The sequence below is a fragment of the Sycon ciliatum genome, chromosome 1 (genome assembly GCF_964019385.1).
Source record: "Sycon ciliatum chromosome 1, ocSycCili1.1, whole genome shotgun sequence".
In the NCBI taxonomy this organism is placed as follows: Eukaryota; Metazoa; Porifera; class Calcarea; order Leucosolenida; family Sycettidae; genus Sycon; species Sycon ciliatum.
In genome coordinates, this window is record NC_088643.1 from 74,924,390 (window position 1) to 75,064,046 (window position 139,657).

General features: G+C 47.3%; 15 protein-coding genes across 19 annotated transcripts in view; 6 read left to right on the forward strand and 9 right to left on the reverse strand.

The window, feature by feature from the left end:
* LOC135805436 (uncharacterized) overlaps window positions 1–4,237 on the reverse strand; it is a 12,756-nt gene extending 8,519 nt beyond the window's left edge. Inside the window, exon 1 of the mRNA XM_065319466.1 lies at window positions 3,974–4,237. Coding sequence (XP_065175538.1) covers window positions 3,974–4,202 — 229 coding nt within the window. The 5' untranslated portion in view covers window positions 4,203–4,237. The remainder of the gene's footprint in view (window positions 1–3,973) is intronic.
* Window positions 4,238–19,135: 14,898 nt separating this feature from the next.
* LOC135805437 (epidermal retinol dehydrogenase 2-like) lies at window positions 19,136–26,226 on the forward strand. The gene is made up of 6 exons (XM_065319467.1): window positions 19,136–19,698; window positions 20,850–21,059; window positions 21,390–21,521; window positions 22,624–22,868; window positions 24,361–24,486; window positions 25,225–26,226. The coding sequence occupies exons 1-6, from the start codon at window positions 19,582–19,584 to the stop codon at window positions 25,319–25,321; spliced, it is 927 nt and encodes a 308-aa protein (XP_065175539.1). The 5' UTR covers window positions 19,136–19,581; the 3' UTR covers window positions 25,322–26,226.
* A 5,090-nt stretch (window positions 26,227–31,316) lies between these two features.
* On the reverse strand, window positions 31,317–35,207 carry LOC135807258 (uncharacterized). Its single transcript, XM_065321231.1, has one exon. It carries the CDS (start codon window positions 35,205–35,207, stop codon window positions 31,317–31,319), a length of 3,891 nt encoding a protein of 1,296 aa, XP_065177303.1.
* Window positions 35,208–44,742: 9,535 nt separating this feature from the next.
* Window positions 44,743–52,118, forward strand: LOC135805438 (uncharacterized). Of its 3 annotated transcripts, none has more exons than XR_010551141.1 (4): window positions 44,743–45,657; window positions 48,856–48,974; window positions 49,417–49,545; window positions 50,449–52,118. XR_010551141.1 is itself a non-coding variant. In XM_065319468.1 (3 exons), the coding sequence occupies exons 1-3, from the start codon at window positions 44,956–44,958 to the stop codon at window positions 50,533–50,535; spliced, it is 918 nt and encodes a 305-aa protein (XP_065175540.1). In that variant the 5' UTR covers window positions 44,752–44,955; the 3' UTR covers window positions 50,536–52,110. The 3 variants fall into 3 exon arrangements, 1 of the variants encoding a protein (XP_065175540.1); XR_010551142.1 differs by having other exon boundaries at window positions 44,744–45,657; window positions 48,856–48,913; window positions 50,449–52,116; XM_065319468.1 differs by lacking the exon at window positions 48,856–48,974 and having other exon boundaries at window positions 44,752–45,657; window positions 50,449–52,110.
* Window positions 52,119–56,761: 4,643 nt separating this feature from the next.
* Window positions 56,762–74,554, forward strand: LOC135805439 (uncharacterized PE-PGRS family protein PE_PGRS54-like). 2 transcript variants are annotated; one of them, XM_065319469.1, is made up of 29 exons: window positions 56,762–56,976; window positions 57,993–58,043; window positions 58,959–59,096; window positions 59,515–59,577; window positions 60,245–60,397; window positions 61,156–61,227; window positions 61,516–61,644; window positions 62,214–62,264; window positions 62,766–62,849; window positions 63,184–63,264; window positions 63,830–63,898; window positions 64,424–64,471; window positions 64,783–64,824; window positions 65,287–65,331; window positions 65,494–65,538; window positions 65,733–65,774; window positions 66,155–66,205; window positions 66,538–66,588; window positions 66,916–67,116; window positions 68,098–68,110; window positions 68,398–68,454; window positions 69,159–69,258; window positions 69,511–69,585; window positions 70,209–70,288; window positions 70,815–70,936; window positions 71,742–71,824; window positions 72,014–72,104; window positions 72,340–72,435; window positions 72,814–74,554. In XM_065319469.1, exons 1-29 carry the CDS (start codon window positions 56,895–56,897, stop codon window positions 73,659–73,661), a joined length of 3,063 nt encoding a protein of 1,020 aa, XP_065175541.1. In that variant the 5' UTR covers window positions 56,762–56,894; the 3' UTR covers window positions 73,662–74,554. The 2 variants fall into 2 exon arrangements, with proteins under 2 accessions (XP_065175541.1, XP_065175542.1); XM_065319470.1 differs by having other exon boundaries at window positions 59,518–59,577.
* Window positions 74,555–75,567: 1,013 nt separating this feature from the next.
* Window positions 75,568–80,762, reverse strand: LOC135805440 (L-threonine 3-dehydrogenase, mitochondrial-like). Its single transcript, XM_065319471.1, has 6 exons — window positions 80,524–80,762; window positions 78,392–78,505; window positions 77,773–78,095; window positions 77,202–77,292; window positions 76,709–76,978; window positions 75,568–76,536 (listed from the first exon to the last, which is right to left on the reverse strand). The coding sequence occupies exons 1-6, from the start codon at window positions 80,627–80,629 to the stop codon at window positions 76,415–76,417; spliced, it is 1,026 nt and encodes a 341-aa protein (XP_065175543.1). The 5' UTR covers window positions 80,630–80,762; the 3' UTR covers window positions 75,568–76,414.
* Window positions 80,763–81,038: 276 nt separating this feature from the next.
* LOC135805441 (dephospho-CoA kinase-like) lies at window positions 81,039–89,691 on the forward strand. Its single transcript, XM_065319472.1, has 5 exons — window positions 81,039–81,209; window positions 81,991–82,206; window positions 82,518–82,721; window positions 88,448–88,535; window positions 89,043–89,691. Exons 2-5 carry the CDS (start codon window positions 82,095–82,097, stop codon window positions 89,314–89,316), a joined length of 678 nt encoding a protein of 225 aa, XP_065175544.1. The 5' UTR covers window positions 81,039–81,209; window positions 81,991–82,094; the 3' UTR covers window positions 89,317–89,691.
* Window positions 89,692–90,966: 1,275 nt separating this feature from the next.
* Window positions 90,967–96,669, reverse strand: LOC135805442 (FGFR1 oncogene partner 2 homolog). The gene is made up of 5 exons (XM_065319473.1): window positions 96,269–96,669; window positions 95,231–95,416; window positions 94,816–94,881; window positions 94,440–94,619; window positions 90,967–91,637 (listed from the first exon to the last, which is right to left on the reverse strand). Exons 1-5 carry the CDS (start codon window positions 96,398–96,400, stop codon window positions 91,575–91,577), a joined length of 627 nt encoding a protein of 208 aa, XP_065175545.1. The 5' UTR covers window positions 96,401–96,669; the 3' UTR covers window positions 90,967–91,574.
* Window positions 96,670–97,695: 1,026 nt separating this feature from the next.
* On the reverse strand, window positions 97,696–100,965 carry LOC135805443 (uncharacterized). Its single transcript, XM_065319474.1, has 2 exons — window positions 100,709–100,965; window positions 97,696–99,312 (listed from the first exon to the last, which is right to left on the reverse strand). Exon 2 carries the CDS (start codon window positions 98,814–98,816, stop codon window positions 98,130–98,132), a length of 687 nt encoding a protein of 228 aa, XP_065175546.1. The 5' UTR covers window positions 98,817–99,312; window positions 100,709–100,965; the 3' UTR covers window positions 97,696–98,129.
* Window positions 100,966–105,391: 4,426 nt separating this feature from the next.
* On the forward strand, window positions 105,392–107,821 carry LOC135805445 (uncharacterized). Its single transcript, XM_065319476.1, has one exon. The coding sequence runs from the start codon at window positions 105,487–105,489 to the stop codon at window positions 107,230–107,232; it is 1,746 nt and encodes a 581-aa protein (XP_065175548.1). The 5' UTR covers window positions 105,392–105,486; the 3' UTR covers window positions 107,233–107,821.
* Window positions 107,822–107,995: 174 nt separating this feature from the next.
* LOC135805444 (uncharacterized) lies at window positions 107,996–110,929 on the reverse strand. Its single transcript, XM_065319475.1, has 2 exons — window positions 110,366–110,929; window positions 107,996–110,007 (listed from the first exon to the last, which is right to left on the reverse strand). The coding sequence occupies exons 1-2, from the start codon at window positions 110,717–110,719 to the stop codon at window positions 108,406–108,408; spliced, it is 1,956 nt and encodes a 651-aa protein (XP_065175547.1). The 5' UTR covers window positions 110,720–110,929; the 3' UTR covers window positions 107,996–108,405.
* A 3,105-nt stretch (window positions 110,930–114,034) lies between these two features.
* Window positions 114,035–119,772, reverse strand: LOC135805446 (uncharacterized). Of its 2 annotated transcripts, none has more exons than XM_065319477.1 (2): window positions 119,344–119,772; window positions 114,035–119,224 (listed from the first exon to the last, which is right to left on the reverse strand). In XM_065319477.1, exon 2 carries the CDS (start codon window positions 118,285–118,287, stop codon window positions 117,004–117,006), a length of 1,284 nt encoding a protein of 427 aa, XP_065175549.1. In that variant the 5' UTR covers window positions 118,288–119,224; window positions 119,344–119,772; the 3' UTR covers window positions 114,035–117,003. The 2 variants fall into 2 exon arrangements, with proteins under 2 accessions (XP_065175549.1, XP_065175550.1); XM_065319478.1 differs by having other exon boundaries at window positions 114,035–116,415; window positions 119,344–119,770.
* A 675-nt stretch (window positions 119,773–120,447) lies between these two features.
* LOC135805447 (protein MEMO1-like) lies at window positions 120,448–127,748 on the forward strand. The gene is made up of 9 exons (XM_065319479.1): window positions 120,448–120,620; window positions 120,728–120,809; window positions 122,294–122,362; window positions 122,993–123,105; window positions 123,347–123,458; window positions 124,236–124,378; window positions 124,819–124,895; window positions 126,458–126,562; window positions 126,852–127,748. The coding sequence occupies exons 1-9, from the start codon at window positions 120,551–120,553 to the stop codon at window positions 127,035–127,037; spliced, it is 957 nt and encodes a 318-aa protein (XP_065175551.1). The 5' UTR covers window positions 120,448–120,550; the 3' UTR covers window positions 127,038–127,748.
* A 277-nt stretch (window positions 127,749–128,025) lies between these two features.
* On the reverse strand, window positions 128,026–134,415 carry LOC135805448 (plasminogen receptor (KT)-like). The gene is made up of 3 exons (XM_065319480.1): window positions 134,193–134,415; window positions 129,983–130,223; window positions 128,026–128,574 (listed from the first exon to the last, which is right to left on the reverse strand). Exons 1-3 carry the CDS (start codon window positions 134,271–134,273, stop codon window positions 128,471–128,473), a joined length of 426 nt encoding a protein of 141 aa, XP_065175552.1. The 5' UTR covers window positions 134,274–134,415; the 3' UTR covers window positions 128,026–128,470.
* A 1,841-nt stretch (window positions 134,416–136,256) lies between these two features.
* Window positions 136,257–139,657, reverse strand: part of LOC135805449 (inositol polyphosphate-5-phosphatase A-like) — a 15,417-nt gene continuing 12,016 nt past the window's right edge. Inside the window, exons 16-19 of the mRNA XM_065319481.1 lie at window positions 139,143–139,203; window positions 138,459–138,521; window positions 138,070–138,142; window positions 136,257–137,528 (exon numbers count right to left, since the gene is read on the reverse strand). Coding sequence (XP_065175553.1) covers window positions 137,350–137,528; window positions 138,070–138,142; window positions 138,459–138,521; window positions 139,143–139,203 — 376 coding nt within the window. The 3' untranslated portion in view covers window positions 136,257–137,349. The remainder of the gene's footprint in view (window positions 137,529–138,069; window positions 138,143–138,458; window positions 138,522–139,142; window positions 139,204–139,657) is intronic.

Below are 139,657 nucleotides of genomic sequence, written 5' to 3' on the forward strand. Positions count from 1 at the left end.
TTCATCAAGGCCAAAGACAGTGCTCAAAGGGAAGCAGGATGATCATGCAAAGGTTATTCCTTGCATGCTTTTACAGATTGTTCCATTGCTTGTTCTTTATGAGTGCTTATGCACTTTTTTGAAGTGCCAATTTCTAGTCTAACTAGTTTCAGGCCTTGCCCAGGGTGCATGCTAAGTAACTGCTTTTTCACCTCTATCAAGTGGGCTTGTGACTAACTCCCCGCCTTTCTCCCAGCTGCATTGGACCAGCACAATCGATCCTACATGACCATGGGGGCATATTCCTTAGAGTAATTTGTGTCGCCACCGCCCTGTAATGTGTATTGCCCAGTTGGGAGGGGGAGTTCGCACTGTCCTTCTCCCCCCCCCCCCCCCCATATCGCTTTCTGTGGTAGCTCAGATTTCTGGTGTAGAACAGGCTTGCTTTTACACGATACTTCTTACTAGTTTGGGCTCAGGTCACTCCATAGTACATCTATGGAATCTTGGTGCTGTAGATCTACACAGCATGCTACAGTGTAAGACAACAGTGGAGAGATCATCTGACATTACCAGCAGCTACCAATGGACAATCTGTAGAACTACCACAGTGAAGGTTCTATCACAGCAGGTCCTTGAGCCGCTTAGCTGATCTTGTTGTCCCTGGCCATTAGGCATCATCCCGCACAGGTATGGCCTTGGTAAGGCAACTGCTCAGCTGTAGTGCCTGTACTGTAGTGCTCCTCGCTCTACACACGCTCTGGCTATGCCTCATTTAGTCCTAGGTATGAGCAGTTCCTGGACCGTTCCAAGCGTCGTTTCCACAAGGTATCATGACCATGTTCTGTACCAGCCGGGCAGAAACCTGCCGCGGAAGCTCTGACTGAGTCTGAGGCCGCAAGGAATCCTGACATGGATGGGTAGAACGTTGGCACTCCAAAGGAAAGAGCTAAAGGGAGAGCATTCATTTTGAGCTGGCGTATAACCATGCGATATCTTGACCGTACCGGTGTTATTACTACCACTGCGTGTATTCTACCACGGGCTACGGATATTGACACTCTGACAGGCTGTCTGGCCGCTGTTCGACTCGTTGAAGATTCTAGATGTGCATTGGAAATAATTAACCGGGAAGCCGACGACCTGTACGGTCCTTGCATTAGGCATCTACTACAAAGCACTAGTATCTGCTTTGAAGAAGGTTTCATTGCAAAAGCCTAACACAACGACTGGATGATCGCTGTAAGCATTAGAAAAGGCCCTAGCCTAGGACATTGAAAACCAATATCTAAAACGACACGGTCTGTAGACTGTAGTGTAACGTTAGGTGTGATAGATTTGGTGCAGAGCCTCAACCATGTCAACAGTTACCTTCCCCCGTCCGACGCACCCTTCACGCCACACTTCCACGGAAATGACACCTCCTGGCTACAACATGTCGACAAAGAGTTTGCGGACAGAACAATTCTTTTGCAGGGTGTAATTGGATTTCAAGTCTTTCCCAGGGGTTAATTATTTCTGTTCCATGCTGATGTAGGTACGGCTCGCCTGCCTCACTTCGCTCGACGTCTCACAGGTTCGGCTCTGAAGCTGGCATGGTGGGAATTCGCTGGGCAAAAATCTTCCGCTCACCGACAAACTGGTAGGTGTACGACACCGCACACAGAAGGTCGAACAACTCACAACAAGGCATGTATCGGTATCTGCGATCCACTGCCATCACACTTCACAGTGCCGTGTGTGAGAGAGTGATTCGCGCTCCTCCAATAATAATAATAATTATACTGGTGCTAGTCCTAGTGCAAACCTCTGAAGCACCGCAGCCCTATGGTAAGTATGGGTGCTGGATAGTCGTTGACCGGTTCGAGTCCAGGCTGCAGATTGTGGCTGACTCGAGGCCTTCCCCAAGTTCCCTTCACAGCCTCACACCTTTTCATTGCTGCCATCAGCAGAATACGATTTATTTTGGATTTGGGCATAGGATCGCGCCTTTGCCCAAACATTGCACTGCTGCAGGGTAGACCTACGTCGCCTCCAGCCAGTGGAAATGACCCCGAACTGCCAAAGGTCAAAAGGACATGTCTCGTCTTGTAGGGCTTTTCGATTTCACCAACGCACGACGAACTGGTCGTGTTGCGTTGGCGAACTGACAGCAGCAACAGAATTATTCAGTCTCCTGTCACGGATAGGAAAGATCTTTTGTCGTGTGGGAATGTGAATACCCGCGTACCCGTGTCTTACTATTGTGCGTGCATCAATATGACTGCGTTGTTACATGTGTAGAGTCTGTAAACTCTACCAGCCGTGACGCAGCCGAGTAGAACGAGCAACAATCGCTTCTCGATTGCATATTCACGACGAGTTGTATTGCCCGTATTTTCCGCTTCCTCGCCTTTCTTCAGTTCTTACCCGCGCCTACACACAGCAGGCACGCAGTTTATTTCTATGCAGTTTCCAGCGGGACTCCAACGACTCTATGATTATTGTGAGCATCACATACAGGACGAGGCAATCATGAGAAGGACTTGTTTTGCATGAAACTGCAGCCATTTGATACTGCGTTTTGCTGACGAGTAACGACAGTTAACTGCTTAGTTTTTTCTTGTCGGTAGCACCGGTCGTTGAATGACCTACAAAATACACACACGTGCGCGAAGAGATCCCTTGGATGCCACCTGCACTCAAGGCAAGCTTCTCTTTCGATTTTGGTATTCCAATATTCATATTCAGTCCGATTAAGCCATGGACACAACGCCTAAGCCCTTAGAACAATGAACATGGCCAACAGAGGAACAGAACAATTACATGAAGACTTGCGCCCACCGACGGTACAATGTAGATCGACAGGTACATACATGATGTGCAATGTGGGCCTGTAGTGTAGACGGCAGAGTGTGGTACACAATGTCATTCCAAGGCAGTTTTACAAAGAGTGCACAGACAGTGACGGTGCGTCTACATGGAATTCGTGCTGTTGGTGAACGAGGTCAGGCGGAAACTCTTCTGCCAAAGGTCGCGTAGGCAGTATCTCCGGTCAAACGCTGATGTTCCAAACCGCTCTGCAGTACTGTGATACAGCGACAGCATGATTGGGACATGGATGTTCCGCTGGTCGGACTAGCATAGGAGGCGCCACAATGGCACAAGTCAAAGGTGACAAGAAAAATACCCTTGCCTTTGTGGGCGGCCTGTCAGGCAGAGCCGAGAGCTCGTCTTTGGTGCGGGAAAGTAGACTATAAAATTTAATAATCCCATTAAACTGGATCATATCCACGGTCACTTGCACTGGTCTAGTACTAGTAGTAAGAGGTGACTCGGAACGAATTTTAAAACACAGGCTCTACACTGGTCGCGCTAATCTCGTGTTCGGGTCCGAAGATCCGAAGAAGATTGAGAAGATTCTGCTTACTACAGGGTTGTACGATACGTTGACGTTCTAATCACGATCGAACTTACAGTACTACTAATGGTGTATATCTACACAGATTTCTTGCCACTACTATTATAGTGTAGCTGTTCCTGGTAGCTACCACTAATTAATTGTTCCTGTGAGCTAAAGACAAACTGGACACAAAGACCGACTGATGCATACTCGTTGTACACGACCCGCAGTTCTTCGCGGAAGTGAATGTCACACTAACTGTAGACATACTGGAAGGGCGAGGAAGGAAGGCAGGATGGCCACAGTTTTACTGCCAGCATACTACATCAGTCTACTCCTTGGCAGAAAGCCACACAGCAAATATTCCAGTTTGATGGATAGCGTGTGTTCGATTTGCAGATGTCTTCTCTTCTGCGTGTTGAAGTCAATTTCAGCACGCCAGAATCGACGTGAAAGTGATCGGAGACCGGGTGATACTGCACGAAGCGGGCACAGTCACTGTGATGCAAGCGCAAAAGAACTTTGTGTCAAATCGGCCCAGTAAAAACGTAATCGGTTGAATACAGATACATCATCTCACAAGGAATACTCACAGCAAGACCTAGGACTTACCCTGCATGTGGTGAAGATGCGAGCGTTCGCAAACCAGCAGGACAGGCAAGAGCAGAAGCATAGCATCCAGGCGTGGCCAGAGCAGGAGTAGCAACGATGGTGTCAGCAAGCAGGCACACACACACAGAGATTTGGCATACACAGACGTTACTTCTGTACCACCTTCCATGGACAGTAACGCATGCTCAAGATCATCCCACCCCTGAAAAAAATAGTCATCTTCTCCCATGGGTACATCCCACCTCAGTCACACGTGCGGTCAGGGTTAACATGCTGCAGTCGAACAACATAACAAGCTGCCAAAGCCAACCTTACGTACCGCCACACCAGTTATCTCGACCGCAACTGCCACAAATATGACACTGAGAAGTCTGCAAAGCCGTCTATCCAACGAACGTCCATCCATGCTTAATCTGCGATAGGGAAAATTCCTGCGACTGCTGTTGTCCATTCGAGTTGCTCAAATCACGAAACTAACTTCGCCCAACGCTGCTGCTGCTGCACCTTCTGGCAAGGCGCAACCTGACTGCTTGCTGGAGGTTGTGTCGTGGAGTATTATACGGACGGTCACAGTGCGGAACTGCAGTGTTCCAGTTATCCATGTGGCACCAACACTGCAATAGCACTCAGGTGAGCAGGAGAAGTAGGACAGGCATAAGCAGTGACTGAGCTAGCCTCATCATGCTATCTCGAGCACCAGCAGCAACTAGCGATATCCGCTGCGCGCGTTCCTCGGCTCCTTCAGCCTTTCCTCAGGCTCAGGCACAAGCTGCTGCCACTGTAAGTCTGCAATAGTGGTACTTCCACAAGAGCGACCCTGGCCCACTAGGCCACTCAAGACGCGCGAGCTAAAACTCAAGGGCGTCAGAAGAGCATTGCTACAAGATATCGAGGGCCTATTTTCGTGCACAGAGGCAGTGAATACAAGTGCGTAGCCTTATCGTGCCGCTACTATAACTCGTGCTGGGAGTGCGAGGGAAGCCTGGCCGCACGCACCATGTGCGAGCTCGGTACGGAAGGGGATTGCAGGCCTCACTCACTCACACACACACACACACAGTCACAGGTCTCAGATCAGAAGTGAAACAGATCTGGAGATGTGCCTTGCGAAGTTCCGTGGTGCGTTATGACTAGTCTATGGTCGCCGGGCATTTAATTCACTATTCGCAGTATGCATGCCCCCCCCCCTCCAGAGCTTCCCAAATGAAAACGCAGATATCCTTACAAGTTTGCCCCTCCCCCCCCCCCCCCCCACCAAACAACTCACTATCCTTTTAAAAAGCCTTACACCACGCGTCCAGAAGAGCCTTGCATTTACTTGTACCCACGGCCACGACACGTGCATGCGTATACAGTGTGTAATTTACATGTACAGTGGACACGCGCATCGTTACTGACAATTAAATACATCCGTCTCTTGTTCAACTCTACTTTGAAGTACGGTCAGTCCAGGGAGAAAACAAGTGGTGCGGTTAACGAATGAAGTGAACCCCAGCAAATCCTTCACACTGTGCAATTTGATTTGCAGAAATAATGGTCACTTCACGCTGATGGGAAGAAGCCTGCACAAGCCATCAAGACCTAGATAGGTGATTGCAGAGTAGTCCGCACAAGTGCACAATGATTACTTTTTGTAGAATGGACACAGGTATTGCCTCGCACGCCCCCAGACTTGTATCCACCTACAGTGCACTAATGTTAGTGTTGATTGTACAATGCAGTGTACAGTCATGTAGAGGACAGCTACAGCACAGTAAAACCTGTCAAGGCGACCACCTGTCAAAGAAGACCACTGAAACCAGGATCAAGGGATGCTATTTCCAGTCAAATGACCCTGGATAAGGAGACCACCTGGTAACAGAGACCACATTTTGAAGGTCCCTTGAGCGGTCGTCTTAGACAGGTTTCACTGTATTTCGATAAGCCAATGCTGCATACACATACACGTAGATTGGTACGACTGGTTGGCCATAGTGACTCGTCGTCTACGTTATCTTTCACTTGCATTGTACATTATACACAAGTAAGTTCATTGCTCTAGCTTCTACTTCTAAAGTAAGTTCTAGGCTAGCTCGTCTGCCCGTTCTCAGCCTGGTACATTACAAATGCCCGTTCTCAGCCAGGTCGATAATTGTTAAATGCCCGTTTCAGCCAGGTCTACTACCCGGTCTCACCAGGTCTAATACCCGATCTTAAAACTAGGTCTAATGGCTGCAACGAGATCTACAGAGTACATCGACATGTGGTGCTTTAAACCGGTCATGTGGTCATTTTCAGACTGTACTGATACATACTGATCTGCATAGCCAGCACGGTCCCTAGATTAGCGTCTTTATATGTCAGTTTACAATTTACATAATTATTGTTTGTGCTGCTGGAGTTGTTAGATGGACTACTAGTACTGATACATAATACCTGTACTGCTATAGGTGAGAATGAAGGTCATTTTAGAACCCCATACCCTCCAAACACACCACACACCTTTGACGCCCCATCTCCAGTGGAGATGATAGGCTACTGAGTTGGGCAGTACTTGAGGTGACGCTTCAAACAACCCTACAGCCTCCCATTATAATGGAACTCCCTTCAATTTAGACTACGTCTTTGGGAAATCCTCAAATATATAATAATAATAATAATAATAATAATAATAAATCGCCACTTCTCCTAAACGCTCTGCCGCATGCGCAGTGAAAGTCCTTCGGTGCAGGGAGAGGAAGACGATGTTGATGGACCCGCCTGCGCCATTCACACACACCACACACACACACACACACGCGCGCGCACGCACGCACACACACACACACACGCGCACACTCCCCCACTCCCCCTCTCATGGACCCTCTCACTATAGACTGTACTGTACATGTATATACGTGAACCGGTACATGTAACTGGGACAGAGTTACGTGTGCATTTTAATTGTCATGCTCTTTGACGAAAGGCCCTGAGAAGAAGTTAATTAATAGGAACGTGCTGGTATACATGAGTAACATTTCATGTTAACTCCCGGGTGGTGCCTGCTGGCCTTTTGATGGGTGGGGAGGAATGAATACAATGGCATGAGTGCACCTTTCACAGCCCACACTTACACCGGACTGGACTGTCCCTTCTGTTTACGCTCAATCACACGTGTCGTTGGTTGGAGATACATGTAAGCTCAAATATACCACAACTTACACACGGAACATTAACGCGCAACGGTAATTTAATGCATCCACAGCAGAGGAGAACAGGGCTGAGTTTGCCAATCTCAATTCTTTTCACCCTGACCAAAAGACTATTGCACAATATGGGTATGATGAACGTCCAACACACTTGAAAACATCTGTGCGGGCCGGGGTTTCACTGCTACACTACCATTTTTGTTACGCCACCCACGGCGCCAAACACTGAAACATTTGTTCTTTCTCAGTCGAGCATGCAGGATTGCAGGTCCCCTGTCATATCGCTGCCACAGCAGCTGGATCTCCTACTAGTCCTAGAACGATAGTCGGACACCCTGGGGATGCTTTACATCAGCAAGAGCCTTCAACTGAGTTCCCAACCGCCAGCAACATAATGCAGTAACTCAGGGCGAGTCAGGCTCTACGAAGGATGGTCAAGTAATCAAACTAATGTTAATTTCGTGGTTGCTAGCTCGAGTGTAATAAAATAAGCAAACAAAACTGTATCATCTGTATGCATGTAATCAGTATCATCTACGTGCAGTTCATTTCGGGCTCTTTGCTTCGGAAAGTGTTATTTCAATATTTGCCAGCCGCAAAGGACTTCAAGTTCAACGTCCACTGCACTGGCTGTGCACATAGCGAGTCGTTCGCAAGAAAGCTGCCTCTTTGTGGGCTACCCGTACGTCACGGGACGAGAAAGAGGAACAGACAACATCTGATCTAATCCCCAAAATACTGTATCACCTGGTACATAATCCCAGGCATTGTACATGTGCTAAGCTAGTATAAGCTATGCACGCATCTCTGATCAAGCTCTTCGAGTTGTGTGCTCTGACCCTCTTTGCATTCACACACTGTCATTCTACATTCACATTGGTGTGATCAGGGAGTGGTCTATACGACTCCCTGGTGTGATGGTGCTGCACACGATGCGCTGCCGTAGGAGGCATAGCAACTAGTCTAGGGTGCTGCACATTTTAAAACGCCTTGTCGAGAAGTTACTTACAGTCATGTAGGTTGACGTTCCAAACGTGCACGTGTTCCCTTGGCCTGTTGCCTGCACTGTAGGCTGCAGGCCTGTGAGCTCAATAACAGTTACTGTTACTTCTTTGAAGTATTCTTCCATTCTTCTATCGGTTACATGGAGTGACCTGTCACCACAACTTACTTCGGCACAAGTTCAGGCAAGCGGGAAAGAAACATGAAGGCGGTGGTGTACGGAGGAACCATTCTAGTGACACTGTTCCTTATCAGTATGTACACGCTCCCGCCGTGGCTCATCGGCATAGCACAAGGACGACACTAATAACCTGTCCCGTGCGGAATGCGCCTTAGAAACGAGCCGCATGCAGCCAAGTACTGTAGAGTAGATCTACGAGTGTACATTCAGCACCGCGGTTTATCATGGTTTATAGGTAAGGGTAACAAGACTAAAGGTTTGCTAGACGTTCGCCTTGTGCACGCACCGTGTACTGGTCACGGCTGGAGACTGGTAACATGTAGACCCGCTATCTACTTGGGCTGAATTATGCTTTGGAACGTTTGGGAGACAATAGACGTGATGGTGTTTTGCACTTGTAGATGCCATGTTGGTCGATTGGAACACTGATGCACCGGTGGACACGAACAAGGCCACCTTCACCGTGTGTTTTGCAGTAGCAGTACCAGTCTCGTCCTTTTACTATAGACTTAGTAGTATAGTATAGGACGCTGCAACCGTGAATGCTTCACTGCCGTCCAATTTTTAGCACTTACTTCTCCCGCCGCCTATCCACAGGTACGGGGAAAACGCAGAAGTGATTGGAACCAGTCCTAGACGCGTTCCATTCTGGAGACAAGCAGCGAGGCGGCAACAAGGCAATTCTCCTTTAGCACGTACATGTAGAAAGCCTCTGAACAGCTATCCATGAGCCACTAGCAGCCACTCAGAACGTTCCACGGATCGTATATGAACATGAGCATGTACAATGACATTCCTGCCATGTACATGTATGCGGTACATCATGCTTACACAGATTTCCTCCTCAACCATATTCTTTGTGGCACATGGAAATAGCACTTTGTTTAATTTAACCGGTGCTGTTTGTAGCACCTTCAACGCTGCACTCGAGCGGCCTCCAACATAACAAAGTACATCATGCGAACAATATGACGAGGTAGCCTACACGCTGTGCAACGTGCTTGCTTCTAAGTCACTGCACAGTCGTCACCAGCATTCTCTGCATCCTTTCTGAGCTTTCCCTAGCCCTCTCATCGTCATATCCTGGAATGTGGCCAGAACCCCTGCCAATGCCGTGGAACTGGCGACTCACAACACTTTAATTCCCTACGCGTTTCAACAATTGTGTTGACAAAACGTTTGAGAAACAGTTAAGAGCACGATTTCAACTACAATGTAATTGCATAAGCGATTTTCCCTGTTATGACAATGGACTTTGAGCCCATGTTGGAATCTAAAGGGTTTTGATTAGGCGCTGTGCACTGGGTGCTTAGTGATATGAGCCTGAATGAGGTGATGATATCTTTGCGTGTACGTATACTCATTGGAAAGAAGGCGTGACGCAGCGGAGTACAAGTGTGTGTTCTGCAATGTACTAATGATCAATTGTCTTGCAGTGTGATGTCTACGGTAATTGTTCTCAGTCTTCATTGACTGCTTGCGTGACAAGCTTTACCTTGCCCACAGTCGCGGGCTATCGGGGATGATAAGGAGACCTACACTTTCAAATCTCCACTCATCTAGTAATTGGTGTTCCATTTTTGATTTTTATCAAACGGCAGTCGGAGATACGCCAAGTGCTCTAAATCAAAATAGAAATGTTGTGCGTATACTGAGTGTCGTTGATCCATTTTGGATTCGTTTCTCGAATGCATGCGTTCCAGACGGTAATATCTAGAGACGGTATAGTTGCTCTTTGTACACGTCACACCATGCACATACGGACAGCCCGGATGCACTGGAACATGCATCATTACTCGCTGACTGGAGAATGACTGGAGAATGGAGTTCATACTCAATACGTAACTATTCCTAGGGCAGCGCTTGCAGTGCCGACCGAGCGAGTGTTTATAGGAACTAGGAATGAATGTAGAATCGATACAACCTAGATGCATGTACTTTATTTCTTTGGAATAAAGAGGATACACAGTACTGTAACCTGCAGCAGCATCGCCTGGCCATGTTTCTCTCAGCAGCATCGCCTGGCCATGTTTCTCTCAGCAGCATCAACTGGCCATGTTTCTCTACGAAATGCACTCTACTCTCTAGCTCTCTGCAAAGAAAGCTGAAGAGACCAATGACGGAGGGTGTATGCCAACTTCAAGGGAGGTGGTGGAGTGGATGCATGCATACCAAGCGGCGCGTACATATCATGTACCTCCTTACTTTAAGCACCAAACCCAACTGCCAGCTTCGCTGATATCAATAGATTCGAATACCTCTTGCGAACTGCTTTTCACAAGAGATGTTGTATCAAGAGAGTGGCGTCCTGGACGTGTATGGTTACAGTACACGTGGTGCCCTTTCATGGCATCATCACAAAGACACAATGCCATGCTGACGAGAGGTGTCGAGGAAATCACCCATCCAACAACTTAACCACTCAGTCAGAGTCACGAATCATATGCAAGCCATACTGTTGCGAACAATACGGTAGTCCGCTACTCAGCACGCAGGGGCCGTTGGTACATGTATTGTGAGCAGCACATCGCTATGCAACACTCACATGATTGTAGTTGCAAGTACCAGAGGACTGAACACGTTTACAGAGAAGAGAGATTCAACACACACTGCAAACATAATCAAGAGGTGAAGGTTGAAGCTGTCCAGATCAGAACGGACAAGGAGATGTCCAACAATTGCTCTTCATAATGACCTTCGGGACAGCCGCTGTGAGTCCGTTTCAACAGCAGCTCCATGTTTGGACCAGACACTGGCCAGTGAAGTTTGTCTTCTTGAAAACTACCCGTGACTATGTACCCATAACCGACACGTCACTGACTCAGCAATTCCGAGGCTCACATGCTCATTTTTAAATCCTGCTGCGCTGGTAGGGTAGCTATTACCTACCTCAGTACCTGTACATGTACAAGTACATGTACTTGATTACCTGTAACCGACTGTAGGCTCAGTAATGCTCCTGCTAGTACTACGCCAAGAAGAATATTATCTTCTGCCCAGTCTCACTCTCACCCTGCCAGGCTGCAGAGTGTACAATGTACATTGTTGTGGTATACAATGTACCTAGCCCATGGTGCTCCCTGGGCGTTTTAACACCATGCTGTTGCTCTGTCCTACTAAGTACTATATTCCATTGAGTATCTGAGCACTAGTATTCTGGAATCATCTGAAATTAATGAGAGTGTATTACAGCTAAGCCACCATCAACGTTGAGTATGTGCGTGTAACTTTGCATACAAATACTTCGAAGTATTTCAATGTCAGACACACGCCCATAATATGTATCAAACACAGTAATAGAAAAGCCAACAGGACTGTAAACGTATTTCATAAAATCTGTAACAAAACAAAAACAAAAAGACTATGCTGGTCACAGGAAACCGCAAGAAAGTCTCTGTCAGATTCATGTACATGTAGATGCACTTCAACCCAATCATGACTCTTTGCAGTGGCAATTGCAGTTTACAAGTTCATGTACATGTACATGTACAACCTCTTTACTGCATGAGATTAGCTGCACACATTCAGCAGGCTTTGGATTCGGACCTAATGCCTAATGCCTAACGGCACATAATGAGGACCCGAGGGCGTTTACTCTACTTCAACGCGGGCCGTAAGTACATGTGCATTCCAACAGAGAGTGAGGATGCAGTCTGAAGAGCGCACCACGTATCGCATCACTCCAAACTGGATCCAGGAGACCATCACAGACGCACGTGCTAGACTTTGGAAACATCGCGTAGCGTCATGTCAGCGTCTTGCATAATTATTATTATGACCATGCACTATTTTGCCGCATGAGTTGTTTTCTTGAATGATCACGTAACAAGTACATGTTCTTGGCCATGAGACTGCTGGCAGTGCTGCACCTAGCCGGCTCGCCTAGCTAGGCTAGGGTCACCGTTTTGTCTGCGGTATTCTGACGTTTTGCAGGATACGTTCATAACCAAGGGTTACCACATGGTTCTTGCATGGAACGCTTATCAACAGCTATGACTATGAGCACGTTTAAACAGATTGCTGCACACTGACTGTCCACCCCCTTCCCTCCCTCTCCCCCCCCCCCCTCCCATCTCTCGGAAACATACAGTCGCAAGCAAACCAAACTGTACAATACATGTACCTTCCTTGCACACAGTATGCTACGCCGTTCAGCAGACATGCACTGGTATTAGGAATTTTGGAACCCTTCGCACAACGAGGCCGACCACTCTTCTGTTGTGCTCTGTACCGGACAGTGTGTACGCAGTGCTAATCCAATACCGCTGAGGGTACCGCTTCCTTTTTCAGTATGTACATGTACAAGTACATGTACATGTAATCATCACCTTGCTCTCCACTAATGCCGGGAAGGAAGAGCTCAGAAGCCATGGTGACTGCTTAGCCAAGAAACCCAGAGCAGCAACAAGACGCTGGCGGACCCTTTCTCTGGATGTACATGACTGTACTTCACAACTCCATGCTTCGCCCATCCAGCACTAAGCAGCAGTATACTGCATCAAGCCTCGCTTACGGGCAAACGAAACACAATAGAGTAGATAAAAAAACGCAATACAAAATGCAAACCCAGAAAACAAGAAAAGGAAAATATGTAACCAAAAATGCATTGTATTGTACTGGCGATTGCTACTTTGTTGCCTTTCCATGACTTTGTATTAAACTTGGAATTCTTTCATCCTCTTCCCACAAGTCATGACAAAAGCCAAATTTTGGCTTTTGTCATGACTTGTGGGAAGAGGATGAAAGAATTCCAAGTGTCCGACCCTTAGTCCCATAACGTCCCTACAGGGTAGGTTGCCAAGCTTGCGTTGTGAGGATCGAGTGTCAACTCGGTGTCCCTATCAGCTAGCAAAGACACCGCGCCAAGCATGTGACATACATTGTACTGTAGATCTGCAGTGCTTGACTGTCAAACTATAGCCCTTACAGGCAATTGCAGCGGATTGTTGATGGTTACGCGTCGCCTTTAGCCGCGGGCCATACAAAGTAGAGACAAAATTGCACCCGGAATTATGACATACTGATTGTCGTGACCACTAAGTCAATGTACTCGCTCTGTTATGAAAATGCAATCTTGTAGCGCAACTACCACCTACTGAACTATTACATTTCTCGTTTAACAGATGTGTTCGCCATTTTGAAAAGATCCACGTAGGTTGTCATCAAACAGAATGGTGTTAACTTAATTGATCGCATTGCAGGGATCGTATTGAAACCAATGACACGAGCGAGCAAACATTGCTGGTGATGTCGCCTCAGGATGAGTCTATACTGATATCCGGTATGAGCCTGTCTATAGCTCAATTGTACAATGGACGCTGTGGTACTTGCTGCAAGGACACGAAGCTGACGCGACGGAAAGTTGGAACTTGAACCACTGCAGGCGTGTTGCAAGCAGCACATTCCAGCCTAGGGAACCAGGCACCGTGGCACTCGCTGTAATCATGTTCAGTATTGTTCCTCACAAAGGTAGGTGCTTGCCATCTTGTGGTGCCGCTCTGCGTGCTTTCTTGTGGCGTCTGAATAAAGATTTCAGTAGGTTGACTGCACCACAGGCATTTCACAGGCATTTCTTATTCACAGCGATAACTAAGTTTGCAGTTGGGTACAATAAATGTAGTGGATATTGCTTAGCACTACAGCAATATTGTACTCTCAAGTACACTCTGCGTGGTTGGTGGCAGGGTTGCATGAACGTGCGTTAAGTCTGGGGAAAGTGACTTTAATATAACTCAAGTTCTATGTTCCATGTGATCAAGGATGTACAACAGTTCTTGGCTTTTGAAGCAGATAGAACAACACACTGCTGTTGATTCAATCGGCGATACTTCGTTAGCAGAAGGGCGATGTTGTGTTGGTTGAAGAGTGCCTGCCGTCAGCTGTCAGCCTCTCCACTCACAACAGGTAATGTGCTGGGTGGTGTGAAAGCAATCTCAAGTGCTGTCAGCGACCATGGATTGTCTAAGCTAAAACTTGTGATTGTAAACTACAATGTCATATACTGAGGTATCGCACAACAAATTTGTGACTCACTGGCTGTGCAGATTTGCCTGATATGATTCTGGATCTACGTACCCATGTTACTAGTACCTCTACACTTGTCCTTTATGGCAGCTGTATGTGCCGGTCAGCCGTTGGGACAATGTTGTAATTGGATTTGGTGAGTGCACCAATCGCATGAAATCGAGAGGCAGCTGCCACGTTTAACTCACGTCTTCACGAATCCGAACCGCCTCGACCATGGCCGATCTTGCAGCTCGGTGCAGTCTAGTGTGCGGAGAAAGCAAATTATAGTGTTGGTGTATACATCGTGACTGGCCAACCCCATCTCCACCTACGCCGACCAACATGCCCCTCTCACACATCAGCACGTACCAGGCAGATTGCTATGGTTGGGCTCTGGATCGGAAACCACGCTGTCGGATTATTATTATTCTTCTTTTATTCCACGATGGCGTGACGCCAATAAGGACGATTGATAAGTGTGATAGAACTGATATTAGCCAGAAACAGCTAGATGGAAATTAACCGGGGAGGCAAGAAGCCATTCCTGATCATGAAAAACAAGCGGGGCAATAACGTTAGCAGGGGGAGCAGGAACAGGTACTGCTCAAAAGAAGACTGGATGCATTGTTTCGGAAAGAATTTCTACGAGGTTGGGTTGTGATGTCGATAGGGAGTGAGTTGTAGAGGGTGATGGCACTGTTGATGGGGGAATCTCGGTGCCTGTTTGTGTGTGCGTGTCCGATGGAGTAGGTCCTTGTCTGTCGAAGGGTGTATGGTTTGTTTGAAATCTTTTATTCTCACGATGGCCGGTGGCCAATAAGAGAAGAAAAATGGTTGGTGTTGACGTTGTGGTGCAAGATGTGGTTGTTGCAGGTGTGGTGGGGAGGTTTGGTGGTGGATGTCCCATGCTAGTAGGACTTGTTAACAAGAAGTCGTGAGCTAAGGGTGGGAAGCTTTGCGTGATGGAGGAGGGAACTGTGGTGAACTGGTGAAAAGAGGGGATCCGAAGGCAGATGCGTATAGCACGGCGTTGAATTCTCTCCAGTGTGTCCCGCTGTTGCTGTGTGGTGTTGTTGGAGAGGGCAAGGCTGCCATATTCGAGAGGTAGTGTATATTAACAATAGGCTGGAAGCATTCATTGTGCCACGTGTCTTGTGGAGTTGGTGTACATGTAGTAGGTTTTTGGCTTTGTTGGTGGTTTCTATGATGTGTTGGGCCCATCGCATATCGTCTTGGAGTGTAACACCAAGGTGCCTATGTTGGTGGACCTGCTGCAGGCTAGTCGAGTGGAGCGTGATGTGGATGGTGTGTTGGGGTTGGAAGGAAAGGACGACTTTATCATGTCACATCCGCCGTCAGTACACCGTTACAGCATCAGAGATTAGTAAAATACCACTGCCTGCAACATGGTACTTGGTAGTTTTGACGGAAATCACCACCTGCATGATTGTACCACTAACCTTTTTGTAGTTGTCTTGAAACTACACTACTTGAACGCCTTCACGGAGCAATATGAAGTTTAACATAGTCATTGTGACATTCTTGAGCACTGGCACTGACAGTGTAAGCGTGGTGCCCTTACCATGTACCACCAGCCTAACCAACATCCGCACTCATCCTCGAGACAGTCCTACAGCGCCTATCCGAAACTTGTTATCCTCCAGTCCTTCATCAGGATTAGCCATATAAAACAGGGTGTAAAACTGAAGTGAGTATACCACCTTTACCCAGCGGAAACATCGCAATCTCGACTTCACGCTGTTGATTGAAACGATCTTGACGAGATGAGCCACTAACGAAGATAAGGCGATCAGTGCATTATGATTCGCGACTTTGCCACAAGTGCATGGCAGGGCTAAGGAATGGCTTTCCAGAACAGCTGCGCAGGGCTCTTTCCGCAATCAGCGCTAAGCTTGCGATGAAAGCTTGTCGCAATCAACTACTACCTACAAAGTGGCGTGCAAAGAATAAGTCCAAATGAGGAAAACTAAGGATGAAGCTATTTGATCTTTGAGGTGGGTATTTTCATTCACGGCACAACTGAAATGAGGTGCTGCACTTTGCAGTTATCTCGCCCATGTCACCTTACCCACTAGCCTCTCCAAACCGAGCTGATTGATCCATAATATGGCCATCATCCTCGTCGCACACGGTGTCCTGCAAAGAGATGGGACTATCCTTAGGTTCAGCGCAGGACAGATCAGAACTGCGATAAGGAAGCCGCTTGGCATCACAACACGGTGAACTCTGTTACGAACACGCCATGCTTCAGGCCATAACTGTAGTGGTCGACACGCCAAGGGCCTACACCGCCCGTCATGCGTCTCAGCAAGTTTGCACCACACCAAGGAAGAGTATTGATCCTAGAAACATCTCTAACCCGGCGGTCATCCTGTTGGCAATGCCACTTTCCCCTGTAGCTGCGACTTGAAACAAGTGAACAAAACATCTCAAGCGACATAACAACACAATCAGCAACGCCATCACTTCTTGTACTATTTTCATCTGATAAAAGCCTATCGTCTTCTTTTCACATGTATTTTGGTACTTCCATAGGCTCGTGAAAGGAGTTCACTGTCTTGTGATGACATTCAGTGAGATACAACTAACTAACTGACTCTCGCCCCATAGTATTAGTTTGCATCACAGCTGGTGAAACTTAGGACCCCGCTGACCTACTTAGAAGTACATAAGTACAATGCACTGTTTGACCCATACTCGTGCATACGTACATGTACATCATGATCTTCCATCACAATCATCCACTGTACTTTACATGTAGAAAGAAAGAGAGAGAGAGAGAGAGAGAGAGAGAGAGAGAGAGAGAGAGAGAGAGAGAGAGAGAGAGAGAGAGAGAGAGAGAGAGAGAGAGAGAGAGAGAGAGAGAGAGAGAGAGAGAGAGAGAGAGAGAGAGAGAGAGAGAGAGAGAGAGAGAGAGAGAGAGAGAGAGAGAGAGAGAGAGAGAGAGAGAGAGGCAGACAGACAGACAGACAGACAGACAGACAGACAGACAGACAGACAGACAGACAGACAGACAGACAGACAGACAGACAGACAGACAGACAGACAGACAGACAGACAGACAGACAGACAGAGACAGACAGAGACAGACAGAGACAGACAGAGACAGACAGAGACAGACAGAGACAGACAGAGACAGACAGACAGACAGAGATAGACAGGCAGAGACAGACAGGCAGAGACAGACAAACAGACATACAGAAGGGGAGGAGAAAAGTAGGTACACGATACAATGGAGATATCATAACAAGATTAGGGGTAACAAAATAAGTTAGATTCTTGCTAACAACAGTAGAAATGGGGAGGGACGGGAAGATGAGAGGGAAAGAGATACCGTTAGAGAAACAAAGTTCAGAAGTAGTGGCAAACTCGGCCATTTGAAACACCGCCACCGCTGACTACGTGTGCGCCTACAACAACTTTGTCGTCAACGGCAGGAGTGGCAGCGGAGGAACTTCACACGGCGGGCGGGCAGTGCAGTGAATGCCCCACGGGCCTCTGGGACTGTCGCGTCGCCTGGCCCTTCGTTTCTCTCACCTCGTCGTCACGTCACTATGGGACCAATCTATCATTATGCAATTGTACATGACTTGTACATTGTATGTGTGGCAACGTAACGTTAGTGCGAACTTCCAATAGATTTTCTGCTTCAGGCGCTTGTCTGAATAATGCTAGCGCCATCGGTATGCATGGTGCGTTTAGTTATCACCTTTAGAACTTTTGTCACCTTCGACTTCTTTGGGTATGCCACTTTTCTATGAAGAAAGTGCGCAATTGCGCCACTTTAGTGACTTTACCCTATAAATATACTCATTGCTTTATCTGCTATTCATTCGTTATCTACCTCCACTGAGGAGCTCTTAATGAGCGAACCAGCTATCTGGAGGATATGGAGCATCTATCCAAGAACGAACTTCTTGCTATGGAGGATGGTGTTGTGAATGTGGGCCAGGAGCGCAGTGTGGAGAGGTGGACAGTTCAGTTCAGAGAAAGTAACTGTTTGAAAAACTCTATGAACGAGTGACAACGTAGCAATACAATCATGTAACAATGTTGAGGCCGCGACTCGTCATGGAAAATAGCCAGATGGAGAGAGAAAAGAATGAGCAAAAAACAAAAGCGTATGAGCACAAGGGGAGTATTGATCAGCCCTAGCTGGTATTTTCTCCCCTCTTCCGATATTATCAGTACCAGTGCATAAAGTCAATCTGGACCTCACCTGCCTATCTGACCTTGATGCCAGTGGCATATCGCGCATGGTAGTATAGTGCAACTGGCACTACCATGACAAATCACAATGTGCCTTGGTACACACAGCAACTAGTTACGTTCTCTTACGTCGCTCGGCCGAACACGACCGCCCAGTTGTAGGCAGTACTGCTGTGCTGCATGCATGCTGAGCTATGGTACTATGGCCCAAGTATGGGGAAGCCCCAACCGAGGCGTGTATATTATGTAGGCGCAGTATTACTACCGGTATTACTATTACAGTATTAGACAAAATGTCTGTAGTCTTTGCTGCAAACAGTGCTCAATACCTCAAAAAGGGGCAGAGCTTACCACACAGGGCAGAACAACAGAGACCAAAAATCCTTCTCGTGACTCCGAGTTTCGTGTTTCAAAGAACGTCTGATGAGTGTTTTTTGAAACACGAAACTCGGAGTCACGAGAAGGATTTTTGGTCTCTGTTGTTCTGCCCTGTGACTGTGTAGCTAGGCGCATACCGGTATCTGTGCAAAGACAGCTTGCATAATTATTATTACCGGTAGATCTAGTAGATCTACTCCCTATGTCCCCCGTTTGCATGATTGTAGACCATGCATGGTAGACTGGTGTAGGTATAGCTATGCTTCTATTCTGCTACAAGTAACAGTTGCCATGATGACGTTTCGGCAACAGGTTTGTGTCGACGCCATTTGAGCCGATGGCAATGGACAGAAATACCGACCTTTCACCACTGCCCCTTTACTTAGGGCTTTAGCTTTCACCGACGGAGACTGTAAAATTGAATGAAGTTTAGTTGGCCCTCGGCATCAACACCGGTGGGAAATTGGTTCGTCCAGTTGAGGAACAGATGAAGAAGGCTACATTGTAGTGTGCAATCGTTACTAGCCGCAAAGTTCATCAGTTCGGGTCCCGAATTTCTGACAGCCTGTTTCCTACTGTTGTCGTTGTTGCAATTGTTCACTTGTTCATTGCTAAACTACCGCCGATATCAGCCAGCGAGTAACATGGTTCTGGGCGGTGTCATTGACTTCGTCGTCTTGCTGGGCAAGCTGCTCTTTTTGAGCGTCTGGGAGCCTATCAAATGGCTGCTGCCCAAACAGCGTAAAGATGTCAGCAATGAGGTGAGCGGCATGGCACTAGCTGAATGGGAAGCCTGCAGTACACGTAATGGGTCCCGTACATAATTTATTATTTCTGATCTATTGGGCGGTTACACAAAGCCATTGTATAAAACTTCACTCCTCAACTCCGAAACTGTCTCTTTACTGCAATTCAAACCAATTTGTATTTCACCACATTTTTGGTCTGGCCCATTTCGACAATTCTGGCCAGAGAAATCCAACCTCATGAATAAAGTAGCGGCACGTTCCAGTACACAGAGTACATGTAGTATGTGCAGTGCTGCGTAGCGCTGGTGCTATTTCACTCATGAGGTTGGATTTCTCTGGCCCGGTACTGTACTTCCATGACTGCTCAACACAATACTATTTCGGATCCCAGAGCAATGACGGTGGAATCTTCACACTAGAGTTGCACTGTTTATGGTGTCTGAACTGGTGCACAGCCGTTATAATGATATGCGTTGTCTAGCTGGTCACACAAAAGGCGATGCCACGATATTGTTTTAACTCTCCAAGACAACTGAATGCTGCGATCCTTGCATTTTGAACTTTTTTTCTAATGTCAAAATGCGAGGATCGAAAAGGACGACGTTTGTAAGCGGTTAAGTTCAACTTACACCAATGCAGGTGATGGATGGTAGCAAAAGTCGGGGCCAGCGCCACTGGTACAGCCATGGCCATACCAGTTTTGACTAATTCCAGCGTTTATGGAATGTCCATAGTGAAACTATTTATGTGGAAGTGCTAATAGCTATGCTCGTACACCCCCAGCTAGAGTCTCTCCCTCCTTCAATGTTCATCCTGCCTAGTAAGGGCAATTGTGCTGTCCGAATATCGGTTGCTAGCAGAACATGTAGCTCAAATAACCAGATACACGAGCTAGAGGTTCATCCTCCCATGATACTGAAATTGGACATAGACTCAGTAATGATCGGCCCTGTGGCCGACCGGGCCGTACCACCTTTCAGGAGTTGGCTCCGGGCCTGCCGGAGTATATACGCTTATTACACTCTTGCTCAGCGGTAGGTGGACAGTGGGTGCAGTAATAAGTCACTGATGTGCAATACTAGTAGTAAGTAGCATTTAGGAGATGAAACACTGATACGTGTAGCGAGTTGTTGGGTCTGTCTTTTCTGGCTGTCATGCTGCAGATTGTACTCATCACAGGCGGTGGAATGGGAATGGGACGACTAATGGCCCTGGAGTTTGCCCAGCTCAAGGCCACTGTGGTTATCTGGGATGTCAATCGGGACGCTATGAATGGTGTGGTGCAGGAAATCAAGGACCAGGGCAACTCGGCGGTGTTCAGTTATGTCGTCGATGTCAGCAAAAATAACCAAGTGTATGCTGCAGCTGACAAGGTGAGTCCGACCTCTACACCGTGACTACACAGCTTCCACACGGCAAGAGTGCCAGACTCGGGATTCAAACTAGCAACCACCTGAATCCCTATCGTAGCTCTTGACCACGGTGGCCTTGACTTTCCAGCCACTGTGCTGGTAATTCTCAACTAGTGAGCACTGGGTAGGATAAATAAGTGTTTGTGTGGAATACATGTAGATGGAAGATTTTTACCAGTGCGCATGTGATGTGATATTGGTTATATTCTTCCAGAAGAAATGGGAAACGCGAAACGTGTTTCTTTATCCAATTGCCTAACCTAATCGGCGATGCAAATGTGTGTGTGATAGGTTCGCCGTGATGTGGGAGACGTGTCAATCCTGGTCAATAATGCTGGCTTGGTGAATGCACCGAACTTCCTGAATGTTCCGGATGAGCGCATCGAGCTGCTAATGGACGTCAATGCCACTTCACATATGTGGGTAAGCTCCTAGCTAAGATCTCCTGAATGTATCCCACACTGCCTACTAGTATCAAAAGTAAAGTTTGTACGTCCGCGTTACAACCGGTTATACAATTGCGTTGAGAAACACAACCAGCCTATCCTGCATAGCAAGAGTATAATAGTCACTATAATTATACCCCCCCCCCCCCCAAGAGTGTGTAACTCTCCATATGGGGTCTCCGACGGCGAAAACTCACATCACCTTTCTCAGATACGTTCGTACTACGTACAAACTAAGGATAGCGTTCGCGCAATCCGAATATCTGCCATGATCATGCTGGGGATTGGCATACCCGCAGTGAGTTTCCATCAGAGTGCTTTTTTATCACTCCGCTGCTTGCTTAAAACGGGCTGGAAACGTACAACTGCGACACTGCACCACGTGATGTGAGCTTTCGCCGTCGGCGTACCCCATAGAAAGGGTATCAGGAGTTGCACACTCTTTTGGGTTATAATTATACTCTTGATCATAGGCTACAGCCGCAAGACTTTAGTGCATACGTTAACTTTGCATGTGCAGGTATTTGTATAGTGTACTAGTACACTCTTGATGTGTTCGTTTGTTCTCACCATGTCCGGCGAAAGCAGTTTTGGATTGGTCCGGCCATGCCGTAGTCTGTCATACGTTGAGTAGGATATGACTGGCAGGCATGACCTCTTCAGCAGTAAGTAGGATATGACTGGCACTGAGGCATGACCTCTTCAGCATTAAACATACATTGGTGGCCAAAATGTTGGTCTGGCCGATGCCTGACCGACCGGACCAGTTCCGCCGGTCCTGCTCACAACCAATGCCTGGCAAGGGGGCGAACCTCGTTAGCTGCATCCATGTTACCCGCACTGCGAGTAGTGAGTACCCAGTTGACCGTGGGTGTGGACGCAGTTCGTTGCATGTAAAGTGGTTCACGCATGCATCACCGCACTTGTTAGCACAGACTCAGTGCACGCTCCCCGCTGCCAGCGCGGGTCTCAAACTCGGGACCTTGTGATTCGCAGGCAAGCCCACAACCACTCGGCCAAAGCGCTGGTTTGGGGGACAAAACAACTTATAATTATAGTGTATTATGTACTCCTTTCAGACTCTCAAAGCCTTTCTTCCAGCAATGCTGGCCAAGGACCATGGTCACATCACCACCATAGCCTCCTCTGCTGGCCTCATTGGTGTAAGCGGGATGCTGGACTACTGCGCCAGCAAGTTTGGCGCCGTCGGCTTGCACGAATCCGTTACCATGGAGATCGCCTCACTGGGCAAGACCGGAGTCAAGACCACACTGGTCTGTCCGTACTTTGTCAAGACGGGCATGTTCGAAGGCGCTGCGTCCAGGTGAGCATGACCACGATTAGTGCACTGTATCTGCTGCACACACAGAAAGCATCATAGGGTCAAGGAAATGGTGCTTCATGTCCACTGCACAATAAGTACTACGAAATTACCTGCCCAGCAGAAAGAGCAAAAGGCCGATCTAGATTTAAAATGTTGTCAGGACTGATTCTTAATCCATGGCGTAGTAGGTGGGTCGTTCTATCTCGTTTTGCATCTAACACAGCTAGGAAAGCAGCTTGTGTTTGAATATAAGGTAATGGCTTTAAAGTTGCTATCAAGGTAGACTTCAATCTCTCTCCAGCCACAGGCCCATTGCTACGGAAATGCTCCCCTCCTTACCGAATGTACACCCTTACTGGTAAATGTGCACTGAGCATTAGGTGTTTAATACTGGTGACTTTGTGCTGCTTCTGCGAGGACTCAGATGTTTGTTGAATTAGTCGTATCAGGATGGTATTGCGAGCCAGATGGCATGGCAGTCTAGAGTTTGACGTACTCTTATCTTTGCCCCTCTCATGTGTCCCGCAGGCGTGTAGCTCCTCGTGTGTAGTTAGCATAGTCCGGTCACCACACCAGCATGTGGCCGTCATGGATACTACATAACCAAAATAGGCAACTTGCTAGAAAAGAGTTGATTGTTCCAACTAGGAACACACGCTTCTTGCCGAACTTGACACTTGACTGACTCACGACTGCCATCCGGAGCACACAAGGAGCACGTCGCACCTTCCTCTCGGAAAACCTGCAAGAAAGCACCACTCCCTGCTCAATGCACAGTGTTTCGGGGAATTCACCCCTCATCAGTTGAGCTTGAGTAGGCTGAGGAAGATTGTGCCTGAAAAGCACCACTTATATACTGCTCTCCAGGCCAAACCATCACCAGGGATACACACTTACAGAGACACTTTGTTTCCAGCGCGACAAACACCTCGTGAAGCCCCAGGTAGCAGTGTGAGTCAGAGTCGCTCATCAGTGGAGTTGTGCTAAACAGACGTTGAGAGCCAGTATAGCTATTCACAACGCTGTCACCTCCAACAACTAGTCGCACGTCCGTGTGAGGGACAACAATACGAACTTTTTTTAGAACAATCAACTTCATGACTATTACCGCCGAAGTCGCAACTTCTAAGTTCGTATTGTTGTCCCTCACGCGGACGTGCGACTAGTTGTTGGAGGTGACTGCGTTGTGAATAGCTATACTGGCTCTCAACGTTTGTTTAGCACAGCTCCATGAGAGACTCTGACTCACGCTGCTACCTGGGGCTTCACGAGGTGTTTGTCGCGCTGGAAACAAAGCGTCTTTGCTAGAATGGCGACTATTCTGTTGCCCGTGGTACATGTACATGGTCACCACCAGGGAGTCGCATAACTTAAGGGTTTATACAACTCCCTGGTCACCACACCACACATGTGCAAGCTACACCCCCTGTGTATCCACCACTTCACTCACTGCCATAGCCGCAATCTTTGTTGTGCTGATATAAACCTTCAGAATCGACTGGCTGATCACGCAGCTGACTCCTGAGTACGCCAGTGGCAGAATCGTTGACGCTATTCGCACCAACTGCAAGATGCTTGTCATGCCGAGAATCATCTACGCATTCATTGTTCTGAAGGCGTAAGTATAAACACAAATTCTGGTTTGCTGTGGAGTAGCGCACGAATCTGTACAGTGCTCCTATTGTGCTTGCCCCGTCTTTGGCATCAGGCTAATATCTGAGTTACAGCAAACTCTATCATGGAGACCACTCTAACAAGGTAGCTGGCTCACCTGTCCCAGGGGGCCACTGTGTAGAACCATGACCAAAGGTTGTCATTTCCAGTCCTGAGTTGATCTTGGCTGAGGATGCCACCTGCACTTGGGTACCCTGCACAGTGAAGATCTGCCTCTGTACTACTGCATACCTACACGTACCTGTATGTTGCTTTCCTTGCTCGTTATAAGACAACCTGGGCTTTCAGTTCCCCATACTGTTTATAAAAATAAGAAAGGAGCTGCAGTGTAGTAAGGCAGCTATCCTGCTGTATCTCCTTTGACCAGGAGGTCTTGGTTCTAGGAGGCACATAGAACTTAGAAGTTCACAATTCTAGACTTCATCGCATGTGACTGTGCCAACTGTCCAAGTCTCAACCCCCTCTCTCTCTCTCTCTCTCTCTCTCTCTCTCTCTCTCTCTCTCTCTTTCTCTCTTTCTCTCTTTCTCTCTCTCTCTCTCTCTCTCTCTCTCTCTCTCTCTCTCTCTCTCTCTCTCTCTCTCTCTCTCTCTCTCTCTCTCTCTCTCTCTCTCTCTCTCTCTCTCTCTCTCTCTCTCTCTCTCTCTCTCTCTCTCTCTCTGGCATATTCTTTAACCCGTGTAGAATCATCCCGACCGAGAGTGCACTTCTAATTTCCAAGTACACAGGCATGGCCAGTGCCATGAGGAAGTTCGTTGGACGCACAGGGAAGGCGAAATAACCCACTGCACTGATGGTCTATAGTGGAACAGCACCTTCGCATAATTCTATTCATGTACCACAGTGTGGCAGTGATCATTTCTTGAAATCAAAGCTACACTTTCCAGAAGCCTGAGTGTAATGTTTGATAATGATCTTTCCGTATGTTTGTTGAATGTCTAGTTTTGTCTACCATTGTAAGTCAGTTAGGCTCAGTGAGCCTCGCGCATGATGATATGATTTTTACTTATGTACCATTGGCATGTCATGAGATAAAAAATTAGATATCCTACCATTAGTACTATGCCCATGCAGCGAACTATCGAATGTTGAATACACATACACACACAACAATGAAGACTGAAAACTTACATATTGACTGCTACTATGGGTTCCATGCTTAGCCTAAGTGAAATGATCCTCACTGATCGACTTCAATCATCATCATCCTAAACTGTAACTTCCTTACCACGTGATTCATTTTGGTGGGTCACTGATCAACATTGGAGCTAGGTGTTGACGTCACGTTCAATGTTTGGCGCGTTTGAGACCAAGAAAGAAGATAAAGATGACAAGTCGACTGTCACAGAAAACAAAAGTCTTGAATGGACACATAGAAGGCCAAGGATGTGGAACATGTCGGCAGTCCGCAGGATCATTATAGTTCCAAAAACTGTTTAGGCTCTCTTAGTAGCATGCATTTGTGAGTCAGATGTCTACTCACAACTACCAGTACCAATCATGTTCTGGCACTGTACATATAACTTTGAAATTATGTAAAACTATAGAGTGTTGTACGAAAACTTGTTCGAATCATCTTTTTTTTCCATTGCCCTTTTTCTTCTTACATGTATTTTTCCTTACCCTTTAGGTTGTTTCTTGCATCGTCTCCATCGCTTACATTGTTAATAAAGTAGTCCACATGTCGCTTCAGCTCGTCCTACTTATTGCCATATTAAAACTATTCAATTTTAATTTGTACAATTATTATATTAAGTTGTACAATTCTGAGTTCTGAGTTGTTGAACTGCGCTTTGGAAGGGCTACATAGCCATTATCCCTAAAACGAAAGACACAAGCTAGGATAGGAAACATGATGGCAATGAAGCCCTCCCCTGGGCCTGGTGCTGGCAGAGGAGTTTCCAAACTAACTAACGTTACTTCCTTTTTCTGGACAATGCCGTCTCATGCTTGCTACATGCCTGTACCTGCATGGTAAAAAGCAGGGAGTCGTAAAGGGCTTTTACGACTCCCTGGTAAAAAGTGTCACGTGTGCAGAGCTTGACCGTCTAGCGTCTGTGTCAGATTACCAGTCCAAAGCGGCACGCCATCAGCTCATGGGCTGCACACCAGGAGTCGTCAAATACTGGATATATTTGACGACTCCCTGCTGCACACTACTCACTAGCGATGCTTCTTGTCCCCTTAGGCAACGAGGTAGAACCTGTCCTCAATTATTTGTATGACAGGATTTCTCTTGAATTGATCCAGGATCAAGACGAATTCCATAACAAAGTCCTAAAAAGGTGTTGACGCTCAGGCTGGTGGTGCAATGAACCTTGTCTATGTTGGTGAGAATCTGCACGTCACTCCTTTCCCACTGTCGCACTATTTTAGTATTTTGCAGTGGCTCAGTGAGCTGCATGACACTTGACAGTTTGGATTCTTCGTCTGCGTTTTGTGATCTGAATTTTGATGTCGTGATGATCATGGGTGAACCATCAATTCATCCATGGTGTACCAGACTACCAGCTTTCTGCCTCTCAGTCTCACCCAGCTTTCTGCCTCTCAGTCTCACCCAGCTTTCTGCCTCTCAGTCTCACCCAGCTTTCTGCCTCTCAGTCTCACCCAGCTTTCTGCCTCTCAGTCTCACCCAGCTTTCTGGCCATCATCACTGAAAAGATGACCTGGCTGACGGTACTGTACTGGAGCCATGGTAGTATGGATGTTGACTGACCGAAGTCCTTGTTGAGTGACTCACGACTCAGCTGAAAATTTAATGATACCGTGTGATCATCAGTGATACCAAGAGTACAATAACCCCGGGGGTTATGTACTCTTGGTAATACCGAGATCGAGAGTACATAGTTCTTGGTGATTGCGAACCTGCATGTCCCCCTCCTCTCCACAGCTGCCAGCTGCTCTCCGTGTCGTCTCCGTGACCGTAGCCATCTGGTGCCAGTGGCAGTGGTGGCAGATTTCAGGATGAGATCTTCCATTCACAACACCATGACATTGGGCATCGTGCTCACGCCTTCACGGCCATGTGATGATACGTACACACACGCGATCTTGGCGTAGTGCACTATGCTGTATGCTGGTGGAGTGACCACACCACTCCCACTATACTACTCAATAGCCACGAACTAACTTGTACCTCAGAAGTAACACACAGTGTAGTTGTGGCTTATACATGTACTAGTACAATCATGTAGTTTAGAGGTGTGCATGATTGCAGTATAGCGGGGCGAATTTCAGCCGAACATAATAATGTTGGGCTGAAATGATAGTACATGTTCGGCTGTAATGTGACTAATGTGACGCCCCTGTGTATTGTCGAGCCTCCGAAACATACTTTCAGTCCGCCCATGTCCTAGTGGCTAGTCCGAGATACACGTACATGTATTCGTACATGATGTATGCTGTATGTCTAGCAGGCCAGGGCAAAGTTCCATGCAATCTTTCCCAGAGGCCCACGATGGTTATATCCCAGAGGCAATGTTTAAAAATAGAGTCGATAACATGATGGATGGACCAGTCGTCAGCATCAATCAGATCTGCAGACATTGGCTTTACTCAATCTGAGGACAGAACTGTCTCGTCCTCTGTGGACTCATCAGCGCAGCGCAGCCTGAGAAAATGAGGCCGAACCTGAGAGCAAAGACATTGGTTTTATGTTGTTTTTCAGCACATGCAAATGTACTACTGTGGTACAAGGCGAAACCCATCCCTGGAATGGCTGGATCAGTTGTCTTTGTGCTGTGGTGGCCCCCACTGGCAATGTTCACGTGTTCAATAGTGGTGTACACGTATGAGTGAGTGTGCGGATGTGTGCGCAACGAGTGAGTGCAGGGTGGACAGAGAAATTGGTTTTATGTTGTTTTTCAGCACATGCAAATGTACTACTGTGGTACAAGGCGAAACCCATCCCTGGAATGGCTGGATCAGTTGTCTTTGTGCTGTGGTGGCCCCCACTGGCAATGTTCACGTGTTCAATAGTGGTGTACACGTATGAGTGAGTGTGCGGATGTGTGCGCAACGAGTGAGTGCAGGGTGGACAGAGAAATTGGTTTTATGTTGTTTTTCAGCACATGCAAATGTACTACTGTGGTACAAGGCGAAACCCATCCCTGGAATGGCTGGATCAGAGTCTTACAAGCTCTGCAGACTGCAGGGTTGAATTTCACCTGATACCACTGCATGATCAGATGTACATGCACATGTAGCTCCAGTTCCCAACGGACGTGCATTGACCACCGTTGGTCATGGCGGCTTCTTCTAGTCTACATCCATGAACAACACGTCAAGACAACAACAGTCAGTCCTCGGAACTCATCACACACCACGTGACGGACACGTTTCTATACATACAATGACTTTATGTACATGACTGTACTGTACTAGTGTTACAGTGTCGTCTGTACTCGAGGATATTCAGGATATTCAGGATACTCAGGATATTCAGGATAATTCAGGAACACAGTACTACACACTGCGCACCACAAGACAAGACAAGAAAAAGTCACTGGAAGTGGAACCATTGCCATTACATTACATCGGTGAAACTGCATGAATGATGCCGCTTCTGCCTAAGTAACTTCTGGTCTAGTCTACCTCTGCCTTTTGCGTCACGTCAGTGTACCTGTGTAATCGTAACTGACACTGCCAATGCAGTTTGACATCAGCTGTATCTGGTCCGACACTTGTAAGCTGAGCACTTCTGGTGAAACTCAGTGACCTATTGGAAAAGTGTCGTGCCTCCTCACCATTCCCGACCGCATGCTCATAACTTGTCAATACATGACGTGACGTGTGCCAGAGCAACCACAGTAATTCTACTTTATTTGCATTTCTGGCATGCCTACATTGTCTACCATTGCCTACCATCATTCCCAGCAATGCGCGTGCGTCAACATTTTGTGGTTCATTCCTGTCATATCCTAACCTGAGCCTGAGGAGGTTATGCTCGTACAAGCATGTACACAGCAACACTGTACTTGATGTGCCCTCATATTATGACATGTATTGTGCCATGAAGACGCGGCTCTCCGTTTCTGGAGTCTGGCTGATCCTCAGCTGATCCTACACTACAGTGTGGGCTTCACTGGGAGAGTGATTGAGTGTCAGTGCGGTACAGGTAGTCTTGTTTCCTGTTCGACCCTCTTTGAAGGTGTACATTGTACTGTTGAGGCAACGAACTAAAATAAATCAAAGCCAAACAAAACAAATACATGGCGTGTACCCGAGTAGCTGTATGCTTCGCCATAGAGGCTCCACCTCGAGCCCGAATCCTCGCACACAATGCTGTTTCATCATGGATATCATTATGGTAGTACGAGTAGCGAGGAGACTCAGTTTCCAGTACGAGTACCTGATTGTACCACACACACGGAGACAACAACCAGACAACAGTGTGTTTACTCCATAGGACGTGTAAATCAACTAACTGTTACTTGACTCTTCTCCACAGCGGGCGGTGAATGCTTGTCGTCTATGCCATCCGGATCAGTCATCATGACAACTTAACTGAATGGCGCATGTCTCTGAGTGTGACGCGACGTTGACAATTATTTCTGTATGTAGGGACGATTCAACTACTGTACTCTATCGTGACTAAAATGTGACACCACACAATCAGCATACAATTACAATGCAAAGACAGGTACGTTCATGTCGCATACAGTTGCGATGATAAAGACGGTCAGCGAAGCACTGAACTAGCTTGCTGCTTCAGTGACAAAACAAAAGCTCCACTTCTAGCGGCAAAGGAGAGCTGATTGAGCTGACACATTCCCAAGGTGTGCGGGCACAAGACCACAAAGGCTGGGTAGTGTGATCCGACACAGACTCCAGCTAACGCTATGACTACTATCAAGAGTTCGCACAGTCTTGCTGAATGTACACGTACGCGTATCAGATGCCAACCAATTCCCACCGTCTCAGACAGTAGATGTGACTTTAGTATCAAGATGGTGTCCACCCCTCCATCAGAATGTCTTCAATAGCTTGCTGGACTCCCCATAATGAAACTCTGAATGTCTCCGTGCACCTAAAAGTAAAGAAAAGTACATTATAGTTCGCACATTCCCGTTACTAACTTACAGGCTATTGACAAGTACTGTGTTGAACAGTTCTCCAACACAACGGGCTTCGGACGGCATGACATGTACACTACCACTACTACTAGTAGACAGTGTTGGAGAACATGCACTCCACGCCGGCTTACGGCCAGTTCACTCACAACACCACAGAGCTTCCAAGGAAATTAGTTATTCTTCTAGATGGAAAATGAGAAACGTCTGTTATCACCACAAGTTGGAACTAACCCCACGCCAAGATCAAACGGAAGCTAAGCCAGAAAAAGAACCATGGCCAGCTTGCCAAAAGTAACGCGTAGCAAGCGTGCACGCAAGCACACTCCATACATAAGTCAGGATGCACACAAAAGCTACAAACTCGGAATAAGGGCAGCGCAGACCACGCCGAAACCGCAACTAGAAGATTGACCGCTGACAGGTCAATCAGTGAATGGAAAAGCATGCACCACCGCGCAGACGCGCACTCACTAACCTACAATCAATACACGGAAAATGGCATCACGCAGAAGGTATACCAAGCAGAGCATGCACAAGTAACAATACAGTTCCAGCCAGTGGCTGCCACGTTACCATAAACTACAACATCTCCCTCCCTGGTAACATCACCTTAAAAAGACAATAATAGGCAAGCACATCGAAAGAAGCAAAGAGAAACGAAAGGACATGAAAGTTCTGCGAACCATCACCAGCTACTAGTTCTCAGTCGTATCTCACTGGAGCCCTGATACCAGCTCTGTTCCGGAGCACATATCTTGGCTCTTCAGCTCTAGGCACACCTGCGACTAGCTCACCGGGCTCTAGCCGCATCGGGTAACCACCGTCATCCTCGCTCGCATCATCTGGCTGAGGCGGCTCAGGCAGGTCTACAGTAGGATTGGCTGCGGCACGCTTCAGCAGCTCTACGTTGACGATCTTCTCCACCCTGGGGTCTTCCACTTTCTGAACGACTACAGTCGACTCCGACAACACCTTCTTGACTCTCCAGCCAAGCTGAAACTTCGGGAGGCGTTTCTGCGCGCGGCTGGTCATCTTCATCATCACCACGTCACCAGGCCCGTAACAGCAACTTGCTTTGTCGGCGTCTTCTTGGGAATCAGCTGACGCCATTTCTTCATCGATCAAATCACGAATGGCAGCTGCTTGACGCTGCAGCTCAGCCGTCCATGCTGGCAAGGTGTACAGGGGCTGTTGGGCCTCTACAACAAGACCACGGGGCTGCCAACCAGTCATCGCTAGCTGAGGCGAAACTCCCGTTGCTCCATGCGGTCGGACGCGATAGAAGTACAGCAGCATTGACAGGTCGGTCTTCCAGTCGTTGGACTGCGAGTGTACTTTGCGAATCAGAGTCAACAGGGTCCGGTTGAATCTCTCCACGCTTCCTTGTGACTGAGGGTGTCGCACTGCACCGTGCTTGACTTCCACTCCAAACGCCAAGTACAAGGCGTCCATGACAGCATTGACGAACTCTGTTCCGTTGTCTGATCTGACCACCTCCGGCGGACCCCATCGGCAGCACACAGACACAAACGCCTCGGCAACTGACTTAGCGTCATGGTGCTTCAAAGGTATCACCTCCACATAGCGCGTGAACATATCCGTACACACCAAGACGCAATGGAACCCAGCTCGGCTCGGTCCTAGCTCCAAGGTATCAATCGCCACAACTTGCCATGGGCGCGCCGGCACTTCGGGACGTGTCGGCGAAGCATGACCACCAGCAGCAGGGTTTGCAGCGGCACAACTGTCGCAAAGACCGACGAACTCCTGGCACTTCCTTGCCATCCCAGGAAGGTAGCACTGCTGACGCATCATCTCATGGACCACCTCCCATGATCCGTGGCCAGTGTTCTCATGGGCGATTCGGAGGGCATCTTGCTCTAGCAAGCTCGGAATCACGGGCACCTCGCATGCTTCATTGGCAGGCGGCAACTTGATTGACCGATACAGCACGCCATCCCGCACTCTCAGCTGTGGTGCCACCTTCTGAAACTGCTTCGCCCTAACTGTCTGCATACCGTTGACATCCTCCACCGTCTGCTGGATGGCAGTATCTGCTCCCTGCTGGTCCCGGATGATGTCGAAGGCAAGTGGGGCAGAACTGTGGACACCTGCACACGCACTGCTCTGGGTCGCCGCCGCAACCACCGGTGACTCGGGCATCTTGAGCCAGGATGCCGGCACACGGGTCAGACGGTCAGCCAGGTTTTTCTGTGAAGGCACCCACTCGACAGATATCTTCAACTTGTAAACCTCGACCAAGTCGTCAATCAGCTGCAATCTACGCTCTACAAGAGCTCTGTAGAGGCCATTCACCTTCACTCGCTGGATGTTGCCCAAGAGAGACTTTAGCCATCCATGCACCGTCTTCGAATCGGTCATGACTCGAACGTTGGCCACTCTGTGATCCACGACAGCAGACAAGCCACGAAGGACGGCGTCTAACTCGGCAACGTTGATGTGCCGCTTGTCTGACTTAGGCCTGAGCCAACAGTGATCCTCAATCACGGAGCCATCTTCGCTGATGACAACACCTAGCGCCAGGTTGGATGCATCGCACCATAGGGACACGCCACCAGTCGACTTGACTGTCCACTTGCCGTTGACGGGATCCTCTCGTGAAACTTGATCCTCCACCGCACGACACAACTTCTCGAGCGCAGCTGAGACAGGCTTATCCCAAACCGCAGCATCTTCACAGCTCACTCGCTTGATGTAGCTACAGCACGGTCGCAGCCACGATGCAACAGGGTAATGACTCGTCAATCGACCGCACCAGGAGAACACTTCTCGCTTCGTCGGCTGCTCTGGCAACGTCAGATCCATGCCATCACGGCGACGCCACATCACGTCTTCACTCGACGTAGCAACCGATAGTTGCATGCCAAGCACCCTTGCGCCGGCAAGTACCTCTGGTGGCTTCGTCGGTAATCCGTACCGACTCAGCGCCGCAGTCACCTCCGGAAGTTGTTCGGACGGAGCAACGACATCGTCGACATAGTTGTCTGCATCAGGAAAGTCGCACAGCGCAAACTTCACGATGGCGTCCATGACTTTCGGAGCTATGCTGAGACCAAATGCCATTCGTTCCATGACATACGTGACTCCATTGAATACCACGGTCTGATACCGAACGAGGCTGGGGTCGACGTGAACTTGTAAAAACGCCTTCTTGATATCGACGACTACCTGGTCACCGCCACGGCGTCTCCACTCCCTGATCTTCTGGTCGCATGCAGGCGCGTCGCCTCCAGGATGGGAAAGAATCGCCTCATTCAAACGACGGTAGTCTAAGCAGGGACGTACAGGCGTAGACGCCTTGTGTCCTTGACACACAGCCATTAGAGGGAGGATCGCACCTGACTTGCCGTGTCGATCTGGATCATGGGGCACCATCCAACCATGGTCGATCCACGACTGCACCTCCTTCTGGTACTGTTGCTCCTGCTCTGCAGAGAGCTTCTTCCGTGAGTACTGTGTCACTCCGGAGCCAATGCTATCAGTCGGCTCTACACCACCTCCCCAGACCCAGGCGACGGTCCACGACTTTGCACTATTGTCCCAGCGCACCTTGAAATCGGCTGAACTGAGGGTGACACCATCCGAATCTCGCTCAACAGAGATGTGCCTCGAGAGCTTCTGCTTCGGCGCTCGTTCAGCATGGCCAGCTGCGGCAGCCGCTACATCGGGCCCTTTTCCGAACCGAATAGCACTCGCCGAGCCATTCTGGTAGCGTATCTCAAGACCACCAGCCGCGCTGGCAACGTCATTGCCAAGAATCAGGTCAGCATCCACTCCCTCATGCTTTGAAACTACCAGGAAGTCCACGCACAGTTCCGGAAGCTGAACTATATCATCATGTTGCTGGACAGTCGCAGCAACAGATCCAACTGACTCCAGGGACGTGCCGTCGATGCCGACCACCCAGTCAGTTGTCGATTCCACCTGATCAGCCAGGCCCACGGCAGTTACTACACTCTCTTTCATCAGAGATCGCGTGCATCCAGTATCCACAACCGCTGCGACTGATATCCAAGAGTCATCATGGCCCTTAACACACACATCAACTTTCAGCAGCTTAGAGCTCTGCCCACCAGTTGATATTGGGATTCCGTCAGCATCAGTAGACACTCCAGCCTGACAATGCCCAGCACTCACAGCCACTGAAGCAGACTCAGTCTTGGCCTTTGGACAATTTCGCCTGATGTGGCCATACTCTTTGCAAGAGTAACACTGTGGCCCTCGTGACTTGCCAGTGGTGTGGCTGTTGCCCTTGGCCTTAGGGCAATTCCTTCTTACATGACCAGGCTCCTTACATGAATAGCACTTGACAGCTGCAGCCACGGACTTCCCTCCACTGACACTTATAGTATCATCGACGGACATAGCCCTGACACGTTTGATCATATCGGTAAGAGTCATGCTACCGCTAGAGCACTGGATTCTCACCTCTCTGGCGAAGTCTCTGGGCAAGCCCCCAACAAACTGTTCTAACAGCATCGGATCTTTGTCGTCCGCAATGTTGTGACCAGAGCTCTTCAACAGCCTCTTTAGCTCCGCCGCATACTCGTCTACTGACTCTGTGGATCCCATGGAACGCGCTTTGAACAAGCGGTAACACTCCGCAGCAGAAGGAGCAAAGGCTTCAGTCAACACCTTCTTCACCTCGTCAGGTTTCTCCTTGTCCGCGTCGGGCATGGCGTTGAATACAGTATACGCAGCCTTATCCAAGAGCAACGGCAAGTTTGCCATCTGCTCTTTGCCCGTATCCCACTTGTGGGATTTCGCCAGGATCATAAACTTTGACCAGAATACATCTAGGTCGTCACCTCGCCCTCGGTACGGACGCATAAATCCATCCAACTTCACAGACATTTTATTCTCATGAACAAACACTAAGACTTTCTATTTCCTTCCGACTCCACAAAAGTCCTACTCTGCAACACGTTGTCCCGGGTTTCGGCACCAAAAGCTGTTGGAGAACATGCACTCCACGCCGGCTTACGGCCAGTTCACTCACAACACCACAGAGCTTCCAAGGAAATTAGTTATTCTTCTAGATGGAAAATGAGAAACGTCTGTTATCACCACAAGTTGGAACTAACCCCACGCCAAGATCAAACGGAAGCTAAGCCAGAAAAAGAACCATGGCCAGCTTGCCAAAAGTAACGCGTAGCAAGCGTGCACGCAAGCACACTCCATACATAAGTCAGGATGCACACAAAAGCTACAAACTCGGAATAAGGGCAGCGCAGACCACGCCGAAACCGCAACTAGAAGATTGACCGCTGACAGGTCAATCAGTGAATGGAAAAGCATGCACCACCGCGCAGACGCGCACTCACTAACCTACAATCAATACACGGAAAATGGCATCACGCAGAAGGTATACCAAGCAGAGCATGCACAAGTAACAATACAGTTCCAGCCAGTGGCTGCCACGTTACCATAAACTACAACAACAGTTGACTGGCGCATGGCGCGAAGTCAGAGCAGGTTCGTTACGCCGAATTTTGACAATGGCAAACTGTTCACTTGCTCACAGTGATTCTTTGTGCAGTGCAGAGCGGTCTAAAACGAGCTCTTCCTGTCAACGCGTCGACCACATCAACGTCAAGCTATCTCACCTGCCTGTCAATAGCATTCAAACCGTGCTTGTCCAACCTCACTGCATGCCCAACTGTCAGCGTGGAGACACAAATTTCAAACGGGCTGTTAGCCTAACTGCCTGCTAGTATTGATCGTCTGTTAGCCTAATCGCCTTCAGGCCGTCTCCACGAAAGAACAAACAAACCCATGACCAGCGATCGACTGATTCGAGCCAGACGATCCGTTCATTCACTCATTGAGTTCTCTCTTTCCTCCTGCTGTGAGCAAGCATCACATGTCTTGTTCCACTCGACCACGAGCCGCTGTGTGTAAGGCTGATGATGTGTAGCCTGGGCGCAGCTAGATCTCGACGCCTTGGCGAGATTCCTTAGGCGGTAATTCGGCAATCATCTGTTCTTTGTGAAGGCCTCCTGCTGTGCAGTCGTCTCGCTGACTGGCTGCTATCCTGTGACTTGCACACTGCTCACTGGAGTATCGTGCGACGGAATCTAACAGCTCGCTCGTCCGGCTGGTAAGAACGTGAGAGGATGCAGCCACGCGATCAAACAGCTGGCGGCGGATGTGACGGGACGACATGCAGTTCTATCGCTAGCCAAGAAGTAACTGCAGCACTCCCGATCCCGGACGATTCAGTCAGTGTATATCAATCGCATCCCGATCCTGTCGTCGCTGCGGCACCGCTGCAACTTTGGCAAGAGCAGAGCGACCGGACAGACAAATACCGGAAGCAGTCCTCGGTGAGCAGCATTGGTAACGATACCTCAGCTGCTGGCCCCGGTCACAATGAGCATGAAGACTGGATCGGTCGCGGACATCGTGTCATTACAACGCATCTGCCCCGAGAACCAGCCCTAGCATCGCCGCTGCAGCAGCAGAAGGATGGCAAGAGTGATAAGACACCCTGCTGTGATTTCACTGACTCCCATCAGATAGCGTCCGTGTTCAGTGCGAGCAAGAATTCATCGAATCTCACCCAACGACACCTCCATCACCAGCAGCAAGGAAAGCAATCCAGGACTCGTCATCAGGAGGCTGTCGGCAAAGAAAACCGAATGAAGCTCAATGAATGGCAACCTCTGCGGGCACCTATGGTTATGCCGAAAAAGAATGGTCCCGCTGCACGTCGTCTGCTGCCAGCGCAGATCGCCATGGAACTGAGCTTAGGTTCGGGCAAACCTGATAGTCCCATTCCGTCAACAGCTGATTTGATCAATGCTGCTGCTCCATCCTCGCTCGAGACGACCAACAAAGTACCGCTGGGTCATGTTGCCTTGTCCGATCTTCGTCCAGTCAGAACACACGGCAGGGTTTCTGGCGGTGGTGCGCCGCCACCTGCTGAGCAGCCGTTAGGCGCCGGATTTCACCAGCACCGGCGAGCGCCTGCTTTCAACAACCCACACAGTGCGGCACCGGGGATAGCAGAGAAACCATTTCTGAACAAGACTTGGCCGAGCGGGAAGCAAGCGTGGTCGCCATCATCAGTCGACAGCCCACGCACCAACACACTAGCAGTAAGAGATAGCAGTACCAGCAGTGGGGGTGGTATTGCCAACAACAACAAGTACTTCGGCTCCCGTGTTGCGTCGCTGTCAACATCCGCCCCGACACTCGGCGAGACGCAGCAAAGTGATAAGCATTTCTTGCGCCTCCGAGAAACGCTAGACGCCGCGCTGGGTGGCACAGACGTCTCTCATCATTCCGGACTAAGGAAGAAGGACGGTAAGCGAAAGTCTGACCCACTGGCATTGTCACTGCCCTCCGTGGTTCCATTACCAAGTATTGCAGAAGAGTCGCAGATTACAACGCAAGGCACCAGCATCGGTGGAAAGAACGTCTCATCTCGAAAACTATCGATAGGAAATGGGCGGAAGTTCAAAGGTGCTGCAATTGAGCACCGTCTAGCTGACGAGAAAAAGCCGCTGCGACCGAAAGCTGCGAAAAAGCAGCCAAGGGAGGAGGATCTTGAAATTCACGGCTACTCTACTGCAAAGGATTCTTCCAAGCGGCAGTCGAAAGATCGGCGTCAAAAAAAGGCAGCTTCTAGAGACGGAAGAGAGCCGCCTAGACAGTGGAGAGGCCTGCTCCCTGAACTCACCGCGAGTACACCGTATCTGACAACCTCCAAACTGGACCAACCTGCTTCTTCCTCTACTCGTAAACGCACCGAACCTGTGCCCAGTGACACGTACAATTTTGACTTTGGTGACCCGAAGGATTTTGTAATGTCTGATGAAGAATCTGACCTGGACATATAGAAATAATCTGTTGAGACTGAGAGGCGCATCATAATTATATGATCATGCACCTCTATTGATGGCTTGGAATCACCATTACTGAGAATGGCACATACTAGAACTAAAAGACGCCGATCGTGGCGTGCCAGAGCGGGACTAAACCGTTTTCCTAGCCGAAGCTTTACTTGAGAAAGAAAGAAACCATTTCTTCCATTATTGATTATGCCAGTGTGAATTATTCAAGCTCGTATTTGCGGCGTTCATGCTATTTATTTCCGGATTACGTCGTTTCGAATTTAAATCTTATTATACCAATGACTGCCAACGGAGTCGGATATGCACGACTCCATGTATGTTTGCCTTTCCTTCCACTCATTTGGACTTCGAATGGATATCGATTTTATAAACTTCTGGTAAGCTTCCACTAAGACGCTGTTCCACGGGACCACGGGACCACGGGACTGCAGTCTTTTCCAGAGGCAGAAGATTATGGACGTTTGGTGCTTTTACAAGCTTTTCAGTTTAGACAGGGCACTGCAGGCCTGTTCCGTTATCATGGTTATGAGGCCACAAAATGAAATGGCTTACATCATGATCATGCGCGGCACTATTACAAGTCCTGTATGGCGGTGTATTAGTCGAGAGCACAGCAAGCTAGTGACGTAGTGACAGTGGATGGTGAGTGGAGAGCACAGCAAGCTAGTGACGTAGTGACAGTGGATGGTGAGTGGAGAGCACAGCAAGCTAGTGACGTAGTAGTGACAGTGGATCATCGGGTGATGCCAGTACTGCACAGCAGTAGCACAGTCAGTGATTGTGTCTATTCTGAGAACAGGAACAGGAATACACTGTACATGTATGCGAGTGAAGATGAGAATAGTTCAGGTGATCGGATGTGCACATATCTGTGACTTATACCGGCACATGTACAATAGTCATGTACATTGTACATTGTACATAACGCACGGGCCATAACCCCGTTAATACCATAATTTAATATTATTTTTATTGACGACTCCCTGGGCTCGAGGAAGTCTGGGATATGACTGGTTACCTCCCAATGACATGCATACATGTACGTACATGTACATGTACCGGTACATGTGACGTGAGAAGGAAATCTTCCCTTTGGCAGCGGAGAGGGCTCTACACAATAACGTGGAGCACTATTACACACATGCAAGTCGCCTGATGATTGCATTCTGCAAGAAACTCTGAGTTGCAACAAACTCTGTAAACCTTCCTGACGCCGACAGATCCTTTGTCAGTTTCGGTGGTTTACGTGTCGGTCTTTCACCATCTTTCCCGCTGTTCTCAGCTGGCCCCCGTCCTACACACGCAGAGGAGGACAGGCATGCAGTCACATCTTCACGGGAAGAGGAAGATCCACTGATGGACTGGACAGCACATTTTGGAGGACGACCACGGCGAGGACGACAATCGCGCGCATCAAGCGGAACACAACTTAACGGCACATGTTGACGAATGCGTGCGCCCAGGTGCTGAAGGGTTCTACCTACATACCGATCTTCACATTGTCGCCATTGAAAGAAATACTCGGATAAGGTTAACCTTATCTAAGGTTAACCAAGGTTAACCTCAGCTATTTCTTTCTTTCAGTTGTGTGCCTAGTTATTGCACTTTCTGACTGTATATTATCCAGTTACAGTGAAGGAGAGTTACTCTTAACTCGTATCCTTATGTCCTTTTCCTTTCTACAATAATAATAATAATATCTTTATCAGGATGACCCAGAGGCTTGTCGCCTATCAAGGATAACATGACTGAACTTTCTATATTTTAATCCTTGGTGCTCCACACGAGTCCAATCTGCCCACCTGATGCGCCGTCAGCGAAACGTTGAACTACATCGTGTGACATTACATTTACTACCGAGTCCGTGTTAACCACAAGTTCCATTCTACATTGTACTAGTAGTATTACCAAGACTCTCATGTTATCATGTTTTGGAGATAAACAAAATTAGGGGAAGTTACGCAAGCACGGACGAAGTGAGAGAGACCGGATCCGCGGCCAGCACTAACGTTATCTCTTCGCAATACCAAGATTACAAGATTCGCAATACCAAGAACACAATTACCAACAAGCATCTGTACGACATCTGCGGCTCAGCACCAATTTCGCTCGAGATTGACCAACGGCGTTGGGAGTTCCTTGGTCACGTACTGAGAATGCAGAAGAGCTCTCCCCCACAGGCCACAGCGCGTGTTAGAGTTTTCAGCCACCGCGAGCCTGCGCGGTCGACTGGGCCGACCCAGGACAACTCTCCTCTCAGCTCTTTCTCAGGACTGCCTAGCCCGACTCGGCATTCGCCTGGGCACGCTTAGAGGCCTTAATCAGCTGCGGCAGTTGGCAGCGGATAAGTCACGGTGGAATGGCACCCCGCGGCACTCATCTTCCTCTGCCGAGCCTCGTCCTTGACTTATCCCCTGCAGGGTGAACATCGTGCACGAACAGTCTACCGTCTTTCTGCCATTGCCACTCGAACTTGACAATAGAAGCTGCTTTTCGTATGTGCAGTTACATTGAGCCATGGTGTTTTGGTCTTATGTTTGTGAATCCTTCCCGGAAGCAAATGCTGGTTTTTATGCATTCGTGTCTCTCAGCGTTATTTGCAATAATAATAATATTATTATTACAGGGTGCGACAGAGCTCTCGGCCATTGAAGAAAATGTTGAGTCACCTCCAAAATTACACTGCGCTCTTTAGCCGACTAGACCCTCCTGCACACAACCATCACCATTGCGAGGACACTTCCGTAGACGATATTGATAAACTCCTTCAGACAGCTGTTTCGCTAATACATAGCTCATCAGTGAAGGTAGATGTTGAATGATTAAAAATATAGACCAAACTGCTATTATATAGGGGGTTTCCACATACAAAACTGGCATAGCGGTCCTAGCGGAATGGATCCCTTGATCTCTTGATATTTCTCTCTTTTTCTTGTCACTACGTTTTTGTCACTTATTGGATTTGCATGCTGTTTTCTTGATTCTTCACATCTGTTTTTGGTGTCACTTCTACACATAATTGGAGTGATATATTTCTGAACTTCTTTTCCTTATAGTTGTAGTCTTTTAGCTTATTTCCATCATTCCCTGTAGTATTTTGACAAGAAGGGAACGAAAACGTTCAATACTTTGACACATGTCCTAATTGGCTGGTGGTGACTCTTGCGTAGATGCATGCGTAGATAATACATTTTTTGTAATATTTTCTGCCTCCGTCCTACTTTCAAATAAATAATAATATTAAATAATAATATTACATGTAACTGGTTTGAGGGAAAGAGACAAACGGGAAAAGTCTGAAGAAAAAATTGACTGTCACCACCAGGACTCGAACCAGGGACCCTCGCTTGTAGCCAGCGATGCTCTAACCACTGAGCTATGGTGTAGTCGTCATCCCAGCAGAGGCCGTTCAACATTTTCTTCAGACTTCGTAACTCACACTTCCTGTGAATCCACACAGGCGGGTGGGACGCAGCCCTCACTGTACCCACACACTTCACGGACAAACTAGCACGCGGGGAGCCCCAAGTCATAAAATATTACCTGGTTTGAGGGAAAGAGACAAACGGGAAAAGTCTGAAGAAAAAATTGACTGTCACCACCAGGACTCGTATCGAACCAGGGACCCTTGCTTGTAGCCAGCGATGCTCTAACCACTGAGCTATGGTGTAGTCGTCATCCCAGCAGAGGCCGTTCAACATTTTCTTCAGACTTCGTAACTCACTCTTCCTGTGAATCCACACAGGCGGGTGGGACGCAGCCCTCAATATAATAATAATAATAATAATAATAATAATAATAATAATCTTCACTAGTCTGAGGGAAAGAGACAAACGGGAAAAGTCTGAAGAAAAAATTGACTGTCACCACCAGGACTCGAACCAGGGACCCTCGCTTGTAGCTAGCGATGCTCTAACCACTGAGCTATGGTGTAATAATAATAATAATAATAATTTATGGGTCGCAAATATCCACGCAAACACACATCCAGTCATAATAAGGCACTTGTCATAAGTATCCGAACGTTTTCGGTCCCTTCTCATCAAGGATTATACAGGGAATGGCTCAAGCTGGAAAGACTAAAACTTATAATATAGCGTAAAGATAATTAGATAACAACACTCGTGACAAGGTGGAAAATTATCAAGTTTAGCACGACACAAAACTCGAAGGAAGATAATAATAGTGACAACAACATAGTGAGCAAATTAAGTTACATTGTTACCACCTCGACGAGGAGTAACACCAAACAATTGTAGCGACAACACATTTTCTTTCTGTACGCAAAGTTCAGGATCTAACTTACGGATATACAAAGCTTCTAACACAGCCAAATGTAACGCACATCTACCACGTGACAATATTGAGAAAACATTATCACTGTACAACTCACGACAATTGGTACGGGCTGACAGATGTTGCTTGATTGACGAAGTGCGATTCTTAGCTCCATTGGGTGTTGTCTCCTCCAATGTCCCGTCCCGTCACCGAAGCTTTGTATATCCGTAAGTTAGATCCTGAACTTTGCGTACAGAAAGAAAATGTGTTGTCGCTACAATTGTTTGGTGTTACTCCTCGTCGAGGTGGTAACAATGTAACTTAATTTGCTCACTATGTTGTTGTCACTATTATTATCTTCCTTCGAGTTTTGTGTCGTGCTAAACTTGATAATTTTCCACCTTGTCACGAGTGTTGTTATCTAATTATCTTTACGCTATATAAGTTTTAGTCTTTCCAGCTTGAGCCATTCCCTGTATAATCCTTGATGAGAAGGGACCGAAAACGTTCGGATACTTATGACAAGTGCCTTATTATGACTGGATGTGTGTTTGCGTGGATATTTGCGACCCATAACTTACCTTCGTTTTAAAGTATTATCCGCCTCCGACCTCTTTTAAAAAATAAAAATAATAATAATAATTTGGAAAGGATTGGGAGAACTTCGTATTCAAAGGATCAGTCGGGGAAGCAGGGTCCCAGGTTCGAGTCCTGGTGGGTCTGGCGTTTTTTTCTCTTTTCAGGCAGTTCACTTCCCCGACTGATCCTTTGAATAATAATAATAATAATAATTGTAGAAGAGAAAAGGACATATGGATACGAGTTAAGAGTAACTCTCCATCACTGTAACATGATACTTTATACAGTCAGAAAGTGCAATAACTAGGCACAAAACTGACAGAGTACTGAAACATTCGACGTCCTGACACCTAGCTTCAACATCCGAATAATAATAATAATAATAATAATCAAAACCAGTTAAAATAATAATAATAATAATAATAATTTGAAACTCGGATGTTGAGCCATAAATAAATGTGGAAGAGAAAAAGACATATGGATACGAGTTAAGAGTAACTCTCCATCACTGTAACATGATACTATATACAGTCAGAAAGTGCAATAACTAGGCACAGAACTGACAGAGTAGCGCTTGCCTTCCCCTCTTTGGTCTTTCCATAACCTTGAACCTTCCAAGTTGGAAGGCTGTCGGTTAGCGCTACGGAGATGTGTTGAAGCTAGGTGTCAGGACGTCGAATGTTTCAGTACTCTGTCAGTTCTGTGCCTAGTTATTGCACTTTCTGACTGTATATAGTATCATGTTACAGTGATGGAGAGTTACTCTTAACTCGTATCCATATGTCTTTTTCTCTTCCACAATAATAATAATAATAATACCAAGATTACATAACCATAATTACTCAATCTGCGGACAGAACTGTTGCAAGAGTATATAATTATGGTTACAAAGGACGAAACCGTGAGTTCTGTCCGCAGATTGAGTAATTATGGCTATGTAATCTTGGTTTTGCGAAGAGATAGTGCTGTCCGGTCTCTCTCACTTCGTCCGTGCTTGCGTAACTAGTTACTTCCCCTAATTCTGTTTATCTCCAAAAACATGATAACATGAGACTCTCTAGTACTCTACATTTGTAGTTGGGTGGTCGTTGTTTCACGTACTCGAAGTGAGCTGTGGCCGTCGTGTGCCGTGATTCTTCGTCTTTCCAATCACCTTGTCATAACTAACATCCTTAGTTCGCTATGATGTTTAGCTTATTTTCGCCTTGAGTACGCTCGCCTTCCCCTTTCTTAGTATCTTACCTTACCGGTATTTCATAAGTAGTTAGAACCTTCCGAGCTGGAAGGCTGTTGCCGTGTTTGTTTGGGCATTCGAGACGTGATGCAGCTAAACATCGGGTCATCGGGTCGTTGAACGTCAGTCCTTGTGACGTGATGCAGCTAAACATCGGGTCGTTGAACGTCAGTCCTTGTTGTGCTGATTGTTGCACGTTCTGACTCGCAAGTATCTTGCTTGTCGTTAGTGTAGGGCAACAAAAAACGGATAACATGTAAACGTTTGGTCCCTTCCTTTTATTTCATATCCTTGAATTGACTCTCCATCCGAGTCCAAAGTCAAGAGTAGTCAGCCACGCGTTTTCTAAGCGGAACATACAAGGGCAAGAATGGATGACGAGAAGAAAGTCAGCGGAGGGAGCGTGCTGGACCGCGAAGCTCGACGGGAGATTCGCTTGTTCCAGGAGCAATATGCCTCGGCGTTGACAGAAGAGATAACTAGGCTGGAGCAGGCTGCTTCGCTCGTCGCTGGAGGAAGAGAGAGTCTGCTCGACCGAGAGGTAGCCATACGACAGGAGATTCGCGCACTGCAGGAGCGGCGTGCTGCTGAAATGAAAGACGAGATAAGCAGACTTTCGCAAACTAACGAGCTGCATGCAGCCACAACACTGCGGATGCAGGCACAGCTACAGCAAGCCACCCAGAGGGAAGCTAGGTGCAAACAGAGAATAGCCAGGGCCAACCAGGAGCTGAAATCGTGCAAAGAAAAGCTGCTGTACACCGAAATGAGCGCCAGACAAGACCGGCTGCTGTTCAAGGATGCCCAGCAGCAGCTGAAAGAGGCTACGACAAACTTGCTGAGCCGGTCATTGATGTTGAAATTGAAGCGTGCTAAAACTGAGCTTGACGAACAGCATAAACTGGCGAAGGAATGTTTGAAGGAGCTGGAGAGGGAGCGTTTTAAGCATCATTGTAGGTGCCTGCTCTACCCGAACCATGCTGAACTCTTGCAGCAACTGGCACCCGTACCTATGAAGGCAACTCAGCCTGATCACAGTGACTCGTCCGCGGCTATCAGCGCCATATTGATGGTAAGAAGGATGTTTTTGACTTGAAGGTGAAAAGATCATGCCGATTACTTGTCACTTACTCATCATAGCTGTACTAGCTGGGCGGCTCGGGTAACTCGACGGAGTACAGGAAGAGATCGACTATAGGGATGGCGGCTATAATAACATACCAGTTATACAGTCCATTTCAAAACTATAGACGCGTACCTAGGCAAGAACCGTTATGCCAGCATCTACATGTATACCACATAAAAAATGTGATCACTTTGTGCATAAATTTTTCCAAATTGGGCGTCTGTTATCCAATCGTTTAGAAACTATAATGAGAGTAATTGTGGAGCGGACCTGAGCAATATTCCGAAAACTATTCTCAAAAAGTTCCAGCCAAATTTGAAATATTTCAAAAACCCTACGCGTCTAGTTTTGAAATGGACTGTAGTGTTATCGCCTTCAAAATTTAAAAGCAAAAGTATCTTTTCCACTCAAACTAAACCGGTTACAATAGTAATCGGTTATGGCAATATATTGCCTATTGTGATCAAATTCTCACTTCAAAACCACTCAATTGCATACATTATGGATCGTTTATAGACTATTAGTAATCGATTGTTCCTGCAGGGAAAACTTTGGGAAACTGATATTATGTAAATACTGTGTACTACCAGCAGTGTGGTCATACTAGAGTAGATGCAGGTTGTTGTTATTTGTACAGTTTACAAGTCTGGGTGTGGCATTTACATGATTGTACATACATGATGCATATCTGTTTGTGTATATCATCATGACTACAAAGCTGTAAAGTTATCACTTGCATACTTTGAACTACCACCATGTCCAGTCGCATGTAATGATAATCGTAGTGATCAAATTTCACTTCGTCAAACACGAACGCTATAACAGATCTCTACCTGTACAAAGGCATGCGTATTAGTATTACTGACAACTGTTCACGCTATAAAAAAGTTATCTAAAAGTGTCATCCCTCCTTCCATACTTACAGGGGCGTAGGAAGCAGTTTAATATTGGTGCGGCGAAATTGTGAGAGGGGGATCCGGGGGTCCTCCCCCGGGATTGTTTTGAAAATTGGGCCTAAAACAGTAAATAACCGACGAGGAGACAACAGTCGTAAAATAGCAATGAAAAATATCAATTGTGCACTCATAATCATGTATAAACAATTAAAATGAAACAATTCCAGAACGTTTTCGTGTGACCATCATCAGTGGAACATCGTCACATAGTAAGAATCACTAAAACAACCAGTTATATAGCTAGAGTAACATGCTAGAGTAACATGAAAAGAACATGAAAAGAAGCGTGAGAATGCAGCAGGGCAGGCAGGCCAAAGCGTGGGAGGCCGAGAAAACACCCGTTGCCTACTACTACGCCTGTCAGTATTACAACACAACCGGAAACGGATACAACACCGGACTCAACAGTAGCGCAACACACGAATCTGGTGTCACTCTTGACGACAACAACACGGCATGGGAGACCACCGGACGATCGTTCGTTAACAAACCTGACGGCGGTAACGGAAAGATCACCAGGAGAACGAAATGAAAATGGAGGAAAAACGAATCTGAGGAGAAGCCAGAGACTAGCGGAGACACGACTGAGAAAAATGGAGAAGGCGGAACCAGTAGTGGCAGGTGAAAGTACGGGCGCAGCAGTGAACACGTCAAGGAGAAAGAAGCGATGGCATGAGGAGATGGAGATGGAGGATGATGATGGGGATGAACAGGATGGTCAGGAGGAAAGCAAGGGTGAGCGGGAGCAGGAAGTGGAGGATGAGAGTGATACGGACGAGGAGGAGTTCGACATCGACAAGAGCAAGTCTGCCATCTACAAGCATTTGGTGTCCAGTCCGGATTGTCGTAAGTTGTTTGACGATTCCTGGTTTAGTGTTATTTGTCGCGCGCGTTTCTTTAAGCAGTTGCAGGTGTTGGAAGCTGTATATATTCGCACACGTGACCCTGTTCTATGCAAGCAAAAAGAAAATGTTGTAGCACTCACACTTTTTAAATAATACACACTCACCAGTTTTTGTTCACACGCACTCACAGCTGCCACATTCATCTACTGCTACCATTCTCAGATACACTGCAAAGGTTCACACTACACGCGTTATGATAACCGCTAGCTGTGCTGCATTCTCACGCTTCTTTTCATGTTACTCTAGCTATATAACTGGTTGTTTTAGTGATTCTTACTATGTGACGATGTTCCACTGATGATGGTCACACGAAAACGTTCTGGAATTGTTTCATTTTAATTGTTTATACATGATTATGAGTGCACAATTGATATTTTTCATTGCTATTTAAAACAGTAAAAGGCCATATTTTAATGCTACAGAATAATATGAGAAATAAGAATATGCATGCTGATGATACACCGCATTGTCTATGTTGTTGTTGTTGAAATTTTATTTTGTATCGCAGACCAAACGGGCAATGGTGCCCAATATTATGATGGCGATAAAGTAACGGCCGAGAGCCAAGGATACAACAAGCAAGCCTCCACGAAAGAGAGAAAAACACAGACAACACAGACTGCAAATACTCAAAAAGAAAAAGAGAAAGGGAAAAAAAGAGAAAAAAAGAAGAAGAAGAAAGCACAGTTGAGTCACAGTTGAGTCACGACTCCAAGTCCAAGCCTAGATGCTGGCTAGCCATAAAAATAAACCTTTAAAAGTCTCTTGAATGATCTGTGGCAGGCGAGGGACTTGCACTCTTGGGGCAGGGCGTTCCATAATCTAACAGCGGAAACGAGCGGCCGACAGTCACCAGAGACTCGCCTGGTGGCAGGGACAACATACGCATTTGGATCCTTGATCCGAGTGACGCCTTCAGTCTGGCGACGTAGGCGCGCTTGGACAGGAGATTACTGATTCTGGCGGTGTGGATACGAAGCATGAGGAGGCGGAGTTTACAATGGGCGTTTTGGATGATGGGGATGAACATGGTACATGTACCTGTACAAGAGTCAACAAGCCATCAACAAGGTTGAAAGGTAAAAAATAAAAATAAAAAATAAAATTCGTGGAAATGCATCCCGTGGCATTCCGCGAGCTATCCCGGGACGGTCCCGGTGCCATGAGGGGGCTGGGGGGTGGAAATGCATACCGTGGCATTCCGTGTACTGTTTTGTACTGCAGGTACTGTACGTGCATCCTGGCATGTGAATCAATTTTCGTTTTTCCTGTATCACGACAAGCTCTCGGGATCACGTGCAAGTTCTCTTCTTGGCGGGATTAGTGCAGAAGGCGCACTGTGTAAGCAAGGCAGCAGCCCTACGTCTGGTGTTCTGTGAAGCTTGACTTCATTGGATGTGAGGTACAATGATGATCCAGCTGCAAGTCGATTTGCTGGCAACTTTCTGGGAAGTAAAATGCAACGCACAAGACGATTATACAGTGAGGGTATGCGTACATGTGTGCGTGTGTGCGTGCGTGCGTGTGTGCGTGCGGGCATGAGAGCGCACGTGCGTGTGTGTGTGTGTGTGTGTGTGTGTGTGTGTGTGTGTGTATGTGCGTGTGTGTGCACACACCCACATGTGTGTAGGGATTCACTGGCCAGAAAAAGTCACTTCAATCAGCTGTGTGGTGGATACCAGGCTAAAAATAGTGGCGGTCAATTCATCAGCCTTGCAAGCTGTTGAATGGTGTAATCCCAGCACAAGTTGCTATGTCTAACATAGCTGTTCGCTATCATCGCTTCCGCGATGGGCAGGTCTGAGAGATCTGAGATGTGTGTGTTTGTTCACTTCACGGCACAGGGTAAAGAGCGGATGGTGTCTCGGGAACTCGATCAAAGTCGAAAATGGATAAGAGAGAAGGTCAAGTCAGTGCAGGAAGATATGGAAACCGTCAGGATCATCTGCGGCTTGTGGAAGACCATGTCTCTAGTAAGTTACAGGTTAAAACAGACACCTGTTTACGGCAAACCCTCAAAGTTTAATATCGATGAAATTAAGTGAGCGCACTCATAAGATTTGAACGCCATTTTCATTTACTTCAGTAATAATCATCAGAAACCGTCATCACACTGAGAGTTGGACTACAAAGGAAAGATATTTATGGTACCAGAAATGTCGCAACATCTTTCACAAAGATTTATGCAAACCAACAGAATTCGTTACAGCACTCACACTCTTCACTTAAAACATGCCAACACCCGCATACCCACTCACATACATGTACCTTTCTCACCTGCTGCAAATGATTTCTCCAATCTACACTTGCTTTCACACTGCTCGCTGCTCATGTAATCATGCCTTCAATAGTGCTAGCTTTAGACAGGCAGCGTCTCCCTACTCTGTTTGCGCCCCCCCCCCCCCCCCCCCCGTGAAAAAGTGCCGCACCGTACTAGTACTCATTTTCTGAAGTTTTGTGTTTTTCAGGCCATATTACCAAAATGCAGTCCGCAATAGTCACTATTAGAGGGCTCCAAAAGGCACATTTGTCCGGGGTGAAGTGAAGGGTGAAGTTTGGGGGGATCACCCCATACGTTGCATTTGGATGGCAAGACAATTTTGGAACATGGAAAAATGGGTTTCTGGGTAACTGTGTTTCCCATGCTCCCCCCCCCCCCCCCCCCCCTCCCCCAATACTATTTTACCTGGATAGAACCCTGATGTACATGCTTGTGAATCACTTCTTTTAAATCACACATTCAGATCATGCTCGCATTGTTATGATGGCAGTGTAAATGCAAAGAAATTGAAAGAAGATCCCTCCTCTCGCAAATATAAACTTTTATTGTTCATCCATGGTGTGTTCCTGTATGCTGTTGTCACTCTGTGCTTTAGGATGCGGGTCAAAGCACAGCAGGAGAAAAAGTTGATAGCCAGAATGTCACAGTGATGATCCGTGAAAATTCGTCCGCTGGGAAGTGATCGCATGGGGAGAAGAAGCAGTGTCAACCCGTGCATGGACACTAGTTCTGGACCTCCGTTGCCAGGCAGCTACTTGCCTGCACTGGGAGTCACGGCTTGTCGCTGCTGCTTTGTGCAGATGTTAGGTGCTAGGGCCACTTGTGTATCGACCTGCCTGGCTGGCGGTGCTGCCTCCGATGATCCTTGCCTTGGATGTGCCCACACCGACCGTCTGTCTGTCTTCAAGTGTGCCGATGGCTTCCAACTCCTAAAATCTACTAATGAATTTCATCATTGTTGCTCGCTGTGTTGTTGACCCGGTGCAGTGCCGATCCGCTGAATGTGCTTTTGAGCATCTGTCATGTCCGGTTCCCACTCAGTGTCGTAAGGTCTGCTGATGAATTTCATTATAGCTGGTGCTGCCAACCAACACAGTGTCAATCCAATGGATATCCCTCCGCCGGGCCTTCTGCTGGAGGTCCCAACAGTTTCACTCTCGGGTATTCGCCGGGCCGTCGTGTCAAAGAGTGTGGTGTTCAATCTTGACCACTATAAGTCTACCCGTGGCCGAAATACTGTGGCCATGTGCTTAGCACAGCATCACAGAACCGGAATTCTGAATCACCATGGACCTTCAGTGATATCTTGAAGAATGACCCACTATTCTACTCAGTCAACTTCCGAGCTCCATTGGCACCTGTAACAGAGCTAGAGTCAACCATGGATGCTGCTTACCTGTGTGGAGCAGCGGTATACGATGCTAAACCTGACAGCGTCACAGAGTTTGATTACAACATGTCATTGTGCTGCATCTGCCACAAGAGCTGTCTGGTGTCGAAGGTAATCCAACGGTACAGTCAAACTTCTTTAGGACGAACGCTCTTTTAAAGGAACCCTTACCATTTGTATGAACTAGATCCAGTCGTACGGCGGGCCAGATCAAGTCACAATTGGCAAGTGTGTGATGAACCCCTGTCCAGCGAACTTTCATGAAGACGAACCGTATATTTCAAGCGTAATTTGAACAAATCAGTGTGCAAGGTGAACGTGTGACCCACATGCACAGTCTGGTCATGCATGTGTACATGTATAGCTAACTAGCGGCCTACACGCAGTAGAGCACACTAACGTTACACGTACAAGACTCACATGAAGTCATTGCCCATTGTACTTCCTGTTGCTGGCTCCGTATGCTGTGAAATTGTGTGAATACTAAGTATAAGCTTTACATGTGCCACTGGCGGCATGCACGTTCACGTCAATACAATCTGTATGATAATACACTCCGAACAAGACAAACAAACATGTTCCGTCATCTGAAAAGAGGTTCAACTGGCTGTATGTGTACATATACATGTATAGAGAAAATGCTTACAGCTGACATGTAGACGCTCCCGTCTTTTTAATAACTATCCGCCCACTTTGACCATCATAGCAAGCTGATCACGGTAGACGGCTGAACTAATGTCAAACTGGACGGACCCTGTTATAAATGTACGAGCACTTTGAAAGAAGACTCAACTTTAGTTTACCTCGGATATACTATACCACTCACCCACCAAGTGCTAGGCCCAAACCAACAGAGAAGAAAGCCAAAGTTTCATTCTGCCAATCTGACCCGGACAGCCCTCCTCCAATCAGCGCTCGAACCCCCCTCCCCAAAGCATGACACTAGGATCCTGGAACACTCTTTGAGCTAGAACTGAAGGCTGGTTGCTCACGCTTTCCCCGCCGACTTGACTTGGCACTTGACCGAGTGACTCACTCGACTGCTATCCAGAGCACCCTGGCAAGAAGTTCATCGAACCTTCGGCTCGGCAAACCTGCAAGAAAGCACCACTCCCTACTCGATCAGTGACACAGTATTTTATAATTCACCCCTTATCAGTTGAGCTTGAATAGGCTGAGGAAGATTGTGTCTGAAGAGCACCACTTACGCCTCAAGGCCAACAATTGTATTACCAGGGATACAGATTTACAGAGACGCTCCGTTTCCTTTTGTACACAACAAAACCTTGTGAATACCACTGACATTATAGCCTAGTCATAGGGCCTAGTATTAGCAAGAGTATATAATACTCTTGGTATTAGTAAGCAGGGAGTACTTTAGTATTGTACTACAGAGTATAGTGTGCTCCCCGCCACCTTAGTATTGGCCAAGACTCTGGTTGTCAAGACTGGCAAGAGGTGGAATTGCGGAAGTGTATGATGTGACGCCATGGCGCCATCGACGATATGTACAAATAATTTTAAAAAAAAAGTAATAATAGTATAGGCCTAGGATTCATGCAGGGAGTCGTAAAAAATGTATTTTTACGACTCCCTGGTATCATCACGGGGATACCGGGTAGCAGGGAGTCGTAAAATACCGGTATTTTACGACTCCCTGCCGGGTAGCGGTACATGGTATGATCAAGAGTACATAACCCACATGTACTCTTGCAGTCTTGGTATGATGGGCAGGGAGTCGTTATTTGACGACTCTCTGATGGTGGGTCGATCGAGTCTTCTGTTGGACGAACGACAGTTCGTCGAAACCTGTTCGACGACAACCCCGTTCGCCGACATGCAACATGTCGACCAGGGAGTAGTAAAATGGGAGTAGTAAAATACTACTCCCTGATGTCGACAGCCTTTTTCGCCGTCTGACATTTTGGCCGACAACCTTGTTCGACGACTGGTCTTTTCGTAGTAGTAGTAGTAGTAGTAGTAGTAGTAGATTTTATTATTTTGATAGGGAAGGCCCAACAGACGTTGCCGTCTCGTTACACCGGGGAACCCTAAGTGCTCTTTACAGAGCGAAACAAAAACGGATAGATGCTCAACCTGACGACACGAGACAGGCAGAGAATTCCACCTATCAGCGCCAAGGCGTCGACTCTCCCTTAGACGAGTTGTCTTTTCATCGCCTGGCCTGTTGCGTGTTGGACAACCACTCAAACCAGGGAGTAATACAATACTACTCCCTGACTCAAACCATGCTTCAGAAGCACCTCTTACCTACAGGAATTTACTTTGATTTAGATGAAGACTGGAAACACCACTTTAATAGTGGTGTTTCCAGTGCACACACACAGGTGTCAAACATAGATGAAAATGAAGGGACATAGCCCGGGGGATGATTACATGTTGCGAGGCGGCAACAGAGAAAGCAAAGAAGGATCATTGTAAACTATCAACAATTACATCGTGGAGATTTGGATCAGATAACACGTGCTTGAAGGCAATAGAATGCTATGAGATTCTGAACAACGTTGAGCTGACCTATGCAGTTCCGAGCCAGATCTGCATGCTCAAATGCGTACCGCAGAAAACGCAATGAGTACTTCCGCACCCAGTGCAGTGCGAATAACTCTAATCCTCGTCAAATGTGGTCGGTTATTAATCAGGTCACAGGACGAAGCCGTCAACACCAGGAGCCCGCATGCCCTATGGATGCAGTAACTACCGCGTTCCACAAGGTTATCACGGACACCAGCCGGCCGCAAAGTCTCCAGATACCAAGCGGACCACCCCCACAGCAATGTCTCATCTCCTTTCCGCTGGTTACTGTCAGGGAAGTTGAGCGGTTACTACGATCAATCAACACGACCAAGGCCACAGGAAGTGACGACATACCCGGTTTTGTACTGAAACATAGCGCTGATATCCTTGCCCCTTCACTGGTCACACTGTTTAATGCGTCCCTGTCCAGCGGGGAAGTGCCAAGAGGTTTCAAGCTAGCCCACGTCACACCCCTGTTCAAGGCTGGAGACCCATCCGTGCCCACAAACTACCGCCCTGTGTCGCTGTTACCCGTGATCTCTAAGCTACTCGAAAAGCTGGTGCAGAAAGCCCTGGTTGACTTCGTCGACCCAGCTCTCCCTAACACCCAGTTTGCATTCCGCCCTGGACACTCGACCGAAGATGCACTGGCACTGCTCTCGTACACCGTCCTCCAAGCCCGAGACAATGGTTCTGTTGTAGCAACATGCCTGTTAGATATGAGTAAAGCCTTCGACAAGGTGAAGCATGCCACCCTCATCCAGGACTTGTTCAGCATCGGTATCTTCGGCACAGCCCTGAAATGGTTTCGGGACTATCTGTCTGGGCGCCATCAACGCGTTCGTATGGGCTCCCGACTGGGCAGAACTGTATTGTGCACTTGTGGTGTGCCGCAGGGCTCTGTACTAGGACCCATGCTGTTCTCCATATACACCAGAGATGTCCCCTCTGAATCTGCGCTGGCATCATCACTGCAGTTTGCGGACGACATCGCCCTTACATGTGCAAGACGGACAGCGCAAGAGGTGTCTGATGCGCTCAGCTTGGCGGTTACCTCCCTCTCAAGTTGGCTGGACGCTCGTGGTCTTGTATTAAATGCAAAGAAGAGCAATGTATTGGTTTTTACCAGCAGCAGTGGGCAGCAGCCGGACGTGGTTGTACGATGTCGAAATGATGTCCTTCCGCACACCACCAGCGCGAAATACCTCGGCATCTTGATCGATGAACGAATGGCCTGGCAACCGCAAGTTGACCGGTGCATCTCACGCACTGCTAGGAAGATCGGTAGTCTGTGGCGGGCGCGACGCTGCCTCACTCTAGCTAGTCGAAGCAAGTACTTCCTATCTGTCATCATGCCGGATTTGATATTATGGATCGTCAGCATATGGCTCTGGCTTGACCCACAACCAGCTAAACCGCTTGCAGGTGGCCCAAAACCGCGCAGCAAGGGCGGTGTTCGGACGACCACGATTTACCAGGGCCAGCGACCTCTTGGAGAGGCTCTCTGTTTATCGCGTGGACGAGGTATATCGCCAGAAACTGCTCGTGCTGGTATGGCGGTGCGTTCATAACCGTGCCAGTCCTGCTCTGCAGGCACTGTTTGTCCTCAACTGCGGAGCAACTCGCCTTCAGCGCTGCAGCGCAGTCTGGGCCTGCAACAACCAATAGCCAGAAGCCGAGCAGGCCAATGCCGACCGGCATCTCGCGGTTGCCTGTTATGGAACCATACCTGACACGGTGCGAGCCATGGGCAACATCCCAGCATTCCGCCGAGCTGCCATTCCCTACACGTTGTAGACTGCTACACAGTTGGTCATACCATGGTATTCAGTACCCACGAACTTTGCAAAGCCGATAATTATGATAATGTACCGTGGTGCATGCACCGATGGTACCACCACTTCGTAGACTGCCCCCCGTTCATTTCTGTGCTCCTGTCTTTATTCTCGTGAGCTGTGTACTTCAGCAGTTCAATTCTGTGCTCCAGTCCTCTTTATTCTCGTGAGCTGTGTACAGTAGGTATCGGCTATAGCGTGGGTGTTTGAAAAACGACTTTCTATTCTTATTTCCGATATTTCTTACACACGATAACTCAAGTGTGACATATCATGTGCATGTGCGCAAAGGCAGGAAGATCATCGTACATACAAGGTCGTGCTACTGTGCATGCGGCTGGTCACAGTCACATACTGACATAGGCGTACCATGTGGCAACATGAGTTACATGACCACAATAGTTGAACCTGCAGCACTACGCGACCCAACGCGAGTCAGATCAGAACTGCTTTGGACGCCGATGTTATTACTACAGTACAGGCGATATCCTTTGTACTGATCATCCTGTGATCTGGCATGTTTCGCTACACAAAGTCCATTCTTGGACCGATATAATTATTCTACTGTACGATAAAATTGCTTGTAAGAATAAATGTGCACATGAAATCCATGTTATGATTATGAAAACATGAGAGTTCATTCTTGTAGGCAGTATATTCTTTTACACGACCACGCTATAACTGATACGCACTGTACTTGTTTTGCTGTTTGTTTGGTTTGTTTGAATTCGCTCAGTAACCGTGTACTTTAGCTATTCTCTCCTCCCTCTTCTGAATTTGACTCTCCGCTGGCCTTCTCTCCTCCCATCCCCTTACATTGACTTTGTATTGGGCCTCCGCAGGGAAGTTCACACCAGGGAGTAGTACAATACCGGTATTGTACTACTCCCTGGTTCACACGGCGAAAAGGACAGCCACCTTAAATGCCAAAAAAAAATGGGCCAGTCAACGAAATGGCTTGGGGACGAACAGACGTTCGTCGAAATGTTTTCTGCGAACTGTCGTGGAAGCGAATGATTCATGATGACATAATAAACAAAACAAAACTAATTACTTCGCCGTGAAAGCGGTTTTATGCGGATGCCGAGTTGCACACTCTGCATGCTTTATGCATGCTGTATGAAGATGATTGTACTCTTGGAGGGTAGTCTTGGTTCATGGTACGCGGTACCCGTTTGAGCACTACTTTTGAAACGCACTTTTTGTAGAAAGAAAGTCTTTTAGCTTTCTGGTAGTGAGGACGTTCGGACATCTGTATCGTTGACTGGATGTGGTGCTAAAATGGATAATCGAGGACAGCTGAGTTTTGGTGCTGTAGGTGGGCTCGCTGGTGGCACAGGTCTGAGTCTAGGAGGCAACGCAGGTACGTGCTTAGAATACTATTACGCTGGTGTCGAGCGTGGTATTCAGAGTCTTGTCTTGTACTTCGAAAGTAATAAGTATGATATCATTTTTAGGTGTGCAGTAAGAAGTTACTAAGAACTCAGATGGTGAGACATGGCTGTGCATGTCTGACTGTTCAAAATCTGGTACAGTATACATGTAGTTGGTGGACTCTAACGCATAACTAATTACTTGTTCCCCACTGTTTTCCATGTTTTAAAAAGTGTATTATCTATCAAAAGCTTCTAGTATATTATCTGTATTGCTGTTTGGTGGATGGTAGCATCTATCTAGTGTCTAGTATCTTGATAGGCGGGGGATGGGGCGATTTTGGGTTAACCAAGCACTTTACCAGCACCCTCAATATACCAGCATAATTTTCAGTAACCAAAATGTCCTATTCATGCCCCCTGCACCAATAAATCAGGTTTTGTTAATGCAGTACCCTCCTGAATCCAGCAAAATTTCCGCAGCACAAATGGTGCCGGATTTTGAAGGGACCATTGACATTGTAACAAATATCAAAACCTGGTCAATAGGCACATACCACACTCAACCAAGTACATGGCTCTTCCCCAGTATTCATTAATTATAGGTTGGTGCATGGCAGCCCCTTGTCGGTACCTATGATAAATTGAACTTGGGTTTTTATAGGGCCTAAGGTTCAGCCAACTGTGGACAAAGGAAAATCGTACATATCAAAGTTAACGGGAGGCAAATAACGCACACTTTTTTCTTCAAATGTGTAGCTGTTAGTTGTACACCGCGTACAGTACATCTTCTGCAGGGCTCAGGATCTGCACTGTGCGAACACATTTTTGTTCGCACCTGTTTAGAGTACATTCAGTGCGTCGTCAAAGAGTAGTAAAATTTCACTTGAGCGGGTTTTGAACTCTGATAAGGCCCTTAGTGGGGACGTGGCTGATTGGTCGTCTAGGAAGACGGTCCTCGTTCTACTCTTCATTATTTGGTTGAATGTCATCATTCCATGTGCAGCCAGTGCTGGCCTTAGTCTCGGAGGTACTTCCACTGCTGCCACTACTGCAGGTGAGCTGGCATATATCGTGTGTTCAGATACTGTGTACAGTGCATTTCAAAACTATAGACGCGTAGGGTTTTTGAAATATTTCAAATTTGGCTGGAACTTTTTGAGAATAGTTTTCGGAATATTGCTCAGGATCGCTCCACAATTACTCTCATTATAGTTTCTAAAGGATTGGATAACAGACGCCCAATTTGGAAAAAATTATGCACAAAGTGATCACAGATTTTATGTGGTATAGATGCTGGCATAACGGTTTTTGCCTAGGTACGCGTCTATAGTTTTGAAATGGACTGTGGACTACCGTAAAGTCGTGTATAAAAGCCGTGGCTTTAATTATATGACTTTTGGGGGAAATTTTGCAGGCTTCTATATAAGTTCTATATGAGACAGGCTTCTATACAAGACAGGTATTTCTATGTATGTCAACACTAAAACCAGGCTTATGTGCCGACAGTGTATCTTGAAAATCAGGATCATATTCAAAACAGGCTTCTATATGAGACAGGCTTTAATACAAGACACTACGGTATGTCCTGTACTCGCTCTTTACTTTACCGGCAATATCTTGCTTTGCTCAGTCCAACACTCTTTGAATCCACATGGTGCATGACGTGTGGAAGAAGATCTCAAACCAATTGGAATCAAAATGAGCGGGAGATATGCATCTTCCTTAGCTCGCAATGTGTGTGTGTGTGTGTGTGTGTGTGTGTGTGTGTGTGTGTGTGTGTGTGTGTGTGTGTGTGTGTGTGTGTGTCTGTGTGTGTGTCTGTGTGTCTGTGTGTGTTGGGGGAAGAGGGAAGGAGAGAGAGTGAGAGAGAGAGAGTGTTCAGTTAACTTTTGGAGTGCATGCATCGTCCCTTTACCAGCCCTATAGCCAGTCAGTTTGCCTGTGTGTGCCGATGCTCTGGTGGGTGTAGGTGCCGGAGGACTGTCATTCGGCGGTGCTTTAGGTGGCGGAGGCCTGGCACTGGGCGGTGGTGGTGCTGGAGCAACCACTGGTGGCGCAGGTCTCGCTCTAGGTGGGAAGCCTGCTGCTACCGGTCTCACCCTAGGAGGTAAGCATGTATTACATGTAATTTCAGGGTCTGTAGAGTTTTGGATATGCTGTATGCCTCATAGAAGGATACGACGCATGACACAATGTGTGTGCGTTGCCCATGCGACGGTGTAACCCCTGGGGGGGGGGGGGGGGGGGGGGGCAGCACCGCTGTGTGTGCTGCACCCTCAGCAAAAAACCCAGTCCTGTTCAACAACTTGAATGGCAGTGTGTATTCTTCAGTTTTTTTTGTCTGCCTCGTTATCTGGAGTAATGCAGATACTCATGTTCATTGTTTGCTGTTCTTTCTCCTCTCTCTCTCTCTCTCTCTCTCTCTCTCTCTCTCTCTCTCTCTCTCTCTCTCTCTCTCTCTCTCTCTCTCTCTCTCTCTCTCTCTCTCTCTTCCCCTCCCTTTCTTGCTCTTTTCTTTCCAACAGCAGGAGGAGGTCTGTCAACAGGTGGACTATCTACCGGAGGCGGTCTTTCACTGGGTGGTGCAGGTACGGAATGTAGCCGCAGTCCTGTAATAGGCCATTCACGCCACGTGAAAACTCACTTTTATCGTACCCTTTCCAAGATATTTAGTATTTACTCGCATACGATTAACTTGGACACGTGCGTGCAACTGATTTTTGAACTTGGCTGGGGCCCTTGTGCTCACGATTATACTTTTCACGTCAGCAAAAGTGTCAGTTGTTGATAGTACGCGCTGCGTGTAGTGCGTGAACTATTATTTTAAATGGAAAATTCGAAATTTTAAATTTCCCGGCATTTTCAGGAGGTCACTATGGTTTAGCCACCCACACTAGTAGCACGTATTACCTTCACTGGGGGCAGGGGTAACTGCAGTTGGATCCCGGGGCGGATACCCTGATGCCGTTTATCCTTTTTCTGCACCTTGTCCTCACCCACTTACTGAGGTGTGGTGAGCCCATAAGTGGGATCCTTTCCAAGTCCACCCATAGTTTGGGGATTTCAGGGGGTGTCGGCCGTTGGGCGGTTCAATAGCCAATTGAGTCATCTTTCCAAAATTCCTTTTTAGAGTCTCTCTCCCCTCTCCCGGGGAGACCCATGTGACCAGTTTTGGCAATGAGCAAGTACAAGTGTGTGTGTGTGTGTGTATGTGTGTACGTGTATGTATACGTGTGTGCCGATGTTTATTTGTAGGTGCTGGGCGACTATCACTGGGTGGTGCTCTAGGTGGCGGTGCCTCAGCTGGTGGAGGCTTGATGTTGGGCGGTGCTGGTGCTGGAGCAACCACTGCTGGCACGGGCTTCAATCTAGGGGGGAAGCCTGCTGCTACCGGTCTCACCCTTGGAGGTAAGCCTGTGTCAATGTGTGTGTGGGGGGGGGGGGGGGTGCATGCGATGGTGGAACCTGCTACCCTTCAGGGAATTAACCAGGTCAAAATCAAAGGAGGGTGGGGAAGGTGTGTTAAAAATAATAAAAAATCCACGGCTCGCGTCAGACTCGGCTAGAGGCCAAGTTTTCCGCATCCGTAGGAGCGCCACCACTCTTCAAGGATCAAGGCGCAGATGCAGCTCCTAAAGCGGTGGGAGGTGAAGAGATCAGTCCCACCAAAGTGGTCAAAGACCGAAAATCCCATTCACTGCATCCATGCTTCCAGAGGTGTGTAACATGTAGAATAATTGCATGACACGGACTCTGTATGGAAGATGTGCCTGTTCTTCATGGGGCCTCATGGCTCGCGGACAGATGCAAAGCGTAACGGTATAATGCAATGATAGGATTCACCCTCTGCATTCAAACACACGATGTTATGACGGGGTACAACGTTTATTCGGGGGGAGGGGGGGGGGGGTAACGCCCATATGTGGCCTCAGCGAAGACCGTGCACTACTAGTACTTCAAATGTGTGCTTTGCAGTGTGTACGCTGCTGTTCCATTTGCCTTGTTTCGAGGAGTAATGCAGATGCTCAGTATTGTCTGCATTGCGGCACGCTAGAATAGACAGAATAGATACTAGGGCTGATCATGGCGGTTCATTCTGTGCTCTTATTTCTCCTTCCTTTCTTTTTTTTTAACCTCCCCTTTCCTCCTCCTCTTATTCATTGAAGGTGCAACAGCAGGAGGAGGTCTGTCAACAGGTGGACTATCTACCGGAGCCGGTCTTTCACTGGGTGGTGCAGGTAAGGAATGTAGTAGAACAAGCTTGCCTCGCCATTTTCCCTTGGCTGAATCCGGTGTTGATATCCAGTGTTGCCGGTGTCAACTCATCGTTGAAGATTTTAATGTGTACCCTGGATTCCAGCAGTTTTGAAGGATTTGAAGATCCTTTGACCTTCATTAGGAGTCATGTGCAGATGTTAGTGGTCCGGGTTGTGTGAATCACTGGTGGCGGATACATGTACAATGTAGCTTGTGTTTACTTGATACTCTAAGGTTGCCGGGTCTGCCTCTGGGATATTTTGCTGCAGGAGGCTTGACCGGTGTTGGTGCTGCTGCTCCTGCTGCTGCTCCTGCAGCAGGTACGGGCTTTGCACTAGGCGGTGCTGCTGCTGCTGCTACTACAGCCGGCGCAGGTCTAACGCTGGGCGGTGGTGCAGGTAAGCTAGATGTCTGCACTATACAGTTACGATAAAACCTGTCAAGGCGACCACTTGTCCTAGAAGACCACTGAAACCAGGATCAAGCGATCCTATTTCCAGTCAAATGCCCCTGGATAAGGAGACCACCTGGTAATGGGGACCACGTTTTGACGGTCCCTTGAGCGGTCGTCTTAGACTGGTTTCACTGTGCAGTAGTACTGTGTCGTGGAACAGCTTGCTTTGAAGTTGTTTACTTCAGTCTTTTTTTGATACGTAACTTCACGCTGACTTGACTGCATATCCATGAAAACGATTCGGTGGATATCAAGAGTACTCTGTGGGGAGAGATTACCGTCCAGGTCCAGGAAAAAGACCAGCACTTTTGGTGCTGTTTCATTCATTGCTTTATAAAAGTTGTCACAACTCGGAAAATTGATCTCTATTGGCTGTCGTTGGCTCTGTTTGGACTGATCGCAGCAGCAACTAAGTATGCTGATTCTCCGATAGGCATACACATTGCACTACCGGTAAAGTCAAAACGTTTACTAGTATTAATTTTATTGTTTGTCTTATTGTGTGCTGTGTAGCTGGTGGTGGCCTCAAACTTGGTGGCAGTACGGCTGCTGCGCCCACGCTTGGTATGTACTGTGCTCGTCAGTAAATATTGTCTCCATGATTAAGTGACGGTGACAGCTTAACCTAGCCCCAGGCGTTGTATGATCCTAGTACTACAAACACAAGGCTGTGCTTGAATGCATTGTTATTTTTTGTTCATGGCAGGACAAGGGGGAGAAAGGGGGGGGGGGGGGGGTCACTGATGAGCACTGTACCTCCTGTATTCCCCTTTTCTATCTACGTCAACTTTGCATGTAACGACACTCGGCGGGGCATCAGAAAAGTGTCCTTATACCCGAAGTTTCATTATAATTATGTACATGTATTACAGTTAGATAGTCGTTATTCGCGAATTGTCATTGTATCCGCAGTCGTTATTAGCCAAGTTCACTGTACATGCACATTGTGTCTGCATGTGTGTGTGTGTATTATGTGCCTGTCTGTCTGTGCATGTCTGTGTGTGTGTATGTGTGTGTCTGTCTGTTACCCTCACACTGTGTACTGCCATCTTCTATGTTCTGCAGGTGGTGGATTGTCACTTGGTGGGGCTGGTCTCAAAACTGGTGCTATTGCCACCACAGCAGCGGCAACAACTGCCACAGCATTAGGTATGCTGCCAATTACTACATGTAGCACGTATCCAAGTCACCTCAGTTGGGGCGATCGTGCTACTTTAAGCACACACGCACACACGTAAATGCACACGTATACATACACTTGCTCACTGCTATTCCCTCTCTCTCTCTCTCTATCTATCTATCTATCTATCTGTCAGTTTCCTGTAGTATAACACTGTATGTTACTTGTGTAGTACATGCAGTATCCCCAGGCAGGTTGAATAGGGCAGTGTGATCGAATAAGGCGCATTGACCGTGCAAGGTACATATCACTAACGAATGCTAATAGACTCTGCTGCTGCTGCTGCCGCTGCTGCTACTTCAGGTGGTGCTGGTGGCTTGTCACTCGGAGGTGTTGGTGGTGGTGGATTGACACTTGGAGGTGGTACAGCAGCTGCTGGCTTAGGTATGTCTTTTGAGCGTGTCATTTCAAGGCCTAACTGTGGAGTAAACCTGTATGTACTTGTACAAGTTACAACTTTGCTACTCGTATGTTGCAGACACGTGCATGTAGAGTAGCTTTGGCTAAGCGTGTCATTACCACACACTGACTTTCAACTTCTGTTCATTATTTTTTGGGTTCCCATCAAAACCGTTGTATTGGCGGGTGGCTATTCTTCCTAGCAGAACTTCAGCCTGTAGTGTCGTGGGGATGTTCTGCAGTGCAGCTGTATTTGTAGCATGCTCTTCAGGACGTGAGCTGATCATGTCCAAGCAATGCTTATGTTTGTGCTAGGCGTCCACCATCCTCTCACCGCTGCACTGAGCCGACTAAGCAACAATGCGCGCAGCACGTCGGCTGGCCATTTCTCTTTGCGAAATACACAGTATCCGTTTCATGCTTGGAATACCGCTGAGTCCAAGGCCAAGTTACAGATTGTCTTAACTTAGGCACCTGGCTCTCACCCGTTTATCCTGTACTGGCAGTTTCTTTCTAAACCTGGGTTCATGCTCCTTTCATCTTTCTGCAGCTGGTGCAAAACCTGGTCTCGCCCTCGGTGGAACCCTTGGTGGAGCGTCCACTGCAACGACAGCCGCAGGTATGGACTATAATAGTGTTATTGTGTTATGTAGTGTGTATAGTTCTTCTGCTCAGACTAGCAGCAAATTCACTTTGAATAGTCACTGTACATGTAGTCCTGAGTGAAAGACTGTGCACCATGCCTATATTCTGTTCGCTTGCTTGATTGTCTGTTTTTGTTTTCTCTTGTCAGCTGTATGTGCGCAATGTCATGTACAATGTGTTAGCAAGCAGTAGTGCGTAACTCATAACTCTCCACTGTGTTCATCTTTACCAGAACTCCGCCGTGACTCGTTTCCAGTCATTTTTCGTGCTGTAATCCACTTGACTGTGTGCAAGAGCACATTGCTCATGGCCGACCTTGTGTCTCCAATGCGTTCATGGAGCTTATTATGATGGACAGAAGTGTTACCCTTTCATAAACTGGACAGGGGAAATTAAATTGTTTGGAGAGAAACTTGAATGATACCACCAGGAATCGAATCATGAGGTGCGAATTGATGGCCTATGCTACCTATCTTTCATGGATCTTGTCGTGCTTCAGGTACTGGTCTCAGCCTCGGTGGAATTGGAGCAGCTGGAGGCCTAGGCGGTAAGCTAGCTTGCTCACTCGTTTGTGTGTGTGTGTGTGTGTGTGTGTGTGTGTGTGTGTGTGTGTGTGTGTGTGTGTGTGTGTGTGTGTGTTGTGGCTAAGTAAGTTAGTCCTTCTACCATAGGGTAATGACTTGTGTACTGTAGGTGCGTCTGCAGAGAACTCCAGCCCTCCTGTACTGTATGACTTGGAAGTACTAGGGTACGTGTTGAACTGCTCCCAACCCAGCTATTAGTTGCTCGATGAATTATTCTGTCCAGGGTGTTAGCTTGTTCTGTGCTTTGCCTCATCAATTTCTATACTGCATGTAGGTGCTGGAGGACTGAAGCTGGGTGCTACTACAGCTGCTTTGGGTAAGTATGTGCTTCTTTTCTATTAGGGGTACTGCTGTCAGTCATGCCATGATCACCTAGCAGTGACTGATTTTCTCAAATGATTTGAGATGGTACATCTAAGGCCATTCACTCAATTCAGGTAATGGCTGGATGAGATTGGAAGAGCATTGTCGTGCTGTTCAACTGAGCGAGAGAGAGACAGAGAGAGACAGAGAGAGACAGAGAGAGACAGACAGAGAGAGAGAGAGAGACAGAGAGAGAAAGAGAGAGAGAGAGAGAGAGAGAGACAGAGAGAGAGAGAGAGAGAGAGAGAGAGAGAGAGAGAGAGAGAGAGAGAGAGAGAGAGAGAGAGAGAGAGAGAGAGAGAGAGAGCAGAGAGAGAGAATGTGTGGGCACGTACATGCATACTTGAATAGGAAGTTGGTTACTGTTCTGTTATTTTCTCTGTATCTGATGTTTTTCGTCCCTTACTGTGTGTAGGTGCTGGAGGACTGACACTCGGTGCTAGTACAACCGCCGCTGCTGGTATGTTTGCAACCCTGTTCTACTTTTCCTTGACCAGGTTGCATTCGTTTTGGCTCATCTGATTTTGTGTGTATACCGATGTGTGTCGAATGGTTGTCTATGTTACTTGTTGCTTCAAGAAGTTCTGCACTCCGTGTTATTTATTCATTTTGCCGTGTGCAGGTGCTGGAGGATTGAAGCTTGGTGCTAGCACAGCCGCCGCCCCTGGTATGTATGTTACTCTATTCCTCATATGTTGTGTGTGTGTGTGTGTGTTTGTGGGTGTGCATGTGTGTGTGTGTGGGTGTGCACGCGTGCGTGCGCGCCCGCATGCGTGTGCATTGGTGCATGTTGTGGAATGCTTGTTGTTCCTTAAAAAATAATTCTATGCTTGGATTTGTTCGTCTCTGTGTTGTCTGTAGGTGCGGGAGGATTGAAGCTTGGGGCCAGCACAGCTGCCACTGGTATGTTGGCAGTACTCTATTCAAATCTAGTGTGTGCTTCTCCTACACCTACCAACAAGAAACCATATTGATTGGTCAATGCGGAATGTACCTTAGTCGACTTCTTTCGAACTACTGGTACTAAATTTGAGTAACGTGTTTATGCCCGAAATCTTTTATTCGCTGGGCCAGCGGGTGTGAGAGTTTACCCACGCAAACAAAAGGTTTTGAGGGATCTTTTCAGAGGCACAACAAACACTGCTTTGTTACTGAGCTTCTGCGCGCTGATGTCATTGATGTACTCGAGTGTTTGTATGATGCCATTGGTGCACTCATTCAAGTGTTTGCATGATGTCATTGATGCACTCGAGTGTTTGTATTTGCTGTGTTTGCTGTTGTAGGTGCTGCAACTGGCCTGACTCTTGGAGGCACCACTGCTACTGCAGGTGCAGGTAAGCAATGATTAGCAAACTATTCTAGTTGTGTTTCTTTGCTAGGCACCTTCTGTTGTGACTGGTGTGCTGTCATTACTTCTCTTTGTATTTCTTGGCAATTCTCGTGATCTAAGTTGTCCACACGCAGAAGCTCTATATTTCCGTTAATGTGTATAGGCAAGCCGTTACAAGTGCGCGTGCAGAACTTTGTATTCTTGTTCGTCTTGTGTGTGTGTGGGTGTGGGTGTGGGTGTGGGTGTGTGTGTGGGTGTGGGTGTGTGCATGTTTGTGCATGTTTGTGCATGTTTGTGCATGTTTGTGTGTGTGTGTGTGTGTGTGTGTGTGTGCAGCCACAAGTGCAGCTGGTCTGAGTCTTGGAGGTCTGTCTGGTGGTTTGAGTGGTAAGAACTGAAACCCGAGACTATAAAATGCTTTGTGTCTCAGCTTGTATTTCTTGCTGTTCTGCACCAAGTATTGTGCCACGTGTTTGGAGGTTGAAAGTATGCCTCCGCCTAAGTTGAGTGAGTATTTTGTATGTGAATGGCTCACTTCGAGCTCAGGGATATCTTGGAACTACTGTACCATGCTGGTTGCAATAAGCTACATTGTAAATGTTTTCCCTGTCTCAAATGTATGTCTGTATGTGTGTGTGTGTACGTGTGTATATGTGTGTGTACTTGTGTGTCTGTGTGTGTGTACGTGCATGTGTATGTGTGTGTACGTGCCAGGTATGGGAAAGGCAGGTACTGGCCTCGCACTCGGCGGCGCAACATCCAAGCCAGCCACCACAGGCCTTACCCTGGGCAGCACTGCAGCAACAACCACTGCCGGTCTCGGACTTGGTGGTACAGCCACCACAGCGAGTATTGGCCTGGGAGGCACTTCCACGACGAAAACAACCGGCTTAGGAGGAAAGGCTGTGGTTCCAGGTAAGCACTGGTATGGCCAACTCATCAATGACAGTCAAATCTATCAGAAGCAACCACCACCCCTTGGTGCAGCCTAAAGCGTCGCTTATAACAGATGATCTCTTGTGGTAGATGTATCAGAAACCAGCATAACCCGGCACATGTATAATATACATGCAAGGTATGCCTGCAGAGATACCGGATCGACGATTGTTGCTGCCAGCCGGCGAGCACAGGTAGCCAGGACTTCAGCAACCCCATCAGAGATGTCTGCAAATCATGTGCACATACACCTTCAGGTGTCGGCATCTACTCCCGAGGGGCCCGTTGCTCCATGCGCCTTTCGGACAGAACGGCTGATAAGTTAATGACTTGAGTCCCACTGGATGTGGCCATGCGGGTGCAAAAAAACCGGAATGATAGTGCCCGGGTGTACAGGTTCTACCGGCGGGTGCTTGGTCGTCAGAATGTGCCAAACAGCTACTGTAAACCCAGAAACCTTTGCGATCCTGAAACGTTCGTGATTTGCGCGATAAGTCACTTATTAAGTGTGTAATCGCGAAAGTAAGTGGGTGCGAAACGCTAAACTGTAGACTCGAGTCAATCATCAAAATTGACTCCAATCGCAAACGTTTGCAGGTGCAAAATGGTCTATCATCGCAATTTGCGAACTAAAACGGGCGCAAACGATTCCGGGTTTACAGTATATCGTCGACTCTAACACCCAGGGTAGAATACCGCTGCCATTGTTCTGTTCTAGTTGAGCAAGGGCCGACTTTAGTTTGCCGTCAGCTGTACACCAGTGCTGACTCAGCTCATAGTGCACTCTGCTTGACTATGCCCGTATGCCATGCCCTCTGTGTGTGTTGTGTCTGCCTGTGTGTATGTGTGTCTGTGTGTGTTTGTCTGCATGTATGTGTATGTGTGCGGTTTGTTCGTTGTTTGTGCGTTTGTTTTGCAATCAACATGTGGTTGGACTTGTTCGCCACCTCTCTGTACCAGAGTCTAAAACAGAGTAAGTGTGTATGGTGGATGATGGCTGCTGGTTTAGTGTGCATGCATAGAATGTGCCATGTTAGTTGGAAGTGATTGACTTGCTGCTTGTGAATGTGAGGAGGTGGTATATGGAGATGACAGATGATGCACCCCATCACTCACCTCGCTTTTGTTTGTCCATTCTATTCTCTTCTATAAGTGGTACATCCTCTTTCCTGACGCTATTGCTCTTGTTCTATTTGTGTTCTGCTGTATGGTATGTGACTAAGTTTGTGTTGTTTTGATTGTGTCCTGTTGTGGATATAGTAACACATCGTCCAACGAGCTACCTCCGTTACTGACGAATATTTACAATCAGCTCACGTGAGTACTACCGTATTTCCCCGTAAGTTAGTTCTCCCCAATGACTTAGTACCCCCCCCCCCCCCCCCCCTATAAAAAATACACTTTCCACTGCCGAGGTTATCACCCCGAAAGACAGTTCCCCCAAAAGAGAGTAAGTTCGTACCCGTCCTACATGTACAGACACCGTACAGTACATACATCATATGCACGGACACTAGAGTTGCGCAGGCTTCCCACTTCGTGTCATTTACCCCCGATAAAAAAGTACTCCCCGAAAGATAGAACCATCCCCGAAAGTTAGTACTCATGTGGCTGCTAAGTTCGAAAGTTAGTACGTACTAACTTACGGGGAAATACGGTACTGTGCTGACAGTAGCACTGCTCACAATGTGGCAGCTACACACCCTATACTCTGATTGTATACTGATACTTGGTGATTATCTTGTGTTGTGTGCGTTGTGAGCATGTGGTAGTGGGTCCGAGCTGCTCAATCCAGCTCTGATGCATTTTGGTTTCAATGGTTTACGTGGTGTTTGTGTGTGTTAGCTTGGTTGTAAGAGCTAGCTGTCCAGAGATTGAGTATGTGGTGTTTGTGTGTATACGTGTTCATCTCCGTGTTCACTTGGTGGGTTAAGCTGGCTAGATTAGTCTCCGTTGTCTGCCAATCTCCACCTAATGTAGATTGTATGTCTATCTATTCTGCGGTGTGATTCTTGATGCAGGGCGTTTGTGAAAGAGCAGAAGTCACTCTGTGAGAGCATACATCATTATTCAGATAAGGACATTCAGCAGCTGTGCAAGGAAACGAAATGCCTCAGTCGGGTAAGCTACGCACACATCCCGTGTGCCATGCTATGGCTGTATCATGTATGTAACTGCCATGTAAGCTGGTCACACATTTGCAAGCATATCAGCTATCACGGTGGATGCAGTAAAGTCGGTTACACCTTCTCAAGCACACCATGCCAGTTTCTGGAGAGGAGAAATTGCCCGAGTGCACAAATTTAATGTATTTACATTGAAGGGTTGTTTGATGTGCATTGCTTTCTACTGTCTGTTCTTTTACAATTTCAGACTTTAGGAATCGTTGCGACAGATGTTCAGAGAGATTCGCACAGTGTCTTCCAGCTTAAACATGACATGTCCGAGGTATGCCCAGTACACTATTGCATGTGCATCATCCATGTGTGTGTGTGTGTGTGTGTGTGTGTGTGTGTGTGTGTGTGTGTGTGTGTGTGTGTGTGTGTGTGTGTGTGTGTTTGCTGGCTTTCCATGGCTGTGATTATCACATTCACTGCATTTAAGATTGCTACGTAGTTTACTTGTATGCCGTCATGGCCGTGTATTGAACTCTTTTTCAAGTGCCTTTTAATATAAAACCAGCCAGGCATGGCAGACTTTCCAGGAGCTCTACTACTAGTTATTTGACGTCTCAAGGACATGGCTAGATATTGGTTAACTTCACAGCACAACATCTGTTGAGGTTGTTTCGACTATAAAGGGATATGATGATGAGCTTCATTGTGCCGAGCCCACATCACCGTTGAATTCAGTCTCGATGACCATTTCAATAATAACGGGAAGCAGAACTTCCCCATTGGGTATCTGCACCCAGTAAAGCAGGTCTGTCTACATATTGCGTATATATATATTGCAGATGTACTGGTATGTGTGCTGTAGTGACTTTGGTTTGTCTGTTTGGCATAGTTGCAGTTTGCTCAACTTGCCCGCTTTCCTCTTGGTTGTATTGCCCTTCTCCCTGACTTGTGTAGGAGTTGAAAGATGCTGAAATAGCGCAGAGAACAAAGGATATCCCAGCTGGCCTTCAACCTGAGCATGTTGCACCAACAGAGTAAGTTATTGAATAACAATCTGCATACAATGTATACAGTGAAAATCCCCAGATCCAGGCAGGATGGGACCAAACACTGCCCGAAACTAGGAATCACCTGTACTCAGAACTAAGTCACTTGCATACTTACTGCATGCAAGTAAAATATTATGTTTGTGCCAATCAATAGGTTTTGGGACCATTTCATTGAAAAGCCAGTTTTTGTGACTCTAGATGGGTCAGAAAGGTGCTCGGTAGACAGACGTGCCCAAATTCGGAGCGTCCGGATTAGGGGAGTTTTACTGTAGTTGCAAATACAGGAAGGGCTGGTTAGCGTTCTTCTGTCTATGTGCTACTATGTGGCATTGTTTTCCTGTATCTATGGCCAACAGGAGACAACACGTTTGTACTAGTAACTAGCAGCACTAAGGTAGCCCTGGTCATTGATACGACCTAGGGTAGAGTACTTGTGGAGATCTAGTGAGGCAACCAAGTGTGTTCTGATCATCCTTACTAGTGTGTCCTTATTGTGACGTGCTTGCTGCAGATATTTCAATCGGCTTGTGGCTCGCTTTGAAGAGCAAATGCACCTGTATCGTCAGCAGCTGGACGAGCTGGAAGTTCACTTAACGTGGGTGGCAAATGAGTCTGCTACCTTCACGCCAGATGGTGAGTAAAGGGAAGACGAGGTCACAGGGCAGGGTTGTGAGGTAGCACTGCGGGGTGATGAGGTCACATTGCAGGATACTGTAAAGTGAGAAACTTTCGCTAGAGATTAAATTTCGCTATTTTCACGACCATCACACATTCGCAAATATAAATCGCCGCAAACCTCTGTGTACATTGATTGTAGACAGTACAAGATCCGACTGAAGAGATAGAATCGCAAAAGTTTCTCATCGTGAACCAGCCCAATTTATGAAAACGCTAAATTTGCGCGCCGCGAAAGTTTGTCGCTTTACAGTATTGAGGTAGCATTGCAGGGTGATGAGGTCACACTGCAGGGTAATGAGATGAACTGCAGTTTGATGAGGTCACACTGCAGGCTGATGACGTCACACTTTCAACTGTGTGATCCTCTAGGTTTTTTTTAGGGGTGATCGGGTACCCGTTTGTTTAGCTGCTAACCCGTTAGCAAATGAGTACCCGTTAGTCGTGTACGACGGTACAGTACGGTAATATTATCTGGTTTGTAGTCGTACAACTCGATGTACAGTTTGAAACTTTGAATGTGTTGTTGCTTGTTCAATCCTGCTACATTATGACGATTTTGACTGTTTTGCATGTAGCGCGGTAAGTGCGCATGCTGCGCTTGTCGCGTTGTAGTGTACTTGCTTTGAATTGCATGACTTTGCATGTCCTCCTTGCACGAAATGTATAGTTAACTGTTACTATTGGCTGCTAAAGGGCTTCTATTTTTTCTCGCCTTTTGTGTACTGGTTGCTTATTCCTGTTGTTTATCCTTGCATATCAGCGTTGTCCCATTTGTTACGACATCAGCATCAAACATTCCTCTCACTGGCAGCACACTTGCAGTCTGTTCGTGAGCAAGTCAAGGTAAGATCACCTTACATTGTAGGTGGTTTCTTTATTTGTACTTTGTGTTTGCATGGCGGATGTTTTCACCTTTTTTTTTTTATCCATATGGTTTGTGCCTACTATTAGTTCGTAGTCGTGCTCTTTGTGTAGCTGGACTGCACTGATTGTTGATCTTCATGCGTTCTTTGTTTTCTCTCCGAACTGCAGAACCAGAAAGAGCAGTATTTGAATTACTTGAAAGTTGTCAAAGATAATTCCACAGATGTATTCGAAGCTCGCCGGAAAGCGGAAAAAAGAAGTAAGCTGTTCTCTGCGTGCGCATACTTTGTGTGGATGTCACGTGGAGAGAGTAGATGTGTGCACCTGTCCTGAGGTTCATGAGTTAAACGTTACTACCTGGTCTGTGTGGCTATTGCTCTGTGGCACTGTGGCCCTCTGTGCCTGCAGTTGGCTGTGGTCGTGCTCTGATCCTGAGCATGTCTGTACGTATATGTATACTGTGCTTCTGTTGTCTTGTGTTCATTGTATCTTAGAGGCAGAGGAGCCCAAATCGACCAGACCTAACCTTTTTGGTGTGAGCGGTATGGCAGCCATGGCCACAGCTACACAAGTTGCCAATGCCACTGCAGGTGAGTTGTAGCTATCCTGGCCATATAGTCATACATGTCAACATACCTTACCTGTTTGCTTGCATGCATTCTCACCTGTTGTGGTGGTGGACACGTAGGTGCTGATGATGCATGGCTACAGGATGTTGTACATCCTCGTGGCATCCGCTTTAGATGAGATTATGAATTACAGAAGTGAGTGCGTGCGTGCTTGCGTGTGTGCATGTGTGTGCGCGCGCGTGTGTGTGTGCGTGTGTGTGTATTTGTGTGTGTGTTGATGAGACTACACTGCCAGTACATACCTGCTGTGTTACCTACGTCGTACTCCTACCCCAACTGCAATTGATGCACCACTGGATTTCATTTTCTGTTTTTGTTTGTTTACTGCTGTGGCTTCAGGTCTTGGAGGCAGTTTTATCCAACAACAGCAGCAGCCCCAACAAACAGTTGGCCTGACTGGCCTCGGAACTACAGGACTGACAGGCTTAGGTGGTGGTCTCGGTACTGGATTGAAGACCAGCCTTGGAACCACCACAACAGGCCTGGGCACCACTGGTCTCTCACTTGGTGGCACGACTGGAGGACTGGGAGCAACCGGCGGGCTAACTGGTCTTGGTAGTACCGCAGCTGCTGGAGGTCTCAAGGCTGCAGGTGGTCTCACCGGAGGTCTTGGCGGTGGTCTTGGCGGTGGTCTGGGTGGTGGTCTCGGCGGAGGCCTCGGTGGTGGTCTCGGGACGACTGGTGGTCTCAAGGCTGGCGGTGGTGGCCTTGGTACTACAGGTCTCGGTGGAGGTCTTGGCGGCGGTCTTGGGGGAGGCCTTGGCGGCGGTCTTGGGGGAGGCCTTGGCGGCGGTCTAGGCGGAGGTCTTGGCGGTGGTCTAGGCGGTGGTCTCAGTACGACTGGCGGTGCTCTAGGTGGTGGCCTTAAGACAGGTGGAGGCCTTGGCGGTGGCCTTGGCGGCGGTCTCGGTGGAGGACTCGGTGGAGGACTCGGCGGCGGACTCGGAGCAACGGGCGCGACTGCTGGTGGCGGTCTTGCCGGAGCGACTGCAGCCGGTGGCCTCGCAGGTCAAGCTGGCGGACTAGCTCTTGGTGGTGGTCTCGGCGGTGGTCTTGGCGGAGGTCTCGGCGGTGGTCTCGGCGGTGGTCTCGGAGGCGGTCTTGGCGGTGGTCTTGGCGCTGGCCAAGCTGCCAATAAAGGTCTTACACTGGCAAAGCCCCCACCTAGTAAGAACCGGCGGAAATAGATGACTTCCAGTTGACAGAGCAATGCTTTTTTATGTTCTTGATCATGCTCCTCTCGTGTGGACACAGCAAACTAACCTTGTCTTTGTCTTCTTCTGCTTCTGTCCACGTTTTCATTCAATGTAGTACTTCACTTTCGTTGTGTAAACTGCCTGTTTGTCTGAAACTTTGCTGGTGTTTGCTCTTTCCCTTGTAACGTTATTTGCTGCATGCGTTTCTTGAATGGAGCGCCGCTGGTGAGCGCTGTGTTGGTCTATTAGGTGGTGTGCGGGTTGTGTGTAGTCATGCGTGCACATGGTTTGCCACACGATTGCCAGTATTGGCCGTGCTGTGCATGGTCGTTTATCTTTTAGCAGCATTGATCCTGTACATTCTGTCCTCACGCCATGGTGGCATGACAGTTCGCCTCATGCCTCTCACAACATATCATCAATAGTTCCCTATCCGCCATTATTTTGCCCATACCTCCATGCCGTACAGCGGGAGGCTCATGCTTGTGGCTTACAGCGCTTGATGCTACCTGTGTGAACTGCCTCTCTCTCTCTCTCTCTCTCTCTCTCTCTCTCTCTCTCTCTCTCTCTCTCTCTCTCTCTCTCTCTCTCTCCACCCAGCCACCCAGTCCAGTAGCATCTTGGTTTTATCAGTGTGCTGAATGTAGGAGCCTGTCGGATTTAGGCTCTGCATGCCTGTTTTTACATACACAACCATTTTCTCTCTCTTTGTTTCTCCTGAAGTCATTGAGAACACCAGGGAGTCATCCTCAGACCTCTGTCCTGTCTAAGTGCGACTACCGCCCTTGTATTCACTAGCTTCCTAATGTACCTTTTCTTTTGGTAATGGACACTTACAGCATTGAAAGTACAACATTAATGAGGTACGAGGTACCAGTATGGAACTGTTACGTGTCTGTGCCATAATCTGCCCAAAATAATGGTGACTTCCACCTTACTGGGCTTGCAAGAGGAAACCGCCATTTCCCCCATCAATTCCAAGGATTCATTCATTACACTCAAGCTTGGTACAGCTGTACATACATGTATGGGGGCTTATAATTATACTCTTGCTAATACCAAGAGAAACTGGGAGCTTACGAGCGCTTGTATATACTCTTGCTAATGCTGTAGGGCTTGAACAATGCTACGGTATGTCACAGGCGGAGTCATGACAATGCCGACTTGTGGATCATGGCGTATTAGCAAGAATACACACGCGCGCTCGTAAGACCACCCAGACGGTTTGGGTGGTCTTTCCTTTTTCTTTGACATAACCATACGTCCGTACTAATGCCGCCAAGCTCTTGATACCGCAAGTAGTGACTTGGTTGGGCCCTCCTGTCCTGGCCGAGGACACAGAGAGTGCATGCTAGAACCGAAAACTAAAGTAATATCACACCAGACCAGTACTAGCAAGAATATACTTATAATCCCCATGGGGGCTTATATACTCTTGGTACTACATGTAGTATGAAACATAAGGGATCTGGCCACCGGATATCTTCGCTGTGGTCGCAAGTGGATCCAATTTGGCCCATAAGTCGTTATTAATTTTATTGACTTATAATGTCATCACCTTCAGGGAGTCATCAGCTCTAGCGAAACGCAATGATAGTCATACCAAGATTACATATTGTGCAATTATCGAAACAGCTAGTTGTCCGATGTGTTTAATGTAAGCAATTGGTGATGTATTCGTGATCATACATTATGCTTATGCAATCAACGGAATTCCGTCACCTTGCAGTCGATCTTCCCCGTTTCTCTCCTCATCAAGCTCTACCTGTCTTTGTACATACTAGTACTGTTTTTTCAATCAAATGAACCCCTCGAAATGCCTTTGGGCATTTTCATAATAATAAGAATAATACTAATCCACTCCCTCCACAATGTACCACACACTGTTCCACGTTCATGAAGGTCGCTGCGTTCCTATCAGGAAAGTCAGCTGCGCCCACAGCGCAAGTCTTGTCCTTTACAGTCAGATACTAAGCTAACAGTTACCATATAAAATTAGAATAATTTTACAAGTTAGTTCAAAAGATATAATAGCAAAAGCCTGGCCTGGGCTTCTAAACGGAAATTTGACTATCAATTTTATGAAAATTTTGAAGTGAAGCAAAGTATTGCAAGTCTAAGTAGCATGAGAAAAGGAGTTTGAGGAATAGAAACTAGCGACTGTGAGTGAGCACAGGACAACCATAGCATCCATGGCAGAACTACCGTTACACCTTAACCAGAGGGCTGGTGTGAATCTAAGCTGTTCAGAAGGCAGCAACAAAAACAAAAACAAATCAAGAAAAACAAGCGTGTGGCAGCCCACTAGAAGAGTTTACTATCACCTACGTGGAGCGAGATTCAAACACAAACCGGACCTACACACCTACACACGGTGTTAGAACTAACTACGGTATCATGCCTGGCATAGTATTCTACTGCTGCTGGCATCGTCCGGCGCCTGTAACAAGAACAAAGCAAGCCTGGTGAAGGGAAGCAGTTGAAACCAATAAATCCAGTCAACTTCATTCAAGGGAATCCACCAGGAAAGGTGCGGGAATGACGAAGCACGGGGAAGGAAGGCACATGCCAAGGAACAATACATATATACCTGACCCGCAGGTAGGCTATAGGTCTCATGGATGCACAGACCCATCGAGAAATAAATCAGAAAATCAGAAAATTGACAACCTTGCAGTAAGCATGTGAAAGTATGAAATCTGAAAAAAAGAAGAAGAAGACATACTAGTACCTAGCATATCGTTTTAGTGGTACTTGGCAGCACTTTCCAGCATGCGCCGCACAAGCCGAGATAGATCATACTCATGATTCCAGCCCCAGTCGTTGCGAGCACCAGAGTCGTCGAACACCTCCGGCCATGAGTCAGCTGAGCACAGACAACACAACACAAGCAAAACTTAGCAAATGCAAGAAAATGTGTAATCACGTATGTGCACAACCTGCAAGATAGAGACTAACAGACTAAGGTTTGTATTTCGCTGCAACCCAGCAAGCACTGTGTACAATGGGTTCTGGAGTTGCGCACTACGTTCTCTTACCAATAGCTTGGACAATAGGGTCTGGTTTATACGTGACGGTGAAGTCCTTCTTGTGCTTGCGAATCTCAGCAACAAGTTCCTCGGGTGTGAAGCTCATCGCGGTCACGTTGTAGGTGCGCAGGCGAAGGCTATCGGCCGGTGCTGTTAGCATTTCCACGGTGGCACGCACACAGTCCGACAGATACATCATAGGCAGGCGAGTGTCTGGCCGAAGGTTGCACTCGAATGGCCGATCCTTGGCAGCCGCCACGGCCATGTGCACGGCATAGTCTGTACAGCAGCAGCAGCAGCAGGCAAGCAAGCATAGTAAAGACAAGCGCACAGGACATCACAGTCAAGCTCACAGAAGAACACACAAGTGCACGTCACTTGTACTCGACCCACGAACTTGGCAGGGCTTCGCCTTTCAGATCATGAGCAAGCAAATCAGGAATGACAAGGTGCACACACGGCGGAGGACACAAGGTACAGTGCATGTTGTCAGGAACTTTACCTGTTGTGCCACCACCAGGTGGAGTATCAGCTGACAGAACGCCGGGGAAGCGCAGTGAACGAAAGTCCAGGCCCCTGCTCGCCTGGAAATACTGCAATGGAGCAGACAAGGCCAACACAAGTAGTTAAATAGAGATCACAGTTTACAGACATGTCTCCACATTGTGAGAGTGACAGCAATACTCAAAACCACCCATAGTAACTAAGCTTGTATCAAAGTAATGCGACTCTGTTTTTAATACTTGGACATGAAGTCCAGAAAGTATGATTGCTAAGTGTAATCACATTTTGGTCTCATAAAAACATAATGTAGATACTACAGTGCTTTTGGTATTCAGGTGAAGCAATTCCCCTTATTTATTTCACGCACACACGCACACACACACACACACACACACACACACACACGCACGCACACATAATACGGAAAAAGCCACTCAAACGCAAGCCTACACAGAGAAACAGTTTAAAAAAGAATGAGGAACACACATAGGTAGATAGACATGAACACGCACATAGGTAGACCCTGACAGACATGAACACACACATGGACATGACAAGCAACAACCTACCTCTCCGAGTAACTCCATGTGAACCTTGGACACTCCATAGATAGTCCTGGGCCTCTGCACTGTCAAGTCGGGGGTGGGGTTGCGTGGACAGTGAGGTCCGAACGCACCGATCGTGCTCGGAATGAACAAGCGCAGGTTGTATTCCTGGGCAATCTGCATGCAGGAATGTACGCTGTCAATGTTGACCTTCATCGCCAGCGGTATGTTGCTCTCACCCACCACACTCAACAGAGCACTGTAATGCACGAGAGTGGTGATGCGCTCTTCCACAACGGTGCGACGCAGCGATGCCTCGTCAAGGACATCCAGGTAGGAGTATGGACCTGTACACAGAGGAATGAGAACACAAGAAGACAAGAAGACAAGTTATATGCATGTGGTCAAGTGTTAGACAGCACCAGTCACAAACATTCTTCACCACTTGACCACAACACACCAGCCGGCCTCTAGTGATTTGCAAGAAATCATTGCAAAGCTAGAATGCAATAGAGAAAAAAATGAAAGAGAAGGAGAGAGGCAGAGGCAGGTCTAGAGACAGGTGGAGACAGCCAGCCAGCCAGCCAGCCAGCCAGAGAGAGAGAGAGAGAGGGAGAGAGGGAGAGAGAGAGAGAACACTCACCGGCAGAAAGCACATCACTGGGCGCTTTCTTGATGTCGGTAAGTACAACACTGTCATTGCCATGAGTCTTGCGCAAGACAGATGCTAGGCTTCGACCCAGCTGCCCAAGTCCTCCTGAGAGCACAGTCATGCACATGCAGATACCAGTGCACACACAACACACAAACATATTGAGAGTAAGAAAGTAGGAAGGGTGATGCACCAAACTAACAACTAGGCCTCCGTATAGTGCTCTGGTAATACAAAGCAGAAGCCTGAGGTTGAGCCCCCCCCCCCCCCCCCCCCTCATCGTGCAACAAAGTGAGTTTTACATCTACTGTGCTGAGACCACTTTGGCTGAATTTGCTGATCCAGACAGCTGTTCCACTCGGGACAACAGAAATGTAGTTGAAATCATGTAAGGGGCCATCCGTAAATATAGATATTTATTTAGAAACGAAAACTAGTCGTTTAGGGGTGAGGGGGTTGAGCGCCTGTTCGTTTCTCGAAAAATATCGATGCACAGTTTGTATGTGTGGGCAGGTCCAGAAAAAATAAAAAAATATCGATACTATGTACCGTTTGTATGTGTTCGTTTCTCAGGGAGGAGGAGAGGGTTGAAGAGAAACGACTAGTTTTCGTTTCTAAATAAATATCGGTATTTGCGAATGGCCCCTAAAGAGCAAAATTGCCCCAATGCAAACTAGAACAATCCCATGAACCGAGCGAGAGCCAGTTAGACTGACTTTTACACATCCACAGCAACACCGCCATCGCTGCGGAACAAAGGGCAGACCCCCTCCAGCTGCTAAGCAGTGCGAAGGAAAGCATCATATTCATAGCATTACGAAATATTGTGGTGCACCAGAGATTCAGACACATGCACGAAACGGAGGTAACGCACTGTAAGCGTGCAAAGCAAATTCCATCACATGGAATGAGGCCTTTTGATATACATCTCCCCATCAAACCACATAGTGCACTAGTAGGCAATCCACTAGTGACCAGGACTGCACAGCAACTCGATGATAATCCGTGTGGGTGTTTTTCAACAGTATACCGGTTGGGTGGTAGTGGTCATCATGATTATTTTCCTTTGGGGACGGAGACGAAAATTAAAAAAAAACTAACTGACTAAGAAAGTAGTGGACACCACACAACTGCATTATAAAGAAAGGGGGTTTGTCAACTGACAGCTGCTCTATTCAGTTGCTATTCACAATCGGCGCATGCGCTGGATGAAAAATTCTCTATTGTGACGTCGAAAAATTAAAAAAAAACTAACTTCGCCTATAATACGTTGAGCTGCAGCACCGAGTTGAATTTCATGACACTTCGACAGGAGCCATGTTTGTAATCATGCGGTTGTTGACATTTCCTCACATGAGTAATGGGACGTCTGACATCCCGAGGAAGCCACACCATCACAACAACTACAAGTCACCCACCGCCACTGACATCAGCTGTCGTTTTCTAACCACAACACATATACATCTCAGCTAGAGCTGAGTGAGAATGCCTGTTACACTGATGTAGCCTATTACTGAAGTAGCTGCATTGTCCTCCTCCTGCAGTGTATCAATTCTACAGGTCACCCTCACAGGCATAGAATAACAGGATGCACAATTACACTGACTTCACAGTGGCCACACAGGAACAGGCCTAACAGCTGTCCCTACAAACAGCTAGCTTCAAGTGGAAAGACAATGGGCTTCCCCTCCACAACATGTGAAGTTTGATAAAGAAGGTGCTGACATAATTATCCCATATTTTCCTTTCTTCCACAGATACTATAACTAGTTCAAAACATGAATTCTCAGGATTTCATCCACTCTGTTCACCAACATTGTAAACCAAGTAGTGCACTGCAGCTGTAGGTACTTGTCACGATGCAGAGTACCACTCCAATGAAGAGTGCATGTGTTGTGGAGGTGAATGGTAGGGACAATTCGAAAAAATGAGGACATGTTGGCTACTCCAATAATTAAAAGTTATACATGTACCAGCTGTGATGGCGATATGCAGAGAAAAACCTACTCCTCCGCTACCACCACGTGCGATTTTTTCAGCAGGGAATTCGGGATACAAGGGCATGCAAAGTCTAGAAATACAAAGTATAAATGATGAGAGTTCAGTCAGTAACGTCCACTGACCTGTGATGAGCACACGAGGTGGTGTCGAGTCTGTGCTCAAATGGCGAACTGCAGACGAGGGCAGGGCCAAAAACCTCTGTCCGCAACGGCAAAACATACTGTTCATCCTACGGGTTGACTACTAAGCAACGAAGCTGTAGCAAAACAACGTTTCAGGGAGATCGACGGAAAGCAACCCTCACCACAGGCTGGTCCCTGATTCCTCTTCTCTTTCTGGCCTCGCTCGACTACTTGTATCTCACGATCACCCAATACAAGGCATGCATGCCGCATTTTCTGTGTGCTCGTGATTTGATCAGATGATGGAGCACTGCTCAGCTGGTCTACCCGGCGTAGCTGCATGCGCCGATCGCGATATCGTCGCGTGAATGATGAGCTCATTTTGGGGGCATGTCCAGGGCGCGACGCAGCCAGATTTTGAACGAGGCACCATATCGTGGTCATTGATCGAGCGGGAAAATCCCGTCTATTAAAAGTAGTTCACTTTCGAATCTTTGATTCGAAAAATCTTTGTTTGGTGTGGCATTCGCAGAGCGAGGTGCTCAGTATTTATGGCTTGCTGTACGAGTACAAACTGTGTCACGTATCCTTCTAGTTCTACTGTTCTTGTTCTACCCATCGAAGTGATAACTGAGTTTCAGCAAGACTACTGAGTTACGTGCTGTGAGTGGGACAGAACACTGCCGGTGAGGGCGTAGGTAGATGAAATTTGCGTTATAATTTTGGCCAAATAAAAGTTTGGCCTATAACTTATAATATAATTACAAGGCCTATGACTGCATACATGTAATTATTTTACATGCACAACGGGTCTGCCAGATGTACTACATTTGCCGAAGCCTGGAATATAGCTGTATTGCATATTGTAGCTACTACTACTAGTACATGCAGCAAACTAGCCATTCAAACGAACTGTACCTGTCACTTATTCCCGACATCAACATCATCAAATCATTATCCCCTTACTTTAATCTATCCGGTACAAGCGAACCTGTGGGTGGACCTAATTGGATCCACCGACTTGAACGCGGCAGTGCTTAATAATAATAATAAGAATATTCCCGACATAGTGCGTCTGGCAAAGCCAGCGTCCAACGTTCCTTAAACCTTTTGTCCGTGCAGGTAGGGTATGTTCGCATTACCATGTCCCATGTGACCAAATGATGACAGGTGAACTGTGTTCCGTATATGCACCGTGCCATCGTACCCAGCCCGTAGACATTTTATGTACCCAAACATATCCAGTAAAGTGAGGAACCATGAGCGAAATGTCATTTTTATAACAGCATCGATTTAAGAGTCAGCGGAGACTAGCAGACCAATATTGTATTGAGGTATCAACAATTCAACATGACCCCCTCTCTCCTCCCCCCTCCCCCCCCCCCCCCTCTCTCTCTCTCTCTCTCTCTCTTTTGTTCTCTCCCCCCCCCCCCCTTCTCTTGCTCTCTCCCTCTTTAACCTGCTCAGACGTGAGAGTTTGGCAGCCGATATGAGTGTATAAGGCACAGCTTGGAGGACCAAGAAGGAAGTGGGTATTATAGTTAGCCCCTGGCAGAAGCCACTTCAAAGCCATGTTCATCGTCGGTCTCACAGGTGGCATAGCCACTGGCAAGTCGACCGTATCTGGCATGATACGGGAGCTCGGCTGTCCTGTGATTGATGCTGATCAAATATCTCGAGATGGTGAGTGTAGTGTACAACACACGTAGCAAGGAAGCCACTGGTGATTCCAATAACGCCACTCGCTCTATTACTCGTCTTTTATTTTTGGTGTACGTCTCACCAACTGGTTATTCAATGTGAGCATAACGAATTTATAGATCATGCGTGTGATGCCACCGCCACTAAAAACGTACGTTTGAAATACGGAACACTGAAGAGAGAGGAAACTTGTTGATTTTTGAAATAATGAAGTCCACCAGTCTACTGGTCTATCTTCTTTGCTCACACTCTGGTGTTTGGTGTTTGTTTCGTTTGAACTTGTGAGCTTGCAGTTGTCGAAGTTGGCCAGCCTGCTTATAAGAAGATTGTGTCCGAATTTGGTGAATCAGTACTGTTGCCATCTGGGGAACTAAACCGGGCTGCACTTGGAGAGATTATTTTCAACGATGAATCGAAACGGCGGCTCCTGAACAAATGTACCCACACGTATATCCATCGGCGAATGCGGTACATCGTGCTATGCAGCTTTCTACGTGGTAAGGTGCTGTGTGTGTTCTGTTGCGACTGCTGTACTTGATTCCAGGCGTATCTACTATTTCTTCATGCTAATTAGCTGGTATTAGTGTTGGCAAGGGATGTTAATTTTTTTTTAAAGAAGTAAGGTTCGCACATCCGCATTACCACCGGCTATACAATTGCCATGAGACACAGAACAACAAGGGCAAGCAAGGCTAGTTTGTGACACAGAACAACAAGGGCAAGCAAGGCTAGTTTGTGACACAGAACAACAAGGGCAAGCAAGGCTAGTTTGTGACACAGAACAACAAGGGCAAGCAAGGCTAGTTTGTGACACAGAACAACAAGGGCAAGCAAGGCTAGTTTGTGACACAGAACAACAAGGGCAAGCAAGGCTAGTTTGTGACACAGAACAACAAGGGCAAGCAAGGCTAGTTTGTGACACAGAACAACAAGGGCAAGCAAGGCTAGTTTGTGACACAGAACAACAAGGGCAAGCAAGGCTAGTTTGTGACACAGAACAACAAGGGCAAGCAAGGCTAGTTTGTGACACAGAACAACAAGGGCAAGCAAGGCTAGTTTGTGACACAGAACAACAAGGGCAAGCAAGGCTAGTTTGTGACACAGAACAACAAGGGCAAGCAAGGCTAGTTTGTGACACAGAACAACAAGGGCAAGCAAGGCTAGTTTGTGACACAGAACAACAAGGGCAAGCAAGGCTAGTTTGTGACACAGAACAACAAGGGCAAGCAAGGCTAGTTTGTGACACAGAACAACAAGGGCAAGCAAGGCTAGTTTGTGACACAGAACAACAAGGGCAAGCAAGGCTAGTTTGTGACACAGAACAACAAGGGCAAGCAAGGCTAGTTTGTGACACAGAACAACAAGGGCAAGCAAGGCTAGTTTGTGACACAGAACAACAAGGGCAAGCAAGGCTAGTTTGTGGCTACTCTGAGTTTCAGGCTACACAGTCATCAGGCAACATGAGGATGCTATTGGCCATGCCGGTATTTATGCCAGGAGAAATATGGATGGATTTTGTGATGCTTTGCACTCTCGCAAGCATATGATACGGACAAGTCGAGCACTTTGCTGTACATCACGGGTGGCTTCAATGCAAAGGCTGGCACCCGCAAAGCAAGAGAAACTACGGTCGGCAGTCACGGCAGGGGAAAGCGGAATATAGCTGGCCAGCTGCTCCTGGATTTTTGTGAATGTAACAACCTATTCTTGGCCAACACATCATTTCAGCATCCAGCACGCCACATTACTACCTGGACCGGGTGGCGGAAGGATAGCCAAACACAGAAGGTTGTACCGGTCTACAACCAGATAGATTATGTACTGTGTCGCTCGTCTCAAAAAAGGCTCTTGAGGAATAGCAGAAGTTATGCTGGAATTGAACTTACAACTGATCACCGACTAGTTGTTGCTGAGTTGGACCTCTCCAGACTAGATGGAGTGCTCCATGGCAGACAACGAACAGTGACAGGACCAACCTCAGTACCCTCCGTCTCGGCGGACAAGATCAACGTCAAGAAACTTGCAGAGAGCAAGGAGGTTCAATGTCAGTACCGGGAGGCAGTCACGGAGTCTTTGCGGTCACTGGATAAGGAAATATCCTGTCAAAAAAATTATGAAAAATTATTATTATTACTAATTTCACCAGTTGTAGTCTTCGGGGTGCTGAGTCGAATGGTCTTGGTCCGAGAAAGCTGAGACGCTCCCTTCCTACTTGAATCCCAATCGAACTCGCGCACTTCCACCGAAACTGGGTGACTGCGCCCTACTAGATGGGGATTTGTATGCAAAATGTCACTAAAAGCGCCATTTCGTTCTTATAAAAGCACGGATGACCGCGATTGGCCAATATGTTGTAGTCTTTTGGACGCTGAGTCGACTGGTTTTGGTCCGAAAAGGCTGCGATGCAGCGTTCCTCCTTTATTCCCAATCGAACATGGTTGAACAAGCGGTCACGTGCTCCTGCGTACACCAGTCACCTGGTCACCGTGCCTGCAGGGTACAACTTACTAGCCTGTTTGACCTTTTTTGGGTGCAGTCCTGTCACTCGAGTTGAACTCAAGTTGAACCTTGGTGTGAAAGTTGTCGCCTGCTGGCGTGGTGACCAGGTGATTTGGGCACCCAGGAGCACGTGACCACTTGTTCAACCATGTTCGATTGGGAATAAAGGAGGAACGCTGCATCGCAGCCTTTTCGGACCAAACCAGTCGACTCAGCGTCCAAAAGACTACAACATATGGGCCAATCGCGGTCATCCGTGCTTTTATAAGAACGAAATGGCGCTTTTAGTGACATTTTGCATACAAATCCCCATCTAGTAGGGCGCAGTCACCCAGTTTCGGTGGAAGTGCGCGAGTTCGATTGGGATTAAAGTAGGAAGAGAGCGTCTCAGCTTTCTCGGACCAAGACCATTCGACTCAGCACCCCGAAGACTACAACTGGTGAAATTTTAATTTTTGCCTTAACTTCTCCTTTAACACTATCAGTACGAAGAGTTGGTGGACAAGCCGTTGATTATTCACTCTCATTGTAATATCAAAAAGTATTCTTTCTAGACCAAAGAGTGGTATATTTGATAACATTTAATAACGATAGAAATTTTTACGATACTTCTCCAGACGTTTCGTTGTTCTGAACAACATCGTCAGTGGATAAAGAAGTATCAGTACGGTTGCGAGCAGCGTTGTGGGGCACGAGAAAAAGCCGCAAAGAAGACAATCGACGGATCCCGAGATAGTAAGGCTGTCGAAGAAGCAGAAGGAGCTTAGACTGAGCTGGGCAAGCACAACTAACATTAGTAAATGGGCGGACTTGAAAATTCAACGCAACATCATTCAACATGACATCAGGCGGCGATGCAAAGAGAGCAACGAGAGGAGATTGAACTCGATGGCAGAGGAAGTGGAGAGATTGAAAGATGGTGCCAGAATGTTTAAAGCTGTGACAGTTATGACAAGAAAGCAAGCACAGAAAGTGGTGGTCGAGGACTCCCAGGGAAGAATTGTTGGAAATGCCGAAGAATCCCTGAATATCATCAGAACGCACTTCAGCACGCAATTCAATCGCAACAGTGAGAAGCCTATCGACCCATTTGAGGGAAAGCCGAGGCCTCTGCAGCATCCAATAACAGCAGCAGAACTAGAAAAGTGCATCGGGCGCCTCAACAATGGCAGAGCACCAGGCCCGGATGGGTGAATGCTGAGTTGGTGAAGTATGGTGGCGCCGAACTAGCAGCCAGGATCGCTCTCTGCCTCAACCGCATGTTCGAACTCCATAGCCCTATAGATCTAGGAGCAGGCACCCTAATCCTACTGCAGAAGCCCAACAAGAAAAGGGGACCGACCAGTAATTTGCGCCCAATCACTCTGCTGGATTCCGTCAGGAAGGCTGTATCATTATTGACCCTCAGACGTATCCAACCGGCAGTGAATAAGTACCTTAGCCCTACACACAGTGGATTCAGACCCGGAAGGTCGACGGCGGATGCCGTCTGGGCACACCGGTGGATGGCTGCAATTGCCCAGAAGTACCAGAGCGTAATAGAGATTCACGGAATAGATATGTCGAAGGCTTTCGACACCGTTTCAAAGGAGAAGCTGCTGAGTACCATGACAGCAATCGTCACGGAGGATGACATCCGACTGGTACGGATATTGCTGTCAAACACAACCATATCTGTCCGTCTTGGAAAGGAAGTTTCACCTGATTTCAAGTCCACCATCGGAACCCCCCAAGGTGACTCTCTCTCTCCTGTAGTATTTGTGATCTACCTGGAATCAGCCTTGAGGGAGATCAGAGCATCGATTCCGCCCAGGCCAATGCGCGACATGGCTCTACCACCAGAAGTGATTTATGCCGATGACACTGATTTCATCAGCCAATCCAGACCCTGGCTGGAGAGCATCGAACCGGATATCATCGCTATCCTTGGAGACTGGCACCTAAAGATCAACAAAGATAAAACAGAAAAAAACAACATTGCGCCGGGAAGGAGACCGCCTGGCTGAAGTATGGCGGAAAACAAAAAAACTCGGATCACTCCTCGGCGACGAGGAAGATGTTGCACGAAGGAAACAATTAGCAACGGCAGCCTTCAGAGCGCTATTTACGGTATGGTGTCGTCGATCGATCATCAGCGAAAGTCTACGGCTAAGGCTTTACAACGCGTTTATCATCCCTGTGCTAACGTACAATGGAGGCACCTGGGGACTGACGGCTTCAGCATGGGAGCGTCTGGACACATTCCATCGAAGACAACTTCGGAGTCTCCTGGGTATCCGCTGGCCGCAGGTGATTCCAAACAAAGCCCTGTACGGCAGATGCCACGCAGAGCCCATCAGTGCCCTCATGCGGCGATCCAGATGGGACCTGTTTGGGCATATCCTCAGACTCCCTCAAGACACGCCTGCCGCCCTCGCTATGCGGAGTTACTTCACCTGTGGGGACAAGGTCTGGCGAGGGCGGCCACGGACAACCATCGTGTCCACACCATCCGCGGACCTAGAATCAGCAGGACTGAGGAGTCTGAGGAACTTGGCAGACCTGGAGCACCTGCAGGCCATCGCCGCTGACTGGCCTGCGTGGCGCGAGCTGTGCCAGGATGTACGCAGTAACTAACGGATGGGACAGAGGCATTGTACAGATCCCGTGCATTTAGCACTTACCATCGACCATGAGTTACAAACCTATCGTCGTTGTCTGTTATTCTTGTTTAATTTTTTGATCTTTCGAATAGATGCCGTGCATTGAGCACCTATCATCGAACATGAGTTATGTGCCTATCGCCTGCTGTCTTACATTTATTTTTTTATTTTTTTATTTTTTTCCTCTCTGCCCACTCTGCCTGTCTTCTGGCACATGCGAATACGTGGACTTACTGTTGACGTAAACGCGGACGTGCATATAATAATAATAATTTTCATGGGGTGTTGATTCGATAGTGTTTTAAAGTGCTGTGTGGAAATCTGTGTATGAGTGTGGGAGCTGTATAGGTTTCAGGGCAAGCAATGTTTTGTTAGTTTAAAAGTGTGGTTGGTTTGGGCAGGAGGCTCTGTACAGAGTGTGTGGTTGTGGTAGGCAGGGAGCAGTGGAGGCAGGGACAGTTGTGTTAGTTTCGTGCCTAGCAGTGTAATATTAGAGCAGAGTATGTGGCTGGCGTGGGTAGGAGGTTGTGAGCAAGGCGTCGCCGTGTGGCAATTGGCAAGAGATGTACGTACTGGCATCCATGTAGAGTGGAACCTTGCTTTCCGACTACCTCACCTATCTGACGACTTTTGCTCGGTCCCAGATTTCCCTAAATAAGCATGCATACATGATGATCATTTTCACCAATCAGACCATCCTGGAGATCGAACCACTTTGCCTGACGGTCGGAAATGCGGTTGGAATTCTGCAGTTCCACTGTACTTCAATCATGCATTCTGCAATATTATGCGTCTGGTTTCCCTAGGTGGCCACATCACTCTCTTGGCACCTAACCTATCCACAGATGAGAGAGCAGCAGTGGGGAAACGGAGTGGCCATTTTTTAGAAGAGCCCCCTAACGTTGATAACGTGCCCTGGCATATACCATACTACGAGCAGCCGAGTGTACTTCGAAGTAGATGTAATAATAGTATAATACTGCACACAAAAAATCTGGATACAGCTTGTCAGTGTCTGCCCTTTCCCTTCGGTGCCTTGATCTGATGTGTCTGTGTGTCTTGAATTTTTGTATGTGTTCCAGGACATCAGTTCATTGTGATGGATCTACCCCTGCTCTATGAAACAGGGACGTTCCTGAAGCTCTTCCACAAAGTCATTGTTGTTGAATGGTAGGGCATGTCCGTAATAAGTTGCTAGCGTCTTTTCTCATGCACTGTTTCTTGTAGGGTAGTATACTGTAAGTTCCATGCGAACTAACTCGGGAAAGCCTGTACTTGTTCGGGAGTTGTGGAAAGGTTTGTGCCAAGCCAGGCAGTGACACTAACTTGATCTATGGCCTACACCAGTGTGGTAGGTCAGTTCACCAGACTGACAGCGGCATGCAACTGATCATGCACGGCTGAGGAGCTCAGCATGCTGAGATGGAGGCTGTCATTCACCATTGCTGCATGCACAGTGTTTCCTGGGAGCAACTTCCAGTACGTTTGTGGTACTAGTGGAAGGCGAATGGAGTTCGATAGACAGAGAGAAACATCATCACGAGCCGTTTACTGCATGATACGGATGCGAGCTAGTAATTCTATTATGCTGATGCATGTGTGTGTGTGTGTGTGTGTGTGTCTCTCCATCTGTTTGTGCGTGCCTGTGTCCGTCTGTGCATCCTTTCATATCGGCAGCACACCGGATCAGGAAGTTGAGCGTCTCATGCTGAGAAATAGCTTATCCCGTGAACAGGCACTGGCACGAATCAACTCGCAAATGCCACTGGAGCAGAAAGTACAACGGGCAGACATAGTCATATCAAACCGTGGCACTCTGGAAGAGACACGCCAACAAACAGTAGCCATTGTGAATCAGCTGAAAGCATCCAACATGCACATATACATGCGCCTGCTCTTCTTATCGGTGGTCTCTCCTTTTCTCTTGACGCTGTACTGGGTTTTTCGTTGATATGATGAGAACAGCGAGAGGTGGCCGTTCCTAGGCATGTGTGTTTCGAAAGTTACATAGACAAAATTATATGCAGCAACTATTATATGTAGCAACTATAAATATCTATTTTTGATTGGGGTGGGGTGTTTGTTTGTGACGTTTGCTGCTGGAACTATATTTTCATGCCTTGTTATTGTTCCTTTTTCTTGATAAAATCTTATACGACGCGTTATCGCTGGTCGTTGATATAGACCCGGGAGCAGTAAAAAATGCCAACCCCCTGATAATAGTGAGGTTCTGCTACCCGTGAAGTAGGGTGTTTGTTTGTGACGTTTGCTGCTGGAACTATATTTTCATGCTTTATCCTTTCTCTTCATAAAGTCTTATACGATTCGTCATCGCTGGTCATTGATATAGACCGGGGAGTAGTAAAAAAATTCCAATCCCCTGATAATAGTGAGGTTCTGCTATCTGTGAACGTAGGGAACAAGTGTCTGGGTTACTGTAAAAAATGGCTAATTTTAGCGAAAGGAGTGTTTTCGCTACAGCTTTGCCGCACCAATCGAAATTTTTGCGTGTACAGTACTATCAAGAGTACATAAAAGGTTAATGTACTCTTGGTACTATTCATCCTTCTTTTTAAACTCTGAAACTCGGATCGCTAAAATATTTCATCGCGAATTGTTCCAGATTCAGAAAATGCTACAAATTTTGCTCGCTAAGATTAGCCGTTCTACTGTAGAGCAAGAGTACATAGCCTCCCATCTCAAGAGCGTGCAACTCCCACATACCCTGCTGTCCCCACAGAATTTCAAGTTTACGTCACTTTTTTTATGATGCACTGTTCCTTGTACCAATGATACAACATTTGGGGTGTCAATGCATTGCATATGCGCATGACTTGTGCACACGTTTCTTTTGCACTGGTTTTATTTGTATGGGATCAAATGGGGCATTGTCCACCCCATGTTTAGGATACGTCTGACAATAAGTGCACATTGCATCATAAAAATGATGTCCACTTGAAATCCTGTTGGGACAGCAGCCATAGTCGAGTTACACACTCTTAAGATCTTGGGGGGGGGGGGGGGGTGTACCCTTGGATAGAGTCTATCGAGGAGTCGTCAAATATTTGACGACTCCCTGGAGTCTATGGCTTTGCGTGTTTTGGGTCCAAATTTCAGAGGTGAGGTTCTTTACGTACGTTGTGGCTCACGCAAAGAAAAGGCGTAGTGTCATGCCGGCATCATTCATATATCAGGCGGAAAACTGCACAATATCTGGAACGGGAAATTCCCAGTACACATTACACTTGACTTCTTTGCATGAACCTAGAGCAGAACAGGCTTCCTATACGTTCCGGGAATGCGAAGAATGTTCCTTTGATTCTTCGCGTCGCATTCCCGTAGCGTAGAGCAGAATAAACAAGTTGATGATACAGCGAAGAAGTTCAGCTTCATTCCCTTCCTGGAAATGTCTGGCTTTGGCTCCTGTTGAAGCCACACATCTCCGAGAACAGTGCAGGTTATTTCGTGGCCAGTGCATCGACAACCACCGCATAAGGGGGAGGGGCTAGCTACATCTCATGCGTTAGCAAGCACACAGCCCAGAATGCAGGGAGGACTCCATGTAAGGGTACACACCAGTGTTACAGACCTGGGACACAAGTCAGATTGAACTGTATTCCAAGCAGCCAGTCAGAGTGATGACACACGAGTAAGAAAAAGGAAAGCTACCGGGAACCAACAGTTAGCCAGTGGGCAAATTGCTAGCAGGCAATAGAAACTACAACGGCAAGTTTTCAACAAACACCCTGCGTAAAAAGAAAATACTGAAGCAAAAATAGGATCATTCATTCATCAGGTAGACGAGGACAGGCTAATACCAAAGACAAAAGCATAAAATGGGAAGAGGTCAAATCACAGTGACAGTACATTCGCCAGTAAAACAGCAAAATAAAAAAAGAAATCAACTGAACGAATTCTAGAAATGTTGGTTCAGAGGAGTGTGGGTCCTAGGGCATGTGTTTCGTGAAAAGGATATTGTATGTTCAATGGAGGTGTCTTCAGAAGAAAATAATTGACATTCGTGAATGCAGGAGTCCAAGAGCTAGTGTGTCGTAGTTTTCTTATATAAATAGTATTCAACGGGCATAGGGGAGGGATAGCGTGACGGCGATACAGTGTATTTTCTCAATATGTTCATTGCAAGCATTGCGAAGGCAGAAGTCAGACAAGCACAAGCAAGACGTGGAAAGGAGACAACACATCACGCCGCTAAGAGGTTTCCTGGTCGGGCTGCTCAGCAGATGCTTTCAACGTACCGGTCAGGCGAGCGTACTAAAGTAGCAAAGCATGAAAAAGACATAGTAATAATAATAGTTGCAGTTCGCATGTCACTCATGGAAGGATCCTTGGGCTTAACGCATTTGTCACTGAAATCCAGGCAGAAGAGCCAACAAAAGGCATCTCAATACAGGGTATATTCTAGGACGATTTTCCAACCGGTTACGGTCCAATGAAGAGTGGGGGGGGGGGTCCCCCGGAAATTTTTTTCAAAATACAACCCAAATATGGCACTCGACAGCAATTTAACAGATTTCTTACTAACTCGTGACCCTAGTACCAGCCCACGCGGCTTCGCTGGAAGTATCCGTCCAGAAAAAAGCGTTTGACCATTCACAGCTCCATTCACCCACAGAAAAGTACGGGCGGTTGGAACTGATTTGTAACTTTTCAACCGGTCGCCAACAATTTCAACCGGTCAAAAACCGGTTGGGGCGGTTCTAGAAAATTCCCTGCAATATTGTTAGAATGTAAAGCAGTAAAGAACAACTACGTAAGCGCAGCACATTTTTCCACACCAGGGTTTACTCCGCTATCAATCCCCCCCCCCCCCCCCCCAGGGCTGTAGCTGGTCCCCTGTTTAGGGGGTGCACGAGGTGGGAGTGTGTGGTTGTACGACGAAAGCGCAAAGACATTCTTCAAATCTATCCACGCAATGCAAATTTGGCGTTTTGCCGTCTTTGCATCACGCATCGCCTCATAACAAAGTGATGTATGCTCTAAGCACCCAGCCTTTGCAGGCATAAATCCTTTCTGGTTGTCACCATCGAAGAACTTATTGCCTAGCATATGTTTCAAGAGGCGCTTTGCAACTAAGGTGAAAAAGATCTTCCCGGACGTGTTTGCTAGAGCAATCGGTCGGAATTTCGAAGGATCATCAGACACCTCCCCCTTGGCCAGGAGTGTGATACACGCTACCAAGAGTCCATAACCCCCCAGAGTGTGCAACTCCAGGTTGGGGTCTGGCGCAACGAAATCCAAACATTGCGTCATCCGGTCCCCGGGCAAGCATGGGCGGATGGGGCCATGTGCATATCTGGTACATCCGGCGGGGGTTCCAAGTAGTTGAAGGTTGCTTTGAAGCCGCGGAAGTGTCACGTAAAACGTTTGCTCCATGCCACGGGCTATGCAGTGTCAGCAGAACGGCTTTGATTTCACAGTCACAGAATTTTTTTATTTGAAGAGAGTTTCTCTGCTCGTTGTCTGAAAAGCTTGTATTGGGAGAGTTCGTGACTCCGGGATAGCAAGAATAGGCATGGATATAGATTTACAAGATTTGATGGAAATAGCTCTTGGCACACGGCATGAAGACCCGATCGATTTCGAAGTAGATGTGCTTCAACCTCGACAATCGAGAGAAGAAAATGAGGAGCCCAGATCGAGCAAAAACTGACGAATATCGTCCACAGAGACACTGCACCCCGGCGACAATGGGGAGCGCTTTGCTTTAGGTTCAACAGTGGCCATTGTTCTTCTCTTATCGGAGAGACACTCAAAAGAGAAAACTGTTCGAAAACTCTAAAAATTCTTTGTGTACTTGAGCCTTTCCAGGCGCGGCGTGTTCCGTGGATTCGTAAAGAAAGACCCCAAATTGGGCAAACGGGCGAAGTAGGTCCGGGCCAAACTTCCCATTTCGTCATAGCTACTCACTACATGACGTATGAAGTTTGGATTTCGTTGCGGCACTGATTTGTGCTGAGAAGGATCACGAGTTGCACACTCTGGGGGGTTATGGACTCTTGACGCTACCTGCCACTGCCTTGGAATGATCTTGCTCTCCCAAACCCGCCCAAAGATGGTGAAAAGAATGGATTGAAGGGAGGGACAAAGCTTCCAAACTATGTAAGGTATCTTGTCAGGCCCCGGTGCAGAGGTGTTGCGACACTTCTTCAAAACATTCTGAAACTCAGTCCATGTAGGGGTCCCCTCATCGACTGGGTGGGTGCAATCCCGGGGCTTCCCTGCACTGGGGCAGGATTCGTACGAAGTGGCACAATCCTGGTCTGCATATGTGTGTTGGAAGTACTCAAAGCAGGTAGTGTCAGAGAAAGTGGGTTTGACATGGTTGGTTGGTTGAAACAATTTCTTTCCGAAGGCATATGGGTCCTTGAGAATGGCATCCTGGTCCCTCTTGTTCCGGGATCGATCGTCGTACATCTTTTGTTGTTTCAAAAGACGCTTGATTTGTTTTCCAATTGAAAAATACTCATTTCTGAGCGCTGCAGGTACTTCGTCCGGGTTTTTGATCTTACGAAATTGGCGCTTTAAATCACGCCTGTGAGCCCGGAGTTTTTCCACTGCACGGTTTTTATTTGCATTCTTGTGTTTTGGTGGAGGTGGTGGTGGTTTCTGGTCGAAAAACCAGTGAATGAAGTTCTCTAGTTTGTCCAGAGTCTCTTCGATGTTAGTGTTTTTGAGGTATGAGGTTGGGAAATGTTGAGTGAGATGGATCTTCAACTGAGCGTTTATTGTGTGCCATGCCTTGGTGTTTTTGGCTGACGGTAGCAGTAGGGACTGCCGGACTTCTACCTTGTCCATGTCCCGTTGATTCAGGACATGAAGTAAAGACTCATTATGACAGGGAGTGGATTCGTGCGGGATTGTTCGCAGAGAGAGAGAGAGAGAGAGAGAGAGAGAGAGAGAGAGAGAGAGAGAGAGAGAGAGAGAGAGAGAGAGAGAGAGAGAGAGAGAGAGAGAGAGAGAGAGAGAGAGAGAGAGAGAGAGAGAGACACACACACACACACACACACACACACACACACAGAAGCAGAAACCAAAGAGAAGGTACAGTCTTACCTCTTCTTCCAGATTTTCAGAATCAACTGAATCTTCCAGTAGCTGTTTCATAGCCTTGATCTCATTCTGCAGTTGCTGGAAACGCTTTTCTTTGTTAGCTTCCGCCTTGTTGTCCACATTTATAGATTCTTCAATGACACCTGCCATGAGCTTTATGTGCCAGTTTCGCTGCTTGATCTCCTGAAGGGCAGAGTGGTTACGTGTTGCACAAGAGAAGACCATTGTGAGAAGAGAGGTCAAGCAGTCGTGCAGCCACATAATTGCCACAAACCATAGAAAAGCGTGCTACCAAGAGTACATAACCTGGTTATGCACTCTTGGTGCTACCTATCTACTGATCAGACGACACGGCAGCCTATTTTGCAACTCTTCTCACCTGAGAGCGATCATGCTGCGAGTGAATCTTGCGATCTTGCCGGTTCGCCGCCACCAGCCCCTCCCTCTGCACCAATAGAACAATACGCGAGGAAAGTACAGGACACAAGAAAATCGAGGGGAAACCGTCGTCATGATGACTTGGCACACACATTCAAAACACAACTCCAGCAGACATTTTCAAGCAAGCACGGTAAACACGATTGTATAGCAGGACTACAAAGTGTGCCATCAACAATTCAACATACAGATCATTGAGACAGCTAGCAACCAAAAAACTGGTGCCAAACAAACAAGGCATTTTCTCCCCAGCACACATTCTGATGCCATAGCCCTTGGCTACGGACCAGCAGCCACCAGCTTGATCTGGTGAGCTGCGTTCGGGGGGGGGGAGAGGATACGGTCAAATCACAAACCTGCTCTTTGAACTTGGTCATAACAATCTTCATGGCTTGCTGGTACGCCATCACAGATGTCCGCAGATCGGAGTTCTCCTGCTCCAATGACTGAACTCGTGTGCTCTCGTGCGCTGCGCCGTGAGCAAGCACCATCTTCGGCCTCCTGCCAGCGCTGGTATTTAGATCGTCCACCTCTTGACGATACTGCAGCCAAAATACGGTACCGAAAAAAAAGAGCACATGTGTTTGTTGTACACGTGCAGGATGGACAACGGTGGCATCTTATGGCGCGTACAGTGCTATACGCATGCACACAAAACAAGACTGTGGAAGACCTCACTGCAGACCATTCCTTGCCAGAAATGTCCATGATGTGGGCGGGGGTGCACTGGTGGGTGGCTTCGCTTATTTCCTTTTTCTCATGTTTACGGTATCATCTTTCTTATAGGGTATTCACACGACAGGCAAATCCACGTGCACCGGAAAGTTGCTATGGTATTTTACCTGTGAACGAGAAAAGTGGCTGAAAAGTGCAAGCGAGCTGGGGGCCCACTTTCACGATAATTGTGGCGTGCACGAGTACATTTACATCAAAAAGCGCGAAACAAGACTTGATTTTTTACGCGGCTCTTTAGTGCATGATAATTATAGTATGTGTGTTTTGAAAATTTGAAATACCCATGGCTACTGGTCGGTGAAGCATTCAAAAATGCAAACGTGCCTGTCGTCAAGTGCAGCTGTGTGAATCTACACAGTCACTTTTCTCGTATGTCAATCCCTGTAAAACGTGCAAGTGCCTGTCGTGTGAATACCCTATTATACCTTTCACCGATGGACGTATGACTGCAGGTGGTTAGATATGTTTAGATGGTCTTGGCTAAGATAGCCTAGGCTTAGCAGTAAAACCTCTCAACACACAGACAAGCACAGCATGATATTGAAGCTCTCAATCATCACGCCTTCACATATCAACCTTAGTACGTCAGTTAACGCCACGTGTAGATAGGAAAATGGACTTGATATTGCAGCACCGCTAGGCAATCAAAACCTACCTACCTGTTTGAATTCGTTGATGCTGTTTTTCAAGGAAGATGCCTGAGACAAGAGGCTATCGACAGCTCTCTCCTGTGCCTTGAAATGTGCCGAAAGACTTCTGGCGTCCTCAAGGAGCTGCTGCATCATAGCCATGATTATCTACAAGAAGCCTTCCTTCCAAGGCAGGGCAGCCAGATCTCTTTCAAATGTTCAAGTCAGTTTTTTTTCCGTTTCTGCTGCCAGACTACCCACAGATGTAGTGTACACTCTACTTCTACAATGAGACTAGCGCGTCAACCATAACAACTATGGTATAAACTATAAGAAGAAAGAATGGCTGATAACCTTGCTTAACTGTCGCGTTTGATAAACAAGCAAAATCATAAGATCGTGAGGACACAATCATGATAATAATAATTATTATTAATTAATTATTTTCACAACCCGGAGCTAGCTATATCCCATCCAGGGAGTCGTCAAATACTTGACGACTCCCTGATCCCATCCCCATCATGCATGATATGGCCCAGCGCGATGCGCGTGCGATCGCGCGAGTGGTTGATTGCGTAGATTTTGTGTAGAAAATCACAAAAGTAACTTTTATATTTATTTATGAAAAGAATTCGGGTGGACACACCCATGGCCATGGGCCATAGCGCTACATATCACATCCGAACCAGTTCCGTTATTTTTAGTCCGGGATCCCGATCTCGAAATCGAAAATTTGGGTACCACTTCGTAGGGAGCACAAAAACTCTTCGCCAACCCTTCAAGTACCTAACAGTGAGTATGCCTGAAGTTGTCGGACATCTCAAAGCTGTGCCATAGCCTCAGGAGAAGGGAATATATCCGACGACAAATCGACAATTTCAGGCAGGAGATATCGTAATATTTTTGGCTCACTGGGCGAAAAATCATGAATGCAACCATTGAGAGAAAAGAGAGCGCGCGCAAAAATGTGAAACACCTCTGACTAGGAAAGGAAGAAGAAAACGACGCCACAATTCAAAAACTTTTCAAAAGGCGATGCTCGGCGTGGATTTCTTTGAAGGAATTACTTGCTTCTATGCAACGTCCTGGTTTTTCGTTCGTCGCTGTCCTTTCCGAAAGTAGTTCAGGTCATTCAGCTCCAGATAAGTCTCTCCCGTGTGCCTTCCTCTTTCCATTTCCCCTGATGGTAGAGCCATAAAACATCGCCTGATGATACTACCTGGTAGTAGTACTGGCTCTGGCCACTGATTGGACCTTCCTGCTTGGAAGGTTCAAGGTTCTGGAACCTTCCAAGCTGGAAGGCTGTTTGCTTACGCACTGGAGATGTGTTAGAGCTACATAATGTCCACACAGCACGCGCTAATTACCAGGCTACTGTGTGGCGACTGGCTTTGCAACCGAAGCCCGATGTGCCTACGCCCATCGGCAGAGGATGGATTCAAGACAGCGACGGTAAGTTGTTCCGATAAATAATTAGCACCGGTAATGTACCCAACTTTGGATCAAGTTATGCATGAGGAAATTTACACTTGTGTAATTGTTATGGTATGGTACGCGTCTACAAAGGCTACAGTGGAGTCTGCGGATATTGAGAAACATACTGCAAGGTTGAAAGAATTGTAATTAGCAGATAAAAGGATAAAGGATACAGTGCTGCCCTTCCCATTTAACCAGATATCTATGACTGTCTACGGGTGGAAAAGCCTCTTGTACGGGCAAGAACAAAGTAATACAGCTAGCGTATGTTGAAGAAGAAAATGAGCGGAAACGTACTATGCTGTGAAACACGCATGAGGCATGATCAGGGCAAATGATAGCTGAAAAGAAAAGGAAAGAAAACAAACACACACACACACACACACAACAACAACAAGTGCCATACGCATGAATGTTAACGGCCAACGCCAAGGCCGACACCATCGCAAATTGCCAGCCCACCGAGACGACGACGTGAACCCCGGAGACGAAGGTCGACAGCCCGGAAAACAGCAAACTGATGGTGGATCCGCACCCAGGACATGACGTTGCTGTAGGACTTGTCCCACCTGGAGGCAAGGCGCATAGCAAGTCGCCGTTGATACGCACGGTACTCTGTGTGCAGTGCACCATCAGTTGAGCAGACCAGCGGGGTGAAGGATGCTCGCAGCTCCTCTGCGGCCGCCTTGTACTTTCTCTTCTTGGAAGAGGCAGCACTGTTGGATACGGCGTTCCAAGAGAGGTTCGAGCGGACGTAGCTGGGTGCGTCGGCATCCACGATGCGGTTGTCAAAGTACGCCACCCTGTCTCCTTCCCAAACTCCCCGGACCAGCCAATCCGCCTGCAGTGTGGGGCGGTTGTTGCCATCCTGCACAGGTACCATCACCGGCTCGACAGCCACACCTCCCCATGCAACGTCTGCCAGCCGGGCATCGAAGTCGCGGACATCGTTGTGCCCGCGCTTGATGAGCCCACCCTTCATGCAATCCAGACCATGCTGTAGAGAGAAAGCAGCTCCACAGCCATCGCAATGCGACGGGAGAGCGTTCGGCTCCTGGCCATAGCGAATGGCCAACTGATCGCGGAACTGGACCGCCGACATGTCATAACCTTCCTGCTTGAGAGGAAGCACGGTCAACCAGCCGGAAGCGTTGACTGTCTACTGCACAAATATACGCGAGGAATAAATTAACTGTCTGTGACAATGTTTGTTTCTTCCCTCAGGCAAAGTCGCTGTGAATTGGACGGAACAGCAGGCAGTTGCAAAGAACTTCAGAGCCTCATCAGCTGCGGGTGCCGAGGAGTGTGTGACACTCAACGCTGCTCATGCAAGAAGTCATCTCTTGCGTGCACTGACATCTGCCGCTGCGAAACTGCATGCGCAAATCCGCTCACCAGTAGGCCAGAGCAACCACCACAGCAAAGTACGTCCGTTGACATATCGCAACTGGAAACTGAGTCCAATCATGCCCAGCCAAACTCAGATTGCGACGACTCATGTGTGTCCGATAGTGATGGATCAGCTGCGTGTACGAGTGATGATCTCAGCAATGATAACGTTGATAGTGACTGTGCGTCAGTTTGAATTCCCTGCGCAGCTGCCATATTGTAAAGGGAGAAATTAGACATACAAGAATGAATCAAGTTAGAAAACTAACAGTGACAGCAAGGCCCTACAACTAACATACATGCCATGTGGCAATATTCCCAGATATTCCTAGATTTTGTATGTGGATAAACATTGTGTGTACTATTGTGCTACAGTAAAACCTGGTGTAAGCGACCTCTCGTTTTACCGACCACCTACGACCGTTTTTCCATGCACGGCCAGTGCTACACAGACACTGTGGGCTGGATGTGCGCACGTGCACGGCATCATTGCAGCATATCATCATATACATTGAGAAACAGTTTGTGTAATATACAGTGTAGAATTGTACTACTTTTTAACTATTTTACCAGGATGCGCGAATCATTGCAGCATATTCCTTTTGTATATTGATAAACATTGTATGTGTGAATGAAGTTGAAGACACTGCAGCTGTACTTATGGTTGATAAATATGGTGGTAAAGACACACCTGGCAGCATGGCGGTAAACACACGCCTGCCCACACACGCTCTCTAGGCTGCAAAGTTCTGGCACAGAGCTCTCCTTCTCACCACCACCATCAGTTCGCGCCTGGTCGATGCATGGCTGGCGGTATCCGGCATAGCAGGCTGGTACATCAAGTAGCGCATGGCACATAGATGATGACACAGTGTGTGGGCAGGCGTGTGTTTACCGCCATGCTGCCAGGTGTGTCTTTACCACCATATTTATCAACCATAAGTACAGCTGCAGTGTCTTCAACTTCATTCTCCCGAGTCAAGCTCCGTATGAAGACATCCAAGAAGAAGATTGCCTGATGAGTCCAGCGGGGACGAAACGTACGTCGCAATCGAGCTATGTCGTTGCTGTGTCATCATCTATGTGCCATGCGCTACTTGATGTACCAGCCTGCTATGCCGGATACCGCCAGCCATGCACCGACCAGGCGCCAGGCGCGAACTGATGGTGGTGGTGAGAAGGAGAGCTCTGTGCCAGAACTTTGCAGCCTAGAGAGCGTGTGTGGGCAGTTGTATGTGTGAGATACTATTGTATTACTTTTTTGAAATATTCTTTCAGTTCATCACTAGAATAATTGTCAGTAGATTAATTATCAGTACATGATGATCTATTTTAAAACATTTTACCTGGATGTGCGCATCATTGCAACATATCATCATGTACTGATAATAATTATCTACTGACAATTATTCTAGTGATGAACTGAACGAATATTTCTTGAGAGAGATGCAGCGAGGACACATACTGACAAGTTATTTTGTTCTTTTCATTGGATACCAGAATCAGTGTACCAACACAGAAGTGCATTGTTATTGAACATTGAATATTGATATCAAACGAAATATATTTTTCAAGTTCGTGATTCAAGACAAAATACTGGCTCACCTTGTGCCGGGGAGTGGGTAGTATTCCATAGGATGGGGCTTCAGCAACTACAGCATTGGCTCGGGCTTCAGACTCGACACCACTAATAAGTAATCCTTCACTCGAGTCGAGTGCTATTACTAGTGTTGACAACTTTTTGAAATAATTCAAAAATACTGTACTGTACTGATGCATTTCCCTCACTGCGCGTAAAATGCTTCATGTGAGCGTGCCCAATCAATGCTCAGGTGCACGAAGATCTTGAAATCGGCGAGGAGAAATTGCCATGAAAACCCCCAGGCGCGTGCACCGTATGAGTTTTTTGGTGTCTGGAAACCACCTTTTTTCGGGCAATCTTGCCAAAGGAAAAGCGTGCCTACGCTCGTACTGGATTGGTTATCCTGCATACGCGTCGATCGACGGGCAGTTTACAGTACAGTGACTATGTCCTTATTTCGAAGTGAGAGAGAGTAGCTTTGCATGCAGTTCGAAATACAATATTCTCTCTTTCTTCAGTGGAGAGTAGCCACAGAGAGATCGATCTCTAGCTCTGGTTCGCTCCTGGATTGGCGATGACGTTCAAGAAATCCGTTTTGTCTCGAAATTTGAGTCAAGCACGCGCGATGCAAGTCAGTTCAAGGATATGATTGACGATATCTCCTTCCAAACTGTTGGCTCAAATCAAGATGACAGCCTTTCGTTTTCGCTCATGTGCGCAGCAGAGATGTTCGTCAAAAACGTTGTCGACTGGAAGACGTAAAAATGTGCGTCCATGATCCACTTGCGCTGCTTCAGAACGAAGCGCAGCTCCGGCCGCGACTCAAGGGCTCGGGGCTTCGCTTTTCTCCCGCGAGCTTCCATCGAAGCAAGGTCCATAACTCTTGAAATCATGTGGGACATTGCCAATACATGCCGAAAACGTCGTCATAAGAACAGAAAGAAAGATACGTTGAATGTAAGCAGTGTTTTGATGAAACAAACATGCCTGCATGGAGTGGATTCGATTTCGTGAAGTACCATAGACATTGAATTTGTGTTATACGTATAGACTGTAGTGTATACATGTAGCCTGGGCGCCTAGGCCTATCAAACTTTTACGGGTTCAATATGACAAACATGTACAGTGCACATGAGTACATTTTAAATTTGCACCGTCTTTGCAAATACTTTTTGAAGTGCTGGTATGTAAAAGGTAACCCGTGCCCGTTTTTTCCTGCTACAGGTTATACATGTACATGTAGATCTGCCAACATTTCCATGTAACACCGTCCCCTCCCTAGCCCTCCATTCCTCATAATACTCTTATTTCTGTCCTTTCTACCCCTGTACCTGGTGCCCTCTCAGACGCGTTTGTGCCGGCATGATCTGATGATAGCAGTCGGACGAGCCCTGCATCTCATCAGCACCAGTGTTCATTGGTGCCCTGCACCTCTGATCTTGAGTCCCCCCCCCCCCCCCCCCCCCAGTCTCCTCCCTAGCCCTCGCCGTTATCTCCGACGGGATGTTCGGGGGATGCGCATGTGCACAAATACATACTTATACAGTGGGTCTCAAGAAAAAAATTACCAACTCTAGAAACCCCCCTTTCAAGACTCGGTGCACGCCACTGACCCCCTCGTAGCAAGCTTATGGCACAGCGTTCAGGAGTCCGACAAGTGAATCCATGCTACCAAACCCCTTCCCTATCTAACTGGACCATGCCCAAATCCTCCTTCCAAAGTGGCACACCTACTGCGAAAAATTGATTTCTCAGAATCCGGATTCCGGACTATTTACAACGTTTCGGCACTTGGTCATCATCAGGTAATAACACAATGAATTATAGCAATAAAAACTGCTTTATGGCAGTTTTCTAAAAAAGGTTATTGTGTTCTAGTCCATGGACCCCGTCTAAAAAGTAAGAAATTAACGAAATGTGATAGCCGAAAATTAAAATTTCACACAAAACCTCACAATAATCACGACACTTGAAGATCTAATAGTACGGCTTTCAACACTTGTTTATTCCGACACTTGTACTTGTACAAGTACATGTACTGCGCCAACATGCTTGCATGTGAAAGAGGACCACGAGGGGAAAAGGTCGTCTCGCATCCTGTGTGTGATTATTGTGAGGTTTTGTGTGAAATTTTAATTTTCGGCTATCACATTTCGTTAATTTCTTACTTTTTAGACGGGGTCCATGGACTAGAACACAATAACCTTTTTTAGAAAACTGCCATAAAGCAGTTTTTATTGCTATAATTTCTTTTGTTTTTTGGCTAAAGGATATTACCGGTATTATTTTTATTTTATTTATTTTACTAGGGTGTTTCCCACAGACCTATGGTCTTCTTACGGGAGCCCCTAGAAAGGTTAAGCATGAACGAACAAATGGGCGATAATCTGTACAAGAGCGAACAGTGGAAGGCAGCATATTCCACCGATCAGAACCTATAATTGTGTCACCAATGGAATGCCCTAAATGATGGCCTAAATGTAGCGACTCTACATGTTATTATTATTATTATTTTATTTTACTAGGGTGTTTCGCACAGACCTATGGTCTTCTTACGGGAGCCCCTATGGCTATGTACATGTACGTGTATCATATCAATTTGCATTGATGTGCAAGCCTTTTCTTGCAGAAAATGGAACTAGTCTTGCATACATGTATTCATGTTCTTCTGCAGGGGAATCATATGAGTAGTGGCGGTGATACTTTTTTTTATACGCAGGTCATTCTGTGGATGTTGCAGAATTCCATGACTCTGTCATAAAATTGTCTTGTGTTTCAGAAAATTCAGATGTCCACACCCTAAATCACATTTGCATGAGAATTGTAACCAGGTGCGTGCCGCAGATGTTTTTGTTGATTCTGTGTTTATAATTGTAGTCATGGGTTGTCGTGATAAGGTCATCCGGCATCATATTGTAGTGAAATCGTAATCCTGTTGATGTCGGTAAAACTTTTGGAAGCAGTTCAATGACTTCAAAGTGTTACAAGTCCACGATTATCTAAAACAACACAGCAAAGTAGGAACAATAAACATGTATTAAAATGTAAACAAATACATTGCTGAGTCCGACACCTCGTTCCAACAACTACACTGATCCTGAGGATATAAGGGGCAAGGATATATGGTTGGAGGTACTGAGAGATAAACAAGGCACTCCATAATAATAACATGTTACACGACTTTGGGGGAGTATGAATGATATCCAGTCAAACCTCTTTAGGACGAACATCAAGGGACCGATGGCATTTGCTCTGTGAGTTTGTCTTAACCCTATTTTTATAACGAGTGAATACAATTATTTCTCCAATACTGCAATAGCGACACGAATAGATTTCTTCTACAGCGAAAGATTCTAAGCCAGACCAAACCATTGACTCGTCTTTTATGAAACAAATGAGTCACTGAACCTTTCTTTAGCAACATGACGGCAACTGAAACAACAACAGAGAAAATACGATACATGTACAGCACATTCTTGCAGGTACAACAAACAGATTGCAGATCGTAATTCTTGCTCTACCGGCACGCAACTTTATTTGGGGCAGTGCAATCTCGGCGGTACTCACAAATCAAACAGCCCAGACTCGAGTAAACAAATCCAATCGTACGAGATTTTCACGACTGCACCCATTGGCTTGTTTCGTATGAAGCAAACAAGTCACTGAATGCATGAACCTCTCCATAATGGAGATTTTCCCTGATATGCGAATTTATTTTGCATACTATTATAAACGTTAGTACTCGGCCAATGCGTCCTTGAACCTTCGCCTCCAGATTGGGAACTGCCAACGATGCTATGCCACTGCAAAATTCAGATTCTACCCCATGATCGGAGCACGGAATCCCGGAAGCAATCATGACCAGTGCCTTACTTGTAACGTACCAATGTACAATGAACATGAGTACATGTATTTCGACAACACATCTAAGCCTTACCGTCAAGAAGGTGAACTCGCGTTCTTCGCACACTGTTGGCAAGTGCAAAGAGATACGAATGGATCTATTAAATCCGAATAAAATCAGCACACGTTTCCGTAAATGAAAGGGTGAGCATAAGCAAATGATTTGAAGGAAACTGGTCAACTCAGAGATCACCTGTCATTGAGTATTCCGTAAAAGGAGGCCTCGACAGCAGAAAAGCTAAATTTAGAAAAGAGATCCTGTCAGCTTTTCCATTATTATTTTATTGTATTCCACCTAAAATCAGCACACTTTTCGTAAATGAAAGAGTCAACACAAGCAAATGAATCAAAGGGAACTGGTCAACTCACCTGTCATTGAGTAATATTCCGTGAAAAGAGGTCTCAGCAGAGCCGAAGCGAAATAAGCCAGGACACGAAATATCCGAAACAGCTCATGCAAGAAGCAGTTCCAAAGAAGGAAGTTCCTCGCGCATGCACATCCGAAAACGGACTGCATGCACGGCATGCAACACAATGTCTGCCGTGCACGTGCACAGCACGCGGCTACCACCCGTTGGTAGATCTAATACCGAGCACCTTACGTAGAAACTTACGTAGCATAGCGGTGTCGTTTTTTCTGCCATGTGAACACAATAATAGAAAAGCTGACAGGATCGCTTTTCTAAATAGACCCTTTGCACAGCGTACGCATTATGTCATCATTATCATGACGTCAGGGACCCGTGCTAGGTTGGAAGCAACTTGGGACATGTCCCATCCTCGATTATAATAAATTGTTTTCAAATTGATATTAGAGTTTTCTTCCCCTTCTTCTTGCGCTTGTTCCTTGCCAAGCAGTCCGCTTTTTGCATTTCTGTAGTCTGTGTCCATTGTGGTGATGGGTATATGTTCTATTGCCCGCTGTACGAAGCGGACGGGTCGAGATAAAATCAAGAGGTTTTCTCTTCCCAATGTGAACTCGAAAACGAAAAGTGCTGACATCGAACTGGTCAAGGAGAGGCGACGGCTGTGGATTGCAGCGATAGCCAGAGCAGACCTAGTTGGGAAGACATTGGATGATGCTCGTGTTTGCAGCGATCATTTCATTTCCGGCCGCCCTTCTGAACTCTGGGACAAAACAAACCCAGATTGGGTTCCTTCGAAGAATTTGCCTGGTCCTGGCAAAAGGAAGGCGAGTGAGGAGCAGGTAGTGGAGCGTTATGCCCGTCGCAAAGCCAGACAGAGAGTGGAGGAGGCCCATTCAGAGGCTGCAGCTTCATTGGATGTCAATGATCCGCCACATCTGTGTGATGTTGGCGTTGCCTCGTTACAACCACCACCATCACCTGATGCTGGGCCTGCTGCTTTGGATCTGTCACCGCCACATGATGTTGATGATGAGAGTGACGTCCTTGTGGAGGAGAGCATGGATTTATCCAATTTTCCACCTGGCCAGCTGGTTCAAGAGCTAGACTTTTCTGAAGAAGGCAGTAAGGACACCAATGACAAATGCGTGGGGACGTTGTTATCTGGTGATGATATAACATTTGCCTTTCAATCTTTAACGGAAGCCACCTTCTCACCTTCTTCCCTCCATGCTCCAACGGCTAGCTCCAACAACTTGGACGTCCAGGTGCAGCTGGCCAGGCTATCTACAGAGAACAAGGGCTTGCAAGATAGGCTGACCAAGCTGACAGCGGAATACAAGGTGCTTGAAGGCAAATTGGCCAGTCACGCGCCGTTCACGCAAGCCAAGTTGCAAAATGATAGCGATGTGCGGTTCTTTACGGGTTTGCCAACCTTCGAGATGTTACTGGCTGTGTACGAGCATGTGCGTGAGGGAATGCCAGACTCATTTGGCTGTGCCTTGTCCCCGTTTCAAGAGATGGTTGTTGCCCTTGTGAAGTTACGGTTGGACTCATCATTACAAGACCTGGGCCATCGGATGGGTGTATCGGCTGGCACCATTTCCCGCATTCTTACCAAATGGTATACAGCCATGGACCGTCGACTATCACATTTGGTTGTCTGGCCAGGGAGGGAGGAGCTACAAGCGACAACACCAGTTTGTTTCAGGGAGGCGTTTGGCGTGAAAGTGTCATCAATCATCGACTGCTTCGAAGTGTTCATAGACAGGCCTTCAAACTTGTACACCCGTGCCCAGACATGGTCGAACTACAAACAACATAACACAATTAAAGTGCTGATTGGGATCACCCCGCAAGGTGTCATCTCCTTCATCTCCGAGCCGTGGGGCGGGCGCGTCAGTGACAAGTATCTAACCCAGCACTCTCAGTTCTTGTCAAACCTTTTACCTGGAGACATTGTCCTTGCAGACCGTGGCTTTGACATCCAGGAGCTAGTTGCCGTGCAGGGAGCCAAGCTCCACATCCCAGCGTTCACAAGGGGTAAGAAGCAACTGTCGGCCGATGATGTGCATACCACCCGCAGCATCGCAAACGTGCGCATCCACGTCGAACGAGTTATTGGGAATCTCCGCAAGAAATATTCTATTTTGCGAGGAATACTGCCGATTGATTTCCTGCGTAGTCGCTCTGGAGATGACCGACCTTTGATTTGCCGTATCATTCCTGTATGTTGTGCCCTGACCAATCTCTGTGATTCGGTTGTGCCTTTCGAGTGACTACACCTGTTGCCTGCGCCGATGACCCGTTTCGACTTCACTTGACTTGTCCACGGAGACGGTGGAGAGCCCGAACGTGATGGCTGTAGAGTGTGTGTGTGTGTTTTGTTGTTGCTGAAATCACAGTTGTCCTTTTTACAGTTTCCAGATTTGCAAGTTACCTCTATTGTAATGACACTGCCATATCATGATCTTTTTTCGCTTCACTTGATTTGTTCACGGTGACAGCGGAGACACCGAACATGTTGGCTGTGGGCTTTTTCCTCTGTTGCTTGTATCTTCTGATCTTATCCCGCAATCTGAGAGCTGCCATGCAGTCCCGTAGATACAGTTTGAAAAAATTTATAACGATTTACTCGTCTTGTGTCCCACATACATGTACAGACAACATTGGTTACAACGACATGCCTCCGGGCCTCAAAATCTTGTCCCTATATCCGCTGTATTGTTAGCTTGTGACAATACACCAGGGGCTTCTTAGCATGCAGCAATACCTACTTCTCGCTTGACTTCAATATACAGCAAGCAGAGCATGGGATATATTTTCACTCCCTGCATGGTTGAGACAAGCAAACACAATGCTTTGTGAGGTAGTGGTATTGTATTGGACTGGGGAACAGCCAAGGAAGGATGCCGCTTTTACGGACTAATATTAGCAGATGTGGAGAGATACTTGTACAAAACTACTACTCGTACGTCAGGCAGGCAAAGAAGAAATCAAATTTAGCAAAGAAATTCAGAAAATCAGAAAACATTCGCGTTCATGCTCTCCACATTCTCAGGTTATAAACAAAAACATCCTACTAGACTAACTTGTAATGGTCATGCCCGCAGTACAGTAGTTAGGGGCCAGGGAGCCAAGAGAGTACTGTGTCACTGGGGTATACAACCGGAATCCTTCTTCATAAACACATACACACACCCGTTACTTGCCCATTGCAACAGCAATGATAGCGAAAAGCTGTTCGTTCATTGTGCGTACAGGCACACACGCACGTACACACACACACATGTGCACACACACACACACACACGCGCGCGCGCGCGCACACACACACACACACACGCGCGAGCTATATATGCTAAGGTCATTTCCAGTGGCAAGGGAAACTATAGTGGTTAATGAGTGGCACTACCACCATAAATAACACAAAATGACGAATACGTCAATGACTATAAAAAGGGGTACGCTGTATAACAGCAAGCACACAGCTTTCCATCCTCATCAGTCGTACATATATGATGAAAGTGGTGACCACAGCGGCAAGGACGAAGATCTAAAGAATAGGAGCATCCACTCTTGCAGCAGGCCTTCACCATTGACGGCGAATGAAGTGCCAGACTCGACGCCATCGGATACTGGACTTGGGCGATGCTCGCAGCTGACTGAAGAGAGAGGCTTTGCGTCGTCATTTGGACTGTCGAGGAAGATGTGGCTTCTCTGGCAGGCGACAACATTGGTGGTGGTTGTTGAGGGCCCATGGTAGTGCCAATACTAAGACGAGCACCCTTGGACGTATACCATTTCCCAACGAGCTCTGGCAAGATGCACCCAAAGAAGAACTTCTTCGCCTTTGTAATGAAGTCCTTCCAGGCATCACAGTCCGGGTAGATGCGTTCAACATGTAAATCATTCTTGCCATCCTCAGAGAAGAGGCACAAACACAAATCACAGAAATCTGCTCCCGTAACATACAGCTGGGTCTGGATTTGCAAATAATAAGCGTGAGTCCGCTTGAGCTGTAACTTGCTCCCAACCATTTCCAGGCAAAACTTCTTGTCCTGGGAAGCCGAATCCAATGGAGTCCCCCGATGAGTATAAGGGCACTTCACCTCCACCAGACCGGATCCACAACAATCACATTGGACAATGCCATCCGGTGAGGCAGCGATGAATGGCAGCTCCTTGCTGATGACTAAACCAGAATCAGACACCTCGAAATTCATGTGATTGGCAGATATCATAGCAGTGTACCGCTCCCGTGCAGGGCCTTCGTGTTCTTGTCCCCAGCGTGTAGAGGGAGCACCCTTTGGCAGAGGATCGGGGTAGCATATAGCCTGGATGAGGCTCCTGGATGGAGACTGCGCAGATGTGTGACATATATCATACATTCGGGAAGCCGTCACACGGCCGGCTCTTTGTTCAAACCACACTCTGCTGCCAGATTGCATCCTTGTAGCTGTCTCAACAGCTGCCACTTCCCTCTCGCTTATGTCCACATTACTCTGTGCACACACATCAAGAAGCTGCTCATGGCTCATAGCGAGGCATTCCTCTTGATAAAGGCTATTCAGTGGCTTCGGGAGGGTGGGTGAAGTTGATGCTGGTACATAACCTGATAGGAAAGGCTTGATGACGGACAGGACGGCGGGCTTCGTTTTCAGGGACGCAAGGGTCTTATAGAAGCACTTCTTCTCGGCGTCTGAGGGTAGCTTCACACAGAGGCGCTTTGGGCTTGGGGGAGGTGACACATCTCGATCAAGTGCTTCCTGCCTCTGCTGAGGCGACGAGAAATCAATGTCTGCTACCCTGGCATACTCCATTTCCTTCTGAAAGGTTGGGACCTTCCACTGGCATGGCACTCCAGTTACGGTCGCGGCGGGTTCCTTATGCCGATGAACAGCCTCCAGGAAAAACAGAGTAGCAGCAACATGTGTGCACGTTTCTCCCAAGCCTGCCATACAGTTGCAGTGCGCACAGCAGACAACACCATCGGGGTCTGTGATAAGCCAACAGTGTAGTGGTGTTTCGCTGAACCTTTGTGAGTGACGGACCTGTGAGAGACATGGAGCACATGGAACACATGGAATGCACGTTCATCACTCACCAACAATTTGGAATAATTTGTACATATGCATACTGAGAAATATAGCCCTGGACATGTCCGCAAGAAGGGTATAGTAAGTACTACGTCAAGTCACAATCTCATGGCACAGTAAGTGGCGCATCTAGTACATGTGCTGAAATTTGTTTATCAATTATTCCCCTATAAGTTCAAAATTTGAACCACTTTCATACACACATACTAATCAGGAGTAAATAGCCAACTCAGCAGATTCAGTTTTGTCAGTTCTGCCATACTAGTGTTACCGATGAAGAGTGATTATTTATTGTGATGAACAAAACTCTTACCCGTGCTACAGTGACATGTTTCCCGCAGCACTCGAACGACTTCACTTCCTTCACCCAACCTGATACGAACTGGTTATATGCGTCAAGGCCCTTCTTTGCTTTAAACTGCTTTTTGGAGCAGAAACTCGTTTCATGGACCAAGTAGGACATAAGGTCAGACATTTCCACACACGGCTCAACAGGTTTCGCACCACGAGGAACGCCCAGCATTGGGTCGAATCCAGAAAGCAAAGACAATTTCTCTTCATATCGTTTCTTCCCAATGGAATCCAATTTCTCGGCATACACAGATAACTTGGGGGTAACTACTGGCTGCAGTGGGTCAGATGAGACTACAGGCTCCGTGTCCATCATAACAATCAATACAGACCAGTGGTAGAGCACGATGAAAGTGAAAATATGGACGTCAAAGTGGCATTCTCAATTGCCAAACATTCAATCTCCTTCACCATGTTCACGACATGTCCCATTTTGAAGAAACACCGTGCACGTGACAATGGTGAGTCATGGGTATGACGCGTGGCGTACAAAACGCAGCCTTTTTGGCCGCATATGCAAAGGGTCTATACCGTGGAAGCCACACAAGAGCAGTATATACGCAGAGTGTAGCGCCAAAAAAGATGCGAATTATGTCACCTAGTATGACCATGACAGAGAGAGAGAAAAGGCGCAAATAGCACATCACGGAGGAGAAGGAGCAGAAGGTAGCGCGCATTGTGCTCTGTGAATGGCGTTGCGCAGAGTGTAGCGCCAAAAAATAAAATGATGCGAGTTATGTCACCTCTATACAGAGGGGGGGGGGGGGGGGGAGAGAAGGTGCAACTGTGCACATCACGGAGAAGAAGAGCGCGCCGTTGTGCTCTACGAAGTGAGGGTACATGCCAAATAATTATGGTGTTAATTCTAGCACAGGATCTAGGAGGGGAGCACGGAGCCCCATGAGTCAATGCACTAATCTATTATAGCAATAAAAACTGCTTTATGGCAGTTTTCTAAAAAAAGTTATTGTGTTCTAGTCCATGGACCCCGTCTAAAAAGTAAAAAATTAACGAAATGTGATAGCCGAAAATTACAATTTCACACAAAACCTCACAATAATCACGACACTTTCAACACTTGTTTATTCCGACACTTGTACTTGTACAAGTACATGCATATGAAAGAGGACCACGAGGGGAAAAGGTCGTCTCGCATTCTGTGTGTGATTATTGTGAGGTTTTGTGTGAAATTGTAATTTTCGGCTATCACATTTCGTTAATTTTTTACTTTTTAGACGGGGTCCATGGACTAGAACACAATAACTTTTTTTAGAAAACTGCCATAAAGCAGTTTTTATTGCTATAATTTCTTTTGTTTTTTTGGCTAAAGGATATAATTGTGTCACCAATGGAATGCCCAAATAAATGATGGCCTACATGTAGTGCCTCTACATGTTATTATTATTTTATTTTACTAGGGTGTTTCCCACAGACCTCTGGTCTTCTTACGGGAGCCCCTATGTACGTGTATCATATCAAATTCAATACCGTAGTATACGCAATTACGCATTGATGTGCAAGCCTTTTCTTGCAGAAAATGGAACTAGTCTTGCATACATGTATTCATGTTCTTCCGCAGGGGAATCATATGGGTCGTGGCGGTGATACTTTTTTATACGCAGGTCATTCTGTGGATGTTGCAGAATTTCATGACTCTGTCATAAATTGTCTTGTCTTTCAGAAAATTCAGGTGTCCACACCCTAAATCAGATTTACTTGAGAATTGTAACAAGGTGCGTGCCGCAGATGTTTTTGTTGATTCTGTGTTTATAATTGTAGTCATGGGTTGTCGTGATAAGGTCATCCAGCATCATATTGTAGTGAAATCGTAATCCTGTTGATGTCGATAAAACTTTTGGAAGCGGTTCAATGACTTCAAAGTGTTACAAGTCCACGATTGTCTAAAACAACACAGCAAAGTGGGAACAATAAACATGTATTAAAATGTAAACATATACATTGCTGAGTTCGACACCTCGTTCCAACAACTACACTGATCCTGAGGATATACAATGTAAGGGGCAAGGATATATGGTTGGAGGTACTGAGAGATAAACAAGGCACTCCATAATAATAATATGTTACACGACTTTGGGGGAGTATGAATGATATCCAGTCAAACCTCTTTAGGACGAACATCAAGGGACCGATGGCATTTGCTCTGTGAGTTTGTCTTAACCCTATTTTATAACGAGTGAATACAATTATTTCTCCAATAGAGACACGAATAGATTTCTTCTACAGCGAAAGATTCGAAGCCAGACCAAACCATTGACTAGTCTTTTATGAAAGAAATGAGTCACTGAACCTTTCTTTAGCAACATCATGACGGCAACTGAAACAACAACAGAGAAAATACGATACATGTACAGCACATTCTTGCAGGTACTACAAACAGATTGCAGATCGTAATTCTTGCTCTACCGGCACGCAACTTTATTTGGGGCAGTGCAATCTCGGCGCTACTCACAAATCAAACAGCCCAGACTCGAGTAAACAAATCCGATCGTACGAGATTTTCACGAGACTGCACCCATTGGCTTGTTTCGTATGAAGCAAACAAGTCACTGAATGCATGAACCTCTCCATAATGGAGATTTTCCCTGATATGCGAATTTAATTTGCATACTAATACTCGGCCAATGCGTCCTTGAACCTTTCCCTCCAGATTGGGAACTGCCAACGATGCTATGCCACTGATTCAGATTCTACCCTATGATCGGAGCACGGAATGCCGGAAGTAATCATGACCAGTGCCTTACTTGTAACGTACTACCAATGTACAATGAACATGAGTATTTCGACAACACATCTAAGCCTCAGCAGCAACATAAGCCTTACCGTCAAGAAGGTGAACTCGCGTTCTTCGCACACTGTTGGCAAGGGCAAAGAGATACGAATGGATCTAAATCCGAATAACAACAGCACACGTTTCCGTAAATGAAAGGGTGAGCATAAGCAAATGAATCGAAGGAAGCTGGTCAATTCAGAGATCACCTGTCATTGAGTATCCCGTAAAAGGAGGCCTCGACAGCAGAAAAGTTAATAGTATAGAAACGAGATCCTGTCAGCTTTTCCATTATTAATTTTATTGTATTCCACCTAAAATCAGCCCACTTTTCGTAAATGAAAGAGTCAACACAAGCAAATGAATCAAAGGGAACTGGTCAACTCACCTGTCATTGAGTAATATTCCGTGAAAAGAGGTCTCAGCAGAGCCGAAGCGAAATAAGCCAGGACACGAAATATCCGAAACAGCTCATGCAAGAAGCAGTTCCAAAGAAGGAAGTTCCTCGCGCATGCACATCCGAAAACGGACTGCACTGCATGCAACACAATGTCTGCCGTGCACGTGCACAGCATGCGGCTACCACGCGTTGGTAGATCTAATACCGAGCACCTTACGTAGAAACTTACGTAGCCTAAGTGAAGTACCGAGCACCTTACGTAGAAACTTACGTAGCATAGCGGTGTCGTTTTTTCTGCCATGTGAACACAATAATAGAAAAGCTGACAGGATCGCTTTTCTAAATGAGGTTAAAACTTCCATGCCAAACTGTTACCACCAGGGACGCGACGAGGCATCAGGAATAGAATGGTTAACCCTCACACCACAGAAGAGATGAGCCAGTGGGGTGTCGCAAGCTTATATTGAACGTGAGCACGACATGATTATTGTGATCATGATGACGTATAACATAGTTCGCGTGAAATGATCGGACTGGGCCGTCTAAGGCCGCCCATCTGTAACATAGTATGATAGGAACAAATAACGCCATCTATCGGCTATGAAAGAGCGTTTGAAAGACGACCCATGGGGTCATGTAACAATCATAAAGGCTGGGTGTACCAGTACATTGCTATGGCAACTGCATGACCACTAAGTACTCGGTAGTACCCACAAGTATATTAATTGTATTGTCTGCGGCAGCCGATGGATGTGCACCATGCGGATTTCGTGCCCATCGGCCGAGCCCGTGCCTCCCCTCCGTCCGGTAGGCGTGGGCGGGTGGGAAACAAAATTGCGTGGCGAGCACTCGCAGCAAAACAGACAACTGGCAAAATTACACCAGCCAGCAGTAGATGAGCCGTCTACGGATGCATCCGCCAGGCGAAGGGTGGCTCATACGGGATGTCGTACGCGAGTGCGACCCGAATGCGGAACTCTGCAAGAGTGCGTGCTTGCGCCAGTCGACTGCGGCGGCACGGCCGAGTGCGTATGGTCACCTAAAGTCATCTTGCGGGAATATTCCCCTGCGGGGGCGCGGCCCGTGGCGTGCTGGTTAACTACGGTTTGCGCAACGCAAACCAACATTTAACCCTCACACCACAGAAGAGATGAGCCAGTGGGGTGTCGCAAGCTTATATTGAACGTGAGCACGACATGATTATTGTGATCATGATGACGTATAACATAGTTCGCGTGAAATGATCGGACTGGGCCGTCTAAGGCCGCCCATCTGTAACATAGTATGATAGGAACAAATAACGCCATCTATCGGCTATGAAAGAGCGTTTGAAAGACGACCCATGGGGTCATGTAACAATCATAAAGGCTGGGTGTACCAGTACATTGCTATGGCAACTGCATGACCACTAAGTACTCGGTAGTACCCACAAGTATATTAATTGTATTGTCTGCGGCAGCCGATGGATGTGCACCATGCGGATTTCGTGCCCATCGGCCGAGCCCGTGCCTCCAAGAAAAGGGGGGCGTGCGGTGCTTGCGACCCGTGGCTCAGTAACGCCGCGGCATGCCTGCAGGCCTGCGAACGTACGTGCGGTAAGCTCCGCTGGACCACCGCCCGGCTGCCATCAAGGCATACTCCGGGGCACCTTGGTTCGCCATGTGCGTTGCGCCACCTGCACGGAGGGAGTGGCTACTGTAGCTGGGGCCCAGAACCCTGCGCAACACTACGTTGATGTCATTGGGCGTGAGCCATCGTCCATTGCCGAACTTGAAGAGAGGTTGTTCGTCACTACCCCATGCGCATGATCTGACGTATGCCTCGAGGGCCAGGACGGGGCATATTTGCGGGTCTGCATGGCGATGCAGCACAACCTCGCCACCGCTTGTCAGCTGCGATGTCTTCGTGCGTTGAAGCCGTAAGCTGGCTGTGGCCTGAGAGAGCACGAGGTGAGCGCGCCTGAGAGTTTTCAGGGTACCCGACCCTGCTGGCGACGGGGACGTGTACTCGCTAACTCGCAGCAGACCATGGAATGCTGTCGTCAATGCGGCCCATAGCATGAGCGTGTCGCCAGGGCTATAAGCGGAACGCTGCAGGAAAAGATGTAGTGCCTTGAGTTGTGCGGCGGTGATAGCCTGTCTCCGAGGCTGGGCAGTTGCGTGCCGTGGGAGCGATGCGCGTTCTCTCTCCAGGCCTTTCACCAGAGCGGTGAGCCGGCTGGATGGAAGGACTTCGACAGGTCCTCCCCTGCAGAGGAGGTTGTATCTGACTGCGGCCAGGTATACTTTCAAAGTGCCGGCACTGACAGAATGCGACATGGAAGCGGCAAATAGCAGGATGTCATCGTGACGCGGTGACAGCGGGTCGCGGTGAATCTGTTGCATGAACTTGCGGAATGCGTGCCAGCCCGGGGCATATGTGTGTTGCGTGGCTGCGGCCACTGAATTGGATATGAGTTGTTCGGCTCGTGCGGAAAGTGCGGCGGCTGGCGAGCCTGGCAGAGAGGACACAGGAGAAGAGATAGCGTGCCACATGCATCCACCAGTGACCGCGTATAGCAGCGCACATGCCCACATGCGCGCACATAAACACAAGCATATACACAAACATGCGCACATCCATCACCACCTGCCCTAGACAGCGGCTAGGAAGCGAGCGAGAAACACGATAGCTAGCCCTGCGTGCTGACTGGGGCCAGCGGTACGTTGCGGAGGAAGCGACTGCGGTGGCCCTCCTGCGGGAGGTTGCTTTTCTGCGGATAGATGAGCGATCTGGGCTGGCGAGCCATCATGTGAGCGGTTGCATGCGGCAACGGCCAGCGAGCCTGGAATCAACACAACAAAGGACAAAGAAATTCAGTCAGTGCGAGTGACCCTGCTTCGTACGACCCACCCCCATGAGCGCAGTCATGATCCTAGGTGTAACGGGGCTCTCTGACCGGCGGAGGCCTACTGCCATGAGGCGTGCGGATTTTGCTTGCGGCTTGCCTATTTGATTCCCCATCTAGATGTGTCTATTGCGGTGGTCTCCCTAGGCAGCGGCGGGACCGAACTGCTCCCAAAGAAAGTGCAGGCGTCTAGGGGACCTGATTCAGTCCCTAAGCACACCGGGCGGCAAATCTAGAGGACTTGACTCGGTCCATAAGCACACAGGGATGCGATTCTAAAGGACTTGACAATCCGTAAGCACACAGGGTTGAGGCAGAAATGATAGGCAGTAACACCCCGGCGAGGGCTTAACAACTAGTGCAGAGGTGCAACGGGTGGGGCGTGGCAGTAGGCTGTGCGAGCAGCGATACACAGCGGAAAAAGTAAAGGAAACAAAAGAAAACACGGGGGCAGAAGCAAAGTTCTGTGGTCTCAGGAGCAGAGCGTCCAATCTCGGTAACGGCGGACCCTGGATGGCGACTTCCTCACGCTGCGGCGTGGATGTTTGCGAGTGACGACGGACTGAGGTCGGCCCCGGGCGCCAAGAGGCGGAACCGTGGGAACTGAGCGCGGGATAGGGCATCTGCGATACCGTTGTCCACTCCGGCGATGTGGCGGATAAGCAGACAGAAGTTGTGGCGAGCGGCCGTCTGGAGGGTGCTGCGTATGAGCGCCACGACTCCTGGGTGCCGGCAGGTGCCCGACTCCCAGGCAGCGCACACGGAAGCGTTGTCGCAGTGGAGCAGGATCTTCTTCTGCGTCCAAAGCGGTCCCCACAGCTGGCAGGCGAGGGAGATTGGCCACATCTCCCTCCACATGATGGAGGTGTATGGCGGCGTCTGTTGCGTTGCGGACCATGCGCCGGCGAACCAGCGACCTTGAAAGAAGCCACCGAAGCCTAGGCCGGATGCGTCCGTGAACAACTCAAGGTCCGGTGACCTAGACCACTCTGGGTCGCGCATAAGGGCTTTGCCGTTCCAGACGGGAAGGAATTCCTGCCACCACCGGATATCGGCTAGGGCATCGCTGCTCAGGTGGACGATGGGCGATGAGCTGTGAGCGGAAGTGCATGCATCAATGAGCCGTCTAGTGAAGGTGCGTCCAGCTGGAACAACCTTTGCTGCGAAAGACAGGTGGCCCACTAGAGATTGGAGTTCCCGCCGTGAGGCGGTGTGGCGGGTGGACCATGACTGCAGCAGATGTTGCAGCGCGCGGAGCTTGTCAGTGGGAAGGCGGAGTTCCCCGGTGGCCGAGTCAATCTCGATGCCCAACACGGTGACGCACGTGGATGGACCCACCACCTTGTCGGTGCCAACTGCAGTGGGGACACCCAGGTTGTCGAACACCTGAAGGATCGTGGCCTTGTGGACTGCGGCTGTCGACGATGGCACCACAGTGGCTGGTGGTGATACCGAAACAAAGTCGTCGAGGTAGTGCTCGAGTGCGGGTATGCTGTACTTGTGGCGTAGGATCCACTCAAGCGCGTCTGCTAGGCGGTTAAACAAGCTAGGGGCGGACCGCAGACCGAACGGCAAGACTGTGTCGAAGTAATACTTCGATCTCCATTGCATGCCAAGCAGTGGCCAGTCGTCGGGGTGTACTGGACAGAGCCGAAACGCGTGCTTCAGGTCCACCTTGGTTATCAGTGCGCAGGGGCCTGTTCTGCGAACATGATCGGCAATGCAGTCGATCGTAATCAGTTTGAAGCGGTATTGGTCAGGGTCAATGAACGTGTTCACGCTGTTCCCCTGCGGGGCGGAGAGGTGCATGATCAACCGGTGCCCGCCTGATTTTTTCGGGACCACGCCGACTCCTGATGTGCGGAGGCAGGCGAATGGCGGAGCTGTGAAGGGACCGGCCGTATGGCCCCGCTGGCATTCAGTTGCGAGATATTGGTCAACGACTTCGGGGTGAGCTGTTGCAGAGGACAGATTAGCACTATGAACAGAAACATTACGAGGCCCGGTAAAACCAATGCGAAAGCCAAAACGCAAGTCATTAATCAAAGCAAGAACAAAAGAGGGGTCGGGGTGCGTGCGCAATTCATCGTGCAATACATCAATGTGGATGGGTGTGTGCGGTGCAATATTATAAATAAGACTATTAAGAGAGGATACTGCCGGGGCTGCCTTCGCGGCATCGCTATTTCTTGGCTGGGCAGGCGGAAGCTGGGTGCTCTCCCGAGCAAAACATGCATGCGTGGCGAAACTTGCACGAGCCGACGCAGGTGCCGTAGTTGTAACGGCGGCAGGTCTCGTTTGGTTTTGCGCTGGAGCTGACACCTTGCTCCTTTGGCCTGCTCCGAAAGGGCTGCGTTGTGCAGGAGGCGGTCAGGTGCCCCAGCCTCTTGCAGTTGTTGCAAAAGGGGAGTGCCTGCCCGGTAAAGCAGGTCGTGTAGAGCTCAGTGTCCAGGTCTGCCAGTGACCGGGACAAATCTTTCGACAGCGCCTGCCGCGCCCTGGTGTCGAATTCTACAACTGCTGCGAAGCGGTACTTGCCGGCGGCCTGGATGATTCGGAGTTGGTGAATCATCAGGGCTTCGGCGCATAGGTGATGTTCGCCTATGGCAATCAGGCTGAAAATGGACCACGCCTCGATCCACGTGGCCAAGTTTTCAATTTTCCGTTTTGGAGCGGCGCAGACTGCCAGTGCCCCGTCGTCATCTACCCGGAATCTCTTGGGGGTTGGTTCGGCGGCTGGTCCCGGCTTTGGGGGCAGCAGACAAGCAATATCGACATACTCGATCCGTTTTATTTTGTCAATGGCTTCTGGGGCCACATGCGCAATACAAGCGGGGGTGTGGTGCATTACATCCGGGAACATACCGTTTGCTCCAGTCTCGGAGTCAGCCGCGTGGTGTCCGGCCGGCGGGCTGTTGCCAAGTGCTGCTGCAACGCTGGCAGCCACAATCTCGGCGATGGAGTCCCTCTGGGCTGCTGAGAAAGCCATACTAAAGTTCTAAATGTTGAGGAATAGAAAACAAAATTGCGTGGCGAGCACTCGCAGCAAAACAGACAACTGGCAAAATTACACCAGCCAGCAGTAGATGAGCCGTCTACGGATGCATCCGCCAGGCGAAGGGTGGCTCATACGGGATGTCGTACGCGAGTGCGACCCGAATGCGGAACTCTGCAAGAGTGCGTGCTTGCGCCAGTCGACTGCGGCGGCACGGCCGAGTGCGTATGGTCACCTAAAGTCATCTTGCGGGAATATTCCCCTGCGGGGGCGCGGCCCGTGGCGTGCTGGTTAACTACGGTTTGCGCAACGCAAACCAACATTTTTGAGTGACCCGCCTCATATTATAATTATTCAGTGATATTGAAGTGATATGTAGCGCTATGGGAATGGGTGTGTCCACCCGAATTCTTTTCACAGATGAAGCTGCAGGAAGCCTCAGCCCTTCTTTATATTTTATTTAGTTAGTTCAATCCAGGGAGTAGTACAATACCATGTACAGCTGCTGTATAGGGCTTGAAAGTGCTACGTCACAGCATAGCAACAATTTCAAAAATTCAAAAACTGGATCCACTTGGATCCAGTTTTTGTATGGATCCAAGCACATTTCAAGTCGTCTTACTCACAGCAAGGTGATGTAGCCAGTGAAACTGACTGATTTGGCTACTGGGGGCGGGGTTACAACTGGTGGCGAAGTAAAATTCACCCCTGCATACGACATGAGTGGGTTGCTATGCACCCACATACTGAGGCAATAGCAAAGTCACACCTTAGTGGATCCAAAATAGAAATCTGATGTCAACTTACTACTCCCTGGCCGTTTTTGACGTCATCACTTTCAAGCCCTCCCTGGTTCAATCCAACCAATCTTGACGTCACGACTAAGAGTCCATGACCATGATGACGACATGTACATGCGCCTTGCTTGTGATCGTGAATCTGTTTCAAATCAAAAAACCAAAAAAATGAAAATAATGATCCATGTTTCATTCACTGACTTTGTTTTTTTTCTGAAGAACCTCACGACTTCTTATGTGCCCGTCAAAGAAGCCTTGGTGAACGGTTTGCCTGTCTGCCATGACTGCATCATATCAGCATTCGAAGACAAGGAAGGCTACCCACGCAGGCAGCTGGTATGACAGCCAGGGTAAGTTCATTTGCCCTTGTTTGTTCGCACACGAAATATCTTTCCACCACAAGCACTCCTGCAAGTCTTTATTCATTCTATTTTGGTCTGAATATCTACTTCTTCAGGTGACGTGCTTTCGTCGAAATTGAAAGCGTGGCTGGAGAATGCCAGTCCATCTCATGCACCAGCTCGTGCTATTATAGCACCGTATCCTTCACTGTCCAGCAAGCACCCTGAGGTGTAGCTGAATGATTGATGTGATGGCAGGCAGATGTACAGTGGAGGCATTGGTCGCACAGCTTTTCAGTGCCAAGAAAGGCTGCTTGCATACACGCACATGCCTTGGTTTTGACCAAATATGGGCTACGTTGTGCATGACCACAGGCAGAATTGCGTACAGCATAAAATCAATATTTCGCCACTCGCAGCCTTCTTGGTGCTGAGTCGAATGGTTGTGGTCCGAGGAAGCTGGGACACTCCGCATGTGGTTGAATGGTGCATCGCAGCCTTCTCGGATCAACACCATTCGCCACAGCACCCAGAAAACTACCAGTTCTGAAAGTTTCATCTTCGCCTGTCCCTCAATAAGAACGAAAGGATGCTTCCTGTGAAATTTTCCATGCAGACCCCGATCTACAATCATTATTGTAGTAGGGCTCACTCTTCCTATTTCGGTGGAGGTATGTGAATTTGATGGGGAATATAGGATGAACGGAGCTCCGCAGTCTCCTCAGACTAGTGCAACCATCTCAGCACCCAAAAGACTACAAACTAAAAGAGTGAGTTACGTAAATAAGCGACAAGGCAACAACAGTTTCAGTCATTGTTTTCACATTGTCACAAAAAAGCCGTTACACGTGTCAATTCAGCTCGTTCTTTGCAATTTAAAAATGGTTGAATTTAGATTTTTAGGGTATGTAGCAACTGGCAATCTAGAACATGATTGTACACTGTATAAAACGAAGAGAACACCATTCACCGCACTGACTGGGAACAGACCCATCTACAAGAGAATAGATAGTTTGATGTTCATGTACATGATTTCAATTAGCCCCTGCTTGTTTACTTGTTTCAAGCATGTTGTTCATGTCGTCGTATAGCACCGTACCCATCATTCTTCATCACAGAGAATTCCTGTGTATGTTCGGTGTCCTCTGCGGCCTTCCAATTCCATTATGCAACAGTACAGCTTGTAGGTCAATGGCTGTGGCTAGTGGCACAGTCTCGTGCACATGTACCGGAAATACCAGCAAATGATTAAATTTGTAATGTGGCCTTGGACCATTGAATCACTGTGTTCGTAGGTGTGAATCACAGTAAAACTGCCCTAATCCGCACGCGCCGAATTAAATTATTTAGGCACACCCGTCTACCGAGAACCTTTTTCAGACCTACCTGGAGTCGCAAAAATTGGCTTTTCAGCGAAAACGCCCCCGCCCCCCTAAACTATCGACTGGCATAAAACATGTTTTCTTGCATGCAGTATGTAATAAGTATGTACATGTGTTTTTTCTGAGTTACGGGCAGTTCCTAGTTACGGGCACTGCTCGATCCCAACGTGCCCTGATTAAGGGAGATCTACTGTACCGTAAAATAGTACCAGTACAGGTACTACTGTAGTAAATTGTGGTATGTGTGATCACTGCTCTCGATCTCCTGCTGATATTGTCCTTGACGAGATGTGTTAAAAGGCATGCTGGCTACTCGTATAGCGGTCCATGCGCTGCGTTCGCTTACCGCCAGGTTGTACCAGAAAAAGTGTAAGTTGACGTCAGACAAGATCCTTGCCGGTTGTTGCACATTTTGACCCCGCTAATATTTGCACAACTGCACAGGACAGTAGCCAGGCATAGATTGGTTATCGGAACACTTTGTGAGACCAATCCACATTTGCGTAATGTCAACGATTTGGATGGTGTTACTGTATTGCTTGCAAATAACATTGATGTCATGTGACATATTGAGTGGTCTTGTACAGTGAAGCCCCATGTCATTCTACAGTTGTGCTATTGTTATTTCCAACCTAAAATGCATATTCTGGAACCCTGGATTTGATGGGAATGCTGGTGGAGGTACGCTTGTAAAAAATGCGGTGATGTCAACGGAACTGGTCCAGGGCGCCAGCTTTGCACTTTAGGTCAAAGTTCACCTAGTGCAACGGTTACTGTACTTGCTGCATTTTGTTGTTTTGGTCATTTTCTTCTGCTTTGCTGCTGAATCTTTCACAATGTCAAGCACCCTGGACATGTAGCTGTGTATGTGATTGAAGCCTGTACTTGAATCTGTGCGCTACAAGTGCTGAAGCTGGAAATATTCCATATTTATGTGCATTGATCAATGTGTCGCTCTGTGTTTGCCACTGACTGCTGCTCACGTTTGTGCAATTGCAGAAAATGTGTTTTCATCCTCGGCCCGTCTCATCATTACTATCTGAAGACTTGTGCACTGGCGTCCGTCGACGCTTATGAAACTCCTCTGTACAACCTCACCATTAACAAGAAAAGTGAGTCATGGCTGAGGCTCTCAGACTGCTTTGCTTGACTTGTGGAGGGGTGTGGTATCATTGTAGTGGAGCGAGGGAGAACGAGAGGTTGAGAACAGGTACGTGAGCTATGGCGGTGTGCATGTGCGTCTGCTTGCTTGGCACTCAGCCTGTCCGTGTCACTTGGACATTCTGGCCGTGATTAAATTCATGTATGTACGGGTCACATTCGAATGATTCGATCCTCTCTTTCTTTCCACAGTTTATCAAGAGCTGCGTGGCGCGGCTTCGTTTGATTCCATGACTCATGGTGATGACGAGGCAGAGCATAGCATGGAAATGCACTTGCCCTACATAGCCAAGATTATGGAAAGGTAAGAACTGCGAACGGCGAACTGTGAACTGCACTTGCAATTCTCCACCATCTGGCTCTTGGCACGTACACGCATGAAAGCTGTCCCCATGCTGATTTTCTGCATGCTTGTTGTCTTCGTTCCAAGACTTCAGCTACACATTCTGTGCCACTATTGTACACATACATAGCAAACTGCTTCGTTCTAGTGATGCCAAGAACAGCTGTGCTATTCTCTGTGCAGGTTTTGCATTTCATCAGCATGTCGTCCTAACTAAGTACAGTACAGTCAACTTCGTGAATATTGAATAACAACCTAGGGTATGACAACAACTCGCGAAAATTAATAATTATAATAATAATTATACAGTCTTCAGACTTCCCTCAACTAATAAGTGACCATTTGACTGCCTACTTTCAACCTCGCGAATGACGACAACTCCCCGAACAACGACACTTGTCTCATTCTCGATCGAGGGTCTTTTTTCGCAAGGTTGGCTGTACATGATGTAACCGTGGAGTGTCATAATTTCCCAGCACGACCTCCTGCTTCAGGCTGCATGCAGAGCAGAGAATCATACGAACTATTTACACCACACAAACTTGACACGAACTTTGGATTTTTTGGAGTACCGCAGTGTGATCCAGGTCGTCATCTTTCACCACAGACTCTGAAAGTCTGACTGCATTATCAACCCTTGCTCTCTACATTCGAAAAGTCTCGCAATTCAGAATGCAAGTCCTCATCTCTATTATCTCTTTGTCCTGCTGTGCTTTTTTTTCTGTCAATTGACTACAGTCGTCGTGATAATTTCACAATAGTCCCCATTCTAGTTGGTAGCTTGAGTCACGACACGGAGGCGAAGTATGGCGCTATCCTTGCCAAGTACCTCGCTGATGACGAGAATCTATTCGTTGTGTCATCCGACTTCTGCCATTGGGGTATGTGGTGACATCCTGCTCTTGCGATGGTACAGCTGATGTGCTGCATCGTCTTGCATGTGTCTTGCTTCAAGCAGTGCTTTTTTTTCTCTTTGCCATAATATCACATGTGTAGCAGAATTTGCACGCAATCAGCTGCCATTTTCTCGGTGCGACCACAGTTCACTGTTGTTCTAGGTTTTTTTGTTGAATAATGGAGTGTGGTGGTGGGGCCCGTTAAGCTCAGCCGACCACAGGTCTCGGCATACTAAAATGTACCGGGTGTAGAGTGGAATGCCTGCCTTGGCTTGGAACTACTTTTTTTTATGTACTTTGAAGTACATGTACGTGTATGATGTGCCTGATGTGCAGTGTGTTTTGTTTGCATGTTGGATGTGCAGTTTGTTAGCTTCACCGGAATCTGAGTTTTGTTGTTGTAATGTTTTGCTTTTTGCCTGCAGGGAAGCGCTTCAGATACGTAGAATATGATAAAACAAAGGGCAAGATCCATGAATCTATTGAGTGTATGGATAAAGAGGTATGTACAACTGTATGTGTGTGTGTGTAACCTGGGTTTCGAAGGGAAAGTGCCACTTGTAGTCCTTCCTTGTAGCAAATATGTGTGTGTGTGCACATGTGTCATGGCCTGAGCAGACTCTTCTTTCTTCCGCCTTCTTTTGAAATGGCAGGCATCCCCACGCTGCTGCTCTGTATTGCATATTTGCTGTCATATTGCCGAGAGAGATTCCACTTGCAGGGAGAGGGGGGGGGGGGGGGGGGGGGAGTCCTGGACAGTAATTTGCTTCTACATGTACAATGTACAGTACGGATCGGCTATAGCGTTGGTGTTTGATTTTCGTGAAAATATCACTATAGGCGATATATTACTATAGGCGATATGCATACTTAGGTATGCCTGACAAATGCGTGTATGGTGTCATTCGAATCAGTGCAGCGAGCAGAAGCGTGCTGTGCATGTGACTGTTCAATACGCGCCGGGCAGAGCTACTTCCTGCGGAAGCAAAAACTTCGTGACTTTTTGACATGAGTTTTCAAGGAATGTGTTCTTTTGGATGAGAAACACTTCAACACATTCAATCGACATATCAACAATATCTACAGGATCGATTAGTGGGAGTAGAGTCTCAGTCTGGGTCGCCATCGCTCGACTCATCACCGCTTAAACCGTTCCAAGTGGCAGGTCGATCGACGCGTGATGTCGTATGTCACGGAGAAGCTTCTCCGCGTCCCTGATCGTCTTCGCTGTTACCTGAATGCCTTCTCCAACATCTCGGCGGAGACCACGGTAGCGCTTCAGCGCTGGTACTCATTACTGCCTCCAATCTCGCTCGAGGATGCCCCGAAACAACAAGCACAGCCAACGCCAAACATTTCGAATTTTCTCCGAGGGATATCATACTCGTACCAGCGCTTAAGCCCTGGCTGCCGCGATCAGATCTCGCCATGTACGATGTATACTTTTTTATGATCATCACTATAGCCGATGAAAAATGCATGCAGTAAGATCATTTTGACACAGAAATCGTATCACTATAGCCGATATATTACTATAGCCGATTATTACTATAGCCGATCCGATATGTATAGAAAGGGGTGGTTTACGAAAATGAATTTGAGAATACGATCACTACAAGAGGTATATTACTATAGCCGACAACCCTATAGCCGATCCGCACTGTATGTGGACAGGCTGGTCTACCCGATCAGGACTGAGACCTCTACAGCAGATTTTTTCAAATTGGTTGCTGGATGTTTCTGTGGCGCACTTCCAAAATTTGTATGAAACAATGATTGACAAAGATCCAGCAAGTGTGTGTGTATATATAATTATTATTATGTAATCATTATATGTGTGTGTGTGTGTGTGTGTGTGTGTGTGTGTGTGTGTGTGTGTGTGTGTGTGTGTGTGTGTGTGTGCGTGTTTGTGTGCGCGTGCGTGTGTGTGTGTGTCTGTCTGTGTGCCTGCGTGTGGACTGTATGTCTGGCTGTGTTTCCTATGAGATACGGTTTATTTTTAGAAGTGTACAGTTAGCCATGTGGCTGGATTACAAGAGTGTGTCTTTCTCTGTTTCCCTTCAGGGCATGGAAATCATTGAGAGCCTCAACCCCAGGCACTTTGCCTCGTACCTGTTGCGAACAGAAAACACAATTTGTGGGCGCCATCCGATAGGAGTCTTCTTGAATGTGAGTACTGGTGCTTGTACTTGCTTTGTGGCATAGGACTCAGGTCAGGGAAGACCCTGTAAAATCTCACATTCTTGACTCACTGAGTCTACTGACACCATCGTCCCCTGCTAGTGAAAGTGCTGTGGTAATATAGGTTGTAGATAAGCCTTGTTTCTACTTACTTTGAGTTACTCCTTTTAAAATGCCCCTGTTAAAGCGACCTAGTACAATTACGCACATTTCTTTCTTCTTCAATTTGCTTTTTATGCTCTGTTTGTCTGTGCCTGTTCCTTGTTACCCACCGCAGGCGGTTGACGTCATGCGACGTGACTACCCTGCACTGCAACCGTCAATGAAGTTTACAAAGTATGCCCAGTCCAGTAAAGCCACATCCGCAGACGACAGCTCAGTTAGCTATGCATCTGGCGCTCTGGTCGTAGCGAATGCGCCGACCGAAGCAAAGTCAGCAGCGGGTGCACAAGCCAGTAGATAACTACTTTGTTCACGGAGCTGATGATTCTCTCTTTTTCTAGTTGCTGTGTCAATACCTTATTTGGCAATATGTTATTCACCTTCTCCGCTTTTAGTTCTTGTGTATCTTTAGACTTATTCTCCACTTACACTAAGCTGCTTGTCTACGTCTGCTGATGCTACATACACGCGCGCGCGTACTCCCCCCCCCCCCCCCCCCGTCCAATTTCTTCTTTGTCATTTAGTACTTGATATATTAGCCAGATGAACAGGTTATCTTTCAAATCACCAATGCCAGCATGTTTATTCGTTGCTCGTTCGCCAGTTGTTCCATTTACATGGCCACTTGCAAGGTCATCACAGCAGACTCTGTTTTAACGTTATCCCATTTTACTCTCCAGGCTGCAACTAACTGGTGGTCTGCTGTGTTCTGTCGTGGTCATGTGTACCTCATATGAACACATTTCTGTTTTATTTGTACCCTATTTTACCTCCTCTTTTCAACATGTACAGTATGTTTGACAGTGTGTTTTCTTTTTGTTCCAGGAAGATAACTGGGACTGGTGTTTTTGTCATGTTTCAACGATTGTGCCATCATTGGCTGTCATGTAGTTTGTACTGGTACATGTACTGGTCTGATTTTAACAATTATGCTGACTTTACTCCGGCTTATGGTTTGCTTTTCGGTTTTTTTCTGGACGAGGGATGTTCAATGAAAGCCGATCAAAACGAATGCAATGTGTTTTGTGTTACTTATGTTCCGATGGCCGGACCAATTCAGTCACTTCTACTGGCTTTTCAAGGGGAACTGGTAGGACTACCATGGTGGTCGAGGTGGCATCTGTGCATTAATTAATTGTACATGTACATGCATGCATTGCACTTCTTCAACATGATTCGAAAATGTGGATGTATGCGCAGAGGGACCCATCCGCGAGTGCACAATCAAGGACGCTCAGCAGATTGCAGTGGTGCCCAAGTGCGGTGAGATGCACCCTGCACAGAATGGATAGCGCACTCGCTAGTATGCACACAGCATAGCGTATATCATTATCAGATGCTTGGACACAAATGGTATCCCAAAGTCATTTATAAACTAATGTATGATATGCAGAGCACATGGAAGTGGTCTGAGTCTTGACAGTACATAAAAAGTAGAATAAGAAAGGAATGCTGTGGGGATGCCATATCATGAGGCGCACAAATCTATTGCGGTTTTCAAATAGACAGCATTGAAACGACCGCAAACAACAAACAAACAAACAAAAAAACCTAGAAATCGGTGCAAAGTTCTATAAGTTAATCTGGCTTTTACACACTGCACTACAGTGGTGTGAAAGCCGAGGCCAGCAGTGTACAACTTGCCTATTGAGAAACCAGTCTGGATAGCAGAGCAGAATCTCCATGTTCATGTTGATGGCGACACCAATCATACGATGCCGGGTGAGCGGAAATCTAAATCGTTTTTCTTAGCTCTTCGTCGATCTTGCGAACTGACGGTGGACCAGCTGGAATACCAATGAGATCTTGCTCGTCAGCCATAATCTTCTCTGCCCCAGCTGCAAAGGCACAACCATAAGCAGGAAAGACCACAGACTGTCACAATGGCGCAGTTCATAGGACGCTTGCAAACTAACTTGCCATAGCAAGCACATGATTCCCTGGACTATGGCACAGAACACGGAACCAAACACGATACCAAGAGCATGCACTAGCAACAGTCACGTACATACTCGAGTGACACTCGGCGTGCATGTGAAATATTTTCGGTTCCAGACAAAGCACCCCCCCCCCCCCCACACACACACACATTGAATGGGAGACGCACATGAAAGTCCAAAGCCCACATAGGGAAACTGGTCATCCCACCAGTGGCGGATCCAGGGGGGGGCCCAGGGGGCCTGGGCCCCCCCTTTGAAAATTTCGACCTTGGTCTAGGATTACAGTAGACTGTAGAATGAGCGCTCGAAATTACTTGGCGTGTCAAGTGGGTCACGCGTGCTGGGTACTTTTATACGTGTCCGATCACTCCGGTACATGGTGTCACGCACCGAGCATGAGTCTGTACTAGTCAGCGCGCTGTGTACCGGTGTACAACTACTGTACGCACTGCGACCTGAGGACACGGCCGCACTTCAAACATGTGAAAAACGTGCCAAAAATGCAGGGCCTGGTACATAGTGCAGCGATCGCGTTGGGCTGAAGTCCTGTTTGGTGCACGGTGCTGTCGACTTCGTCCTTCCTTTTTTCTTTTTCAATTGTCAGAAACTACAAGTATACGCTCTCTAGCTCTCTACTTCGCTTGTAGCCAACGGGTTACCTTCAGATATGAGATGAAGAGGAAAGGGTCTGACATCAGGTCGTTCTTCAGTGGACCGGTAGATAAGAGAGCTCGCGTTGGAGAGCCGTCCAAAGGTCCGTCGCGGCCGCTGTCGAGTGGAAATGTTCCAGTGCAGTTTGAAAATGTCGTGAGAATGGAATAAAACTAGAAACCGGCGGATTCTGCTCGAAAAGGTGGCATATTCTGCTCGAAAAGCAGTGAAATTGGCAGAATCATACAAACCTTATGGCGGGCAATTCCTCGAATTCTGCTCCATACTATAGTATTTTTATCCACATACCAAACATCCATAAAACTTACCAGAAAAAGTACCGAATTCTGTCAATTTTTCTGCCGGCAGAATCCGCCGGACCCTAAAAACAACTGCTCTTCACAGCTTCAGGACTTTGTTGTTGTTGTATTTGTTGTTTTGTTTTGGGGGGGGGGGGGCGGATACCTTGGGCCCCCTCTTCGGCCAAGTCCTGGATCCGCCACTGCCCACCACGTCATGGCCCTGTTCGGTGTGGCAATAAATATTGCACGAAGATTCACAAACAACCTCAGAAGTTTGAGGGAGATGAAACAGGAGGAAGGGCAGAAGTTGAGAGTCAGGAAAATCAAAATGATGACATGTGATATGTACTGACCGCGAATTCTGTTCATCTTTCCATTGTAGCACATATCCCATTGGTAAGCGGTGACAAAGGAAATTGGAAGCAGTGGAGCAAACACTGCCGGGTTCTTGGTCTTGCGGAACCCACCGATGCACGCACCAGACACGACCAGCGCAAAGGTCGCATACCAGTTGAACATCTCACGGCCGCGAGCCAGCTGCATGGCCACCTGGCGATCGCGCAGCATCAGCTGCAGCTTGATTTGCCGCTCCATCTACAGAGCAGCACAAGAAAAACGACAACAAACACAATGCACTGATGATTTTAGATGCTTTGTATGGAGTGGCAAAGCTGTGGCGGAGTGGCAGTGACCGAGCAGTTGAGCACTGGGTCACTGCAGCAGTCAATCTGTTGAATTCTTGAATTTAACTCTCTCCCGTTCAGTCTCCAACCTGGCCAATTTTCTGGAAGAAAGAGGCTAGATACTAAACCCCTCCAAAGCTCACGTTCTGGCCCTACATGCGTCCCGCAGGCAGCCCTTGCTACTTTTAAAACATAGAATGCAATGGAGATCCCCTTGCTCAGACCACAACTGCTCGATATCTAGGTCTGCATCTCGACTCCCAGCTTCGGTGGGAGATTCAAGTTGCGACTATCACACGGAAGACCTCCCAGAAACTGACAGCGCTGCGAGCCATTCGCTCCTGCTTAACTGAGCAACACACCCTGTTATTTTACAGATCGCTAATAATACCTGACATGTTATATGGATCCAATGCCTTCTTCTCGGTTCTCTCTGCGCACCAACGGCATCAGCTTTCGGTCCTCGACAAGCGATGAATCTGCTGCGTTGCCAACCAGCCATTCCCCTCCCACACAGATCCCATCTACACACGTCTTGGCCTCATCCCCATCATCCAAAACGCCCATTGTAAACTCCGCCTCCTCATGCTTCGTATCCACACCGCCAGAATTAGCAATCTCCTGTCCAAGAGCCTATGTCGCCCACCTGAAGGTGTCACTCGGATCAATGATCCCAATGCGTACGTTGTCCCTGCCACCAGGCGAGTCTCTGGTGACTGTCAGCCGCTCATTTTTGCTGTTAGATTATGGAACGCCCTGCCCCAAGAGTTCAAGTCCCTCGCCTGCCATAGATCATTCGAGAGACTTTTGAAGGTTTATTTCTATGGTTAGCCAGCATCTAGGCTTGGATTTGGAGTCGTCCTGCGAAGTGACTCAACTGTAGTTTTGGTTTCGTTTTGTTTGTCTTTTGTTCTTTTTCCTTTTTCCCTTGTACTTTTTTCTATCTTCTTTTTGAGTGTTTGCAGTCTGTGTTTTTCTCTCTTTCGTGGAGGTTTGTTGTATTCTTGGGTTTTAACTTTTTGAGTCTTTTGACCGTTACTGTATCGCCATCATAATATTGGGCATCAATGCCCGTTTGGTCTGCGATACAAAATAAAATTTCAACAACAACTGCCACTCCGCTGAAGCTTTGTCACTCCATACAAAGCATCTAAAAATATGACATAATCACATCTCTATATCCAAGGTCAAATGACAGGTCTAGTACGAGCATATAATACTAATAGTGCAGAGACCTTAAGATAGTACAGCCCTCTATATCCCATAGTGTGTTATAGAGGGTTTTTTCAAGGACGAACCAACGGTCACTTTTTGGGATCACGTGTGAGAAAATTTTGAATCGCTGGTGAACAGGCGAATCCCATGTCACATTGAGTTTGTAATGGAATGGACGCGTGGAGGTGAAAGAAGCACTAGGATGGTGCTCAACTTCATGTCCGACACTCCTGTTGACTCAGAGCAGCTGCCAGGAAGCCCTTCCATGGCTTGGGCGAAAAAGAACAAGCTTCAAAATCGCTCCAAGCACTGGCGGAGACGAACCTGTCATTGTTCGTATACTTTTCAATGTGTGACCTGTTGTTCACCACAATCTTGGGGTGAGCGCCGCTGACAGGCACGGCGCCGCGTCCTTGAACAAGCTCTATAGACCAGGGTGTTTATATCCCATAGTACCGGTATGTTATAGACCTGGGTGTTTATATGTATATAATACAACCCAACAGTACGCTTGTACGTGAAATATAAACCGACATACAAACCGAGGCGAAGCCGAGGTTTGTATGATGGTTTATATTTCACGTACAAGCGTACTAGTGGGATGTATTATACTTATGCTGACCTTCATACAAACTGACAGTCAACTTCTTCCTGTTTCTATGGTGGCGGTCTATATGGGGTTTGTATGAGGTTTAGGCCATCATTTTTTATATCTATGACTATGTTTCGCGTCGTCCGCACGCATATGTTTTGCCTTTTTTTAGGAAAAAAAATAAAAAATCGAACATGCACAGTGAGTGTACGATTGTGCGAATCATCAGTGTCGACTGGTTGCATATGGCGAAGCTAGGATTCAGAAATGGCCTCGAGGCCAGCGTTGGTAAATCATTTGTTCGGCATCTGCGAGCAGTATTCTATGAGCTTACACCAGACCGCATCGATCGCCTCAAGCTGAGAGGATGCGTCGTTCCGGACCTCTTTGCACCGCTGCTGAAGTCTGAGTACTGTACAATAATCCAGCGAAACATGGGCACCAACGGTTGCCTCCTCTGTCCAAAGTGAATATTTACTCACACTGATAACCCAGATGTTGTGCTTGGATGTAGGATTTTTCTTTCGAATGTACACCATGCACAAGGTATTGTGCTATGTACAGTGCTATACCTGATGAGCCTTTTTTATTATTTTGCATTTTTTTCCACCTCTCGCATAATGATTCTGGAAGTTGAACTGACGCGAAACATACCGTATTTTTCCGGTTGTAAGTCGACCTTTTACGACTTAAAATAGAAGCAGAAAGGGTGGGGGTCGACTTACAACCGGGATTCGACTTATAACCGGGAACTATCAGTATCTTACAAAAAATGACCTGCACTGCATTCACGGATGCACCATGTTTACACATTTTTGCCAGTTTATTGGCCTTTTTCAAGGATTGGGACGTTATATCCTCCAATAAGGAATGCTGACATGATTTGTTGATGTGTTAGTACCAGGAGGTGGTTAGTAGTGCTTCTTTGGGTGAAAACTTTAAAACACAGAATTGAGACCTCCAGATAGGGGGGTCGACTTATAACCGGGGTCGACTTACAACCGGTAAAATACGGTAGATATAAAAAATGATGGCCTTATACGCCCAGTATAAGCCGCCAGCATGATGGGCAAGTTGACTGGAAGTTTGTATGAAAGGTCAGCATAACCCATAGTACCGGTATGTTATAGACCAGGGTATTATACACCGTGGTTTCACTCTGCATGTACATTGTTCTTGCCGGGAAAAGAATATGAGGTTACACAAGTAATGCTAGACTACCGTAAAAGACCGTAAATAATTACGTATTTACTTTCGAATTTAGTGACACAACCCGTACTAACTTTCGGGCGGGTACTGACTTTCGGGCGCGAACTAACTTTCGGACCTGACTTGTGTGTAGTGGAGAAGTCATTTTCATGTCGATGTACATGTACATGCTACGTGCTGCATGTGCGCACCGTACCGGTACTTATTTCGGGCAGTATGTTTATCGGGCTTGACTTGACTTCAACAGACAGAGCCAAAAGAATGAAGGGGGTATTTCTTTCGGGCAGGTACTTATTTACGGACTTACTACCACTTTTATGTCAAAAATTCAAAAAATTCACGTAAAATTCGACGTGTTTTACGTGAGTTGACTGTCCTGCACGTAACTTCGTGACGCGGGTTTTTGGAAGTTTCGCTTGGTTATCCCGATCGAATTTGTGTGAGTTTCCGTAGTTTTATCGAGTTTTATCGAGTTTGTTGGAAGATTTGATATTTGTGCGAACTTAACCTGAATCCTGCCAGGCAAAATTTCACGTCACATCGCACGTGTAACTTGACCTCTAAAAATTACACGTAACGTGAGATTTGCACCGCGTTTTGAAAAAAGGCAAAAAAGGTGTAACTTAACCTCTCTACTGTTACCAGTAATCGTACGTCACAATAATGCAACTCCATGAGTGACTATGGCAAAGAATAGTCATGTATGTACAGGATAAAGATAAAATAATCTGTGCAATGCAACACAATGTATGTGGACGACGGTTTCAATTTTCAAGTAAGTGCCTTTTCACTGCTTCTTTAAATACAGCAAATTTGAAACTTCGCCACAAACTTCAAATAATAATAATAATTACTAGTACTTACCATATTACGCTGCATTGAAGCTTGAACCTCTATTTGCTCCTTCATATTCTCCTTCATCGCTGATCCAATCACACTACCCATGGCTGCGTTTTCCAGCGAGATAACTCTTTCCTTTAGAAACTCAATCAAGTTATTTTTATTACCTGCCCTACTGCTGGTAATAATTCAAAAAAAGCACCTTCTCGCTCTTTTTTCACTATTCACTTTTCCACTCCATCCAAAGTCTTTTGTAGTGTCAAGTTTTTCACGTGGCAAGTTCACGTAGTCTACGTAGATTCTCTATGTAGCCGGCCTTGTTATGTAGGTTACGTAACGACTGCGTACATACATTTCTGTACATGACTCGTGCTTGTGTGTGACTCTCTGGCAGACTCTGCTTTCTGCCGCACTGGCAGTTGCTGAAGCTCGGATTGTGGTCTGATCCAGCTCAGAAGCCGGCAGTATTTTGTGTGGGAACTGAACGGATTTTTGTCATCAAGTGTACAGTGTTTTACTCTCTCATTGCTTTTTGATCCATGTTAACGTTATGTGTTTTATGGTGTTTTTATGTCCTGTATTTTTTTCACGCGGAGAAGGCGGACGCGTACCGGACAGCCCGAATTCGCGAACCGTGCCCATTTTCAATGTTTTGAGTTTTGCCCGTACATACATGACTTGTACAATCATGTACAGTATACGGTAACCAGAAGCCCCCCCCCCCAAACACACACACACACAGACTCCGAAAGAAAAGAAATCCGGTGCAAAGACAGACGATAACGGATACAACCGTATTCCCGAAGGGATTGTATTATGTTATTTATGTACTCTTGGTACCACCATGGGATACTAGTAACGGCCTACTAACTTACTCCCAGTATTCATACGGTCACGAGGCAGTTTTCCGGGCCAAGTTCTCAGTGATGCGTCCTCTGTTCTTCTCAGGCCCCTCCTCTTACCATGCTCACCATGCTTACCAACCGTGAACGATGAACACACCAACACACACTACACTGATGTGGCTACAGTAGAGTCGCGCGCTGAAGAATGTCGAGCCCAAGAACGTCCAGCCTGAAATTTGGCACCACAGACTAAAGCTAAGAACGGCGGTGTTGGTTTTCTAGCAGCTTGTGGGATACATATGATCCAGTATGGTTTGTTTCTAAGAACGTGCTATAAGAACACAGCCAGATTTCTGAAAAATAAGAACGTCCCAGGCTAACCCCTTGGAAACAACGTTCTTGGGCGCGCGACTCTACTGCGTGTTTAGACTCCTCGCAAACGTATCGTTTTGCCGTCCTTAAACAAACAGTCCATTGGGGAGAAGGGGGGGGGGCACAAGACGATGAACATGACATCAGTCACACATACAGGCAAATAGCACACACGCCTTTGGAGGTGGTACGGCCGGAGGGGCCGGGATGTCCCCCGGATTTTTTTGAAATTAGGGTACAAAATCCTGCATTCAGGGCGAAAAAGTGGTCCGGCTTTGGCCGGACCGGCTGCTACGCCCCTGGTATAGCTATGGCATAATCGGACAAGCTTAGCGATCCATGCCGTTCAGCACAGCGCTATAGCAAGCAATGTCCGTGTGGGGGTTGGGGGAGTCACGTGTGAAGGGAAGGATCGCTGTTCATTTCAGGGACGACGCCGCGTAAAGCGTTTGTGACGGGCCTCTATGGCAGTCTCCGTCAGTGAAAGCCGAAAGGGCAATACGCGGCACTGACACAATCACAAGCATCAACCTACAGTCCATTCAGAAAAAAGATGATATCCTAGCTTTTGGCCATAAACGGGTCAAATTTTGAGTTTTCGTCTCAATATTTTTGGCAATCCCCTATGGAATGCTCTTCCAATTGTGTTTTTGAAGTCTAGTTCTCCAAAGAGCAAGCCATAACAAGAATAGGATTTCGGCCAGGTTTTGCCCCCAACGTACTGAATTTGGGAAAACCATGAAAATCCAGGCAGTTCACTTCACTTGCATAACAGTACATTTGCGGTTCGAACCCCAGTTGAGGTTCATTTTGGACCCTTTTCAAGTTTCGAATCTCGCGGCACTATGTACCACAAAATCGCCAAATACAGGAGCTCTCCAGAGCCAGCGCTCATCTTTTTCTGAATGGACTCAGTCACTGTAGTCCTGTGAGAGAATGGGCTGCAGTTCAATGTACGAAATATCAGAAATACTGTCAATCATGATCCAACAAGAGTACACCCTAGCTGAATGGCAGCATGCCGATATTCTGGACAAGTCCGCATCGCGAGCATGGAAATGATTGTCAGGTATTGACAACTGTCGTAACTGCTCTAGAACTTAGTCGGCTGGGCATGTTGACAGCGAATCTAAACGGGGGGGGGGGGGGGGGGCTCTAGTGGATGCCAGGTATGCTATGTCAGCTGACGATGTCTGGGTGTGCCCAATACGGAGATCGGAGACTGCTGGATACTGACACCGCCAGTAAGTTACTTTGAAGCAGCAGATCATTCAACTGGAGAGCATCGGCTAGTTCAGCAAATCATACCGGAGAACATTTCACATGTACCGGTACATGTAACATATCAATATTCCTGGTCGGGGAGCTGGAAAGAAACTGTATTTCCACTGATCGTGGTTCTTGCCTGATCAGTATGCGATGATACGATGTTGCGCCTGAAAGTGAAATGATCTGGAGCTCATTCATCACGAGCCATCACTGTACTGCTAGTTATAGCAGCCACAGGTGCAAACCTGGGCACAGAACCACATGATCAAGGGTGTCGAAAAGTGACGGTGGATTCTGAGCTGCAAATTGTGTCACGGCGTACATATAGAGCAGCACGCTTTGCACCACACCAATGCAAAGGGCACCGCCGGTATCTCCACACGGTCCGATGTGGTGTAGAGCCATGTGATTCACAATGGTTCACTATCTACCACCATACCAATGCAAGGGCCACCGTAGTATCTCTCAACGGTCTACGTTGGGTAGAGACCAATGCGGCGGGTCACAGTGGTTCACTATCTACAGAATGGGTTCTATTATGGTAGGTCTAGCGTCCTGCATGAAGCTGACTCATGTCACGACAGAACTTAGCGAGATGATGCCGCAGAGAAAAGGCATGCCGTATACCAAACCGCTTATAGCTGGCACGTGTAAAGCTACAAGAGCCGGGGAAAGCGCTGGGTTAGCCATGTACTTCAAATGATGCCTTGATGCGCCAGCAGGCCGATGATCGGCAGGCAAGCTGCAATGACAAGACCGGCTGGTCGTGGTGCCAACACACCCAGCCTGAACAGCACCGTGGGCACGGCGAAGACCAGCGTCACTCCGGCCGCTACTCTCCGAGCATGTGCACTGTTAGCAAGTGCTCCACTCCCTGCAGATAACACATACACATTATACAGTCAGGATCGGCTATAGACTCTATAGAGAGCCCTGGTTCAAGAATACATCGGCTAAAGTGATATCAGAACAAAAATTCAACTCGGATGGTGAGCCAATTTAGATTATGGTGAAAAAGGAGAAGGACACAATGTTACGAGTTATGACTAACTGTCCACCAACGTAACCAGATCTTATACAGTCAGCGAGTGCTTGTCAGTTTTGTGCCATTTTGTCGCACTCGCTGATTGTATAAGATCTGGTTACGTTGGTGGACAGTTAGTCATAACTCGTAACATAGTGTCCTCCTTTTTCACCAGAAAAAATATTACTTGTGTTAAAATATGAAAAGCAACATGCATTTTCCGGCAGTCAAGATATCTCTGAAAAGATATCACCGCTATAACCAATAATAGTGCAGCGGGGTGTACCACATGCCTGGCAGCACTACTTTTTTAAAGCCAAGTTTGACATAATCACACACACAGCACTAATGGCAGTTATTTACTACAAACAAAAGAGAAAAAAGTACAAACCTGAGGTTGACTTGTCTGGGTGCACTCCTGCCATTGTTACAGGCAATGCTACCTTGAACTGCAAGAAGACGGGCTGCAAACAAGCAAGCGAGCAAGCAATGCACACCGGTGCCATATCATCATCCCAATCTAGAATTATTCTAACGTGTTCATGTATCCCTCCAGTCCTACTAAGACATTTCTGATAAAGTGGGGTTACGCAACTTGAGAAAGCACATTTTACCGTATCAATCCATACCCCATACCAACCAATTATTTGCCCAAGATTACCTGGCCACGAAAGAATAAGCATGATTGTGCAAAGTCTGATATTTACACGTAGGAAGTGAGACATCGTAGTTCAGTGTACGCCACTGCCGCTGAACTGCAAGTGCTTCATCGCCACTCACCTTATGATCCCCCATGCAGCAGTTATTGCCGACCATGTGATACGTAATGGACGAAGGACAAGCCTGCAAAGAGCAAATGATTGCAGATCATGCAGGTACTAACTGAACATGCGGAGACAGTCACTTACTCTATTACATGCAGCGGACACGTCGCAGGAGGGTTACCATGACTACGGGCTCATTCAAAGGAACTCAGTGGCGCAAATACATTATTAATTTTATGATTCTACCATCAGGGAGGTTACCATAGTATGCGGCATATGCAATTAATGCAACCCTGGGCGGGGGGCATGTAACAGAAGAGCAAGGATTTGTATAACACACTCATACAGCGTTTATCCGGGCGGTCCGGGACCGAGCACTGCCCGTAACTCCGAATCACATACAGTTTGATAGGGAAAGGCCATAGATACGGCATATGGCGTCACTATTTCCACAAAATGTGACAAAGGACGGTAGTAATATTTCCACGGAAACTCGCCCAAAGGGAGGGTGCCTGGTAGACCGACGTGCCCGTAACTTCGGAGTCCAGGTAACCGAGGTGTGAGTGTACGAAGGGTGCTGAAAAAGTTTCCGACATGAGTCACATGACACATGGTACGTTCGTTCAGAGACACCAGCATGTGGTATGAGTCAGCTACTAATGTGCCAGAAATCAACATACAATGCAGCACAATTGCAAACCTTGTCCAAGACGTCCTTTGCAGCATCATTGTAGAGCACACGGTCACACCAAGCTGGGCACCTGGCAAGCAAAAAAGCGAGAAAGTTTGCCATAGAGCAGCTACATCCGGTATTCTAACGCACCACCATACCAGCGGCCATCTGCTACCTTCAGTGGTCTGGCACTGGAGCACCAAATCCATGCACATGTACCAATAGAGAGGTTTCGCTTCACGTTGTTCTGCACTACACCGTGTGAGTTTCACGTCGGTGTGGCAAATTTTGGCGTCGAAACTCCCATTCATGACGTGAGCTGAGGTCAACTCACGTTCAATGTGAACGCGAGTTTTGCAAATTTAGCCTTGCTATCAGGTTGGGATTATTGACTCGATTTTGTCGATTTTGCCTAAACTAGCTATAAATAATATTTGTGCGACTTTGGCCTCGACAGAAAATCACTTTTTCACTTTTTTGAAGTTTTCGCTCCCAGTTTTCACTCCTGCCGTCAGCGAAACGACGTGCTTCACAAGCAACGT

What these genes read in the sequence shown, in the direction of transcription:
- LOC135805437 (XM_065319467.1), top strand. Translation starts at nt 19,582, where the DNA reads ATGGTTCTGGGCGGTGTCATTGACTTCGTCGTCTTGCTGGGCAAGCTG. An exon ending in GTAAAGATGTCAGCAATGAG is followed by an intron (nt 19,699 to 20,849) that starts GTGAGCGGCATG and finishes GTCATGCTGCAG; the next exon opens with ATTGTACTCATCACAGGCGG. An exon ending in TTCGAAGGCGCTGCGTCCAG is followed by an intron (nt 22,869 to 24,360) that starts GTGAGCATGACC and finishes ATAAACCTTCAG; the next exon opens with AATCGACTGGCTGATCACGC.
- LOC135807258 (XM_065321231.1), bottom strand. Translation starts at nt 35,207, where the DNA reads ATGGGATCCACAGAGTCAGTAGACGAGTATGCGGCGGAGCTAAAGAGG.
- LOC135805438 (XM_065319468.1), top strand. Translation starts at nt 44,956, where the DNA reads ATGGATGACGAGAAGAAAGTCAGCGGAGGGAGCGTGCTGGACCGCGAA. An exon ending in CTATCAGCGCCATATTGATG is followed by an intron (nt 45,658 to 49,416) that starts GTAAGAAGGATG and finishes TTCACGGCACAG; the next exon opens with GGTAAAGAGCGGATGGTGTC. An exon ending in TGTGGAAGACCATGTCTCTA is followed by an intron (nt 49,546 to 50,448) that starts GTAAGTTACAGG and finishes TCTGTGCTTTAG; the next exon opens with GATGCGGGTCAAAGCACAGC.
- LOC135805439 (XM_065319469.1), top strand. Translation starts at nt 56,895, where the DNA reads ATGGATAATCGAGGACAGCTGAGTTTTGGTGCTGTAGGTGGGCTCGCT. An exon ending in CACTGCTACTGCAGGTGCAG is followed by an intron (nt 66,206 to 66,537) that starts GTAAGCAATGAT and finishes GTGTGTGTGCAG; the next exon opens with CCACAAGTGCAGCTGGTCTG. An exon ending in AAACGAAATGCCTCAGTCGG is followed by an intron (nt 69,259 to 69,510) that starts GTAAGCTACGCA and finishes TTACAATTTCAG; the next exon opens with ACTTTAGGAATCGTTGCGAC.
- LOC135805440 (XM_065319471.1), bottom strand. Translation starts at nt 80,629, where the DNA reads ATGAACAGTATGTTTTGCCGTTGCGGACAGAGGTTTTTGGCCCTGCCC. An exon ending in ACATGGAGTTACTCGGAGAG is followed by an intron (nt 77,293 to 77,772) that starts GTAGGTTGTTGC and finishes GCTCCATTGCAG; the next exon opens with TATTTCCAGGCGAGCAGGGG. An exon ending in ACCTGGTGGTGGCACAACAG is followed by an intron (nt 76,979 to 77,201) that starts GTAAAGTTCCTG and finishes GCTGCTGTACAG; the next exon opens with ACTATGCCGTGCACATGGCC.
- LOC135805441 (XM_065319472.1), top strand. Translation starts at nt 82,095, where the DNA reads ATGTTCATCGTCGGTCTCACAGGTGGCATAGCCACTGGCAAGTCGACC. An exon ending in TGATCAAATATCTCGAGATG is followed by an intron (nt 82,207 to 82,517) that starts GTGAGTGTAGTG and finishes GTGAGCTTGCAG; the next exon opens with TTGTCGAAGTTGGCCAGCCT. An exon ending in AAAGTCATTGTTGTTGAATG is followed by an intron (nt 88,536 to 89,042) that starts GTAGGGCATGTC and finishes TCATATCGGCAG; the next exon opens with CACACCGGATCAGGAAGTTG.
- LOC135805442 (XM_065319473.1), bottom strand. Translation starts at nt 96,400, where the DNA reads ATGGCTATGATGCAGCAGCTCCTTGAGGACGCCAGAAGTCTTTCGGCA. An exon ending in TGACCAAGTTCAAAGAGCAG is followed by an intron (nt 94,882 to 95,230) that starts GTTTGTGATTTG and finishes CTATTGGTGCAG; the next exon opens with AGGGAGGGGCTGGTGGCGGC. An exon ending in CGCAGCATGATCGCTCTCAG is followed by an intron (nt 94,620 to 94,815) that starts GTGAGAAGAGTT and finishes TCTGCCCTTCAG; the next exon opens with GAGATCAAGCAGCGAAACTG.
- LOC135805443 (XM_065319474.1), bottom strand. Translation starts at nt 98,816, where the DNA reads ATGTCGGCGGTCCAGTTCCGCGATCAGTTGGCCATTCGCTATGGCCAG.
- LOC135805445 (XM_065319476.1), top strand. Translation starts at nt 105,487, where the DNA reads ATGGGTATATGTTCTATTGCCCGCTGTACGAAGCGGACGGGTCGAGAT.
- LOC135805444 (XM_065319475.1), bottom strand. Translation starts at nt 110,719, where the DNA reads ATGATGGACACGGAGCCTGTAGTCTCATCTGACCCACTGCAGCCAGTA. An exon ending in AACATGTCACTGTAGCACGG is followed by an intron (nt 110,008 to 110,365) that starts GTAAGAGTTTTG and finishes TGTCTCTCACAG; the next exon opens with GTCCGTCACTCACAAAGGTT.
- LOC135805446 (XM_065319477.1), bottom strand. Translation starts at nt 118,287, where the DNA reads ATGCACCTCTCCGCCCCGCAGGGGAACAGCGTGAACACGTTCATTGAC.
- LOC135805447 (XM_065319479.1), top strand. Translation starts at nt 120,551, where the DNA reads ATGACTGCATCATATCAGCATTCGAAGACAAGGAAGGCTACCCACGCA. An exon ending in CAGGTTGTACCAGAAAAAGT is followed by an intron (nt 122,363 to 122,992) that starts GTAAGTTGACGT and finishes GTGCAATTGCAG; the next exon opens with AAAATGTGTTTTCATCCTCG. An exon ending in CGATAGGAGTCTTCTTGAAT is followed by an intron (nt 126,563 to 126,851) that starts GTGAGTACTGGT and finishes TACCCACCGCAG; the next exon opens with GCGGTTGACGTCATGCGACG.
- LOC135805448 (XM_065319480.1), bottom strand. Translation starts at nt 134,273, where the DNA reads ATGGGTAGTGTGATTGGATCAGCGATGAAGGAGAATATGAAGGAGCAA. An exon ending in CTTCAATGCAGCGTAATATG is followed by an intron (nt 130,224 to 134,192) that starts GTAAGTACTAGT and finishes GCTGCTCTGTAG; the next exon opens with ATGGAGCGGCAAATCAAGCT. An exon ending in AAAGATGAACAGAATTCGCG is followed by an intron (nt 128,575 to 129,982) that starts GTCAGTACATAT and finishes GTGCCTTTGCAG; the next exon opens with CTGGGGCAGAGAAGATTATG.